At 36.5% G+C, this 144,179-nt stretch overlaps 1 pseudogene; it reads right to left on the bottom strand.

Moving 5' to 3' along the window:
* Positions 1-101,540: 101,540 nt before the first annotated feature.
* On the bottom strand, positions 101,541-101,693 carry LOC123581489 (annotated as a pseudogene).
* Positions 101,694-144,179: the final 42,486 nt, after the last annotated feature.

Raw genomic sequence — 144,179 nt, 5'->3', positions numbered from 1 at the left:
AATGTGTTGTGTTTTCTTACCATTATAGTACAAAATAATTTCTAATTTCTATTTTGGGTTACTTAGAAGTAAGTCACTTAATTTCCAAGTATTTGAGATTTTTTAAATTATCATTTAAAAATTTTTTAAGCTTTATTTATTTTTGAGAGAGAGAGAGAAAGAAAGACAGAGCATGAGCGGAGGGGGAACAGAGAGAGAGAGAGAGAGAGAGAGAGAGAGAGAGAGAGACAGAATCCAAAGCAGGCTTCAGGCTCCAAGCTGTCATCCCAGAGCCCAATGCAGGGCTCAAACCCACAGACTGCGAGATCATGACCTGAGCTAAAGTCAGACGCTCAACTGACTGAGCCACCCAGGCTCCCCAAGGATATTTTTATTCTAAGGTAGAAGTGGATATAGAATGATATAAGCAGAGGCTTTAAGGTAAAATAGGTGAAAAGCCCCAACCTTTCTCTGTCCCATTAACAGTGAGTTTTGGATGTGCAGTTAATTAACTCTTGGAAACGGTGGGAGTAGCATAAGGAGTTGGTGTTGGCAGAAGTAGAATTAAGGGGAGATCACAGAAATGATGTGTCAAGAATTTGCTTAAAAGATCAGGAGCGAACTGTAGACTGCACATTTTTAGGAAGTTCTCGGGCAGGATCACTCCTTTTCTCTTATGCAGTTCGATTTAGCAAACATACTTGGCACTAACCGTGTTCTAATATTTCTATGTCCTTAAGTCCAAAGACAAATAAGATATAGTTGCAGTTCTTGAGACAGGTGTTACCAGATAGATGAAGTAAACACAAACAAATGTTCCAAAGTGAATAAAAAAGAATGTGGAGTCAGACAATTGTCAGACACAGAGAAATACCTGTGACACAGCCAAACTTGTAATACAGTTGATAGCATGCCAGGGGAGGTAAAAGGCAGGGAGTAAGTGGAGGGGAGAATAGTAAGAGTCGAATTAAAATCCTGTTTATTGGATTAAAAATATTGGAGAGTTTTGCTGAATGTTTAATTTTCATATGCAATCCAGAATATTAGTACAATCTTGAATGTTACATTTGGAAGGTGCCATGTTTGCATAACATATTAAGGATTTTTGTAATTTTTAGTATGTACATAAGGCTCTATAAAATATGTTCATCTTTCTTCTTAAAATCAGTACTCCAGCATCTTGTGGCAGGCACTTATTTGCTCAAAGGTACATGTAGATAAAATTCTTTGACCTTTCCTTCTTTATAAGTAACATTTTGATGAGAAAAGGTGTACGGCAAGCAATCTCTTGCTTATATAAAGGAAACTAGAGCTTTTAGATTTCTAATGCTAATAGAGGAAAATTTGAGTGAAACATATTGAAAATTCAACCTTGACAGCTGGAAAAGATAAATGAAATTCAATTTTTCTTCTCGAGTCACTGTTTAAGTTTCTACTTGGGGTTAAGATGGGCCTTGATGGCATCACCTCTTATAGATCACCTTTCTTGTTCCCAGATGCTTCTATACATGCGGGGCAAACTTGCGCCAGCATAGATAATTTATAGGTGACAGTATTGTTTATGGGGTAAATGTCACTAGAATATTCCAGTGATTTATAGAAGCAATGAATTTAGAAAAAAAATAAGTATATGAATGATTTTAGAAACCCTAGAAGTTAATAATAGTTCAGTTTCATTGGGAACATTACAAAATTGAAAGCCCTAAATATAACTTCTTGAACAACTGCTCAGAAATCTGACTTTTAAAAATTGTTGTAAGATTAGAGAACTGGAATAGGAGTCATATGATGATGCATATGCCAAAAGGATAAGAAAATTATGTAATTTTCTTCTTCTGGATGGAATACCAGAGAGGTTGGAGTCTTAGATTCTTATATAAATGCATGAAACTCATTATAATGCCAAAATATGAAGTAAATCACTCTATTAATGGTCTCCATTGAATTAAATATGATAATAGATCTTTTATTTCAACATATGAATCACAATCTATATTAATTGAATACATTCATACTATGTGCCAGGAACTAAGGAAAATTAATAGATCTGCAACACACAGAATCTGCTCTCAAGGAATTTTAATACAAGACAGAAAGCAGACACTCATGAAAAGATGAAACATATTCCATGTAGTAAATTATAGACCTTCAATGAGTAATAAAATCATGTTAAGGTACTCAGAGAGCAGAGTATTTCCAGCTCTGTTAGCCAGGGGGCTTTTAATGGAGGTCACGAAAGCAATTATATTTGAACTGTCTTTTGAAGAATGAGTAAGATTTGAATAGATATAAATTACTGAGAAACTGTTCCACAGAGAAGTATTAGTAAACATGTAAGTAAGAAAACACAATTAAGTTGACTGGATAGGGTATGGATGGTGATTCATGAAAGACAGTTATGAGAAAAACTGTTAAGGGAGATTGGGACCCTGTTTGTAATGGGCATTAAAACCTGTGCCAAGAATGTAGACTCTGATAATCGTTGATGGGCCTTCTTTTAAAATCAGCAGGGGAGTTGTATGATTGAAGCAGGGCTCTAATAGTTGTAGAAAGATTGCAGAGGGGTGCAGTGAAGCAAGAAGGCCATAAAGATGCTGTTAAGTGTCTAGGAACCACATCTCAAGATTAGGGAAATGGGGGCAAGAGATTTTCAGTTAGGTTTAGTTGCATTAAAAAATGAATAAAATTTTGTGAGTGATTAGATGTTGTTTGTCTTAGGAATAATACAAAGAAAAAATAGTGACTCTATGAATGAAAATATGCAGGTCTGGAGAAAGAAATGGAATGGGCAATACCCATGGGAGCTCCCACCATCTTGTTTCTTATAAAAAAAGAAAATTTGGAGCTATATAATTGCCGTAGAAAAATATCTATGTATTTCTATATCTATGTATAGCATATCAATGAAGATTGAAGACAAGAGCGTGGGCAGCCTTCTTATGGAGATGATACAAGACGAGAAGAGTCATATAACAAAGGCTATGCTTAGGGCATTCCCACAATTAATCTTATAAAGAATCCAGTAAAGGACAAGGGAATGAGTTTTCAGATAATTAAAAGGATTAAGGGAAATGGAGTATGATGGAAACCAATAAAATTTTAAAAAGAGAAGTTGGTAATTATATATAGGAGGTGCAATAGAGAGACGGACAAGAGTAAGGACTGGTGTCAGTCATTCCATGTACAATTGTGAGGTACCCTAAGGATTTCAAGAGTGCAGGTTTCAGAAAGTGAAGAATTTGGGGGGTACATGTAAAATTCAGGCATGACAAGTTATCAATTTTGGTTTTTCTCCATTCAGTCATCCACAACATATTTGTGGAGCAACTCCAATGAATTCTAGCTATTGAGGATATATCAGTGCATGAAACAAACTCCTTTCCTCTTGGTTCTTACATTCGAATGGGGAAATCAGTCAATAAACAAATATTTATCAAGTGGTCAAGAAGAAAAATACGAAAAAATGGAGACAGCTAGGGCATTCATAGTCCTCAACTTAAAAGGAGATGCTTTTTCTGCACTCATCTATTGATGAGTCTTTTAGTCAGACTCATGATGACCACAGGCTTATTTCATGAATTAATTTCAAAATGCCATTGGAGTCACTCCCTGGTCTTTCCCTTCACTATAAAACACACTTCTTAGAATGTATAGGAGTCTGTTCATATAGTCACATGAAAGGAACAGCCCTTTTTGCAAAAAAAAAAATTAACTCTGTGGATGCTGTGGGTAGATAAATAAAACTGAGGGAACACAGTGGCAGTCCCAAGATATCTTTATCCCTGTGTCTGTCTTAAACAGATCTGGAAGAAACCCCAAATTATTTCAAGAAATTGGTTGCCTTAAATGTGTTAAGAGCCATATTATTACAACATGTATGTGTTTCCTACCAACATGGCTTGAGCATATTTTCACCTAAAGTCAGAGAAGTGAACATGAAACCTTCAATAATAATGTTTGGTTTCATGTTGGAAGAGTTCTAGCTTTCAGTATGCACAAATAAGAAATGCATAGGCAAGTTTTGATTTAACACTTTTGCAAGGTCAGTTTAATTGACTAAGGCAACCAGGTTTCAAGCAGGGCAGAAATCAATGCTGAGCACTGGGGAGAAGTCCCTTTCGCTATCTTGATTACCCTTGCACTATTTTCTTAAAATGAAAATATGTATAAACACAGGAAATTTCACTCTTCCCTAAACAAAAGGTAATTAAAATTGCCTTATGTGTCTATTTCGTGTAGGGTATGTGATGATACATTCTGCCTTTATTTACAACCACTATTGGGATTAAATGCTGTCTTAAGTAAAAAGTAATGTAGCAGAATGAATTTTATTGCAGATGGTAACTTACGAAAAATGTAGCCAATGGAACTGAGGTCAAACTTGTTCTCCAAGCTCTTTTACTTTCATAGTGCTCATTATTTACCAACGTTTGTTACCAGCCCTAGTCACTATCTGAGCTGGCATTTTGCCTGCTTATGTTTTTTAAAGTGGTTTTGTTTTTTATTTTCATGCATTAGCATTGGGGCTAATTACAGCTGCTCATTCTTCTTTTTCAACCCTCAATGCTCTCCATTTTCCCTGGATTTTGCTTTCACTCACAGTCATAATATTTTTTTCCATTTTGTGTCTGATCCTCTTGCATATACGTAGCCAGGAGAAGGGCACCCTATGCCATAGAGAACAAAAAGGCTTTTAGAACTAATTTTCATTTTGTGTGCAATGCCCATGGCGTTCTTTGAGCGTGTGATGTGCTATCATCAGGTTTTGATTATGCAACTGAAATGCAAAAAGTTTAAAAGCTCAGCTTTATTGGCCTTATCAGCAGTTTGCACTCTCTCCAAAACTGTTAGAACAATTACTTGATCACTTTTGGTCTAAGAATACTACAAGAAAAGGAACCTCATAGACGATGCTTAGAGAGGAATTGAGGTTTAACTGAGGTTTTGAAATTCTATACTATATTTTTATACCGATTTTATTAAGTCTTTTTGTGACAAAAATTATCTTATTTGAATATGATTGAAATTTTTAAGAAGTGCCCCAATGCATCTTATCTCTCAATTTGCTGGCAAGGACCTGGGAGGGTAGAGGGTTATAAAAATATTCTACATAGAAGGAAATGCAGTGAAAAACTGGATTTTTTTTTTTTTACTTCATTAGTCTTGCACTTGAAGTCATTCTAAACTGGCATGGACCTTGGATTAGCATAAAGACCGAAACAATCTGGCCTACCTCAGGAAGGATCTAAAAATCTGTGTGTCTGTGTGTGTGTGCATGTAGTCAAGGAAAGAATTCGATAAACATGAAGAATCAGAGAAACTTAAGCTAGGTTTTACCAGTCCTGTAACTGCATCCTTGAGGGAAGACCAAACTACAAAATGAGTTGTGCAGTGGGAAATATGATTTGCTATATTTTCTCTTTCCTCATTGATTCAGATGTTGCTCAGGGCTTGTAGAAGCTGATATAAGAAAAAAAAGACTGGACTATAAGAAACTAAGGGATGGTTTTATTTCATTCTTTTCATTTTTTGAGGCTTTGATATGCACATTAAAATGATTTTGTGGGCGTTTCAGAAATAGGAGAGTAAATGTTGAATTCCGGGATTATTATTTAGCTTATATTCATATGACATCATGTCCAACCTTAGATCTTAGAATACCTTATGTCACATTTGTATTGGATAGATTAAGTACCCTTGGATATGATAGTGATCAAGTTAACTTCCAAGCATGAATATGAATCGCTGTCTTAGTTCAGCAATGTGGACCTCACTATATTACATTCTACTCATGAAAATGAGATCCCTATGTGACAATGTAGTAGCACCAAGAAACCTGGGAGAGAAAATGAACTTCAGATTCCTTACAGAATCAGAGATCAAAAGATCTGTTCCATTAAACTTTAAACCAGAGAAATTCATCGGTCTGCCCCAGTGCCTAGTGTCAATCAATGACTCAGCTTTAGTTGGATTATGGTTAAGCCTGAATGGTCATGCAAGAGAGAATTTCAGACAACCAGTCTCCAAAGAGATTGCTATTCTAAGACTCAACATGAAGGAGAAATATGCTTAGGTTTTGCTATAGAGCAAAGAAATTCTATTCACCTTTAAAGATATGGTAAAAGTACTATATTCCATGTTTGTCATATCACATACGAAAATGAGCAATCATTAGTAATTTGATACAAATATTTTGTTTCTTAATTTGCTTAATAAAATTTAAGCCAAGATTCACATAGGCTATGGTGATAAGCATACTGGTGAGAATCTAAACTCTCATTGTATATCTACAATGAGATATACAATGTAATTACATGTAATTTATATATTATAACCAATTTATTGAGGAAGAATTTCTTTTTCTTTTTAAATTTTTTTTAACGTTTATTTATTTTTGAGACAGGGAGAGACAGAGCATGAACGGGGGAGGGTCAGAGAGAGGGAGACACAGAATATGAAGCAGGCTCCAGGTTCTAAGCTGTCAGCACAGAGCCCGACGCGGGGCTAGAGATCATGACCTGAGCCGAAGTCGGCTGCCTAACCGACTGAGCCATCCAGGCACCCCAAAGAATTTCTACTCAGTGAGATATAAAGAGGACACAGGGCTTTTCTTTTTCTTTATTCTTCAGTAATTGTCCCCTTTCTTTGCTTTATTGAAACCCTCCTTTCCACTGATTAGTCAATTTCTTTGCAACAACTTAGTCAAATCCTACGATTCTTCAGGTAAATCAATTGTTAGAAAAGTCTCATTTTTGTTATTAAAGCCCAGTCCTATTCATTATGAAAGTTCAATGTGATATCAGTTTCATTTTTAAGGTTCATTTTTTAAAATGCAGGATCAGTAAATCAGACTGAGATTCATGTATGTTTAATGGCATCAATTGAGTAGTTGATCATGTGGCACAAGTTGAAAAATACAGATAAGATTTGAATTTTAAAATGTTTTAACTTTAATCTCAACACGAATCCAATGAACTAGATAGATTAAGTCCACATACATCCTGTTGGTTAGCTGGAATTTGTTCTTTCACTTTTTTATCAAAAGAGCAATTTAATTTAGAGGATACACTCCCAAGAGGAGAACTTTCAAGATTTGTGACTCCTGTGGTCATAATTACACATGAAATCCTTGCAACATGATTAAAATTACTTTCTGTAAGCAGAGTGTGGGAGGGTTTAGATTGGTAACCTTTAGAAAACAAATACTTTTATAATAAATGGCAATGAAATATCAGCCTTTTAGGTATGATTCAATTTTATTATAAGCACTTGGTATAGCAAAATATTAAAATGTATAAATATTTGAAAATCTGGGTAACTTTCTTTTCACTTATTTGCAAGTAGAGGAAATAATTATTTTCTAACAGAATGCCAGTCAAATATTAAACTTTTCATATGACTTGCCAAAAACAGCCATGAGCTGCAAAACATGTTGATCTAAGTTCTGGATCATGAGTTAGAAAAGGAAAATAGATGAAGGATAACTAGAGATCCTGGTGAGATTTAAGTGCCATCTGTGAATCTCCCCAGCTTCTGTCACTGCGACACCTGGGCATGACAGGGAAATATGCACGTGCATATCTGTGGGGTAGCTTTGAGGCTCAGAGCCCTGCTGACCTCAAAGACGTGAGAACTTGAAGCAGTTTCATGGATTTCCCTTTCCAGTCTTTGGCTCAGCTTCTAATATAACTCATTAACAAACGGTACTCAAATAATAGTTTCACTTTGGTGCTTCTAATAAAATGGCCCTCTCCACTTCATAGACTCTACTCAGACAAAGTGAATGACAAAGTAGAAATATAGCTCCTGTTCACTGCCTTTTTGCATAGAAGGAATGAAACGGCGACTGATGTTTAGAGTTAAGGCTTTTTATTAAATAACAGTCCTTCCTTGAGCAGTGGAATAATTTGAAAGGAAACCTGTGTTTGTTAAAGAACACTGCCCCTTTTTCTACTAAATGTTCTCAGCTCTTATCAAAAGGAAGAGATGTTCCTTGGTAGCACTGCCACCTTCATCTGATTCGGCATCCGAATTATTTTTACTTTAATGGAAGAAACTCTGATAACTAATTCATAAATAAATGCTCATTAAAACAGTTCATTTATCAGTGCCTCTTAATAATCAGTTCAACTGGGTTATAATTTAGGGTATAACGCCTGAAGCATGTTAATGTCATTAGGAGAGTGCAATCATTAGAAATGACTTGTATTTGTACTTTGACCTTCCTTCCAAAGATTTCATGCCACCTTCGAAACCATACACTAGTGAAAGTATATGTGATGTTTATTTCAACGCTGTATGGCAAGTATCTGCGATCTGACATGGTAGTGGGCCGAAGTAAGATATAAATACAAAATGTAATTATCTAATTATAATTTGTTTTCGTGGAATGCCTTTTTTGAAAAGGAGATACAGCAAAAGTTGCCCAATATATCAGTAATAAACTTTCTTAAGAACTCATTCTGCATGTACAGGCACACAGTTAAAAAAAAATGGAAGCAAATCAGCTAATTGTACACAGGAAAGGATCACCTTGCCCACGGACACACAGAGTAGATCGAGGCTGGTTTAGCAAACAGCTTATGGGGCCTCACTACACCAAACTTCTTCAGCTTATTCCAGAATCCTGTTTTCTTACCATTGTCTGCGTTTCTCCAAAAATTGTTTTTCAGTTCATTTCTTAATAGCTAGTTTTTAAATTCCTACCATCTTCATGGCACTGGGCTACTTTTACTAAACTGTTTGATGTGAATGATTTTTATGAGAATTATAGAAAAGCATTCCACACACACTGTCTAGTTAATAGCTCGTAATTGTCTTTGTGGTTCTTTCCCCCATTTTGAGACACTGAGATAGTTGAACACATTTAATTGAGCACATTTAGTTGAACACATTTAATTGAGAACATGGTGAAGATGTTCTGGAAAGTTCTGCAGGGAATGTCAAGTTGAGTGGGGCCTTGTCAAGTTTGTGGGGAAGGCAGACATGAAGAAATTTTCTCAGAGAGATAATGTGTCTTTTTTTGGTGCAATCTCTGTAACCTAGCGCAGCGCCTGCACAACATTTAGTGCTCATGATCTTGAGTGATTCAATGTTTTTTTTTTAATTCAATGATTTCAATTAGGAAGAAATAAATAAGTCAAATCATAAGCAACACATTGTAAACCCTAAGATGTTGTATTACTGAAGATATTGAAGAGATTGGCATTTGTTTTAGGGTCTTAAAATATGGCTAAATTATAGGGAGAGGAAAGGGCATTGTAGGATTGGGAAAGAGTGTGGAAAAAAAACATATATGTGATAGTGTTGGTGCAGTTTCATGCAGGAGTGGCTGGATTTGCTATCGCTGAAGTGGAGTTTGTGGGGAGAGACTGTGAGAGATGCATGTGGAATGGCAGGTTTATATTAATCACTTAAAGGCCTCAACCCCACCTTGTATTCCGTAACTGTGCATGATGAGAGAATAGTGGGCCAGATGCCTGTTCTGTCTGAACTTGACTCCTGCTTTACCTATTAAATGTGGGTTTGTTTTGTACTTTGTGGCATTTTTGTGTTTGTCTTCACTTTTATGCAAGTAGGAATTGTTTCCCACTTATCTCAAGTAGCTGGAAAAAATATTTGGTGAAAAGCATAAATTCAATAAATATTTCTTTAAACACCAAACATTTAAATGATTCCACAAAGTTCTATGTGAAATTGTCAGCTACTACAGATTTCTGAGTGGAGAAAAATATTGTCTAGCCTTTATGTCATGAAAGCAACCCTAAGGGTTGGCATGGACACATCTCTCCATCTGCTGGCATTTGTGTTCATATACTCATGTGCCAGTTACTATAGATGAACCGAATGGTCTATTATCTAAGATCAATCTTTCCATTTCCAATCTGCCTTTACAAGGGCATTTCTCTAGAAATATCTCCTAACATTTCCTTCATTATCAATTTTTCCTTCTCTTTGAACCCTTTCCACTGGCATGTGAGCACGCTGTTATTTTTCCCATCTTAGACAACATAAAATACAACTGTCTTGACTCTATTTCCTCTATAACTACTTTACCTTTTCTCCACTTTTATGTAAGCTTCTTGAGGTTGCTGTTTATACTTACTAGATTCAATTGTTCTATTTCATCCTCTCGGAAACCGATTTCAATCAAGCTTTCTCCACATAATTTCACCAAAAGAGCTCTTGTCACTAGCAATAGCCACTTTAATAAATCCAGTGGCTAATTATCAGGTCTCCTTTTATGCCAACTTTCAGCAGCATTTAATAGAGCTGGTCACTATGTTTTAAAAATAATTTCCTCCTTTGTTTTTAGGGCATTATGCTCTCCTTTATTGGTTGTTTCTCAATTTCTTTTTCTTGCTCCTCCTTAGCCTGCTGATATATTAATTTAGGAATGCTTCAAGGTTCAGTTCTTGTCTCTATTAACTTCCTGACACTATTAACACTCATCCCTCTGGTGAGCCCATCCCATCTTTAAGATTTTTATATCATCCATACATTAATGACTCCCAAATTTACATGTAGTCAGAAACTTTTGCCTGAAATTCAGACTTGTGTGGCTGATAGTCTTTGCAATACCTCTTTATTGATGTCTTGTGGGCATTTCTAGCATTTCCAATTAAATATAACCCAAGGTGAAACCTGTTATTCCTTCCAAACCTTACCGTCTTAGTAAAAGTCAATGACTTAGCTCTAGTTGATCAAGTTGAAGATTTTAGAATCATTCCTGACTTTTCTTTCACACCTCTCATCTAATCCATGAGCAAATAATGCTGGCTCTACTTTCTAGAATATTTCTTATCACTCTTCTACTACCTGGTCCAAGTTACTCTCCTCTTTAAACAGATGATTCGTGTAACCTCATGATTTGTATTCCTTCACCCACCTTTACTTTGCTTCCTGATACTATTTCCACCTCTACAACAAAACTGAACCTTAAGAAATAAAATCAAACCCCACTAATTCTCTGTCAAGATCTTTCAATGAATTCCAATCTCAGAGATATAACCAAAATCTCTACACAATCTAGCATCCATCATTTCTTCATTTTTACTGTCATCTACTCACCCTCCAATCCATTCCAGTTTTCCCACACCCCTAATTCTTAACACATTCTGAGCATGTGTTTTCCTTTGGGCCTTTACACTGACCCTGACTTCTCCTGAAATTCTCTTTCTCAGGTATCTTCATGGCTCCTGTCTCACCTACTTCAAGTTTTGGCTCAGCTTCTCTTCCCAGCTTAGTACTCTCTTCCCTCTCTCTTTGCATGTTTTCTTCATATCATCTATCATTAATTGACTCACTATAGAATTTACTTCTTCGTTGCTTTTCTCATTAGAATGTGGGCTCCATGAAAACTGGGATTTTGATGGTGTTTTCCACTACTGTGTATCGTCTTGGTCATATAATAAGTACTTAACAAATGTTTGCTGCATGAATCAGTTGAATGAACATCTTCTGTCTACCTGTAGACAACTGACAAAGAGCAATGGAATGATGGTGATTTATTAGGCCAATCAGTATTCCTCCCTGAGGGCTGGGCTTTATTACTACTAGCACAAAGTCAGGGTTCTGTTATTAAGAAAGGTGGGTATCCATGCAGTTGATAATCAACAGCAAATGCTACCCAGAGGAGGGAGACTGAGGAGTGGTATTTGAAGGGCTTAAGTGTATTTTTATTTAAAAAATTAAAAAGTTAAAACATGAAAATTTGTTTTGGTGCATACTAAAAGGTTTTGTTATCTTGTGTGTGGTTTTTTGTTTTTGTTTTTCGAAAGCAATACAAATCTTTGAAATATCAAGAATTCTAATTCTAGGAGTCTTATATTATCAAAACCCCTTTAACCTTATAAGGACTGAGTTCTCATTATTGTTACTGCTTTTTTCAAAAGCCCCTTTCTTCTGCATACTGATGATGCTAACAGAGGCTTTATCTGAACTTGCATGCTTTAAGTTAATTTTAGATGACTGAACTGAGGGTCAGAAATAAAAGAGAAGGAAGACAGAACACGAATTCAGGGAAAAAATGCTGGTTTTTGTTGGTATCTTCAAATGATCACACAAGTATTTTTGTCTATGTTACATCTCTTTAGTTCTGTTAAAGCCCCAGTAGGATGGTAAGGTGAGTAATGCATCATGAATATAAATGTGTACATATGATCTAAAGCTCTGGACTCTGTTGTTATTTAAACACCTAATTTGCTGTCACAATCTATAGCACAAAAAGCTATGTAGAAGGTTTTATTTGAATATTTGTAGTGGAATACTATTCAGCAATGAGAAAGAATGAAATCTGGTCATTTGTAGCAACGTGGATGGAAGTGGAGAGTGTTGCTAAGTGAAATAAGTCAGGCAGAGAAAGACAGATACCATATGTTTTCACTCATATGTGGATCCTGAGAAACTCAACAGAAGACCAGGGGGAGGAAGGGGGGAAAAAAGTTACAGAGAGGGAAGGAAGCAAACCATAAGAGACTCTTAAATACTGAGAACTGAGGGTTGATGGGGGTGGGGGAGAGGGGAAAGTAGGTGATGGGCATTGAGGAGGGCACCTGTTGGGATGAGCACTGGGTGTTGTATGGAAACCAATTTGACAATAAATTTCATTAAAAAAAAGAATATTTGTAAGACTTTTCATAGGAATATATAAAAGGAAAAAAAGTATAAAAAGAAGTACAAAAAGGATGTTAAAGGATGTTTCTCATATTAAGAAAAGATATAAATTAGGTATTTTAGTATAATTACACTGGAAATATTAATAAGAAAGGCTTCCACTATGGATCAAACATTATCTTAAAGGCCATGAATTAGTAGATACATGTGACTCTCACTTTATAGCTTCCACACTTTGGAAAACAATGACTTACACCCTCCAAAAACAAAATAAAATAAAAACTAAAGAAATCTCTTCACAGATCTTAGTCTTCAAGAGATATATTGACTTAGCATTACCTAGAAGATTTTAATGTTCAAATATCAATACATTTTATAGCTTGGGGTTTCCTTAAATCTTTACTGCAAAAAGATTGTGGTGTCATGGAAGAGAGAGGTCACAAAATTCTCAGGTCAGAAACAAAGAGGCACTGAGTAGAGGTTGGTTACCACATTCCTTGGGGGTAAATACCTAGTGGCAAGTATTTGCATAGCAAATGGAGGCAAATAACACTTATTTTAAAATGTGATTAGCAATATATGAATTGTTTGTATTCTCAGATCATGATATTAGTATTTCGTTAAATCATTTTATTTATTTAAATTTTTTTTATTTTTCTAATTTTTTTTAACGTTTATTTATTTTTGAGACAGAGAGAGACAGAGCATGAATGCAGGAGGATCAGAGAGAGAGAGGGAGACACAGAATCTGAAACAGGCTCCAGGCTCTGAGCTGTCAGCACAGAGCCCAACGCGGGACTCGAACTCACAGACCACGAGATAATGACCTGAGCCGAGTCGGATGCTTAACTGACTGAGCCACCCAGGCTCCCCTCACTTAAATCATTTTAAATGATTTCATGATATAAAGTTGGCATGGAATGGGAAAGTCATTTACAAAAACAATAGACACTTGCTTAACACAAAATCTGAACTCTAGAAATTGAGAATGGGTTCTAACCACACATATCAACATGAACAAATCTATTGGCTAGAAAATATTAAAACTTTACTTTAAAATTCCAATATATATAATTTGGAAATGTATCTCAAGTTTATACAAACGTGCTTGAATAAAAAATAAAGACAAAATCTTGGGGATTTCAATGGCAATGGGTAGTGATAAAGCAAATCTGGATGGCAAGATGTTTCTTGCCTTTAGGATTTTTTTATCTCCATCATATGGATAGGTACTTTGTGCCTGTGTGTGTGTGTGTGTGTGTGTGTGTGTGTGTGTGTGTGTGCATTTTGTATACATATAGGCATGTATACATATATATACATACACACACAGACACATACATATATACATGCACACATATACATATATACATACATAGGTGGGTATTTTTTTCAATCTAAAATTGACCCTCAGGAGACTGGAAGACCACAAGAAGAGCTAGGAATCTTTTATTTGCCTCCTGTTGGAAAACTAACCTCATTAGGGATCTACCACATAGTGCCCAATTGCACTCCCTTTTACTAGGCAGCCCCCAGGTTTTTTGTTTTCTTTTTGTCTGCTAAAACCTGTGGTATATTATTCTAGGCACACTAACTCAGACTTTGAGAAATGTACCACTGTGGACTATTGTGTTCTTTGTATTTACCTGGATGAATAAAATTAACACCTGTGAGATAGGAATGGACTTTCTTGAAAAAGGTGCAAGGTTTGTAAAATGAGATGTTGAGAAAGAACCACGAGGAGGAAAGAGAGACAGGAAGATGAACCCTGAGACGAGGAAGCAAGAATAAAAACCAGATCACATGAGGTTTATATATGATGGGACAAATGTAAAAAAAAATACACATAACTTTTCTTTGTACTCTGAGAGCTGCACTATTTTACTCCATCTTAAATTGGCTTTGCCCTATATTGTAATTCTCTCTGGCTCCAGTCTCCAATGAAGTCTTACTACATTCACAATAGTTCTGTGTTAGGGCAGTGAAAGAAGTATGAGCTTTCTTGCATCTGACTTTGCAGAGCCACTGTAGTTGTGTAGCTGTATTGTATTTAAGGGGGAGAAAGGTGCCAGTATCCTAGAGAATGGGCCTTAGTGAGACCAGCAGAGGTTCAGGGCTGATCTGAGAGTGGTGGGTAGTGGCCATGTCAGAGCAGAGAACAAAGCTCCATTATGCACTCTTTCAGCAGAGGACATGAGACAAGACGCCCTTCAAATATGCTATGAGCCTTTAAAAGAGATGTCAGGCTGGGGCGCCTGGGTGGCGCAGTCGGTTAAGCGTCCGACTTCAGCCAGGTCACGATCTCGTGGTCCGTGAGTTCGAGCCCCGCGTCGGGCTCTGGGCTGACGGCTCGGAGCCTGGAGCCTGTTTCGGATTCTGTGTCTCCCTCTCTCTCTGCCCCTCCCCCGTTCATGCTCTGTCTCTCTCTGTCCCAAGGATAAATAAACGTTGAAAAAGAAAAATAAAAAAAAAAATAAAAAATAAAAAATAAAAAATAAAAGAGATGTCAGGCAATTAAACTTTATCATATGTATGTGTCTATATTATATGTACTTATCAGTGTCTCTCACCCCTAAAGCAGAAGAGTTAATGCACTTTCTCAGGGATTCCACCTACAAAATGAACAGTTTGGGATTTATAGAAAATCTGTTTTATTTTCAACATTTATCAGAGGAGCAGAGAAAGAGAACCACTGTGAGTAACATAAGATAAAGAATTTATTATAGGAATAGACCATAAGCACTTGTGGGTATTTGTCAGTCTGTTGAAGACTGTTGTTTCTGCTTCCAGGGTTCTGAAATTGACAGAACCGGCAGCTGGGAAGGAAAGATGGATGAGAAATGGGAAAGCAATGGCAAACTGGGCCCATGATGATGTCTCCCAGTGTCTCTGTCCTTAGTGAGGCAGGTGCCCACAACACGGCACTGCATTCTCACCTGGTCCAGCTGTTGGAGAAGCTGAAAGAGGAGTTATGGCAGGAGCTAGAGGAGTCTGGGACCTGGCTGTTACTGCAACAACGGGCCAACCAGCAAATTAGTGACAATGTATGTGAGCCATAGTAACTTCCAAACTCACACTCCCTTTTTCAGAGTAAACATGGGTGCTGCTGCCCTGCCAGCTTTCAATTCATACGCAAATTCCCCCCTCCCACACTGTACAGTCAATTCTAACCTGGAATCTACCATATTTGTCTTTATGGAAAATAAATGTGGGAAATGTAGTTCCAGCTCAGCCAACTTAACACAAAAACATCATATTTCATTTAATTTTTGCCGTGTTAATGTAAAATTTCAGCAAGATGTAGCATCTTGTCTCAAGATTTTGAATACATCTTAGCACTTCACTAGGGTTATTATATCCTATATAGTAACATTATATAGTGCTTGTTGTATAAAATGCAGTAATTCTGAATATTTTTGTCTTTTTGAAAGTTGGAACTGTAGTATCTTTTCAAGTATCATTTTGATCATATTCTGTACCAAGAAGATCTCAATAATTGCAATTAAAATTTTAATGTCTGTAGTGGGAAGTTCAGTTAAGCAAAAGACAAGCTCAGTTAAGCAAAACATTAGGTGAAAAAAAAGGTGCCTTACCAGGACTGTGTACTATGCTTTATTTTAGGTTAAAAGAAAGATGGTTCTGTTTTCTGAGTGTAAGTAGCAAATACAATATTAAATACAATAAGCAGATATCTTCCTAACATAATGCCTGGTACACAGGTCTCCACTAAAAACAGAAGCAAAAATGATGATGATATATGATGAAAAGAAAGGAGACTGAATTATGATAGTGATTGATGTAAGGGCCCAAAGTATTGTAGTAAATAAAGGAAACCTGTCAACCACTGTTTTCAAGGCATTAATGCACAGTTCTTATAGAAAACCAGAAAATAACACTTGGTTGGCAATTCTAATGACCCACTCATCTTTTTGTACGCTCAAAGGTATGATTCACTTTCTAAATGTCTCTTAGAATCTCCACCCCATAAGTAACTCCTGTGTGAGGTTATACCTCTTCATTAGCTAACCTATCATACGTTACTGACCTCTATGCCCAATTAAGGGATAATCTGGCTTTTAAGGTTGCATAGCAAAAAGCATGACATCTCTGGACAGAAAGAAGAATTAAAAAAAATTTTTAATGTGTATTTATTTTTGAGAGAGACAGAGACAGAATGCGAGTGGGTTGGGGCAGAGAGAGAGGGAATCAGAAGCAGGCTCCAGGCTCTGAGCTGTCAGCACAGAGCCTGACGTGGAGCTCAAACTCAGGAGCCGTGAGATGATGACCTGAGCCAAAGTTGGATGCTCAACCGACTGAGCCACCCAGGCGCCCCAAGAAGCATTTTTATTCAAGAAAGACGTAGAGAAATGGCAAGCTTTTCGGTCTGATGGACTATATGGTATAGGTCTGTACTGTCTGGATGAACTCTATGTAACTCTTACTGTAAAAGATTTTAAAGAGGAACTTTTTTGAAATAGTGAGACAGGCAAGGAATTTTAAGGATATGATACAGAGCTATTTTGTTTTGAAAGTGTGAACGAAGTGTAATACATAATTTCTGATGAGTTTGATTTTGATTTTTTAAAGCTCTTATTTTTAATTAATCTCTACAGCTAGTGTGGGGCTCGAATTTATAACCCTGAGATCAAAAGTTGCATGCTCTACCAACTGATCCAGCCAGGCACTCCTAAACAATTTGATTTTTAAACTACAAAATGTAGGGGCATCTGGGTGGCTCGGTCGGTTAAGCATCCAACTTCGGCTCAGGTCATGATCTCACGGTCCGTGAGCTGGAGCCCCGCGTCGGGCTCTGTGCTGACAGCTCAGAGCCTGGAGCCTGTTTCAGATTCTGTGTCTCCCTCTCTCTCTGCCCCTCCCCTGTTCATGCTCTGTCTCTCTCTGTCTCAAAAATAAATAAACGTTAAAAAAACTAAAAAAAAAAACAAAAAACAAAAAACTACAAAATGTTACTTTCCTCTCCAGTCCTCAGAGAGGCATCTACTTCTATTATAGCTTGGTTGAGTTGTCTTTCCTCACTCTCCTCCCCAACCCAACCCCCACACATTTAAATTAGGCATGGCCATTGACCTGCTGTGACCAATGAAATGTGAGCAAAAGTGAAGTTTGTCAGTTTCTGGTAGGAGAATTTAATTGTAGGTACTTCTCTTTGAACTTCTTTTCCCAGGTGGTGATCGAGGTAGCAAGCACTGAGATGGAGCCTTTAGGAGCCTGGGGCTTTGAGTGACTTCAGTGAGCTGAACCTTATGCTGCTCCATTTGGAGACTTTGAGGGAGTGACAGATAAACATTTGTGTTATGCCACTAAGAATAGGGTGGTGTTTGTTACTGTAGCCTGACCTAGCCCATCCTGTCTAGTAAAGATGGTGATGTGTAGTGCTTATATATTAAGAACCATCCCAGAATGCACACTGCAAAGTCATTCAGTCTGTTGTCTTAAAATTCATACAGTGAGGAACAGGCCACAGATCCACAGATGGTGGGTGGGCCAAACTCCTTGGGTGGTTAGTATTGGGAGAACAAGTGTTACGCCTAGGGAGAATGTGTGGGCAGCCATCTGTCTTTGGCCAGGTGAACATGCTAATGTTCCAGGTCTTTAGGCAAAAGCAGGAAAAAGATGACAGCTTTCTGCTCAACAGATAATCTCAAGATGCCAATTTGTTTTTTTTTTTCCCCCTCTATGCCTTATTTTTCTAAAAAGTACAGATCTCTAGTACTCAATCATCAGCACACAAATATATGTAAGGATAAATTTATTTCTATCTTATTTCTTGCAATAAATAATTTGAGGTACTCGATTAGCTTGGCCATGCATATATTTGTTGAAACATTTACACTGTTAAGACATTTGCACAAAGTGTTTAACACACTCAATTCATTTCATGCTAAACAAAGAAATAAAATATTTTGAGAACTATGCTAAAACTGCTCAATAAAAACATGGATATTATACACTTTTTGAATATGCTTATTTATTGTGAATAATATTTTAAAAATAATTTTTTAATGTTTTATTTATTTTTGAGAGACAGTGTGTGCACACACATGAGTAGGGGAGGGGCAGAGAGAGGGAGACACAGTCTGAAGCAGGCTCTAGGCTCTATGTTGACAGCTCAGTTGTGGGGCTCAAACCCATGAACCAAGAGATTACCTAAGTCTAAGTTGGCCACTTAACTGACTGAGCCACCCAGGCACCCTTAAAAGAATTACTTTAACAGAAACTTTTAGTAACTAGTACTTTATAGTTATTGATGAGAGTTGAAATGTGCATTAATTCCATGATAGCATAGTCTTGAGGGTAATGTTTTTTAGCTTTTTCAGACTGAAGGAATGTGTTCTATATAAAATAGTGTAATATAATCAGTAGTCCTGGTCCATGATCACTTTAACCAGCCACTTATTTAATATTATCTGTATTATCTTTTTTTCCCCACTATACATTCTTGGCTTCTTTTTCATAGATTAACTGACCATATACGTGTGGGTTTATTTCTGGACTCTCTATTTTGTTCTTTTGATCTATAGATCTATGTGCAAGTAACATACTATTTTGAACACTATAGCTTTGCAGCATATTTTGAAATTTGAAATTATGATACCTCCAGCCTTGTTCCTTTATCTCTAGATTGCTTTGGCTATTTGGGGTCCTTTATGGTTCTAAATAGATTTTAGTATTATTTGTACTAATTCTGTGAAAAATGCTATTGTTATTTTGATAGGAATTGAATTGAATCTGTAGATTTTTTGGTAGTATAGATAGTCTCTTCAATAAATGGTTTTGGAAAAACTGGATAGCCACATGCAAAAGAATGAAATTAGACTACATTCTAACACTATATACAAAAATAAACTCTAAATGGGTTAAAGACCTGAATGTGAGACCTGAAACCATAAAAATCCTAGAAGAGAGAACAGGCAGTAAATTCTTTGATGTTGGCCATAGCAACATTTTTTTCTATAAACTAAAGCAAAAGTAAACAATTGGGGCTATACCGACATAAAAAAAAATGAAAAAAAAAAAAAAAAAACCTATCACACAGTGAAGAAAACCATCAAGAGAACAAAAAGACAACCAACTGAACAGGAGAAGTTATTTGCAAATGATATATCCAATAGGGGCTTAATATCCTCAAAATATATAAAAACTTGTATAGCTCAACACCAAAAGAAAAGAAACAATCCAATTAAAAAAATGGGCAGAGGACCTGAATAAACATTTCTCCGAAGAAGACATACAGATGGCCAACAGACACATGAAGATGTTCAACCTTACACATTATTAGGGAAAGCAAATCAACACCACAATGAGGTATCATCTCATACCTGTCAGAATGGCTAAAATAAAATAGACAAGAAATAACAAGTATTGGTGAGGATGTGGAGAAAAAGAAACCTTCTCAAATTCAAATTCAAATTAAAAAATAATTCCCAGTAGTGGGAATGTAAATTGGTATAGCCACTGTGGAAAACAATATGGAGGTTCCTCAAAAAATTACAAATAGAAATACCATACAGTCTGGTGATTTCACTACGTGAAGACAATGAAGATACTAATTCAAAAAGACATATGCATCCTATGTTTACTGCAGCATTATTTACAATAGCCAAGATATGGAAGCAACCCTAGCATCCATTAAAAGATAAATAGACAAGGAATATGTGGTACACATGCAGAGAGAGGACTATTACACATCCATGAAAAAGTTGAAGATCTTGCCATTTGTGGTAACTAGACAGACCTAGAGGGTATTATGTTAAGTAAAATAGGTCAGACTGAGAAAGAAAAATACCATATGACTTCACTTTTATCTGGAATCTAAAAAACAAATGAATACATGAATAGCACAACCAGACCAATAAATATAGAGAAGTGATGGTTACCAGAGGGGAGAGGGGTGGGGGATAGGCAAAATGGGTGAAGGGGAGTGGTAGATATGGGCTTCCATTGGTGGAATGAATCAGTCAAAAGAATAAATGTACAGCATAGAGAACATAGTCAATGATGTTGTAATACAACATGTATAGTGACAGATGATAGCTACCCTGTGGTGAGCATAGCATAGTGATAGAGAAGCTGCATCGCTATGTTGTACACCTGAAACTAGTGTAACATTGTATGTTACCTACACTCAAATAAAAAATAAATTTAAAATTTAAAAATAAATAATGTTACCTGAATTATTCTTAGGAAAGAAAGGTTTTTCAATTTCTCAAAGGATGCTATGAGATCTCATATAATTCATTTGAATACTTATATTGAAGTCTAAATATTATGAGCACACTGTGTCAGATGGTGCTAAAGGCAAAGACATACAGTAAAAAGTACAAACAGGATCTATTTTAATGCACTTTACACTCTATATTAAGACCCATATTAAGCAAATAATTACATGAGTAATTTGTTATGATCTGATAAGTGTTACAAAGAGGGACTTTCAAGCTATTGTTAAAGAAGATAATGGAAAGATGATCTTATCTGGAGTTCAGGGAGATTTTTTTAGAATAAAATCTAAGCTAAGAGAAACACATGAAATATAGGTAGGACACAGGCAGAAGAACAGGAGAAGATTCTTCCAGGTAGTGAAGTCAACTTTGCAAAAGCTAAGTAAACAGAAAGTGTTGTGATTCATTCAAGGAAAAAAAATAAATCTGTAAGAAAAAGAGGAGGGGTAATAATAGAAACAGACTGGAGCACACTGGTTTGGAAACGGACCTCTGTGGGTTGCTGATATATACAAAGACATGTGTATGTGTGTGTATGTATATATATGATATGTATATCATATCATATATATATTGTATGTATATCATGTACACATATATATGTGTATACATATATACACACACATGTGTGTGTATGATATCTATCTATCTATCTATCTATCTATCTATCTATATGTATATGATGAGTGAATGAACTTGTTGCCTAAGTAAAATATTTAGAATGAGAAAGAAAAGAACCTTCTTCAGGACTTAGAACTGAATCCCGAGGAATTTCTACATTTAAAATTGAAAGAGGATGGCGGCACCTGGGTGCCCCAGTCAGTTAAACATCTGACTCTTGATTTCGGCTCAGGTAATGATCCTACGGTCTGTGAGTTTGAGCCACTCATCAGGCTCTACGTTGACAGTGTGGAGCCTGCTTGGGATTCTCTGTCTTCGTCTCTGTCTATCTCTCTCTGCCCTTCCCCCACTCTCAAAAATAGATAAACATTAAAAAAAATTCCTTATAAAAAACTGAAATAGTATGACAAAATGATGGGGAAGGAGCTGTCAGTAAATCAGGAGGAAAACAAAGAAAGTATGGTGTTACAGAAAGCAAAGAAAGACTTTTTAAATTTTTTTTAACGTTTATTTATTTTTGAGACAGAGAGAGACAGAGCATGAACAGGGGAGGGGCAGAGAGAGAGGGAGACACAGAATCTGAAACAGGCTCCAGGCTCTGAGCAGTCAGCACAGAGCCCGATGCGGGGCTCGAACTCACGGACTGTGAGATCATGACCTGAGCTGAAGTCGGATGCTTAACCGACCAAGCCACCCAGGCGCCCCAAGAAAGACTTTTAAGAACCTGGAGTGATGGCCAGTCCCCATCTCAAGTTGATTGTTTTTTCAAAAAGACCCTGTGTTGTGAGATCTTCTGATTTTATTAAAAAAAAACAGAAATCTAGATTATGTAAAGTCCAGACATAGAGAAAAAGAAGCAAGTCAGGGAGAGAGGCCGAGGGAGAGAGGGAGAGAGAGAGAGACAGAAGGAGAGAGAGAGGGAGGGAGAGAGAGGGGAAGAGGGAGAGGGAGGGGGAGAGGGAGAGGGAGAGGGAGCGAGAGGGAGGGAGAGAGAGAGATCGAATATCTTAAGTAGGCTCCATGCTCAGCACAGAGCCCAAAGCTGGCCTCCATCCCACACCCCTGAGATCATGACCGGATCCAAAATCAAGAGTTGGATGCTCAACTGACTGAGCCACCCAGGTGCCCCAAATCCTTCAATTTTTAAATCAAGACTGGAGTGTTGAAATTGTATAAGCTCTCTCAATGGTCTAGAAATGATGCCATTTACAAACTCTGTGTTATACCAAGATTTGTAACCAATGCGGATAGCTATTTGCTTTAATCAGACATCTAGGAAATTAGCAAAACATTTGGCCACAATCCGTCATTTATCAGGCATTGAAATGTTGTACAGCCAGAAACAGGGGCATACTGAAATGAGAAAAATCCACCCAAATTTTACAACCAGAAGTGTTCAATTCAATCGACACTCATGGTTCAAGGGCCTGTTCTATAATTGAGAGCATCAAATGTAGTCTAGTTTTAGAACCAGGGAAAGATTTGGGTATTAGTAAGAAATACGTGTCACTGTTTAATCTACCATATGCATGTGAAGAAGTACTCTTGCATCTTCTCTGATTCTAGTTTCACCAGACATATCCCTAAGTACAAGAAAATTTGTTAACATTTGATAAGGTCGTGTTATTTTCTTACCGCGGTGGCGGTAAACATCGCGCATAGCTTGCATCTCTATAAGGGTGTACTCCAAGGAATGCTACGTCAATCTACCTTCAGATCCATGGCTGTAGTGTCTACAGTACCTGCTAGGATTGCGCAGTGGCTTCAATTGAAACATGGTTCCTTGGGACTGGAAGTCCCACGTATTCCTTCTTTTATTTGACACTAGACTTGTGGCTTAGTGTATACATGGGCTCTTTCCTCTTTCCTCCTACTAATACCTGAAATATACATAAAAGTACAAGATTGCCCTGCCCATATATACTCACATTAGACTTCGGAGGAGGTTGACAAAGGAAAAATTCAAACAGGAAAGCTGTTCAAGTTCGAAATAATGTCTCCTCTTCTAAATCTAGTATTTTAAAATAATATTTTTTGATGTTTCTAACAGCCACAAACAAATTTCTCCTTATAATTAGGGCTCTAGAAATTGTAACCATTCTTTTGGATTTAAAATTACTTGACACGTACTACCATCACAGGAGATAGTGATGATAAGTGAACTTGAATGGATATTTGATCCTTTTGTTATATTAGATTTGCCCCATGAAATTATAAGCTATAATTTTAAGGACACATTTTTTACTTTTTTATATTTCTCATTTCTTTGTAAGTATGGAAGTAGTAATAATTGTGGTTACCAGTCTTCATTTCCATGAAATACGAGTCTTTAAACAAGTTTTGACATTAAAATAAGATTTCTAATATCTATATTTCAATTATTTCCACATCTATGAAATTCAAAATAACTTCAGTAAAGTGAAAGGTAAATAAATTGAATTTGCTGACAAGTCTAAAATGTAGTGATTTATATAGAGTGAAGTCAGTAAAGAACATAATTTTTCATGCATCATGTATAATTAAACAGATGTTACATTATGTCATTAAATATAAAACATAGCCTTTATTCCTACAAAATAAAATGCCCAATGACAGTGGGTGTGACTGGAATATCCATGACCCAGGAATGGTCAGTGTTGTTTTGACCGTTAAAAGGGTAGCCTATTTCTTTCCTCATGACTCCTTCCTGGTTGGAGATATTTTTTCTGAAAATCATGGTTTGGAGGAAGACGGGAACCTTTCCTGATAAGCAGTGATGTTATGCAGTAACTTCATGATGGATACATTTACCTAAATACAATCTGGCTGAATATAAACTACTAATCAACCAACCTAAAAATCCCAGCTCTTTTGAGACATGGCATCCCTATCAGGCAGGATCCCAACGAGAGGAATTCAATTCAGGTGGCTTGAATGAAGGAGCTATTTAAAAGAATCATGGGCCTAATTCAAGGCTAAAGAGGCAAAGGAGGAAGATAGTGCCACTCCTGCAGCCCAGAGCAGCTGAAAAGTGGCCACCCAGTAGGAGCTGTAGTGGTAGATGGATAGGACCTTGTGGGGAGAGCTGGGAGAATAAGAACCCTGGTCTCTCCTCCCAATCCCACCTCTCCTGCTGATATCTGGTAATCGTAAACTCAACAGATCTCAACAAGCAAGCAAGGGACTCAGGAGATGCAGTCAGCAGAATTCTAAGCAGCACAGAGAAGGTTCATGAAAGGGTCTGAGTGGGAGGCCACAAACGAAGCAAACTCAGCACCGCTCTAAATCAAGCAAGGCTGAGCAGGTCTCCAGGATAAATTGCACCATGTGTTTAGGATTAGGCTCAGGAAGCATTGCAAGTAACTCCGGTTGAAGAAGCCATGTTCTGAAACCGATGATGCCCAGTGGCATCAAATACAGTTGTGCCAAGCATGATATTGGTCCCTTTAAACACTTTGCCACATTTTCTATTGACAACACCCACCTCCAGGAGAAGTCATTGCCCGTGTTTATGGATGAAAAAGAAAACAACAACCACAAAAAATGCTGATTTTTGAGAGCTTAAATAGCTGGTCAGTAGAGAGACAGATATTCACCCTGCATTCTTTACCCCATGCTTCCTCTTGACATTTGAAAGCATTTACTTAATTCAAAGGAAAACTGGCAGCCAAAGCCCCGGCATCTTCTTTCTGGTGGTAGTAGTGACCGCTTCTGTCGGCAGGGTCATCACTGGGGCCCTTTACTTCAGACCTTCCAATTCTGTTGTTTTTTCAGATCTGGCTTCAACCCAGGCCTAGTCGTCACTTTTACTTTCCTACCATCTGGTGAACTTCATTCCTATTTTATTTATTCTGGCTCTAGTCCTTAGACTCTAGTCAACTACTTCCTTCAAAAAAAAATTATCTTCTTAGGTTAGGTAGATATATGGAATCAAAGGTGAAGAAGATGAAGAATTTGGAAGAAAGCAAAGAAGAGGACAGAAACAGGAAGAGCTGGCACTTGTTCTGAATTGGGTGAATGGTGTCCAAGCTGCCAAGCTGCTTCTCTGAAGCTCTGGGCACACAGCAAGCCATGCAGAGAGCACATGTCTGCTCTAGTTCCTTGTTCTGAGTTTAAATCTCAAAACAAACTGGAAGGAAGCAGAACAGGAATGAACAGAAGTCAAACTGGGAAACATTACACTTCCTCAGCCATCATCTCTTTGCCTACCTACTAGTATAGCTGTTTATTCCTCTGTGAGGCATTTTTCTAAGAAAATGAAAAAGAGCTAGCAGAACCCTACTTGCTAAAAAAGTTAAAGTTGTAGAACAGGTACTTTTCTAATTCAGAATTCTCCTGAGATATGGACACTTGGCTTTATTTATTTTCTTATTTTTTTTAAAGTCTGAACTCTGCTGAAACAAGTAGCAAGAGGAATTTTATTTATTTTTTTAATGTTTATTTTATTTTTGAGAGAGAGAGAGAGTGGGAGTGGGGAAGGGGCAGAGAGAGAGGAAGACACAGAATCGGAAGCAGGCTCCAGGCTGTGAACTATCAGCACAGAGCCTGACATGAGACTTGAACTCATGAACCGTGAGATTGTGACCTGAGCCAAAGTTGGACACTCAACCGAGTCACCCAGGCACCCTTGGACACTTTGCTTTATAATTGAACCTATTAATTCTACAATTTTGCATGGCAAGCATATCTATGAGTGATGGCCACTCCTCTATAATACTCCACCCTCTCTCTTCTCTGTTGGAGCAAAGGAAGGTTGATTTTCAGGGTCCATAACTTGTCTGGGCTCCTTCCAGAACCTTATGTCTAATTGTGTATTATAATCTTGTATTCTTTTCCCTGAAAAGAGCCCCTCACATTTTATAAGCTTCAGGCTCCACAAAGCCTGGTTGCTAGGGGTGGGGTGGAGTTCAGGATCAAGCCTCAGGAAAGGACATGCTGTGACAAAGAATGTGAGTCCTTTCAGGACCACTTGGCAGATTCTCCACTCCTTGGTCGAAATAGTGTCAGAATTGTCACTTTAGACTTTGCTCCATGTCTCATCTCAAAAAGAGTTAATCAGTGACAAATTCTTATGTATAAATTGCCTCCAAGATCTTTTTCACAACACTCAGGCCAAGTAAACCTGAGAGGTTTAATGCATGCATGAATTAAGTGCTGCAGGCCTTCAAGGAAGCTTTCAAACCAATGAACTCTAAATGGTGTGGAAAGGAAAATGAAGAGTGAGTGATTGAATCTGATGCATTATTGCTCTTTAAGAATATTATTCATCAGTGTCTTTGGAATAATACTTTCTTCACTTTATTTTTCCTATGGTTTTGCTTTGAATTTAGGCTACATCTATAAGCACAAACATGCATTAACAAGGAGGCAATTTATAGCTGGGGTCTGCAAAATTTTTCGGAAATACTTTCAGTTTTGCAGGCCATACAATCTCTATTGCAACTTCTCAACTCTTGCTGTAGCATGAAAACAGCCACAGGTAACATTTAAATAGATAGATGTTGGGGCGCCTGGGTGGCGCAGTCGGTTGAGCGTCCGACTTCAGCCAGGTCACGATCTCACGGTCCGTGAGTTCGAGCCCCGCGTCGGGCTCTGGGCTGATGGCTCAGAGCCTGGAGCCTGTTTCCGATTCTGTGTCTCCCTCTCTCTCTGCCCCTCCCCCGTTCATGCTCTGTCTCTCTCTGTCCCAAAAATAAATAAACGTTGAAAAAAAAAAAATTAAATAGATAGATGCAGTTGGGTTCCAAAAAACTTGATTTTCTCACTCTGTCCTTTGAATTTCATATAATTTGTATTTGTCAAGAAATATTATTTTTTCTTTTGTATTTAAAAAATCGCTTAAAATATAAAATCATTTTTCACTTACAGGCCATACGAAAACAGAATGCAGGCTAGATTTGGTCTGTGAATCATTTGCAAACCCGATATAGAGAATAGCAGTGAGAATATAACTTTGAGAGTATTTAGACTTGATTTTCAATCTTGATTCTATTGCTATTAAGTAAATGAATTTATGCGTCAATTCACCACTTCCCAGGGCCTTAGTGTTCCCAACTATAAAACAGGGTTATGACACTTATCTCAGAGGGCTGTTGGCTAAGGCACAGCATTTCAACTAGACTCCAGAGAGTAAAAGTTAATATGTTTGCCTTCCCTTCTGTTTACTTTTCTTTTTACGTTGGAGGGGCTAGATTATTTGAGATATAATTGACATATACCATTATATTAATTTCAGGTATACAACATGTGGATTTAATACACTGATTCAGCATTTGAGTACATCGTGAGAGGATCACCACAACTAATCTTGCTCATATCCATCACCTTAAATAATTGCAATTTTTTTCCTGTGATGACAACTTGTAAGGTTTATTCTCTTAGCAACTTTCAAATAGGCAATAGAGTATTATTAACTACAGTTACCATGCTATATGTTACATCTGCCTGTTTTCTTGATTTATTTACTTGACTGACTAGTATAAGTGTGTTGAAGAGATTCGTACAGTCATAAAAATTGAAAAAAATGTTTTGAAATTAAACTCTAAAGAAGTTAAAATTTAAAGTATGTAAATTAATGGGACAATGTGACAAAAATCTTATTTGTATCCAAAATCAAATATGCATTACCTCTGTTTTAATCTTGCTCTTTGAAGTCATATAGTTTTCTGTGTATTATGAAAATTTTTATTTTTAAATGGAAAGACTTTTATATTTTGAATTTGATATAATTAGTACTATGATCACGTGGTGCTTCTCCTGTGAAGTCTTACTATATCTGCTCCAATGGGCTTATGCTGTATAATTTATGGCCAAGACAACATTGATGGAAGACAATGCTACGTGCCACTCTAATAGTGTTTGTATACCGATGCGTATATCAACGATATAATTCTACTCCTATACACTGAAATATACATTGCTGACCAATGTCGCAATGTCCTTCGGGGAAAAAAGGATTATTTTAGACAATATGCATTTAATTAATTCTCCATGTGACTTTCTCATGAAGCCACAATTCTAGGGCAGTAGTCCTAAACAGAGGGAAGAAATGATAAATTTTAGAATCATCCAGGGAAGTTTTTTTCAAAATATACATATTCTGATTCTTCACCACCCATTCTCTCAAAATACAGAGAACTGTCTGTTGGAGAGTGGTTCATTTATTTGTGTTTTAAAAAAGAAAAGCTCCTCAGGTGATTCTGACACTCTACAAACACACATATGCAAAGGAACAGCACATTTGAAGGTCAATGGCAGTATTTTTCTACCTGTTTGGATTCCTCCTTGTGAAGAAGCTATTTTGCTTCAAAACCTACTCTGGATGTGCAGGATTATTACCAGGGAGTTACATTCAGTTTTCTCCAGGGCAGCACTCTGAATTTTGATAATTTTTTTCTTCAGTCTTTGATGCCAGAAACAGTTATTGAGCATTCACTGTAGGCAAGACACTACCTCACACTGTGAGGTATAAAAAAAAGATGAATGCTCCCTCTCATCTTTAAAGAGGTACAATATAATAGAGCAGTTATGACAGCTACATGCCTAAGTACATATCACAACATTAAGTGAGAGGTATGCAAAAGAAATACAATGTCCTATTGGAAATTAGAAGTTTGTGAGATCATTCGTTATTTCAGAGACCAAGAAAGGCCTCATATATACTTGAAATTGCTGTTTTTAAATGTTGCCAATTTCTAGGAAACTAAGTGGGACTTTCTCTATAATACAACATTATTCATAAATTTAAGATTTGATTTGTGGTATTGTAGCGTTAGGCACAACTTGATGAAAAATATTTGAATCAAGCTCTTAGGAGTGGCATCCATAAACAGTTTATTGCATTTGTAGCTGATAGTCTTATGATAGTTCATTATGTAAGAGCACAATGCTATAAAATCTAAAGTTTCTTTGACATAACAGTTCTTAATTCCAAAGAAAATTCCTCAAAGAGATAAAGCTGCATCAGTCATACTTAGCTTTTGTTTTTAAAGGTATTTTATTTTATTTTTTGTTTCATGTTTATTCATTTTTGAGAAAGAGAGAGAGAGAGAAAGTGTGCATGTGAGCAGGGGAAGGTCAGGGAGTGAGACAGAGAATCCAAGCAGCCTCCATGCCATCAGTGCAAAGCCCAACATGGGGCTTGAAACCACGAACTGTGAGATCATGTCCTGAACCAAAGTTCAGGATGCTTGCCCGACTGAGCCACCCAGGTGCTCTAGTCATTCTTCTCTTTATTTCTCCCCAAATGAAGTATTTCATCATGGTACATTTTGGTTTGTTTTTTAGACTACTTCATTAAACAGAGAAGAAAGAAAATATTTAACTTTTATAAAATCTACCTACACCTGTAATATATGAAATAAAATTACTAATTTTCAAAATGCTTACAAGGCGTGTAGACGTAAATGGATGATTTGCAACAGTTTTTGTTAAACTTTATGCCCTTTAGGCAAGAATGGCCTTCTAGATTATAAAGTGTGTACATGAAAACTGCATTATTTTATCAACAGAATTTATATTAGGAGAGGTGGACACCAAATGGGGATTTTCAATTTAATGCTAAATTTATTTATCAATTTCTTACTTTCAGTTTTTATCACTTCAAATTTTTTAGCAAGGAATTTTGGTCATTTGTTAAAGTCTAGATTGTTTGATTACAAGTGAAAATTAGATAAGGTTTAGTTCAATTTAGTCAAGAGCATCTCATGAAATATTTAATTCATAATAAAATGAGCTTGTGTCTCCCCAGATTCTCATTGCACATTTCACTGGAGGGACTTTAGTCATAGAGATGTAATGAGTAGAAATCTAAATTAGCATTGGGAAATGCTTCAGTAGGACCAGGGTTTTTAAAAGGTAAATATTTGAGCAATCTATATAGAGTTTGATTTCAACAGCTACTTGAATTTTAAGAGACAAGGCAAATGATGAGGCAAATTGCAGAGTATTTTTTTCTTATTTTGTGACCTTAAAATTTTCCTATTATCATAATATTTTTTTCTATTAAGAACACCAAAATTTAAGACATGATATACTTGGGCAATTTTTTAATCAAATAAACAAATGTTTGCTATCGTAATCTGTCTCCCTCTCCCATAGTTTAGAGGATATCTTCATCTGGACCATTGTCTCAAAATTTAGAAGGGCACATACATGAGACTATCACCCAGAGCATCCCAATGACTTGAGAACACCAAGAACCATCACTGTATTTGACAAGAATGAGATAATAAAACGGAAATTCCAGAAAGGGGATACCTTTAAACTTCAATATTAATATTGCTGTTACATAGCCATTAGTAATTTAATTAAATATGGATTTTATAGACTATGTTTATTAAACTTAAAGCGATGGGAAATTTTATTTGTTGTACAAATCAATGGTTGTTGGATAATAAAGAAATGCAATGTCATATAGGTAATGGGTATGTCTATAATACTGTCACTTTTCTAGCATTGATTACTTTGTGTAAAATTTACCATTTTGAATCTTTCTTAATCTTACATTGGTGGCATGTTTAATACATGAAGTGAATTACTTACTATTCCTAAATTCTTTCAGTAATTCATTCACCCACCCATTTAATTTTTAGAAAGCCTTAGGTCATTTTATACAATGTTATGGTAGTGTCATGTGAAGTTCCAGACTATCGAAAATTAAGTGTTTGGAGTCTAAAATCTGGTTCCTATTAGGAAACCTTAGCTGTAAAGCCTAGTTATTGAAATGCATGATTCTGTCTTTCTTGCTTTACAACCTACCTGTAATGATCTGAGAAAGGTTTCTGTAGTGCAAGATTTAAAAAAAAAACAAAAAACATTAAATTAAAACATCATCATCTATGAAATACACTACATACATACACCTTGGCAGCAGCTAAATCTAACTCCTCACACTTAGATTCCTCAAGTTCTGGTTAATATACAGTCATTACAAGAGTGTGATTCTAGTATTAACCCCCAATGTCATCATACCTGTAGACTAGAAATATGAGTGTCTATCTGTCTTTATCCTATTTGCTTCTTCACTCATTTTTGAATCCTTTTGTTGCTTTTGTAGTCCTCCAATGGTTTGTACCCTTGTGCCTTAGTCAAAAAGTTCTTACTTATTTAGTAAAAATTCAGTGCTTATAGAACAGGCTTTCTGACTTTTATGTATAGACACACACACACATATTTAGATCTGTCTTATTTATTTCTATTTCTACTCCTAACTACTGTTAAACAACTCACATAACACAGAAACTACAGGAAGTAAACTCTCAAAAGTGACTTTCTTCAAGTGCTCTAGAATGTCTGCAAATATCTACAAAAGCTTATGCAGTTCCCTTGAGAAACTTAAAAAAAAAACCAAAAAAACCCCAAAAAACAAAAAAAAACACCCTGATGTTAGACAGGAAAAAGTGATATCTTCCTGGCTAAGTAACTCTCTTCCATTTCTCAAGCACTTTTTCTTTCTTTTATAGCTGTTCCCTGCCTGTCTGTAGTTATAATGGATGGGGAGAAAATTCTGTTTCCAACCTTCTGGCTAGTGGGTTGCCATTTAACTCTTTTTTACCCTTTTGTACTGAGTTACATGCTACTACAAGAGGAAGGAATTCTACATGAACAGATAGCAAACAAATCAGGAAAAAATTGTGTGAACCATCCAACTTGTGGGCCCAAGTTTTATTTTTCAGTATACGTCGGTCACATAACATATACAGTATCTTCTGAATACATAAATTGGACAATATAATTGTAATTATTTACCCAGTTCTATGTAACTTTGTCCTATTGCCATTTGTAATAGGTTTGACCTAAAGACAGTGATTTATACATGCTTTGAAATATTGGAGAAAGATACCAGATTACCTGTATTATTAACTCCATTACAACTAATATCATCACTGTTGCTATTGATTTTAACAATTACTCCCTTAAAACATTTACATATGTTCTTATTTAATCCTCATGATAGCTGTGGCATAATTGAGAGACAATATTATTACCTTATTTTTACAGATGAAGGATGTGAAACACAGAGAAGTTAATGTGGATGTCAGACAATGACAACAATGGGGACAGGCTTCCAACTGAGACAGTCTGGCTTCTGGAGTCCATGCCTTAACACTCACACTCTACCCTATATTTACTTTGTATTCACTCAACATTCAATGAAATCACATGTATTAACCATCAACACAGATACACACACTTCTATACAAGTAAGAAGTATCTCTAGGGCACCTTGTGTACAGTAATAACAGGTACAAAAGACAGTAAGTGCAACAAATTTAGTTTGGTAAAAATGTGCATGGGGTACAATGGGAACATAAAGAACAGATAGCTTATTTAACATCTGTGTGAGAGTAAAAATCAGAAAAGTCTTCACAGAGGGCAAGGATTTGTGAACTTAGAAGTACATTAATGTGTGTCAAGAGGATAGGAGGAAAGGATGGTCAAAAATGGAGCTGCCACTTGAGTAAGGGGATAATAAAACGAAGCCCAAAGAACTCATAAGAAGTTTCCAATGGCTGATTGGTGGAGTAAAAGGGTTGACGGCAGTAAAAAGTGGCTCCAGAGAATGATGAAGGAGTCTTGGAGGACTATGCATAGCATATCCAAGAGTCTGAATTTGTTCTTGTAGAAAATGGATGTTCACCAAACGTTTTAAGCCAAAAGAGATAGTGGGTTTGAACATTGTGCCCAATAACACGTATGTGCAAGACCCTGTATCTCAATAAGCCTCATTTCTTTCATTTGTGGAGTGTAGGTTATTAATACTTAACCTCATTGGTGTCAGCAATCAGACAATGATATGTAATATACATTTGATCCCTTATCCCCTTGTTGGGAGAGGAAAGAGAAGCAAAAAGAGACCATGTCTGTATGTGGGTATGGAGTGCTGGTGGTTTTAGTGGCTGTGGGGGTGGTTGTATATGAGAATTGATAGGGCTGTCCACAATATTTGTTTTTCACACCTCTTAGTGGTTATGGCAGGATTACACTTCCTCACCTTCCTAGAATGCCCATATGCCCATGACAGGTGTGCCCTATGAGGTGTTAATGGAAGCAATGTGTGTAGTTTCAGACAGGTGAATTTCATTACAGCTGTAGTGAATGTAATGTAATGTTCAGGGAGGCTTAGATGTAGGTAGAACTTTGGTATCCTGCTGGGTCCTCTAGGGGATATCAGCCCCACTACCAATCAGCCCCACTACCAACTCCTGGGACTGTATTATTTGACAGAAAATATTTTTGTTGAGATAAGCCACTGAGAATTTGGAAGTTGTTACCAACACATAACCTACCTCATTCCAACCAATATGTGGGTCAAACAGGGTCTAGACTGCTAGTGGGGTTTCATGGAGTTGGCACTGGAGTAGGGAGTCTCTCACATGGGGCTATGGGTAACCTGGGGCTCATGATCACCGAAAGATGGGTAGGAAATTGAGATTCAATAATCCCAAAACTCAAGGGGCCAATTCAAACTATGGAACCCTTGTTGCAAACGAAAAGTCACTATAATCATAAATTAGGAGCCAACTTGAGTGACCTGAGCCAACCACTGGCAATCTGTGTGCTCCCCCCGGTACGGCTGACACGTTTGTCTGGGGACCATCCAATTGTAACAATCTTGTTTTAAAAGGCAGTGATGAGGCCAGCATGGTGTCTGGCATACAACTTAAGCACAATAAATTATTTGCCTTCTGAATCTTCACTTTTCTTCTTCCTTTATAAGTTCCTGTGTTTGTTATTTATTTACCAGCTAACTGGGATTATTTGACCTGAATAGAGTCAAACATGCTACCTATATAATGACTTACTTCTACAATTCAGTGTGCCTATAATTAAATACTTCACACTTAAGCATAAATATGCTCAGAATTATTCTCTTGCGTCATTATTCTCATTATTCTCATTATCTCTCAATAATTCTCATTATTCAGTAGTAAGACATGACCTCATGATTTTTAGATTAGAATGGTAAATGTTGCAAAAATTTTCTTCATCCCATCAAGTTTTATTCCTTTGTTGTTGCACTTGTATGGATATCTACAGAACCCTTTTAATCAAAGTGTTTCATTTGGTGACTAAGTGGAGGCAGATAGCTTGCTAAGATAAGGATAAGGTTGAGATATCTTAACTGGTTTTGATGACTATAGACAGTGAATTGTTGCATGAGGAAAAGTCAGTGCATCTGATTAAAATGTGTGGTTGTGGCAGTTTTTGTGTAATATATAATCATAGGTTGGAAAACTACTAGGAGACTCTAGACTCAAAGACTGTAGAATAACAGTAAGTGCTTGGGGATGGGCAATGAAAAAAGGAATCACAAGGCATTACAGGTACAGAAATACAACATGTAAGTGCGCAGCACAAAGTGTTGAAACCTGTAGCTTTGTCACTCACATGCCTAGGGATCAAGATAAAAATGCAATTCACCAGTAACTGGCACCAGAGTCTCAGGTCTTCGCCTTTCCATTAAAAAAATTTTTTTAATATTTATTTTTGAGAGAGAGAGAGAGGGAGAACAGACAGGGGAAGGGCAGAAAGAGAGACACAGAATCCGAAGCAGGCTCCAGACTCTGAGCTGTCAGCACAGAGCCTGATGTGGGGCTCAAATCCACAAACCATGAGATGATGACCTGAGCTGAAGTCAGACGCTTAACTGACTGAGACACTCAGTTGCCTCTGACTTTCCATTGTGTGTGTCTGTGTCTGTGTGTGTGTGTGTGTGTGTGTGTGTGTGTGTGTGGAAAGGGACTAATGAGACCAACATTTCTAAGTGTCTTTCTACTGAATGCTCCACTAGGGATAAAAAGATAAATTAGACATGATCCAGGGGTTCACAGAGTTTAAGCATGACAGTTACATTAATATATAAGATTACCCTAGCACAGAGTTTTAGATAGAAAGCAAAGGTTGAACTGAGTACTAACAGTTCTAGTTTAAATTAGTGGAAAGCATTCATAACATCACAGTGTTAGTAGCAACTTTAGAGTTCACCTAATCCAATCTTTCAGCCAATCAAGAATTTTTTTGTACGAGGTCAAACAGCCTTCATTTCAACATTTCCAAATGCTGACTTGAGAATAAATCGTATCCAAGCTTTGTAATATGTTTACCAGGCGATTTATTAACCTTAAACCCATTTAGCAATCTTCTTTTCAATACGGAGAAAGTTCTGGATACATTAATTAGACTAATTGAAGTCATATTAAAAGGAAACATTTCTTAATGTTTCAGAAACTGAATTCAATCATGGTTTACATGAAAAAAATAGAAATAAGGGCTAAAATAAAAATTAGAACAATTTTTCCCTAGAAATTAATTTGACAAAATTTAAGGATTAAGAAGACTGTGGGTGTAATGGCCTTTTGTAATAATAATAATAATAATAATAATAATAATAATAATAATAATAGACCTGTATAGACTACATGCTAAGAGCATTAAGTTAGAGCAATAGTACTGTAAGCCTGTTTCCAAACTTGTACTTCAAAATCTGGGAATCCTAGTTTTAATCATAAAACTATGTAACATGATAAATGGAAAAATGAAGTCTTATCTGACTAGTTTAATTTCAGATGTAGGAGCCTTAGTTCAACGCTGCCTCTAACATACTATTTCTTGTGAGCTGATCAAAGATAGAAACCATAAGTGACTCTGTTTTACGGTCATCATTGAGCACAATTTGTTGGTATCTTGGTACATAATAGGTGATCTTTGTACTTTAGTATTTCTGAAATAAATGAATAAACATCTCTTAGATTGACCTCTAACTAGATTGGAAATACATCTAACTTATATCAGTGGAGACAGCTTTTAAGAGAGAAATAAGAAAAAGGTTGCCACTGGGCTGTCTGGGTGGCTCAGTAGGTTGAGCATCTGACTTTGGCTCAGGTCATGATCTCACTGTTCATGAGTTTGAGCCCCACGTCGGGCTCTGTGCTGACAGCTCAGAGCCTGGAGCCTGCTTCAGATTCTGTGTGTGTGTCTCTCTCTGCCCCTCCTGTTTGTACAGTGTCTCTCTCAAAAATAAATAAACATTAAATAATTTTTTAAAAAAAGAAAAAGATTGCCAAGATCTGTTAACTCTTAGAACAGGTGACATGTCCACTTCTCAATGTCTTTGTAATAAAGATAGACAACTCATGCAAATTAAGATTAATCAGTACTGCACAAGCAATGCAATCTAGTTCTTCCTCAACTTACAGGTGGGTTGTACACTTCCTAGTAAGTTGACAATATCTTAAGTGAAAAATGCATTTAAGACCCTATTCTACTGAACATCATGACTTAGCCCAGCTTACCTTAAATGTGCTCAGAACACTTACATTAACCAACAATTGGGCAAAATCCTCTAACTCAAAGCCTATTTTATAAAAAAACTGTTGACTATCTTATGTAATTTATTGAATACTGTTCTAAAGGTGAAAAACAGAATCGTCGTATGGGTACAGAATGGTTATCAATGTACTGGTTGGCACTCTCAGGATCACATGCCTGACTGCAGGCTTTGGCTCAATATAACTGCCCAGCATGGGAGAAGATCATACTGCATATTGCTAGCCCATGAAAAGGGCAGGATTCAAAATTCAAAGTATGGCTTCTACTGAATGAGTATCACTTTGGCTATCATAAAGTCAAAAAATGCTTGGTCAGGGAGTGTCTGTAACATCTAAAAATGCAAGGGCCTGTTTTAATAAAACTTTAAAATGGGGTTTGAATTTACACTGAATCATTAATCTCAAGACAGTTAAAAGGTTGATAGCACTGCTATAAGCATTGGGATGCATGTGGTCCTCCGAATCAGCATTTTTGTATCCTTTGGATGAATTCTTAGTAGTACACTTGCTGGGTCATAGAGTAGCTCTATTTTTATTTTTTTGAAGAACTTCCACACTGTTTTCCAGAGTGCCTGTACCAGTTTGCATTCCCACCAACAGTGCAAGAGGGTTCCCCTTTCTCCACATCTTCCCCAATATCTTTTGTTTCCTGAGCTATTTTAGCCACTCTGACAGAGGATAGGGAAAAAAGGTGATGGGCATTGGGGAGGGCACTTGTTGGGATGAGCACTGGGTGTTATATGTAAGTAATGAATCATTGGATTCTACTCCTGAAGCCAAGACCACACTACATGTTAACTAACTTGAGAATACAATAAATAAATAAATAAATAAATAAATAAATAAATAAATAGAAAGAAAGAAAGAAAGAAAGAAAGAAAGAAAGAAAGAAAGAAGAGATGCCAGGTTTGAAAGACAAAAAAGATAGTGAAAAGGTTTGTATAAAAGACAGAAGCCACATTAAATTATGTAGATTCAGTAATATTATTTAGAGGATGGGTTACTTAATATTGTAATGTATAACGTTTGACTTCCTATCTACAAATAACAAATGTATTAAAATGTCTTAAAGAAGTCACTTTAGAAGAATACTTATTTTGAACATGATTAAAATATGGCTTTTCATTTTTAATTTCAAACTCCTCACACTGACATTGCCTTCAGTCAGCTTACAACACATTTGAAGAATAATAAGGATCATTACTGGATAGTTGTATCTTGTTGACATCTGAGCTCTTTCTAAAGAAACACATTTATTGTCAAAGGATAAAGCGTGGCCACCACTGACCATATTAAAAAGAAAATGTTTCTAGTCCAGAGGTAAGATGAAAGAGAACCTAATAAAGTGCTTTGAGCAATGACAGCATCACTGAAATAAATGGACATCTTTCCAAGGAAATTCTGTGTAGCTGACAATGTGCATTTGTTCAAGGAAGCAGTGTCTAGCGGGTGCAAAATAAAGAGATCCATACATTTCATTCTCTTTCAAAGCTGACTCTCTCCTTGCCAGGTTCTTAAATATGGGTGTCTTCTAAGGTTCTGCCATTCTCCCGCTTTTCATTCTCATTTGATGTCTCTTGTATCATTTAAGCTCCATCACAGGCTACGATTATCATTGTTATGACTATCAAATATGTGTTGCCGAAGCACATTTTTCATTTGACTTTTTAAAACAAATTCTGGGCTCTCATTGGACCTCCCCTTCCACAACTACTTCAAGTTCAACACGAAAAGGAAACTCATCACTTACTCTTACAAGTCCCTCAATCTGCTTTTGTTCCATCCCAGGGAAGAGAGTTACCATTTGGTCAGTCATCCAAGCCAAATGCATACTTTTACCTAGATACTTCCTTCTCTCTCATTCCCTGCTTCCATGGGCCAGCAAATACTCTTCTAGAATCTCTTCTCAATATTTCCACCTCTCCATTCCCACTGCTGCTTCTTTTTCAGGACCTTACTGTTTCTGCTTGGAACGTAACAGGCTTTGAATAGTCTCATTGGCTCCTACTTCTTTCTTAGAGCCCATTTTCCAGTTTGCTAGAGCACTTTTTCTTTTTTTTTTTTTTTTTTTTTTTTTTTTTTTAAATTTTTTTTTCAACGTTTATTTATTTTGGGACAGAGAGAGACAGAGCATGAACGGGGGAGGGGCAGAGAGAGAGGGAGACACAGAATCGGAAACAGGCTCCAGGCTCTGAGCCATCAGCCCAGAGCCTGACGCGGGGCTCGAACTCACGGACCGCGAGATCGTGACCTGGCTGAAGTCGGACGCCTAACCGACTGCGCCACCCAGGCGCCCCTAGAGCACTTTTTCTAAAATGAAAATAATATGATGTCATCTGCTCCATTATGCCAGAACAAAATGCCAATGCACCTCCTTGAACTTTTGCAGAAAACTTAGGTTTCCTTTCCTCTGTCTGAAATGGCCTTCTTCTATGTCCACTGTCTGCTGCTGTATACAACAATAGTGAAGAACCACGCATGGTGGGCCCGTTCTTCTCTGACTTTTGTTTCCAACTTTCATGAGACTCACGTTAGTGCCACTTCATGTAAGATGTCTACCTTGAGAAATAGGATGAGTTTGTGTTATGTGACCTTTTACGTCTGCAACTTGCCTTTTTTTTTTCTTCCTTCTGGTAACCAGGGCTTGTCTTGAGGGGAAAGGTTTTTGTTTTTTTCCTTTTTCAGTCTCTCTCTCTCTCTGTGTAGGATCTAGCAGAAAGCCTTCTGGTCCTCACTGACTACATAATAAATAAAGCTTTCCCATATTCTAGGAACTGTAAAACTGAAAATACGAGAGACAGATACTTGTTAAAAAGGTTGTTTATAGCCTACTGTGAGTGGTCTAATTACACATGTATTTCAATGGAAGAAGAGATGATAGAAATTAAAATTATGCCGTTGTGAAATAGTATATTTTTTAAGATACAGAATGGATTAAACAGTTTACTTCATTTAAATAATCTAATAGGTAGCATAATTATCAGAACTTTTAAAAATCATAGATGGACTTAGGGATCCTATTAACATTTTACATACAGAAGTGGAAAAAATGGGGGAAATGACCATTTTATTGTTTCTGAAGTTGAAAGATAAACATGGTTTATATATGAGTACTAGCATAGCTCCCTATTATCATCTGCAACTAGTATTTATGATAGAACATATTTTAAGAGCATATTTTGCCAGCGCAGAACACAGAGACCTTCAAAAATGAAAATATAATGGAAGCTAATATATATTAATAAAGAAAAATTCCAGATTCACAGTATGCTGTTCCTCATGTGTCCTCATAATAACATCAAGATTAATTAAAATTTTTCTTAATAAATAAAAAGACTAGTCTGACTTTAAGGTATGTGAATTTCAAATATGCCTGTAGGTTATATGTATGTAAATATATTTATATAGGTATTTCAATATGTTTTCTCCTAAGTTTAGATAATTTAAAACAAACAAAAAAGATTTCAGGGGCACATGGATGACTGTCAGTTAAGCATCTGACTCTTGATTTCGGCTCAGGTATGATCTTATGGTTCGTGAGATTGAGCCCAACATTGGGCTCTGGGCTGACAGTGCAGAGCCTGCTTGGGATTCTCCCTCTCCCTCTCTCTCTGCCCACCCCCTTGCACGTGTGCTCGCTGGCTCGCTCTCTCTCAAAAAAACTTAGAAAAAGATTTCAATGAAGAAATTCAGAATAAAATCCATACAAACTACACATCTTATTTAACATACCCATATGGGGCGCCTGAGTGGCTTAGTCAGTTAAGCGTCCGACTTCAGCTCAGGTCATGATCTCACAGTTCATGATGAGTTCAAGCCCCACATGCTGACATGCCCCTCTGTGCTGACAGCTCACAGCCTGGAGCCTGCTTCAGATTCTGTGTCTCCCTCTGTCTTCCCCTTGCCTCCCCTGCTTGCACTGTCTCTTGCTCTGTCTCGAAAATAACATTTAACATACCTGTAAAATTTTACCAAAAACCCCCTAATATCTTCAAGAGTACTCCATATTGTGCAAATATACATTTTTCTGTTGTAGCTTTTACATATTTATGTTAAATTATGAACATCATAGTGAACTGATAAAAATGGGAAACTGAACCTTAAGACTTTAGGATATCTGAAAGTGATATTAAGATCACATCTCTCACACAAGAATTTTCATGGGTGCGTCTTTATGAAATATCAGCAGTAACACTAGGGACAATTATGGCTTTAACTGCACATTTAAAATTCTTATTACATTACACAAATAGAAAATATTACAAATAGAGAATTGTATGAAATTATAAACTATAAGCCTTCAAAGAAATACTATGCTTCCTAGCCTCCTTGAGCTGTGCTTTCCCAGTCTAGAGACAAATGTCTACCCTCCTCTGCCATTACAGACAATTATGTGAAAAAATTTGAGACAACAAATAGCTTAAGTTGAATTAATTGTACATTGCAAATCCATCCAAGGCCGTTTCTCAATTATACATGGACATAAAAGTGTAGAATTCCTCTTCTTATTCTTTGCCTACGTGACTTTATATTTTTTAATATTTTTATTTTATTTTATGAATGAATATTTTAAATATAATTTATTGTCATAATGGCTTCCATACAACACCCAGTGCTCATCCCAACAAGTGCCCTCCTCAATGTCCATCCGTCACCCACTTTCCCCTTTCCCCCACCTTGCATAAACCCTCAGTTTGTTCTCTGTATTTAAGGGTCTCTTGTGGTTTGCCTCCCTCCCTCTCTGTTTGTAACTTTTTTTCCCCTTCCCCTCCCCCATGGTCTTCTGTTAAGTTTCTCAAGATCCACATATGAGTGAAAACATATGGCAATGAGAAAGAATGAAATCTTGCCATTTGCAGCAACATGGATAGAACTGGAGGGTATTATACTAAGTGAAATAAATCAGTCAGAGAAAGATGCCTAGGTGATTTTAGATGGAAGAAACTGATGGCAACTCTGCTTCCATTTGACCCACAGAGATCTTTATTGTATTTATATATCCTCAGGTACCTTGTTCACAAGTAAGAACATAATAGCACGCACAAGAGCATTTATTCCCTGACTGACAATCACCTGTTTAGAAATTGGTACTTAATCATTATCACCCCAGTACTAATATGATTTTCCTAAATTTCTATATTTTCTTCTTACACCATATAATTACCACTGTTGATAATACTGATAATATCAACTTCAAATTTTATTTTTTATTAAAAAAATTTTTATGCTTAGAGAGAGAGAGATAGAGACAGAGACAGAGAGAACAAAGGAAGAGCAGAGGGAGAGGGAGAATTTCAAGCAGGCTCCATGCTGTGAGAGCAGAGCCCAATGTAGGGCTTAATCTCAGGAAACTGTGAGATCATGACCTGAGCTGAAATCAGGAGTCAGATGCTCAACCAACTGAGCCACCTAGGCACCCCTGAAATCTGATTTTTATAACATGACAATACCTTCAACTAACTAAATCAGCATTATACTTTGTTCATAGTATATCCAAAAACAATGATTAAGTTCAGTTAAAAAAATACATATGTAATTTATGCACTTCTTTGCAAGGATGAGTTGAATTGTGGAATTAAACTATATACTTTTATAATACCTAAAATTTGAATTTCTTATATATATGCATATGTGTACATGTTTATATACCTACACATAATGTTATATATATTTATAATGTGTAAAATATTCAATTTTATTTTATCTTATGTTATTATAGATAAGAAAATAGTATTAGCAATACTTAATCATATTTCACTGTTCTATAGGAAATCGTTAAGGCCAATTAAATTATTTGATAATGTAAATATTCTCCCCAAAATACATACTGAGCATAAAATAACACATGTATATAAATCAATTTTACTTATTAATATATTTTTCAGTATATTAAAAAGTTATGCCATCAGAAATGATAATATTCTTTCAAAGTTGAATTCTACATAATGGTAGAAGTTACCTTTTAAAGCACACAGCAAATCCTCTTGATGTGTTCCTTCTGAGTTGGTTAGCTGTAGACATCTATGAACTATTGTATCTATACTATATGTCTGAGTATGTACTCTCACGTTTATTCGTAGGGAGAACCTAAAATTTTAGTATAATTTTACACTAAGAGAAATCAAGATAACCAATAAAAAGACAGATAGTGGCAGGAGATGGGTTTGAATATAGGCAAATCTGCATTCTAATCTTGCCCTGTGCCATGTATTTGGTAAGGTATTAAGAGGCCAACTGCATAAGTCCTTTGAATCTCATTTGGCTTATTTATAAAAGAGAGATATAAAAACCTACCTTACAATACTCTGAAAACCGTAAAATACTGATGAATGAAATTGAATGTGACACAAACAATGGAAAGATATTCCATGTTCATGGATTAGAAGAATATTGTCCAAATGTCCATAATACTCAAAGCAATCTACAGATTCAGTGCAATCCCTATGAAACTACGAACAGCATTTTTCACAGAACTAGAAGAAATAATAAAATTTGTATGGAGCCACAAAGACTCAGAATAGCCAAAGCAATCTTGAGAAAGAAGAATAAAGCTGTCACAATATTAGATTTCAAGATATACTATAAGGCTGTTGTAAAGAAAACAGTATGGCACTGGCCTCCAAATAGACACACAAATTAATAGGACAGAATAGACAGCCCAAAAGTAAATCCACACTTATATGGTCAATTAATCTATGATAAAGGAGGCAAGAATATACAATGGGGGAAAGTTTCTTCAGTAAATGGTTTTGGGAAAACTGGATAACTAAATGCAAAAGAATAAATCTAGACCACTTTCTTACACCCTACACGAAAACAAACTCAAAATGGTTTAGAGACCTAAGTGTCAGAGCTAAAACCATCAAAATTTTAGAAGAGAGCACTGGCAATAATGTCTCTGATAATAGCCATAGCAACATTTTTCTAGATAGATCTCCTGAGGCAAGGGAAACAAAAGTAAAAATAAAGTATTAAGACTACATCAAAATAAAAAGACTTTGCACGGCAAAAGAAACTATCAACAAAACAAAAAAACAACCTACAAAATGGGAAGAGATATCTGCAAATGTTATATCTGATAAGGGGTTAATACTCAACTATATAAACAACTCAAAACCAAAAAACACACATAATCCAATTTAAAAAATGGGCATAGGCCCTGAATAGGCTTTTTTCCAAAGAAGGCATACAAATGGCAGACACATGAAAAGATGCTCAACATCACTATCAATGAGTTATCACCTTGCACTTGTCAAAATGGCTAAAATAAAAGGGACAAGAACTCACAAGTGTTGGTAATAAGGCAAATGAGGAAAAAGGAACTCTCATGCACTGTTGGTGGGAGAGTAAATTGGTATAGCCACTGTGGAAAACAGTATGGAAGTTCACCCCAAAATTAAAAATAGAACTACCCTATGACCCAGCAATTCTACTACTGGATATTTACTTAAAAAACAAAAACAAAAACAAAAACAAAAAAAAACAAAAACCTCAAAGCAGTTATTTGAAAAAAAAAATGTACCCCTGTTCATGTAGCATTATTTACAATAGCCAAGATATGGAAGCAACCCAAATTTTCATCAATAGATGAATGGAAAAGAAGATGTGGTGTGTATGTATGTGTATACATGTATGTATATATATACATGTACATACAAGTATGTATATATACATGTACGTACACACACACACAATGGAATATTACTCAGCCACGAAAAAGAATAAGATCTTGTCATTTGTTGCAACATGGATGGACCCAGAGTGTATGATGCTAAATGAAATAAGTTAGACAAAGACAAATACCATCTGATTTCACTTAAATGTGGAATCTAAAAAGATAAACAAACAAACAAAAAAAAATAAACAAGCAGAGACAGAGCCATAATACAGGGAACTGATAGTTGCCAGAGGGGAGGGAGTAGGGGGATGGTTAAAATAGGTGAAGGCGAGTGGCAGATACTGATTTCCAGTTGTGGAATGAATGAGTCACAGGAATAAAAGGTACAGTAGAGGATATATAGCGAATGGTATTGTAATAGCATTGTATGGTGATGGTTAACAGTTACACTTATGGTGAGGATAGCATAAGGTGTGAACTTAACCCAATCACCATGATTTACACCTGAAATTCATGTAACATTGTGTGTCAACTATACTTCAATTTAAAAACAAAACAACAACAAATCCTTACATTAGAAGTTGTTATCTGGACTCACAGAGATTAATGGAGTTGAAACTAAAAATAGTACCGGGGTCATAATTGTAGAAACTCAGCAAAGTATTATGTCTATTATAGTAATCATGAAGTGCTTAAAGGTTTTGAATAGCTTTATTCATGATTCCTTTTTCACCAGGGGAAGATGCAACAATTACTTTGCTGTGTCTCAATTATAGAAAATTTTAGAAGTTGACATCTTTTTATGATGTTTCTAAAACTATTTTAAGTTGAAAAAAAAGAGCAACAAAAATCAACAGATGACATATATCTGAAAATTTCTTCCATATCGTTCCTTAAATGATCTCAATGTTTCCAGGAAATTATTCCTTGTACAAACTATACTGATCTTAAATAGGAATGTCAAAATTTAGTAATTTGTAAGAGGAAATTAATTATAGAAGACTCCAAAGTGCTGTTTAATAATTATAACTATAGTATAATTTTGTGAGATAATTTTTACTTGCTCTTTGATTTTTAAAAAAACTTGTCTTTTGATCTACAGATATTTATCATATTCCTCAGGACTTTCTCACAAGGACATTCAATCCTGGTTCACTTTGGGAGTGAGCATAGTTGTGTGAAAATCAGTCATGTATATGTATATGTATATACGTTAGGATATATGTAATATATAAAATATGCATATCACATGTATATAGTATATGGATATATATATAGGATGTACACACAAAAATATCCTAAATCCTATTTAATCCCATCACAAATGACTAATTTAAGGGTTTAAATGTCAGAAGTAGAGATTTCAATTAAAAAAATAAACCAAATGTCAAAAATATAGGCATAAAAAATCTCTTTTAAAATTGCCATACAATGGTAAAGTGATCTTATTTTTCACAATTTTTTTCTTTTCTTTGATATGTTTGTACATTCTCTGGACCTCAACAAAAAATTAGTGAAACTTTGTTTTACTAAGGCAAAAGAAACTAATTATGGAGCAGTAGGCTCTGATGACATTAGAAGAGGAAAAAAGAAACAAACAAAGGGCATTGTGGAATCCTGTTCAGGAGAAAAACAGTAGAAAATGTGTTTTGCATTACTGATGGTGTGGATATTTGTTTTTACACGCCTGTGTTTTAAATTGTCCTTGTGAAAATTGATGCTGGCTTCAAATATAAAAGCTGGTGGAAAAGAGTACACTTTAAATTTTACTCACTGCTGTTACAAGTTATTGGATGCTATTAGGACCTCTTTTAGAAAGATTTATGATAATAAGTATTCATCACAAAGCACATCATTCCCAAGAACAAAAAGCCATGCTGCATTCATTTTGTATGATTAATGATTCACATGTAATGAGGAAAAAAATGCTCAGGCCTAAGCTACAATTGTAAATGGAAATGAACTTTATAAAGAGGTGTTTCTTGTTAATGTCAACAAAAGAAAGAAATCCTGCATATGCACTATATTTGCAAGTATTTACATCAGCTAACAACAAACATTGTATCAAGTAGTAAAATAATCTGTTAATTTGTATCATAATTAAAAGTTTACATTCTCTAATATCTCAAAACTCTAAGCATGTTTAATAAAATTTAGGTGGTATATTTATTTTGTAACCCAGATATGATATTAATGAACAGGCTGATTCAAGCCTAATCTGCATGGTAAATGATTATAATTAAAATCAGCCTTTCATTAAACGCTCACAAGAAATATTTAATCCGTAGATATTTTCAGGAAAGCAAGTAGCAGAGATTATTTTCAATTTTAGAACACTGCACAAGATCAGTTGTTCAAGGAAATAAATTAGGCATATTTGGTTATTTCCTTGCCACTGGGCTTTGGCAGCATAATCATATATTTTGGGGGAGTGTGATCTAAGCTTCATTATGGTGTTAAAGCTCTGTAAACACAAAATGACAGATGTTTGCTTTTATTGCTGGTGTAGCTATTTCTTTTCCTTTTCGACCCCTGTGAATGATTTGGTAGTTTGAACTGCACCCTCCTGGTGTAGAAACATAGCTCACAACCAAATACATATTATAGGTAAACTATTAGAGTCTCTTAAAAAAATAAAAGAACAACCTAATCCTACTTTTAAATTTTTTTAAACTTGCATATATTATACTTATTTTTGCTACATAAAACAAGATCTTTTATTTGAAATATTGGTGAAACAAATTCATTAAAAAGACAAAAAATTGTATTTTGCAGTAATAATAAAATCTTTTTTTTTAAACTTCTGATACACGGATCAGTTCTGGTTGCTTTTCCCTTCTCTGGATGTAGCTAAATCTGTTTCACTATGCTTGTTTAACTGGGATGTGTTAAAACAGGGTCATTGATTGCCAGCTCTCTGATTAAATTTTCAAAGCGATGTTGCTTTGGGTTTCACAATGAAATCTATATCCTGCAGTCATCCAATGTTTCATTCTGAATACAAGTTTTCCTTTTCTTTTTCCTTTTTTTTTTTCCTAGTCTTACTTTTCATGGCTCTATTCTCAAATGGTTTCCTTCCTTTCCCTTGAAACCCTTTTTCTCCTGGTTCATATTGACTTCTGGAATACTTATAACTCTGTATAGATGAAATACCTCGGAGTATTCAATAAAGTTTCATTGATTGCCTACCTCCAAACTCTTTTCCTGATACATTCTGATCCTTGGTATCTCCTGATCCATTCCCTGAAACTGACCTACTATAGGCATTCAGTTTCTATTTCCCTATAACCTGAGGTCTTAAGTTTACTGGAACAGACATGTCTCCTGGTGTGGCAGGAAGTATTTGGGCATGGTTATATCCAGATTAGAACCAAAACAGAAACAAATGCAACTAATTACAGTCCAGTTAACCCTTACATTCTTTATGCTATGTAGCAAGGGGATGAGATTTCTTCCTTCTTTATCATGCTTGATACTGATTCCAATATCTATTTTTAAATTTTTTAAAACATTTTTCTTTATTTCTGAGACAGAGAAAGACACAGCATGAGCAGGGAGGGGCAGAGAGAGAGGGAGACACAAAATCTGAAGCAGGCTCCAGGATCCAAGTTGTCAGCACACAGCCTGATGCAGGACTCAAACCCATGAACTGTGAGATCATGACCTGAGCTTAACTGACCAGAGGCTTAACTGACTGAGCCACGCAGGCGCCCAATTCCAATTTCTTTACACAAACTTCCAGATGCTGAGCAGTGTAATGCCTAAAATGAAAACTTTAAAGTCACACTGCTGGGTTCAAATTCCAGTTTTTCTATCTATGAGGTGTGTGAACTTGAGCTGTGTTGCCCCAAATGGAGACCATTGAAAATACTTCAGGTGTCTTGCTTTATAGGAAGCAATCTTCTAAAAATCATGACATAGAAAGAGAATGTTTGCTACCTAGAGTTGGTAGGTTCTCCTACAGAAGGAATTGGAGGAAAGGGCTGACCCCATAAGCCTAGTTTTACAAATTCAACAGTCAGATAACTTACTCTTACCCCAAGGAGGCACGTATGCAGGCATGCAGGGAGAGGCCTCCAGCATTATTCCAGAAGTCCCTACGCAGGGAAACACAGAACCAGGGCAAAGAGGGTTCCACACAAATTAAACATGATGGATACACAAACTATGTTTCCTTCCACTCACTCATCCTTGCAGCCTACTGAACTACCGATGGCATTTCAACCAGCCTGCAGATCCTTTCTCAGTTCTTAGCATCATAAATATTTTTATTGGTGAGGTCATATTATGATAAAAATATCATTCATAACCCAAATGTGGAAATAGCCATTATACAAAGACTATAAAAACATGAATAAAAAATTTTTAATCTTCTTCATTTGAAAATCACCAAACAGGACAAAAATCAGGATAAAACTCAGGACATATTTAAAGAAATGTTTTGTTCAAATGGAATTTTATTTACCTATAAATCTTTCTATTTAAGTATTTTTATTTATTTTTGAGAGAGAGAATGTGCAAGGGAGGGGCAAGGAGCGAGGGGGACAGAGGATCCGAACCTGGCTCTGCGCTGACAGAGAGAGCCTGATGTGGGGCTCGATCTCACAAACCATGAGATCATGACCTGTGCTAAAGTCGGAAGCTGAATGGCTGAACCATCCAGGTGCCTCTCAAATTGAGTTTTAATGGTGTTGGGCTTGGGAGCATATTTTCTTTTTCCACTTCCCTGTTTTGTTTCACCATCATCATTTCTTCAGCTTCCTACCTCTTCCTTCCTCCCCTTTCCATGCCTCTCTCTCATTTTTCTTTTGGCAGCAACCTATTGAGAGATAATTTACATATCATACAATTAATCAATTAGAGTGTAAAAGTCAATGGTTTTAAGCATATTCACAGAGTTTTCCTCACTTCGTTTCCTACCCAGTTTCATTCTGTGATCAGTAACCATGATCACTTTTCTGTATATGGCAAATTCTGTTGTGTATCTCTCACCATGCCACACTCCTTTGCTAGATCAGCCTAGGTTAAATTCAACTCTCCACCTGTTAAGTAATTAACCTCAGGTAACAATGTGGCTTCAGGAAAACCCACAATTTGTTGCTTTCACTTTAAATCCATAATCACTAACTCCTAATGGGCCCTTGACACTGACCGGCAAGGATAATTTATACTTCTCTAGAATAGTCTTACAAGCACCACAATGATTACTTTATATTTATTCCTCTCTCTTCAAATCTCCAATACCTCTTTGCCATCTCAGCTGAGCTGATGATCTTCATTCTATTTCAGTGAGCTAAATGAAACACTCAGAATTTCAGCACATCCCTACCACTGTATACCCACCTGTCTGCATTGGTGACAACAGTACCCTGACTGCCCTCCTATTCCAGTTATTGAACTCTCTGTTTCTAACGCCAGCTCAGGTGTACCACATACTATCCTGTCTCACTTACTTAAAATCATTGCTCCAGCAATTTGCTTCTGTGCCTTATATATTGTCAAATTTCCCTGTCTGCTTCATTACCGTTAGCATACAAACAAGCTATTTCTCGATTTAAAAAAGGAAAAGCGGAAACAAAACATGATGTCTTAATGGTTTTTTAAATTAGGAAAGAAATGCCTGAATGCATTCCTGTTGCAAATTATTGGGAAAAAAGTAAAAGATACTGCATATATTTACCCCAAACTTATCATCACACCCATCCCTCCATCCCCACCCCCATCTCTTAATGTTAGTCTTCCTATGGGTATCATCCCTTTGCTTTGCTTCCATTTGCAAACCTCCTTGAAACAGTTTTCTGTACTAGCAGTCCTTGATTTTTCTCTGGTGCTCATTCCAGTGGGGTTTTTTTAAATCTCCCTCCTTCCCCAAAATGGCTGTAGTCAGTATTGCTAATGACCTTAGTGTTGCCAATTACAAGGTGAAGTCCTAGTTCTGACCTTACTTGACTATCGGTAGCCTTTGGCATAGTTGATCACTTTTTTCTTTTTTTTTTTTTTTAAATTTTTTTTTTTTTTCAACGTTTATTTATTTTTGGGACAGAGAGAGACAGAGCATGAACGGGGGAGGGGCAGAGAGAGAGGGAGACACAGAATTGGAAACAGGCTCCAGGTTCTGAGCCATCAGCCCAGAGCCTGACGCGGGGCTCGAACTCACGGGCTGCGAGATCGTGACCTGGCTGAAGTCGGACGCTTAACCGACTGCGCCACCCAGGCGCCCCACTTTTTTCTTCCTTTACATGGCTACTCAAATATTATACTCACCTCACACTACAACAGTGAGGTTTTTCAAGTCTTCCTTGAGTTTTTGTCAATTTCTGCTTCACATATTTTGAAGTTTTACTGTCTGCATAAACTGGTTATCAACTGCTAGATATGGATCAGTGAATCATTCTTGTATTAGTTGAATGATCTTCCCTTCCCCTTCCGTCTCTTTTTATTTATTTTGAGAGAGATACAGAAGGACACAGAGTCCCAAGCAGGCTCTGTGCTGTTAGCACAGAGTGTGATGCGGGGCTTGAGATCATGACCTGAGCCAAAATCAAGAGTTGAATGCTTAACCAGCTGAGCCACCTGGGTGCCCCTAAATTGCCAGATGTTTTAAAATGGTTGCGCTACCTACTATTCTCAGGCTTGATAGCTTCCTATGTCATTTGCATTATCTACCTAGCAAAAAAAGAAACAAAACAAAAACAACCCAAAAACTCCCACTATGTATTTGAGTTGGTGAATTTTGACATAACCATTTATGAGTCTTTTAGTCACTGGAACATTTCTAACTTAATCTTAAAAATAACTTCATTTTATTCTGACCTGCTTACTGCTTTTACAGTAAATTTTATTTAGGATTAAAAAATATTTTCATACCTGGTTGATTTTGCTAGGATTTGCTAGGTACTTCTTTTCCCTCTTCATTTCTCTATTTTCCAACTTTTGGTGTATTTTCATTTAACTGAATCTAAACCTTATTCAAACAAGATTATTACCTTGAAGGACAGAGATCTAGATCTTTGAAATTTATTGTAATCACCGTTATGTTGGAACAAGCCCTACCAATTTACTTTTTTCTGAATTATGTTCTGCATTGATTTTTCTGATTTTTTTTCTGTATTTTAAATTTAAAAATTTTTTATTTAAGCATTAGAAGAAAATATCTATCACATATTCCTTTGGTGTCTACTTAAAAACTAATTTATGTTTATTTTTGCATCAATATCTAATTTCTACAATAGAAAACCCCAGCATGTTTCCATTTCTCTTCCTTCTTTAGCTCCTCCCTTCCAAACTGAACCTATACTGAATATTATGAGTTTTTCCAATTTCATTTGTATTTATTTAGCTAGCATACATTGTAATGATTTCTTGGTGCATTGATTTTTTTAAACCCCTATTTTCCTCTTTACTGAAATCAGTTTTGATAAAGGTGGAATGTATTTTTAAGTTTTTCTTTCACAGTTTATGGATAGAAGACATTCTGAGTTTTTACATATTTGAAAATTTCTTCCATTCTGTCCCCAAAATGGTAATTTAGATGGTTATAGAATTCTATGTTCATATTCCATTAGAGTTTTAAAGATATTCCTTCGTGGAGTGCCTGGATGGCTCAGTTGGTTAAGCAACTAGTCTTGACTTTGTCTCAAGTCATGACCTCAGGGTTCATGAGGCAGAGATTCATGTCGGGCTTTCACGCCAACAACAAGGAGCCTGGTTGGGATTGTCTCTCTCCCTCTGCCCCTCCCCTACTCCCTCAGAAGAAACTTAAAAAGATATTTCTTCTCCTTCTCTAGTATTAATTGCTGCTGAACGAGAGGTTCTTGCCTCCAAATCTGACGCTTATTTATCTCTGACATTCAAAATACCCACTATGATGCATCTAGGGTTTTTTTTTGTTTGTTTGTTTGTTTGTTTTTAGTGGTTTTGGTGGCCATTCAATGAAAAAATTCACGTATATATTCTGGCCTGGATTCCACACCCCCCCCCCCCTTTATATTTTTAATTATCTCCCCTGCAACTTCTCTATTGCTTCTGTCTTGGACTTTGCTTGGTTAGGTGTTTGCGATTCTGGTGGTATCGTTCTTGTCTCTCATCTTTCATAGGTTTTTATCTTACCCTTTTGATTATGATGACTTTTCACCTTAACAGTAGTATAACTTGCTTCAGCTATTTTGCCATTGACTCATTCCATGAGGTTTTTCCCCCAAAAGTCTGTACCTTTACTTTTCTTGATCTTTGATTTTCTTTCATAATAGCCTGTGCATGTGATATTCTCTTCTATCTCTTTAGAATTATAATTGTCTTGCAGTCTTCCATTTGCTTTATTAGCTCTGTGTCTTTGGTGCCGATTGTCTTTATTTTTGTTCAAATGGAAGCCTCTTTTTTTTTTACTTCACTTTATATCTAAAGTATTTCATGTTTCTTATTATTTATTTGACAAACTCACCTATTTGCCTTTGTAAGTTCTTAATACATAAAATTGGCAATTTGGAGAGAAGAGTGAAATATGCTGTCAAAAGTGGTGAATCAGCAGACTGTCTTTTAAGAGGTATCCTTCTGGAAGAAGGCTCTTTTCCCTTTGATGGCCTGTTACAGGGCACCAGTGCCAGTACTGGCTTGCAAGCCAGCTTGATGGCTGTACTCAATTTAGTGGAACAGGAGGAGAAGAGAGATTCATTTTCCCAGCTTCCTTAAAGGTATTTTTTCAGTTAATTCTGAATGACTAGTACCACGAAGGACTCCTCTGATTATGATGCTAGAACACCTTTCAAAATTCTTCCACTGTGCTGTATAACTTCTCGGAGTCTTGCCTGTTCCTCAATTCTGTCCCGTCTGCTTTCTCTAAGAATTGCTCCATATTTTTCTTAGACGCTTTTGGACCTATATTTGCTATCCAGCATTATTACTTGTTAAACATTTTTTTTCTGTCATTTCAACTGAGTTTGGGCAGAAGACAAAAACGATGCACCTGCTCAGTTTGTGACCCAATCCTTTTTACTGATAGATTTTTAAAAATACAAATATTAGGTTTTGTTTGAAGGGTGCCAGGAACTGTTCTAGGTGCTGCACAAATAGCAGGGAACAGAAGCCAGAATTAATGACGTGATGGAGGCTATGTAAGGCTTTGACTGTGGGCACTCGGGGGAGGTGTTTTTTTTTTCAATTGATGTATATTTCATATACAATATTTGACTTTACATTTTATTTTCAAAGTTGCTTTATTCACTTTGAGAGAGAGAACAAGCCGGGGAGGGGCAGAGAGACAGGGGGACAGGGGATCCGGGGTAGGTTCTGTGCTCACAGGGGGCTCAAACTCATGAACTGTGAGATCATATTTGAGCCAAAGTCAGACACCTGACTGAACCACCCAGGTGCCCCTTAATTCTCATGAAAAACATTTTTTTTTAATGTTTATTTTTGAGAGAGACAGAGAGAGCACAAGAGGGGGAAGGGGAGAGACAGAGGGAGACACAGAATCTGAAGCAGGCTCCAGGCTCCAAGCTGTCAGCACAGAGCCCTCCTACACGGGGCTTGAACTCATGAACTGTGAGATCACAACCTGAGCTGAAGTCGGTGCTAACTGAACCGCTGAGCACCCAGGCACCCCTTCTTAATTCCCATTTTAAATATGTTTCATTTTTAATAATGTTTGCTTCTTTCTGAGGCTTTTAAACATTATTTTATTAGATTTGGGTTGTTCTCACTTCGGTGGCATAATATTGCTCTTTTGCTGTTAATGTTTACCTGGTTTTCTTTTTTCCTATTGCACACTAAATTCTGATTCTGAATTTGTAGTTTACTTCTTTTAACAGCCATTTTCCTTGTTTTCTATTTTATCATTCCCTCCTTCAATTTTATTACAGTATTTCATATTTCCTGGCAATGGATTATCTGTTAGCAAATTTTCGTCAAAGTGTTAACTTACTGCCTTGATTTTATGTCTACTGCACTATGGGTTCAATGTGAATAAGCAGATCTAATTTCTTTAAAAAAATGATATCTTGGAGATTTTTTTATCCTTGATTTTCTTATTTAATATTTATAAATCACACATTTTAGATGGAGAAGTGAGACATTGGACTTCAATTTTCTTGTTGGGACCCTCTTTGTACCTCACTGCTTTTTCAGAGAGAGCCAATAGTTTGGTGCTTCTTTTCATGAATTTATAACACATATTATAGGTTTGTTATTTGCAACAAGTTTGAATAAAATCTGATTTATATTTCACGTCAGTGCTGTGGCTTCTGAAAAGTGCGCTTGATATCTGATTCTACTCCAGTTTCCAAATTTGCTCCTGGGCATGTGTTGTAATCCATTACTTCCCTAAACTAACTATACTAGGATACACACATAGGACAATCTGGACTTTTCCCTCAGAGTTCCCATACACAGTTCTCAATTTGAGATGAGGGGAGGAAACAAGAGGTGATAGAATCTTGCTAATAAAGATGTAAGAGAAAATGTTTCCATTTTTTAGAAACAATGTCTTTAGACCTCTATTCTTACTGGTATGAAACTGTGAAGCTAGAGTTTTTGGAAAAACAATTTGAATGTCTATCATGTACCTACCATATACTGTGACAAGAATACTTCGACACACTCTGTCTTCCACATTAGCAACTCCCTCACTTGCTCACATAACTGGAGGCTCAGAGAATGGCAATATTATACACTGAAAGAAGTCAATTTAAAATTTCTAAGGGGAAATTAGATAATTAATGGGAAGCGAGATAAAAGATTTTTTTGGAACTTGTATAAGGTGAGTCAGATAGCTATCATGAAATATCAGACAGAATGTTTCCTTGCATCTCAGTTGGTTATCTTTTTAGAAGAAGAAAAAAGGAAGGCCAAATTCCATATTATAAGAGAAAGAAATTCCACAAGAGATCATTAACCATCCTTCTTATGTAGGTGAAATGGTATATTATGCAAAAACCTGTAGATCTGGCATTTTAGGCATGGTTGCTATTACACTTGATATTTCCTGATACATGTACTTTGCTCCGTTAAAATGAAAAAGAGCTGTACCAATGTTAATTACAATCATTTAGGACAATGGACTACTCTGTTCCTTTAATGTATCCTAATATTTCTGAAATCTGCACTTTTGTTTGAACTGCTACCTTGCCAGAATTTTCATTACTTCATTACATGTTCTATGTGCAAAATCAGTGTTACAACCTCTCTTAAGTGTCTTTCTTGTAGTCTCTGAATCTTTGGATGAGAAAGCGAGAGAGATAGACAGACACACTCAAACTCAGCACCTTGAATGTAGACCAGGAGACGTTGAACTTCAAAATGTAGCTCTTTTATGTAGTGTTAAAGCCGAAACCAACTGTACCCACATGGATTATTCTGTAGATATTAGTCTAATTTTACCTTTTCACTGATCTCATCAACATGATTTTATTATTCTAAGAAACTCTGTTTCTGGAAGATAAAGATTGCAAGTAATTTCTATGAAGGAAATCATTTAGATGAACATCAAACTGCTGAACTTTTAATTAAAAAGATATCAATAGATTGTTTACTCCCCAAACTCTGAAACCAAACCTTGCTATGTCCACCAATACTAAACTAGTATATTATGACCCTTACCCCTTCTAACAAAGCTCATCCCCACCTCACCCTCTGTCTACCACACCTCCTGAGAGATTTGCCTTAAACCTGATTTTAAACCTTATCGAATATCCTGGCTTCCCTGCTCTTTTTCTGAAAGGCTAAGATTTGGCTGAAAGTGCCCACTCTTGCTGAGAAATGCACACCTAGCTTTGATTAACAACAGGTTGTTAGTTAACTGATATTTAAGATAGCCAACATTCAACACCCAAGTGTCATTTCCCTGGTTTTCCCATGTGGGAGCGCCAGAATGTTGAATTTATAAGGAGAACATAAAAATTCTGAGAAAGAATGAATCACACTATAGTTCTTCCCAATTTTGTAATTCTCCTAATTCTTCCCCACTAAGACAAACAAAACTCTTAGCCATGTGTGTCTAAGGAAAAATTTCTGTCAATTAGTGTTTGTCTAAATCTTCGTTAGCAGTGATTTTACACCATTCATTTATATATTTCCTTTTTCTGTCCACATTCAACACCATGCGTTTAAATGATTGCTTCCTTGTTTTAGCTTTTATTTCTGATGGCAGTGCATTCCTCAGTAAATTCGTTCCAAGTATTCCTCAAAGTGCAAAGTCTTTATCAGCAGTATTTCTGAGATTTGCTTTTGTCCAATATACAGTGTCTCCTTGCATTTCCCTGCTCTGCTTTCCATATTTTCATTTTATTTTATCTCTTATCTCTGTGTTATGGTGGTGAAGTTGGTAAAGTACAGGAGAGAAGAATTTATCTTTAAAAGCCACTCTCTTTTTAGGAGGTGAAGACAGCTTTCAGATAAAATCTATCCCTGGAATATAATATCCTTGTGGGGGAAATGTATTTTATTAAGACACCTGTGTCTAGTATTTACGCACATTCTTTTTGGATGGGAGAGCTAAAGCCTAAAGGTCTTTAGGTTCTATTGGTGAAGTTTTATTTTGTAGTCAGTCTCTTTCTATAGCATGGAATACAAGATGAGGAGTGAGGAGGTTCCTTCAACTTGCCTCACTCAAATAAAACTGTTGTTTTGCCCAGAGGGTATTACTAAGGTGCTTAAGAAATTGTGTTGCCAGTTAATCATTAGAGAGAATCAGATGCTAAAGACAATACATTAGCTGCACATTCCAGACACACACTTGTACAGTTTCCCATCTGATGTTATTAGAAGTGGAACAAAATGATTACAGGGAATTAGTTAAATAAAGATAGGAAACTACATAGCAAGTTGCAGAATTGACAAAGCAGCTAAACTCTATTAGGCCCATGCTGACGAATTAACTAGTCTCAAATAGACCTCCTAATAGAAGCCTAAATTAGGTAAACACAATAAAAAATGTAATCAGTTACTTGGCAAGGGTCTTTAGAATGCAGGCTGTCTTGAAAATGCAAAGTACAAGTAACAATATTAGTGAAAGTATTATTCTTTACATAAAAATGGTTGATAAATTCTAAAGCGCATTTGTATTTTTGGTACATTTTTAGCAAAAAATTCAATAAATATCGTATTAAAAAGAGTAAACAAAATTATAAATCATATGTAAACACTCACGCAATTGAATTTTTAAAATTGTTTTTGTAATTAAGTTGGATGTTAAGTGATTAAAGCCGATGAATAAAATTGAGTAAGCAATGGCGTCCATTTGTTTATGCATATGTTGTTCTTAACCCATTTTGGGGATGCCAATTCTGTTTCCATCTTATAGTTTTGAGGAGACTGAAGAGTGACTGGTGGCTTGGGAGACTGGGTGGATATGTATGTCACTGACAGGTAAGAAACAAAGAACTGAGTTGAAGGAAAAAATAAGTGAATTCAATTTTGGATTTTAGGGATGGCTCTGATTTCTAGGTCAAGGTTAGGCATAAACATAAATAAAACTCTAGAATTCAAGAGTAAATTTTTGTGTTGGAGATATTTTTGAGGGAGCATGATCAGCCTACAGTTATGGAGAACCCTGCAGTAGATATGCCCTTCCTGTTATAGTGTGTAGAATGAGAATAGACAGCAGCTAGAGCAAAGGAATAACAGGATTGATCTTGAGAAGAGAAACACAATACTTTATATTTCTGAGAAGGAACTGTGTTGCAAATCCGTAGCACAGACTATACAAATTAATCTACTGGTATTAATAAGTCATTCCGGTGAAAATTAATGATGTGGAGGGTTTGGTTCTGCCTATTTCATCAGTCTTAATCTTGCTTTAACACCAGGGAGTGTATACTTTCGATTGTGGAAAAAAGATGCCCTTAGCCCTCTGTCCTGAATCCAACCAACCTGATCCCAATAGTTGGTTATTCTGAACTTGACTAGGCCAGGTGCATAAAAGAAGGACCTTGAAACTTTGGAGAGTTAGATATTGAGGATCTACCTGTGGATCTAATTTGATTGTCAGCACAATTCTCAGAACACAGGAGGGATTTGACAAGTATTGGCTCCAGGTTAAATGAATCCACCTGGACTGATAGTTGTCACCATCTCCCGCCTATGCCTTTATCAGATGTGGTTTTCCTTGGGGGGTGAGAGAGGAGGAGACACAGACGACTCAATACCCAGGGTTTTGTTAATAGCTGCTGTAATAATATTTCTTCAGCTCACAGCTTTCTTAAAATTTCCAGAGATTTGGGTAACTTTCAGATTTCCCAAAGTCTTCAGAATTAGTGCTATTCCAGGACAATGGGAGCATGAGAATTTCTGGTTCAACCGATAATCAAGTCCTGATATTTCATTTTTAATGTAAAAGTGTGAGAGATAAAAGCTCTGATGTTTAAATCTGTGCCTCTGTATTTCATATTTTGTTAACCTTACCCCCTTTTAGCCAAAATCTTCTTTCTGATTTGTTCCAATCTACTGTGCTGGGCAAACTTCCAAATGATTTTTAAAGTTTGTGATATGAAACTTTTTCGGTTTTGCATTGGTTATGCATGTCAGTCTTGTGACTTGTAATGTTACCTGTAGTTATATATTGGAAATAATGGATTTACAGCCAAATTTTCCATGCATTAATGAAATCCCATGAAGCCTTAGGAATTTTAGATTACCTAACTTGGTTTTGAATTAATAAATATTTTATGTTTCCTGTGGGTTTAGTTTTCAAGCAATATTACCAGACCTTGGCTTAAATTGTTTATTTCCTAAAATATTTTTTCTTCATTTGTAATCTCATCTAAGAATGCATAGCAATAAATATTTAATAAATATTTTTAAATGAAAAAGTACATAATAAAGTGTTTTCAAATACCATATTTTGACTGTGTATACTTCATACCTACATTATGCTAATAGCAAAGTGTTAAGGTTTCTTTCCACTTCACCTGTGGATTCTTCAGGTTTATAAGTATTTCAGACTAAAAGAAAGGGTAGTTGGAAAGTCTCAGCAAAGAGATTGAAAAAAAAAATGCAACAAAGATTTGGGGACTTCTTTCGAAACTGTTTTGAATCCCACTTGTCTAGCTTCCATGGGAAAAGAAGAAAAACCACAAATAACAAGGTTGATATATGTTTACTACAAATCTACTCAATTCTTATTAATTTAAGCTCTGAAAGATGTACACAAGGAGACTTGGTAACTCTGTAGAAGGAGCTCTCTTATTAACATAAGGATGGGTCTAGGGGGAAGTTATTCTCTAAGTTCTGATATAAGAGTCCATGGACAACACTCTAACATAATTTTTTGTAAAAATATGGGTTTGTAGGATGCACCCAAGAGATACTGGATGAATAGTCAGTCAACAGATACAGTGAGGTACTTGCCTCGGATGCAAAACTTAAGGGGCACCAAAAAAAATAAAAAATAAAAAAAAACCTTAAGCAATAAGAAAAGAAGTATTTAAAAAAATATATAAAGTACTGCAAAATGTAAAAAGGGATGAACTATAAAAATTTTAAATAAAGATGTGATCAGTATTATTGACCTTTCCTTTTGCCTCAGGCTACTATGTGGCACAGTAGGGTACTGTGTATTAAAACCAAAGGAAAATTGTGACATATTACAAGGCATAGGCCATGCCCTAGGGCAAATGTTTCCCTCAGTGGCCTGTGTTAGCTGCTTAATATCCTCCTACCAGGGGTTCTGGCAGTTACTGGCTGCTTATTTGCTATAGCTGCTAAGGTCTGTGCTCTCAGCTTAGTACCTGATATCACCCAAGAGGCAGGAAGGGATTGGCTAAAGACTATCTTCTTTGGAATTATGATCTCTGGACTTCATCTCAAGAGGGCTTACAAACGACCCATTATTGGCATGTGCCTACTGAAATTCACTGTTGCTTTAGAAGAGCTGCAAATCTGAGAAACTTCAGATCTAGAGGCAACAGAAACAAATAACTGCATAACAAATATGTTTATTTCTTTCAAGATTTGTGGTTCCTTCAAATGTGAAATTCAGCCTAAACTATGCTCAGGCAGAACAGGCCTTCTGTTTTAGCACCTTTAATGCTCATTAAAGTGAATGGTGAGAAGTTAACTGAGGGTTTTCTTTGACATATATTGAACAATAACATACTGTTTAAAGTGTATTTGTCAAACATTTTGATAGAAGAAAAATAGTTTGCATGCTTTTGATAATCACAATATTTTCAGAAGGGTAAAAAAATTGAAAAAGAAAAGTGTACTGTTTCTCATGCAGATTTTGTTTTTAAAACAATAAATATGTATTATGGTTTCCATCTATCTGGCATGTATATATAACATGGGAACAGAACAAAAAGAAATTGACATAATTTAAATATTTCTTCCTGTCTCAAATAAAATATGTTCTATCAAAATATAAACAATATACTACAGGAATCACCTTGCAAACCAATAGAGAGACCCTGGATATTACCAACCTCCCTTTCTAAGAAATACTAATAGAAGGTAAGCTGGAATGAAATGCCCTCCTAGGTTTTCCTGTCAGCAACATTTCCAAATTTTATCAAAGGGAAAGGAGTAATATGTATATTTTATTCATTTTTACTATAATCAAAAGAATGCATGAGGTCTGTGCAGAGGAAGATGGAGAAAAATCAATTCCATTTAGCATGGAAAAGGTAATCTGGGCTATGTTGTCCTCTGTCACCTTTCCTACTGGTGACATTTCCCAAACTATGTATGATACAGAGTTATAATAATGCCTCCCAGATGGAATCAGCCCTCAAGAGGAATTGTATAAAAAACCATGTCTAATGATCGCTCATGACCTTGACCAAGTCTCCAGGAAAAAGAGGTCTAAATACATGAAATTAAGTTAACTGAGATAACAAGTTTAGTTATCTGGGTTCCCTCTAGTTAACAGCTAACAGGCTATTTGAAAAACATTGGGAGGGTGAGGCAGGCAAATAGGAGAAAATGAGAAGATGAAGCAAAGCATAAAGATTCAGCACCTGCGTTGAGAAGGACAAGGGAGGAGATAAAGTCAACAACTGTCACTCAGTCTGCAGACATTTGCTGTGGGTGGCAAAGAGTTCCTAATAGTTCCATGGCACGCCATTAGGTTGCAACTTGGCACGATAAATAATCATCAAAGCAGTGTTACTAGTTCACCATAAGGCCAGAGTGCACGCAAAAATTCTATGAAAGGATGTAAGTATACATATTTTTATTTATTTTATTTATTTATTTTTTTTTAAAATTTTTTTTTTCAACGTTATTTTTGGGACAGAGAGAGACAGAGCATGAACGGGGGAGGGGCAGAGAGAGAGGGAGACACAGAATCGGAAACAGGCTCCAGGCTCTGAGCCATCAGCCCAGAGCCCGACGCGGGGCTCGAACTCACGGACCGCGAGATCGTGACCTGGCTGAAGTCGGACGCTTAACCGACTGCGCCACCCAGGCGCCCCAGTATACATATTTTTAAATCCCCTATCAAAACTGTGTGTATGTATGAGTATGTGTATATATGTGTATATATGTTGAATATAAGATAATTACTTGGAAAGTTAACATAATTTCATTGCATTAGGATACCTTATAATGGTGTTTCTCTATTTTGAGCAGTCCTCTTAAGAAGTATTAGGAATTGTATCTCCTGAGGCAATAATACAAAGAGATACTTTACCTTTGTTCAAGAAGGCAGAGTGGCTATACGCAAAAAAAAGACTAGACTTGATTTTAGAAAACCTTGCTATGAGACTAAGCTCCATATTACTTACTTGGTGATTATGAATAGAAGTCACTTAAAGTTTTAGGCTTATATCTGTTGAGAAAAATAGTCTGTCCTGACAAATCTGCAGTGTGTTGATCAGAATGGAAATAAGCTTGTCAAAATTCATCAACATATAAAATGATATATGCTATTTAAAATATATATCACTTTAAATATCTTGAACATGAAAAAATGAATAATTCACAATGAGAGCCATCAGACCCTTACTGGGTCATTAGTGTGAATTTTCAACAATGAGCTTCATAACTTTTTTGAAGACATGATTTTTTATAACTGTTTTCTCAGCATAAGTGAGTTTAAACAATGAATCTGTCCAAATCCATTTAGACTTTGATATGGAAATTATGATGTCATTTTCCAGTAGTATTTTAAAGAAAAGTCTTTGTAAAGATATATGTTAATATTGTCAAAGAAAAGATATTCTAAACCCAAGTTTAAAAGGATATTTATACTTATCTAACGTAATACTATCCTTCCCATGTGTTTATCTCGTATTACAGATTTCCGTGCTAATACCCCTTGTAAAAAAGCACATTAGAGAATCCTCTGAAATTTATCAACTATAATTTTAAGAATAACAATTGCATATGAGTATTCACACATTTTTTGGACATAATTTTAGAGGATTCACTGAAATCCTGAAGTCCATCCACGGATTCCAAAGTAAAGGACACTGCTATACCTTTGAACCTTGAACAACATAGAGGTTAGGGAAACTGACCCTGCCCCATGCAGTTGAAAATGCACATAACTTTTGACTCAGCCAAAATTTAATCACTAATAGCCTATTGTTTACTAGAAGCAGTACTGATTACATAAACAGTGATTAACACATATTTTTAATGTTATATGTATTATATACTGTATTATTATATAATAATGCAAGCTAGAGAAAAGAAACTGCTGTTAAGAAAATCATAAGGGTGTGGAAAAACAAATAATCCAGTGAACAAATGGGCAGAAGACATGAATAGACACTTTTCCAAAGAAGACATCCTGATAGCCAACAGACACGTGAAAAGATGCTCAACATCATTCATCATCAGAGAAATACAAATCAAAACCACACTGAGATACCATCTCACACAGGTCAGAGTGGCTAAAATTAACAACTCAGGAAACAACAGATGCTGGTGAGGATGTGGAGAAACAGGAACCCTCTTGCACTGTTGGTGGGAAGGCAAACTGGTGCAGCCGCTCTGGAAAACAGAGTAATGAGTAATTACTTGGGGAAGTTCCTCAAAAAATTAAAAATAGAACTCCCTTAAGACCCAGCAATAGCACTACTAGGAATTTATCAAAAGGATACAGGAGTGCTGTTTTGTAGGGGCACATGTACCCCAATGTTTATAGCAGCACTTTCAACAATAGCCAAATTATGGAAAGAACCTAAATGTCTATTAACTGAGGAATGGATAAAGAAGATGTGGTTATATGTACAATGGAATACTACTTGGCAATGAGAAAGAATGAAATCATGCCATTTGCAGTAATATGGATGAAACTGGAAGGTATTATGCTAAGTGAAATAAGCCAGTCAGAGAAAGACAGCTATCATATGTTTTCACTCATCTGTGGATCTTGAGAAACTTAACAAAAAACCATGGGCAAAGGAAAGGGGAAAAATGGTTACAAACAGAAAGAGATGGTGGCAAACCATAAGACGCCTAAATACGGAGAACAAACTGAGGGCTGATGGGGGTGGGGGAGAGGGGAAAATGGGTGATGGGCATTGAGGAGGGCACTTGTTGGGATGAGCACTGGGTGTTGTATGTAAGAGAGGAACCAAAGGAATCTACCCCAAAAACCAAGAGCACAATTTACACACTGTATGTTAGCCAATTTGACAATAAATTATGTTAAAAAAATTAATTAAAAGAAGTGTCCATACTCCAAAATAAAAAAAAAAAATCATAGGCGTTGAATTACTGGAAACTAATGTAACACTGTATGTTAACTTTACTGGAATATAAAAACTTAATTTAAAAAATCATAAGGAAAACATATTTGCAATACTGTACTGACTGAAAAAAAATCCATTTATAAGTGGACCCGTATAGTTTAAACCCATTTTTTTTTCAAAGATCAACTATATTTCTTTGTAGGAAATTAGTCCAACTGAGTTAAAATAGTTTTTTTTTTCGTTCAAAACCTGAGTTTTTTCCTGAATTTGACAAATGGCAAACAGTGAAATGCTCCTAAGAATTTAGAGGCAAGAATTATACTCTCAGATATCCTGCTTCTTCACTTCAGATATTTTAATGTTTTCCCTAAATTAAGAAAACCAGGGGCGCCTGGGTGGCGCAGTAGGTTAAGCGTCCGACTTCAGCCAGGTCACGATCTCGCGGTCCGGGAGTTCGAGCCCCGCGTCGGGCTCTGGGCTGATGGCTCAGAGCCTGGAGCCTGTTTCCGATTCTGTGTCTCCCTCTCTCTCTGCCCCTCCCCCGTTCATGCTCTGTCTCTCTCTGTCCCAAAAATAAATAAACGTTGAAAAAAAAAAATTAAAAAAAAAAAAAAAAAAAAGAAAACCAGATGTGACCTAAGGATAAAATGAAGACATTTATGACATGTAGCAAATAATTATGAAAACTCAAATTGAGAGTAGGCCAAATAAATCTTTTATGTAATACTCATTTGTTTACTTATAACATTTGGAAAGTTTCTTTTTTGGGGGGATGAAATTTATAATAGAACACTAAGAATACTTGCTATCATTAAATTTGAACAGCAAATGATGCAAAAGAAAACCCGTTTCAAGGGTTAAGAGTGATGGTGAATTTTTGCCCAAAGCTCAATTATTATGAAAAGCTGCTGCTGAAAAAAATGAATCATTAATAGAAAATAAAGGGAAGAAATATGTAGAAGCCAGAGGGACTGAGAATAATGTAGCGAAGGTGAAAGAGGAAAAAAGGTAATGCAGTGAACATAGCAGTGGTCAAATTAAATGATTATCATGTTTCATTGTATGTCAAAAACGAAGACCCAGAGTGTCAAAGCTTATTTCAAAATGTTTTGAAAAAAAAATCTAGTTTAGACTGATGACTTTTAGTGTATTTGGTAACTCCAATGAGTTTGTGAGTACCCCCTATCCTGTTGTTCTCTGGGTATAGTTGCCAATCATAGCAACCGTAGGAAATCCATAGAAACTGTGGGATTCATGGCTGCATAAATGGAAACTTCTGGAAGTGTGAATTGACAGCCTGTGTGAGTACTGAGACTGTCTGTAGAAAATGGTAGCAGAGATTTCCTAGACTCAAAAAATCCTTCACCCTCACTCCTGTCTTAAGGTAGGATGACTTTATGTAAATGAATGGATAATTTGGGACAACCAGGCATTCAGTCTTTCCTGTCATTCATTCCCCCACTCTACTCCTGCCAGAAGGCTGTCAGGTCTTTTAGGTCATGAGCTTAAGTTTTACAGCATTTTGCTATAGTGGGGATTGGAGAAGGGAGTGGAAGGGGAGTGAGCTTCATTTCATCATGGTGGCGGGGGGGGGGGTGTTGCCTTGAGATAAAGCTGAGAGACAAAAACCTTTGGAGGAAAAGCTGGAATTATTCACCTTTGATAAAGGTGAAGCCCAACCTGGGTTGTCAACACCCAACCTTTTTGCTTATGACCATGCACAGCCTTGGCATGAGAGTTGGCTAGCTTGCCAAGAAGCAGTAAGGAAGCTCCATGGTGGAAATCCAAGCTTTTCTGGTATTCAGCATTATTCACATTGCTGAACCACAGCCACTTTTGGGGATGATATATTTTTCTTTCCACAATGAGAAACCATCTGTCTAGGCAAATTTAAATAGTGTTCATGAGTTGACATCTTGCATTGAATCACCTCTATCAGCCTGACTTGAGATAATGCCTTGGAATGTGAGTCAGAGTTGAAACTAAGAAGATTTATTATGTATTATCCCCAGCGTCTTCAAAGACTTTTGAGCAGGAAAGTGGTATGATCAGACTTTCATTACAGAAAGTTCACACTGACAGCACTGTAGAACTGAACAAAACCAGAAGCAGTCAGAAGGCTAAGAATTCAGATAGGAACCTCACATGGCCTCAGCCAAGGCCTTCAGAGAGGGACTGGAGAGGACTTAGTAGATTGGTGAGGGCCTTAGAAAATTGGATTAAACCAGAATTTAACAACATTTTGTGTATAGGGGATAATGGAGACAGAAGTTCAAGAATAATTGTTAAGGTTCTGAGCAGAGTGACTATTTAAATTATGGTTTTTCTAACAAAGATAGTATTTCAAGGAAAAGTAGATTATAAAAAGTAGTTTTGGAAATTGAAGGTTTGAAGTGCATGAGAGTCTAATTGGAGACACCCAGCATGATTTCAGTTCAGCTAAGAGAACTGTTATAGACAGATAAATTTGAGATTCAACACCTTATTATCTTTTGTGGAGATATTTAGAATAGTGACTATCATCTGGTGTAGGTTTTTGGGGGTGCATTCAGAATCATCTGGAGAGATGAAGTTCCAAACTGTGTATGTACCTTTCTTTCTCCTTCAAAATTGTGGTAAGTCCTAAATAGAATGCCTTCTCCCCGCTACCAATTTCTCTGAGACTCTTGCTGTGGTGAGTTGCTATTTATGATAGAAGTGCGAAGCACCTATCAAGTAGTTTGAGGTATGAAAGATTAACAAACACTGAAACTGGGAATTATAAAAAATCCAACTCGGTAAATGTGTATTGAATGAGTTCTAAAATCTTCCATAGTTACCCATAAATGATTAAAAAAAATTCACTTAAACTTGACTACACTATTTAGTAGTTACAGTTTCTTAGGAAAGTCAGATTAAGTGGCTGAAATTTTAACATATGAAATGAAAGCAATGATAAAGATATTCATATGCTGTTGTGGGAGGCAGGTAACAGCAACAGACTTCACAGGAAAAGAGGACTCCAGACCTAAGTTTTAAAGAATATGGGTAGTTACTTGGGTGAAGCAGGAGATGGAATTTCCCAAATAGTGTTCTCATCATGCATCATTTAAGATGGCTTTTGACTGCAAGTAATGGAAGCCCCAAGCAACAAAGGTGCTAGCAAGAGAGCCATTTAATTTTCTTTTTATAACATGGGGGGTGGATATGACTGTTAACAACTTGTAATAGTACATGACAAACTTGAAAATCCCAGACATAGCTTCAATGAGCAGTTTTTAGAGAAATAGGGAGGCAAACAATATGGATGGTTAAAAAAGTGGAAAATGATAGATACTGGAGAACAGGATTTAGAGTGAGTTGAGTGGGAATGTACAAGATGGATCTTTTTCTGTATAAACCTTGCAATAATATTTTTAAAACTAGGTATAGATATTAATATGATAAAAAATAAAGCATTTAAATAATATTCTGACTATCACTGTTGATACATTCATTATGGTCTTGACTTACTGCGTTTGAACTTCCAGTTGTGGCTCTTAATGGCAGCACACAATTTTGAAACTCAGGCTTTGAGATGTGCTGTTTGAAAATGAAAATCCCTCAGAAGAACAAGAAATGACCAGAGAGAAAAAGTAAAATTAGTAGATAAAGGAATTTCATGTGTGAGAAAGTGATCAACAGCCCAGTTAAAGGCACAAAACTACACTATTTGTCAAATGTTTAATAGTGAATTTGATGAGAGAAGTGGTTTATAATTTAAAAAGCTAATTGGGCTGAGGAATATCATAAGTGCACTTAACTAATCAAAAATATTTAAAAATATATTAATCACCTTTTTCCTCTATTTTTCCCTCCTTTTTTTTCTAAAGCTACCAAATTAGATTTCACTACCTTGAAGAGGTTAGAGATTGATAAAAAAAAAAAAAAATGTGAAGAGACAAAAGGTGGCAAGTCTGTAGTGTTTTTTCAGTCCATATAAAGATGATAACTTAACCATCCTCCCCTAAACCAAGCATGTGTGGGTATCAGCAGAAAGCTTAGAAATTTGAATTTTTGTTTGCAGTTAAGCCATAGAGTTGAGAAGACTGAAAACACGATATAGAGGAATTCTCATATCCTATACCTCTAAGCTTCTTAGCAAACTAAAGCAATGGGGTAGAGACCCCAAAAGGACAGCAATGTATGTTCTGGATCTGATGACCAATCATGGTCAAAACACATTCTGTTTAAATGTGCAGGGTGTATCTTGGCATTGGTGGTGGCTGATGTTTAAGTGGAAAAGCCAGAAATAACACCACCACCTTGACTTGCATTGATATATAATCGATCTAGAAGTTCTTATACACAAGAGAGCAAAGATGACAGATTTCATGCCTCTCATGAAGCTGCCATTTTGAGGGATGAGGCGACTCTGAATATGGAGTTACAAAACCAATGTCTTAACTGAAGCAACATATGGAGCTTGTGTCCAAGAACCAGAGATGTGTAGTACTTGCAAATATAGATAGGGAGCCAATGGAAGGAACATAACTATAATTCCAGAAGCTATAATCATATACTGCCAGTGTTAACACAACATCCATGTGTTTCACCAGCCTCTGAATTTGTGACCAGGAAACCATGCGAAGTACATAAGATAAGCAAAGACCAAATCAATGAGCTGTGACCTGGTTTTCTCTTGAATCAAGATGCCATGTTAGGAAGTAGGGAAAAGGTGAGAGAAACAACCCTGAGAGAGAACTGAATTTCAAATGGTCTGATATTAATGCAAAATTCATACAAAAGAGATTAATTTGAGCATTTTAAACAATGATAGTCATATGTGTCTTATCTACCTCACAGCTTGGTGGCCTATGATGAAGTTAGTGCAAATACAGACTTTTTTTCTATTACTAGTTTTAGTTGTGGTTCATATACTTTGCTTCTCTTAGAATGTGTTAAGTAGAAGCTCAGCAAATGTAGAAAAAATAGGAGGAATGACTTCTGTTCTCATTTACAGATCATCCCCAATGTCTTTTGGGTACTTCTTTATGATTCAATTTACTTTTTAAATGTTAAGGTGTCTTTGGGGCCAATCCTTCTAGGTGATCAGTTGTGGGATTAAATTGAAATGTTAGTATTCACTACACAGGCCTGTGAAAAGTCAAAGCGGGGCAAGTTCCACATGTCAACTTGTTAAGGTCATAACTTGTTCATTACCATGAAGGAACCAGGAGCTTTCCAGATGACTCTGCCATCATTTTAGGACATACCAGCTTCTCTTTTCTGAATTCCTACCTTTCTACTGAAGAGAGGCTTTATCTCATCAATGTACTCCCTCTGCCTTATTCTAGGTTCTGAGACCAAACCTGCCTCTAGTCAAGGATTTAATAAGGTAACTCAAGAGCAAGTCAGTTTTCCTACTACATGAACTCCTACCCCAAATCTGTCCACATTTTAACAGTTTCCCTTTTTGTTCATACCAAGTCTCTCTCTCCCTCTCTTTCTTCCTCTGTTATTTCCAGTGTCCAAGTCATGTTTTGGACATCTAACCTGTAGCAGACTCTATCTAAGGCTGAATTTCTGTTCTGCTCTAATATGCCTTCCCTTCTAAGATTTGGATAATTCTTCCTAAACACTGGCTCCATAGCTGGGACATAACATTGCGACAGATTTATCATTTGCTCCGCTGAGTTTCAGAGTACTGCCTGTAGAGGCACCTTCATTACTTTGTGTTGAGTAGTCAGGAGGCCAAATGTTTACTTGCCTTACCATCTGTTGTCTGTATTCTTCCTACTGAGTTGGACCTCAGTTCATCAGGTGTAGTCAACTCTTCCTACCTACGGCCAGTTTATAGTTCCAAGTGCTTACTTCTTCCTATCTAGCCCACACCACATGTTTTTGGATATAACGATTATTCTTTGGGAGGAAATCTATGGATCAGTTAGGATATTTTTGGCTTAATATCAGGGAAAATAGGTTTCCAACTGGCACAAACAATATAGAAATTTATTAGTTTCTTACCCTGAAGTGCAAAAATAGGATGATTTCTGGATTGGGATGAACTAATGGTTCCATGTCCATATAAATAATTATGGAGATGTGGCTATGGTACAGTGAGAAGATACAAGGACAATTTTAAGACATCTTTCATTCTGGTGTTAGAGATTGGTCTCAAAGTGAAAAGTGCCCTAATGAAATGTATTCTGAGGTCTGATTTAATTTAAAAATCAGTGAATTCATCTGAAAGTTTCAACTCTTCTAATTTGGACAATTAGAGTTAAGTGATAGAATTCATATTGGTATTGATAAGGTAGGCATACAATTTAGTTGTATTAGGACTAAACACAGGGTTAGGCTGAGAGTACACACTCATGGCATTGGGTCTCTGACTTAGATAATTTAAAAAAAAATTTTTTTTTTCAATGTTTATTTATTTTTGGGACAGAGAGAGACAGAGCATGAATGGGGGAGGGGCAGAGAGAGAGGGAGACACAGAATCGGAAACAGGCTCCAGGCTCTGAGCCATCAGCCCAGAGCCCGACACGGGGCTCGAACTCCCGGACCGCGAGATGGTGACCTGGCTGAAGTCGGACGCTCAACCGACTGCGCCACCCCGGCGCCCCGATAATTTTTTATTTCAATATGCTGCCTCTTCCCAAAAATGGTGAAGGGAGACTGAAATGTATTATTTATTTAATACTTTACAGACAAAAATGTACTTTGAGAGGAGATATGCATCCATCCATGACATCACAGGTTTGCCTAGGAAATGACATCAAGTCCGTGATTTCCGACCTCTGTGAATTAGATTCCCAGGAATGTTTGTGTGGGGTGTGTTTTTTTTTTTTCCCATAAACTATTGGATTTAAAATTAGCTTGAATTTTGAAATGTTCAAGTTGAACTGTGGTTAAGATAAACTTCTTGGACTGTGACCATACAATGCTAAAACAATCAATTGGAAAAATACTATTCTGTTTTTTTTTAATATGAAATTTATTGTCAAATTGGTATCCACACAACATCCAGTGCTCATCCCAACAGGTGCCCTCCTCAATACCCATCACCAAACCTCCCCTCCCTCCTATCCCCAATCAACCCTCAGTTTGTTCTCAGATTTTAAGAGTCTCTTATGGTTTGCTTCCTTCCCTCTCTGTAACTTTTGTTCCTGTTTCTCCACATCCTCTCCAGCATCTATAGTCTCCTGATTTGTTCATTTTAGCCACTCTGACTGGCGTGAGGTGGTATCTCAGTGTGGTTTTGATTTGTATTTCCCTGATGAGGAGTGACATTTAGCATCTTTGCATGTGCCTGTTGGCCATCTGGATGTCTTTAGAGAAGGGTCTATTCATGTTTTCTGCCCATTTCTTCATGGGATTATTTGTTTTTCAGGTGCGGAGTTTGGTGAGCTCTTTATAGATTTTGGATACTAGCCCTTTGTCCGCTATGTCATTTGCAAATATCTTTTCCCATTCCATTGGTTGTCTTTTAGTTTTGTTGATTGTTTCCTTTGCAGTGAAGAAGCTTTTTATCTTGATGAGGTCTTAATAGTTCATTTTTGCTTTTAATCCCCTTGCCTTTGGGGATGTGTCAAGTAAGGAATTGCTGTGGATGAGGTCAGAGAGGTTTTTTCCTGCTTTCTCCTCTAGGGTTTGGATGGTTTCCTGTCTCACATTCAGGTCCTTTATCCATTTTGAGTTTATTTTTGTGAATGGTGTAAGAAAGTGGTCTAGTTACATCCTTCTGCATGCTGCTGTCCAATTGTCCCAGCACCATTTGTTAAAGAGACTGTCTTTTTTCCATTGAATATTCTTTCCTGCTTTGTCAAAGATTAGTTGGCCATACTTTTGTGGGTCCAATTCTGGGATTTCTATTCTATTCCATTGGTCTATGTGTCTGTTTTTGTGCCAATACCATGCTGTCTTGATGACTACAGCTTTGTAGTAGAAGCTAAAGTCTGGGATTGTGATGCCTCCCACTTTGGTGGTCTTCTTCAAAATTACTTTGGCTATTCGGGGTCTTTTGTGGTTCCATACAAATTTTAGGATTGCTTGTTCTAGCTTCGAGAAGAATGCTGGTGCAGTTGTGATTGAGATTGCATTGAATGTGTAGATTGCTTTGGGTAGTACTGACATTTTAACAATATTTATTCTTCCAATCCATGAGCACGGAATGTTTTTTTTTTCCATTTTTTAAATCTTTTTCAAATTCCTTCATAAGCTCTCTATAGTTTTCAGTATACAGATCTTTTACATCTTTGGTTAGGTTTATTCCTAGGTATTTTATGCTTCTTGGTGCAATTGTGAATGGGGTCAGTTTGTCTTTCTGTTGCTTCATTATTAGTGCATAAGAATGCAACTGATTTCTGTACATTGATTTTGTATCCTGCAACTTTGCTGAATTCATGTATCAGTTCTAGCAGACTCTTGGTAGAGTCTATTGAGTTTTCCATGTATCATATCATGTCATCTGCAAAAAGTGAAAGCTTGACTTCATCTTTGCCAATTTTGATGCCTTTGATTTCCTTTTGTTGCCTGATTGCTGATGCTAGCACTTCCAACACTATGTTAAACAACAGCAGTGAGAGTGGACATCCCTGTGGTGTTCCTGATCTCAGGGGAAAAGTTCTCAGTTTTTCCCCATTGAGGATGATATTAGCTGTGGGCTTTTCAAAAATGGCTTTTATGATGTTTAAGTATGTTCCTTCTATCCCGACTTTCTCGAGGGTTTTATTAAGACAGGATGCTGAATTTTGTCAAATGCTTTTTCTGCATCGATTGACAGGATCATATGGTTCTCATCTTTTCTTTTATAAATGTGATGTATCACATTGATTGATTTGTGAATGTTGAGCCAGCCCTGCAGGCCAGGAATGAATCCCACTTGATCATGGTGAATAATTATTTTTATATGCTGTTGAATTCGATTTGCTAGTATCTTGTTGAGAATTTTTGCATTCATATTCATCAGGGATATTGGCCTGTAGTTCTCTTTTTTTGCTGGGTCTCTGTCTGGTTTAGGAATCAAAGTAATGCTGGCTTCATAGAATGAGTCTGGAAGTTTTCCTTCCCTTCCTATTTTTTGGAACAGCTTGAGCAGAATAGGTATTATCTCTGCTTTAAATGTCTGGTAGAATTCCTCTCGGAAGCCATCTGGTCCTGGACTCTTATTTGTTGGGAGATTTTTGATAACCGATTCAATTTTGTCACTGGTTATGGGTCTGTTCAAGTTTTCTATTCCTGTTTGAATTTTGGTAGTGGGTGGGTGCCTAGGAATTTGTCCATTTCTTCCAGGTTGTCCAGTTTGTTGGCATATAATTTTTCATAGTATTCCCTGATAATTGCTTGTACTTTTGAGGGATTGGTTGTAATAATTCCATTTTCATTCATGATTTTATTTGGATCATCTCCCTTTTCTTTTTGAGAAGCCTAGCTAGAGGTTTATCAATTTTATTTTTTCAAAAAACCAACTCTTGGTTTCGTTGATCTGCTCTACAGTTTTTTTAGATTCTATATTGTTTATTTCTGCTCTGATCTTTATTATTTCTCTTCTTCTACTGGGTTTGGGGTGTCTTTGCTGTTCTGCTTCTATTTCCTTTAGGTGTGCTGTTAGATTTTGTATTTGGGATTTTTCTTGTTTCTTGAGATAGGCCTGGATTGCAATGTATTTTCCTCTCAGGACTGCCTTCGCTGCATCCCAAAGCGTTTGGATTGTTGTATTTTCATTTTCATTTGTTGCAATATATTTTTAAATTTCTTCTCTAATTGCCTGGTTGACCCATTCATTCGTTAGTAGGGTGTTCTTTAACCTCCATGCTTTTGGAGGTTTTCCAGACTTTTTCCTGTGGTTGATTTCAAGCTTCATAGCATTGTGGTCTGAAAGTGTTTATGGTATGCACTCAATTCTTTTATACTTATGAAGGGCTGTTTTGTGACCCAGTATGTGATCTATCTTGGAGAATGTTCCATGTGCACTCTAGAAGAAAGTATATTGTTGCTTTGGGATGCAGAGTTCTAAATATATCTGTCAAATCCATCTGTTCCAATGTATCATTCACGGCCCTTGTTTCTTTATTGATCCTGTGTCTAGATGATCTATCCATTACTGTAAGGTAGTATTAAAGTCCCCTGCAATTACCACATTCTTATCAATAAGGTTGCTTATGTTTGTGATTAATTGTTTTATGTATTTGGGTGTTTTCGAATTCGGTGCATAGACATTTATAATTGTTGGCTCTTCCTGATGGATAGGCCCTGTAATTATTTATTTTTTAAAAATGTTTATTCATTTTTGAGAGACAGAGAAAGACAGAGCATGAGTGGGGAAGGGGCAGAGAGGGAGGGAGACACAGGATGTGAAGCAGCTGTCAGCATAGAGCTGGATGTGGGGCTCAAACTCACTGACCATGAGATCATGACCTGAGCTGAAGTTGGACGCTTAACTGACTGGGCCACGTAGGCGCCCCATTTACACATATATTTATAAAGACCATTTAATCATGTTTATGATGACACCTATTTATATCCAATAAGGGGCCTTTTTATATAGATTTTGGAATATAAAGAAGCCAACATTAGTAGTAACATAAGCACATTTTGTATTCGTTATCTTAACGTGGCTTGTAAAATGGTACTTTAAAGGGTAACTAGTAGAAAATCAAACTCAAGTATCTTTTCTTGAAAAATATTTATTCAGAAAAGTCTTTGAAAAAAAGTATTTTGCCTCAGACTTTTATCCACAAAATTCTTTAACTATATTACTTTTGATTTAACATTACTAGATTCATCTGTGTCAACTCTTTCCAAACAGGGCCTTCTAGAGTGAATTTCTATTTGGTATAATTTATGCTTCTCTTATTCAATTTTCCCTCTGAAAGTACCAGTCTTGGGGCACCTGGGTGGCTCAGTTGGTTAAGGGTCTGACTTCAGCTCAGGTCATTATCTCATGGCTTGTGGGTTCAAACCCTGCATCAGGCTCTGTGCTGACAGCTTGGAGCCTGGAGCCTGCAGCCTTCTTCCAATTCTGTGTCCCAACCTCCCTATCTCTCAAAAATAAATATTTAAAAAATAAAGATAAATAAAAGTACCAGTGTTAACTCTATGTTAATACTTATGATATCATAAATACCTGATTTCTTATTTCCTTTGATGACATGTATTCCTATCAATATTCCTAACCTCCATGTCCTACCCCATAAATATTTAGATTAAGTTTTAAGTCAGTTTTTAGCCTAGATATTTTTTAAGTAACTGAAACAATGAAAATTGTTTCAATTGTTTTCGTTTCATCACAAAGTTACTTTTAAGAGGCTGGAAGCAAGGGTAAAGGAAAGTTCTATACATTGAAATATATTGAATGGTTATATGTGGAAAAACTGTTTTCACATGTATCATTGTTTTTGATCTTTACAACAATGCTGTAGATTATTTGGAGGTTATGATCCCTAACTCCACACAGACAACGGGATATAATAAAAAGTGTGTAGACTTGAATCCTTACAACTTCTCTTACATCTCAGATCTTTTACCTGAATTAAGACTTCATATAATTTTATCTATGCAGAGTTTCCTCAATGTAATATCAGAATAGAAATAGATGTTTTGTTCAACTAATGACTGCATCAGTGGAAATAATGAGAAACGCTAGCATCAAAGTATCCACTAATGTAAGAAAGGTTTAAATTAAAGGAGATCAGATACAAATGGCCCAGGCAAATCAAGTATATTTGTTCCTATAAAGGATGAAGAAAGAAGGTAGCCAGTTATAATAGATAGCAGGAAAATCCACACTATTTTTAAGACAGAGGTTTAAGTTTCCAAGTTCTCTACAAAATTTCAGAAGTGGACATACAATTGAAAATCCTTTGAGTAAAGGAAAGGGTCACATGGGAACTTTTGAAAGCTCAAAGGCCTCCTTTCCCATCCAGGCTTAGATAAACATGGCTGAGAACATTCAGTGCACATACTAGAGACCACCTAAATTTAAGCAGGTGCACTTCATCTATCTTGGTGTAATATATACCCTATGAATGAAGGACACAGCTGAACCCAGCGCAGTGCACTCAGGAACAACTGGTCCTCATTTTTCATCTCAACATCACCACTCTTGGCTTAAGCTTACAACTGAAGGATTGAAAAGAGAGTTTGTGACCAAGATGTCCCTACTCTGCAGTCACTTTGACTAGCTACAGATTTTATTTGGCAAGTCATTATGTTTACTTTCTACTTTCTGTGTATGTGTCCACAACTCATCCAAAGAACTTGACATTCACATGTTGTTGCCAACATCATATTCTCTGTGCCAGTCAGATACCCAAAACAGATAAAGTGGTCAGAAGTAGGGAAAAAGAGGAGGAACAACTGTGTTTAAATCCTGTCACCTAATGTATAAGAAGATGGTTTCCAATGACTATTAGTCTAATAGAATTAAAACACAGATCTTTTGGAACCTCCATAATTAGATAGTCATATTGAACAGTTTAGCTTGTAGTCAATTCCTGTCAACCCGAATCATAGGCGATTAGAAGACTAATGAGGACACAAAGGGTTACACAGTGCAGATATGTCTGAAAGATGAAAGTAATTAGCAATAACCAGGAAACTCAATCCAAATTACCTGCCTCACAAGTAAAATGCTGTTCTTGAAATCCCAGATGGGAATCTGGGCTGCAGTCAAGAATATGATCCCGGGACTGATGGAAGATGGCGGCGTAGGAGGACGCTGGGCTCACTGCGTGCCCTGCTGATCACTTAGATTCCACCTACACCTGCCTAAATAACCCAGAAAACCGCCAGAGGATTAGCAGAACGGAGTCGCCGGAGCCAAGCGCAGACGAGAGGCCCACGGAAGAGGGTAGGAAGGGCGGCGAGGCGGTGCGCGCTCCATGGACTGGCGGGAGGGAGCCGGGGCGGAGGGGCAGCTCGCCCGCCAAGCAGAGCTCCCGAGTCTGGCTGGCAAAAGCGGAGGGGCCTGACGGACTGTGTTCCGACAGCAAGCGCGACTTAGCTTCTGGGAGGTCATAAGTTAACAGCTCTGCTCGGAAAGCGGGAAGGCTGGAGGACAAAGGGAGGGAGAGCTGCTGAGCCCCCGGACGACAGAGCTCAGTTTGGTGGGGAACAAAGGCGCTCGCCAGTGCCATCTCCCCCGCCCATCCCCCAGCCAATCCCAAAGAGAACTAGTTCCTGCCAGGGAACTTCCTTGCTCCGTGCAAACACCCAACTCTGTGCTTCTGTGGAGGAGCCAAACCTCTGGCAGCGGATCTGACTCCCTCCCGCTGCCACAGGGCCCCTCCCGAAGTGGATCACCTAAGGAGAAGCGAGCTAAGCCTGCCCCTCCTGCCCCCGTGCACCTTGCCTACCCACCCCAGCTAATACGCCAGATCCCCAGCACCACAAGCCTGGCAGTGTGCAAGTAGCCCAGACGGGCCACGCCACCCCACAGTGAATCCTGCCCTTGGGAGAGGGGACGAGAAGGCACACACCATTCTCACTGTGGCCCCAGCGGTGGGCTGGGGGCAGTCATCAGGTCTGACTGCAGCTCCGCCCACCAACTCCACTTATACACCACAGCACAGGGGAAGTGCCCTGCAGGTCCTCACCACTCCAGGGACTATCCAAAATGACCAAATGGAAGAATTCCCCTCAGAAGAATCTCCAGGAAATAACAACAGCTAATGAACTGATCAAAAATGATTTAAATAATATAACAGAAAGTGAATTTAGAATAATAGTCATAAAATTAATCGCTGGGCTTGAAAACAGTATAGAGGACAGCAGAGAATCTCTCGCTACAGAGATCAAGGGACTAAGGAACAGTCACGAGGAGCTGAAAAGCGCTTTAAACGAAATGCAAAACAAAATGGAAACGACGACAGCTCGGCTTGAAGAGGCAGAGGAGAGAATAGGTGAACTAGAAGAAAAGTTATGGAAAAAGAGGAAGCTGAGAGAAAGAGAGATAAAAAAAATCCAGGAGTATGAGGGGAAAATTAGAGAACTAAGTGATACACTAAACAGAAATACTATATGCATAATTGGTATCCCAGAGGAGGAAGAGAGAGGGAAAGGTGCTGAAGGGGTATTGAAGAAATTATAGCTGAGAACTTCCCTGAACTGGGGAAGGAAAAAGGCATTGAAATCCAAGAGGCACAGAGAACTCCCTTCAGACGGAACTTGAATCGATCTTCTGCATGACATATCATAGTGAAACTGGCAAAATACAAGGATAAAGAGAAAATTCTGAAAGCAAGGGATAAACGTGCCCTCACATATAAAGGGAGACCTATAAGACTCATGACTGATCTCTCTTTTGAAACTTGGCAGGCGAAAAAGGATTGGCACTGTATTTTCAGTGTGCTAAACAGGAAAAATATGCAGCCGAGAATCCTTTATCCAGCAAGTCTGTCATTTAGAATAGAAGGAGAGATAAAAGTCTTCCCAAACAAACAAAAACTGAAGGAATTTGTCACCACTAAACCAGCCCTACAAGAGATCCTAAGGGGGATCCTGTGAGACAAAGTACCAGAGACATCACTACAAGCATAAATCATACAGACATCACAATGACTCTAAACCCGTATCTTTCTATAATAACACTGAATGTAAATGGATTAAATGCGCCAACCAAAAGACATAGGGTATCAGAATGGATAAAAAAACAAGACCCATCTATTTGCTGTCTACAAGAGACTCATTTTAGACCTGAGGACACCTTTAGATTGAGAGTGAGGGGATGGAGAACTATTTATCATGCTACTGGAAGCCAAAAGAAAGCTGGAGTAGCCATACTTATATCAGACAAACTAGACTTTAAATTAAAGGCTGTAACAAGAGATGAAGAAGGACATTATATAATACTTACAGGGTCTATCCATCAGGAAGAGCTAACAATTATAAATGTCTATGTGCCGAATACCAGAGCCCCCAAATATATAAAACAACTACTCATAAACATAAGCAACCTTATTGATAAGAATGTGGTAATTGCAGGGGACTTTAACACCCCACTTACAGAAATGGATAGATCAGCTAGACACACGGTCAATAAAGAAACAAGGGCCCTGAATGAGACATTGGATCAGATGGACTTGACAGATATATTTAGAACTCTGCATCCCAAAGCAACAGAATATACTTTCTTCTCGAGTGCACATGGAACATTCTCCAAGATAGATCATATACTGGGTCACAAAACAGCCCTTCATAAGTTTACAAGAATTGAAATTATACCATGCATACTTTCAGACCACAATGCTATGAAGCTTGAAATCAACCACAGGAAAAAGTCTGGAAAACCTCCAAAAGCATGGAGGTTAAAGAACACCCTACTAACGAATGAATGGGTCAACCAGGCAATTAGAGAAGAAATGTAAAAATATATTGCAACAAATGAAAATGAAAATACAACAATCCAAACGCTTTGGGATGCAGCGAAGGCAGTCCTGAGAGGAAAATACATTGCAATCCAGGCCTATCTCAAGAAACAAGAAAAATCCCAAATACAAAATCTAACAGCACACCTAAAGGAAATAGAAGCAGAACAGCAAAGACACCCCAAACCCAGCAGAAGAAGAGAAATAATAAAGATCAGAGCAGAAATAAACAATATAGAATCTAAAAAAACTGTAGAGCAGATCAACGAAACCAAGAGTTGGTTTTTTGAAAAAATAAACAAAATTGACAAACCTCTAGCCAGGCTTCTCAGAAAAGGGAGATGACCCAAATAGATAAAATCATGAATGAAAATGGAATTAGTACAACCAATCCCTCAGAGATACAAACAATTATCAGGGAATACTATGAAAAATTATATGCCAACAAATTGGACAACCTGGAAGAAATGGACAAATTCCTAAACACCCACACTCTTCCAAAACTCAATCAGGAGGAAATAGAAAGTTTGAACAGACCCATAACCAGCGAAGAAATTGAATCAGTTATCAAAAATCTCCCAACAAATAAGAGTCCAGGACCAGATGGCTTCCCAGGGGAGTTCTACCAGATGTTTAAAGCAGAGATAATACCTATCCTTCTCAAGCTATTCCAAGAAATAGAAAGGGAAGGAAAACTCCCAGACTCATTCTATGAAGCCAGTATTACTTTGATTCCTAAACCAGACAGAGACCCAGTAAAAAAAGAGAACTACAGGCCAATATCCCTGATGAATATGGATGCAAGAATATGATCCCAATAACCACTCCTAGTTCATTTGGGATTTGGGAGATATTGAAAATTGTGCTTTTGAAATTGTGAGGGCAGTATTTTTATCCCATCCAGATGAACTCATCCCCTCTCCCACCTCCATTCCCCATTATAACAAGGCTTTTCAATATTTTCTCACCCACTGATTTAAATAGAAATTTTGAGGTCAAATCAGCTATAGCAAGTGTTATTCTAGCTCCATATTTAAGAGGTAGTCAGGACCTAAAAAATTTATTATTGACAGGATTAGCCTTCTGAGTACCAGTTGGGATCTAAATTTTTCCTCCAGGTCTTTCCCTTGAGTACACACTCTAATCAATCATTCTGAGCCCTACTAATTATGGTCAGACCCTTTCACAAATATATTTTTATTGGAATTGCTTGAGACAAAAATATATTTACATATCAAAATTTCATAAAGTCCTACATTGCTTCCTGTTTCATTTCACCTCAATCTTGGCAAAGTTTTAAATTTTTTATTTTTCTTTTACATAGTCTTAGTCAAAGCAGAATACTGCTAAGCAAGGCATACACGTACTTTGATCAGGAATGATGAGTTCACTAATAAGGAAGAGTTAGAAGAGGAGATTTTTCAGTGTTTCATACTCCATTTCAAGTTCTTTTACAAGTACATTTTATAATAGTACTGACAGTGATTTATAGTATTTTTTGAATTCCTACTACATACCCGATACTGTAAATGATTGTTATTTTCTTTTAATTCTCATAAAAATCCTGAGTGATGTACTAAACTTACTCCTTTCTTCCTCTATTTCCTTCTACCTCCTTCCTTCCCTCCTTATTTCAGATAAAAAAAAAGTTGGCAATCTAGTTATAGCTTACAGGTAGATCTGAGCTGTCTATACAACTGTGCTTAATGGAAACTGAACGGCTTGGAGATTAGTAAAGGAGGGATCTTGACGAAAGGAAAGTGGACACTATTGAGAAGTTTCCAGATCTTCCTGCAGGTGGCTTTAGGGGCTAAAATAATAGATTCACTAAGGATTGAGGTTGATATATATTACGAAATAATTCAGAAAAAATTATATAGCTTTTAAATTTTATTTTTGAGGAAGTAATTTTAGGCAATTATATCTTGTAGATTTTTAACACAGTGATCCATTTTGATTCATTATCAAGTTTAAGGGTGCACTAATCCAGATATCATGTTTGTTTTTTCTCTTTGAATAATCAATAACTAAATTGTAATCATGAACATGTATAATGCAGTAATGGTAATAAAAATGATGTATTTTTCAGTGGAGATAAGTTAGTAAAGAGAATGTAACTGCCTCTGGATAACTGAATCCTTTATCTTGTTGAATGCTCAAAATTGTCACATAATTTTAATGTCTACAGTTTTGACTGTTTCAAAATCCTAAAAAAAAAACAATCAAAACACTGTAGTCAGCCCTTAAAAACCTCTAAAACTGGCAAGATACCCACATTATTCAATTTGTGATTTATCCTGGACTTATAATTGATTTTCATTTGAAATCATAAATATAAAATAGTTTCCATTAAAATAGACTCACAATCTTAGCACTGCACTAATGCACTATTCTTCTGACAGTACAGAGCTGAAGTTCAAGTCCATAAAAGGAAGTGCTGGATTCAAGTAGCTGACAACATGCAGAATGAGATTTGCAACTGGCTCTCAAGACTAAGAAGATGAATGGAGACAAATGAAAGTACTTTTGCATCCTGAATAAATCATTTTAAGTAGAGTGATGTGCTAAGAAGATTTTGTCAAACAATTATTTTTATTATTTAAGCACTGTTTGTAATATAATTCTTTGTTAAACTTGCCACTCCTCTTTTAACAGACATCTGGACTTGGCATGGAGATAAATTTGAAGCATTTTTATTGTTCTGAACTGTAGCATTCCCTCCCCCTCTACCCACAGACACTTTTTCCATCTTCAATATAATTTGTAAGCAAGCCAAATGCACCTGTAATGGCTGAGCGGGTACTGATATTAAATAACGAAACAGAATATGATGGCATTACAGCAGAAAAGAGTTTGATACAGGATGCAAGTAATAGTAAATTTCACATGTTACCAAAAAGATGAAATTGAACCACATAAAAAAGAAAGCAGAAAAGGCCCATTAATAAACAGTATAGGCAGGAATATTTTGTTAAAGGGAGATGGTCAATGAATGTATGAAGCATGTATGGTCTCATTTCAAATTTCATTTCTAATCACTTTTTGAAAGAATAAAAGATATTTTGAATAAAGATACGATGATGTGGTCTCTTAGTATTCCAATAGATTCTTATTTCTTCAGAATTTAGCAATGGAAATATTTGAACCACTATTTGAGCCATGTGAAATCCAGCAGATAGTTCAGGTTGGTTCTGGGGTTTTGAGAGGCCAGTGTCCCTACCAACTGTTATGAAAGTCAAGGGAGTTGAAGACTTTCCCCCATCTATTCCCCCAAATCTTATCCCTTCCCTCTGAAGCCCACTGAAAGCACTTAGGACTAGGCACTGAGTCTCCCTACTCTCCAGAGCAAACCCCTGATCCTCTCCTACATTGAAAGAGTCTTCATTTCTATGCCAGTGCATATCTGACTCTCCCCTGTGTCCTGGGAAAAGTCTGAATCCATCATAAGAGTTTGTTATACCAACAACTGAATGCTTTTGGAAAGTTCATCAATATTAATGAGAACAAGGGGATGTTTATTTCATGTGCATCTCTGTGTGTGCACGTTTGTGCACAGGTGTGAAAAAGACTCTTAGTAATATCTGTTCCTATATTCCTGAGTAAATATATGGATTAATATGTTTTTCCATGGTCTGGGACCAGTTACTAACTAGGAGTTAAACATTTCCATGGGGATATGTACACTGCATCCTAAGAAAAGAAAAAAGTATAGAATTCGAATTCTGGTGTTTTACTACATCTATATATCAGCCTAAACATACCATAAATAGTTAACCAAATACAAAAGAATTAGAACATATTCAATATACTTAACATGTAAATGGTATTTGATAAATTTCATTGTTAATCATCTTCAGAGTTATCATTAAAATTTCATTCTGCAGCATGACAAATGCAGAAAGAATAGATTTCTTCAAAACTACAGCTGCTGAAAAACGTATATGTGTTCAAATTAATTTTACATTCTAGTTTGTTTTATTTTATCTGTTTTGAAATAGATATGAATCATCTGAGTGGTTCACATGTTTCAATTTTGGACAAACATGCTCTGAGGTAGCTCATTAAAGAAAACAAAACAAAAAGTTATGTGCCCAAAACATGCTGCTTCAAATGAACATAAAACATATCTCCTAAGCTCCTTGTCAAACTAGGAAAAGCAGGAAATGTTCTGTTAAAATGTGATGACGCTTCCATCAGAAAAAAAAGAACAGTATTAGGGGAGACAATAGTTTCCCCTGCATCCAAGCTGCAGAGAACATTCTCATGTGGACAGTGCAGTAAGCCAATCCCAGGCTGCGAGCAGTTCCGCCAACGCCTAGAAATAATGGGGCATGTGACTGCTCAGGTCCACTGGCTAGCTCTCCTGGGGCAGCAGTGTGACTGGGCAAGCGTGAGTCCTAGTCATTATTACCTAATCTGTGGTCCAGGAAGCAAGGGGAAACTGGAGGCAAAGTTAAAAATTACACCTGATATCTAAATCTTCGATATACGTGCTATGGCTTCTAAAAGTTGGGAGTTCCATGTGATTTGGTTGGCAGTAAGGAAGTTTGACAAGCTCCTTCTTGGGAGGCAGGATGCGGTGGGTCCTGTCCCTCGACGGACGGAATCCCTTTGTGCCAACCAGCTGTGTGTCTACTGTGATGAACTGGGAGTCCTGAGGAGCCCACATCATTGAGCCTATCAGGCTTAGCTGTGAATTCATCCTTTTTTTTTTTTTTTTTTTTTTAGCTCAGCCCAATAGACTACAACTTTTATTTAGTTTATACAAGAGTGAGCTCATATCCTCCAGGCCTCCACCTGGGTTCTCTCTGAGACTACTACAGACCCTGCACTAGGTGAAGTAAATGGCATGGCATATAATATCGGAAACAATGATTTTATGTTAATTGGAGCAAGAGTACCCATGTAACTTCTCCTTATAAGCCTGTTAATAGGTATTAGATGGCAAAAATAAATTTATCGACAAATCCTTTTAGGACACATTGAATTTACAAGTTTAAACAGATCTCTTTACTGAAACACACAGGACTTTAGATGAGCTACTGTACATTGTGACGGTAAACTTCTCAAAGATTTTTAGAAACTCCCCTTATATCTATCCTCCATTGCCACAGTATAAAGATTGATCTTTTTATACCTGGCTAAAATTCCATTTACATTCGGCTTAGGTTTACTTAAAGAACATGAACTATATAGATAAGCGATCTGACATCCTATGTAGCAAATTTGCAAAATATTTCTCTCTGATGGATTAGACCTTAACAAATGCATTGTGAAGATGACCACTGACTATACCACATTTCTTCCTATGGGTTCTGAACCAACAGCATAAGACTGGGATCCCATCAAATGCATGGATTTGAGATTATCCCTTGATTGGCCAAATGCTTCTTAAGACTTATTCCCAAGTCTAGGCCTTGGGATGGCCCAAACATTATCAGGTTCTGCAGAGAGACAATGGCTGATTTAGATCATTCTACCCACGTTAGGGAAAGGTAGCTTGTGGGTACAGGTGGAAAGACAGGGAATCTTATAAGAGCTTTTCTCCTAGGCCCATGCATGCCAAGTTTCTCAACCACGGTTTAACCAATTACATCAGAATATCTTGAGAATGGGACCAACGGTGCATTTTTAACACACTTCTGAGGTGGGAGCACTTATATCCAGGCAGAGGAGAAAAGCTCCAAAACAAACTCTTTCCTACAGCACCTTACAGTTCTGAAGTGGGGAATTTCAACTCTATGAACAAACATGAAAATCCTGGGGGAGAAGAAAGTGTTTCCTATCACAAAGATGAGATGATCACTCTTTTATTATGTTGGTGCTTCATCTTATACTGTATTGGAGAGAAGCTCTGAACATATTTTCAGCCAGAATTCAATCCTTTTAACCCGTATTTGCCTAAAACAAGCCCAGAGGAATGTGTGTGTGTGCGTGCGTGCGTGTGTGTGTGTGTGAGACTGTTTATTTTCAAGAAAGAACACTTTATATGCCAGAAAGGTGACAACATATAGTTAAAAAGACATTTGACCTTGGATGGAGAAGGCTTTGAGTCCCAGAGCTGATTCAGACTAATTGTATTGCACATATAATCTCTCACATGCCTCTTGGGTCTAAATCCTCACAACTCTTACTTAGTTCAGGACCCTCTTGGTTCTGCTTCAGTTTCCCTTTCTCTTCCAGCCTAACTCACCTTTCTCTCTGCTTTTAAGATGTGCCTTGCAGTTTCCTCTATCCAGGATTAACTGCTGCTTATTTTTATAGTCTGGATTTCCATCTCTAACCTTTCCCCTTGTGCATTTAAACTCTTCCCATAAAGTGATCTTCTTTTAGTTACAATTTTATAAATAATAAGTTAATATTGGGTCTTACTAGCTTAGGCAGTCCCTTTCTGGACCTTTTTATTCAATTGAAATCTGAACAATTCCTTTATCCAAATGAATGAACAGTAACTTTCAGTTCTCAATGCAAGATTAGGATAGAATAAAATTTTTAAAAATGTTCTTCCCCAAACATTAATAAATATATACTTATGTGTAAAGTCACCTGGGGCTTGAAATAATGGTGACCTTCCCATAATTAATCTAGTGTTAGGTCTTTCCATAAATTTCCCTATCTCTTTCAAGGTACTGTGATTCACTAACATAGATATCTTGATGTTACCTCTAATCAGGTTATCCTTATTGCTATTTGTGATTTTTCTTTTTCATGGCTGATGAACATAAACAGTTTCAAAAAGGATAAAAACAGTTTTATGTAGTTTAAAAAAATCTATGTAACATTTAACCTAGGCATAACATCTAATGTTCAACAGGAAATGTACATTTAACCCAGGAACTGAAATTCACATTCAGAATGTGTTAGGACCTCAGGAGCCACATAATTCAAAAACACAAACTGTCTTCTGTGATGTGTGAGCAATTCAATTTATCCAGTCAATAAAGAATAATACAGAGATGAAGTCAAAGGTATATTTCCTCTCAATTAACTGTTTTCTGGTTATTGGTTTTAGATTGTTTTCTAACAATTTGATGTTTCTAATAAATTATATGCTGTGTTCAATTGAGCTCCTTCTCCCCATACTGCTGACAGATCTTTCTAAAAAGCAAATCACATCATGTTACTCAGCTAATTAAAATCTTTATTCTGGTTCTCATGGTCTAAAACATTGATTTTTGACACTGGCTACACATTAGGCCTGAAAAACTGGAAAATGATGCCCTTCTAAACCTATCACACATGAATCTTTCAGGATAGAGCTGGCCATAGTCATTTTTAAAATTAGGATCCTTGGATGACTCCACATACAGTATTTGGAGTATCCCATTTCTACAAATGAGAACAGTTGGCTAAATATTCAAGCCCCATTTCCTCAGCAGAGCATATATGCAGGATGCTCACATACAGACTACTTCTCTAGTGTCCTAATTCTCTTTCCAACTGCACTTTGTTGCCCAAAATACACGAACGCTCATGTAGACACACACATATACCTGCTCAGCAGACATGTGCTTTTAGAGCAGTTTAAGATTTACAGCAAAATTGAAGGGAAGGTAAAGAGATTTCCCGTATATCCCCTTCACCAACACGTGCATAGCCTCCCCAACTAGAGTTATCAATATCCTCCACTAGAGTGGTACATTTGTTACAACTGGTGAACCTAAACTGACACATCATTATTACCCAGTGTTTATACTTTCCGTTATAGTTCACTGCTGGCGTTGTATATTCTATGGTTTGGGACAAATATATAATCATATGTATCAATCAATCAATCAATCATTATGGTATCATACAGAGTATTTCCACTGTCCTAAAAATCTTCTGCACTCTATTCATCCCCCTACTCCCTGCCAACCCCTGGCAGCCACTGATCTTTTTCATTCATTCATTCATTCATTCATTCTTTAAATTTAATATACAGTGCAATGTTGGTTTCATAAGTAGACTTCAGTGATTCATCACTTACATACAACACCCAGTACTCATCACAGCAAGTGCCCTCCTTAATATCCATCACCCTTATAGCCCATCCCCTACCCACTTCCCTCCATCAATCCTCAGATTGTTCTCTATCCTTAAGAATCTCCTGTGGTTTGTTTCCCTTTCTTTTCTTCCCCCCACCCTTCCCATATGTTCATTTGTTTCTTAAATTCCACATACGGGAGAAGATATTTGCAAATGACATATCTGAAAAACCTATAAAGAATTTATCAAACTCAACAGCCAAAAAACTAATAACCCAGTTAAGAAGTGGGCAGAAGACATGAATAGACACTTTTCCGAAGAAGACATCCAGATGGCTAATAGACACATGAAAAGATGCTCAACATCACTTATTGTCAGGAAAATATGAATCAAAACCACCATGAGATACCAGCTCACACCTGTAAGAATGGCTAAAATTAACGACACAAGAAACAACAGGTGTTGGTGAGGATGTGGAAAAAGGGAAACCCTCTTGCACTGTTGGTGGGAATGCAAACTGGTGCAGCCACTCTGGAAAACAGTATGGAGGTTCCTTAAAAAACCTGGTCTCTATAGTTTTTCCTTTCCAGAATGTTGTATAATTGGAATCATATATAGTCTTTTCAGATTAGCTTATGTCACTCTTAGCTGCTTTAAAACTGCTTGAAGTTTCATAAATGAACCTCAGAGGAGAGTTAAAAGCTAGGTGAATGTGGTCAGTCTAAGTTCTGGATCATCGTGTCACACAGGGAAAACTTTAGAAGGACTCTAGTTTGCTCAGGTACCTTGGTCCAATGAAGAAGAGCTGCACCTCACCTCCTCCTCTCTCCTGCCCAAGGCGGTATGCACTGACTGCACCACCACACCCACACTGAAGGCACACAGCTAACTGGACCGTGGAGGAAATGTCTCCTCCACAGCCCAGGGAAGGACCATATTGTGTTCTCTTGCTTTCCCTGCAAATATGTGAAGACCAGGAAGGAAGCAAAGACCAACTTTAATTTCCAGCATCTAACATGCCACTAGAATTCTGCTAGTCCTGGTTATTTGCTGTGCTCCACAGATCAGTTGGGACAAAATCCCTCAAGACCCATATCCCATATCCTTAGTTCTAGAGCTAGCAAAGTGCTTTTTTAATAATAACCTAGGCTAAAGTTTATTGATAAATGATAATAGTAATCATAGCTACCATACACTGAGTGTTTCCTGTATACCAGAAACTGAATTACATGGTTCTTATATGCTACCTTTGTATTTTAATTCTTACAAAAAACTATGGTTGAGGAGTATTATCTCCATTATACTGATGAGAAAGCTGATGATGAAAATCATATCATTGAAACTAAATTTTAGTTTTCCTTTTGCTAGTCACTATACTAAGTGTCTTAGCTATACTAAATCATTTATTTTTATTACTACCAATTGAATTATAGACCAATATTATTCTACTTTTGCAAGTGAGGAAATTGGAACAGAGAGAAGTAAACTTGCCCAAGGTTACTCAGCTACTATCTAACATAAGCACTTTGACTTCAGAGCAATGGTCTTAATTATGATGCAGTACACTGTTATTTAAACACTGGCCTTGGACTTCAAATCCCTATTATTATCCAATATTTAATAGTCTATAATGATTACATGACTTACAAAAATTATTCCTCTTCTAAAATTGTAAGCCATATTTGTCAGTCTTTTTTTGTAATACACCATCTAGAACGCAGATATTTAACAAACAGATACACGGAGAAAGAAGCATCTAGAAATTGAAAAAATAATTTTACTATGACTTGAGAAATAAAAATAAATTTCATTAATTGAAAGTATTTTTAAGGAGTATATTCTATTAGTCCCCTAGGCAACGTTATTCATTTGCACAGTGGCGCAAGGCCATTGGCCTATATTTAGAGGATATTTTAAGAAACTATCTCTATGAATCTTTGTGCTTTACTTGCATATGGCTGATGAGGTAGTTGTTTATATTTCACAATGTCTTCTTAATTGGAACCATTGGGGAAACGTCTCTCTGATCTCATTTTCATTAAAAATTGTGCTTCCCCTGAGAAAATGATTTGCTTTAATTTTATGAACCTTGTAAATCATGTAACATATTTTGATTACCCCTTCATACTGGCTGCCAAAAATTGCAGAGACAAATTTATAACATACCTAAAGCAAATATTTAGAGAATCATAGCCCATATTTGGTATACTAACTTCAGTAAAAACTACATTTTGCATTCCTACATTTATTTCATCATGAATGCTAAAGTATCTTTGAAAGCCAAGGCTATGTGAATATTATCATTAGTGTTCATCTGACCCAGTAGATGAAATCTACCCCAATCAAGTTGACTTGATTAAAAAAAAAAACCTGAAAAAAATATAATCTATTTTTGGAGATTAAGAGCACAGAGGACCTAAAGTGGAAATAACCAAACCATGAGGGTTCTTGAATTTGCAGAATGTAAGAAAAGGAAATGCTATTTTGTAGGGAAGGACCAAATGTGAAAGTACAACACAATTATTTCAAATAGCAAAAGCTGTGATCTTCACTAGATGTTAGTGGCTAAGTGCACAGACTCTGAAGCCAGACCTCCTGGGTTCAATCCTATCTATTATTAAAAGAACTAAGTGAGCTACTTAGCATCACTGTATCTGTTTCCTCATTTGTATAGTAGAGATAATAGTTCCTACTGTATAGGAATTGCTGCAATGATTAAATGAATTTACATAAACTTCTTAACTGTGCCTGTCATAAGCACTATAGTTGTTAGATATTGTTTGCTGGATTTTCCACAAGTGCTAATATTATCAAGAATGATATTAACAGTAGAGATAGAAATGACCTAAAGTTAACGTCGTCAGTGAAAGAAGAAAACTAACTGGGAGGTCAGTTTATGATGGCTTAGGGAGGGGTGGTAGGAAAAGTCCTTCAAGACAATGTGTGCTTTGAAAGATGCAAGAGAAAAAAAACCAAAACCCAAAAACCAAATGGAAGATTCTACAGCATCAAGCAGGACAATACTCCCACCTCTAGATTCTGGAGTAAAGGGTGTGATGAAAGCCAGGTCTCTGAGAAGGCTGCAGGGGAATATTAACAGTCTCAGAAGCTACTTTTCAGTTAAGAAGGTAATGGAAAAAGCTACGTAAATTTGGAGATTATAGGGGTACCTGGGTGGCTCAGTTGGTTTAGCATCTGACTCTTGGTTTCAGATCAGGTCATGATCTCAAGGTTGGTGGGTTTGAGCCCCGCATCAGGCTCCACTTTTGGGATTCTCTCTCTCTCCAACTCTCTCTGCCCCTCCCCCACTTGTGCTCACTTGCGCTCTCTCAATAAACATTAAAAAAATCAAAATTTTAAGATTATAGGTATTTGTTATTGCCTATCAAAAGTTACAGTTTGAAACTAGTTTTCTTATACTCCTTCCCTTCTCTGTGCTAACAACTGCCATGATGTGTTTAACCATTTCAATTCTTCCTAAATGAGATATTTTCCATTTTCAGACATTACAAGTCTCTTCTGAATAGCTAGATGCTTAAGTTCTCCAACTACTTACATACTGTGACCTACTACCACTTCTATGTTAGATGCTTCACATATGTGCTTCCTTTTTTATATTTTTTAAAAAAATTATTTCTTTTTGAGAGAGCGAGCAAATGAGCAAGGAAGGGGCAGGGAAAGAGGGAGTGAGAGAATCCCAAGCAGGCTATACACCGTCAGCATAGAGCCCGATGTGGGGCTTGAACTCACCAATTGTGAGCTGAAACCAAGAGTCAGGTGCTTAACCGACTGAGCCACCCAGGTGCCCCTGTGCCTCCTTCTTATACCTAAAGTGGAAACGACTGCTTATTGTGCATAGTGTCAATGTGAAGGAAATGATTCCTTCCACAGTTTATACTGGAATTTTCCAAAGGGAATAATTGATATTATCTGTTAAATTTCATCTATGTGAAAAGCACTATGCTGAAAATCCATCATCTAGAATACCAGACATCATCAATAACACTTCAGAAATCATTGTGGAGTAGAAGATAAACGAAGATATTTTATTATTGATTGGTAGGCATTTACATTTACAACATTTTTCACCTTCATATAATAGGAAGCTGAGAAGAAAAGATGGATCCAACATGAATTTTATTTGGTATGTGAGGCAGAAAAAAACCAGAGATGTTGGAAATATCCAAGATACCTGGGGGCAATCACTATTAAATATTGTCCATTTCACTGAAATGATTATTAAATGTGCCCTTAACGCTTGTAATAAGAATATTCCAGAACTCAATTTTGGGTCTGAGCACAAAGTTCCACCTGAGAATACTTCATGAGAGCAGCATTCTCATGAAAGTCAGATTTTAGTTAATGTACTAACTTGACAGAAAAGCCAAACGAATTTAAAGATTAGAGGGTTTATTGGTCAATCCACAGTAATTTCAGAGAGTACAATGGAAAGGTTTTGTAGAGCTCAGATTACAAGATACACAGAGGGGTGGTGGTAAAACAGGTGCTCTGGGAGTTTTGGGTTTCTGGAAGTTAGATGTGAATGACCATAAGGCATGGAGAGATTGCTCTTGAAAATTGTTTAAAGAAAGGTGGTCTATCTATTTAAGCTGAAATTAGTAATTGCCTGGCTTCATGAAATCGGGCTTCTGAACAGCAACTCCCTTCAAGGACCCTGGGTGACTGACGGACATGGAAGGACAATCTAACAGGGAACCCATAGTAAGTAAAGACATCAGTGATACTGCTTTCACAGGCAGAAGGCATGACAATACCAGAGACAAATTCTAAGTAGTAATCCTTTAGAAGACTGTTTTTATTTCTGTTAATGTCGTTAAAATGAGTGAGGGTGTATATTAAGTGGATTTATCCTGTAACAGGCCAGACGGGTATGGAATAAATGGATATATCGCTGAGAAGTTGCCCAGTGATGGAACATACACCCTGCTCTTCCTAAATTTGCTATCTGTTGGAAAGCAAGAAGTCATGAAAAGGCTTACATAAGTAACAAAAAGTAAAACTCTAGGAATAGCACAACTCTTAGGGTTGAAGTATGATGGAATTTGCCCATTAGAGAGGTTGAGAGGTCAAAGTAGCTAGAGTACAAAGTTGTGAAGAGGGATGAAACGGAGTAGCAGGTGTTAAGCAGACCATTTTAGGAGTGGCTTTAAGCCATGGACACACTTTAAGCAGGTGGCTAAAATAATGTCTGCTTTCAAGAGGGCTAGGGGTGTAGAATGAACAGCTATAAAGCTGTATCAATAGTACTGATCAGAGGAATTTGAGCGAATTGTGGAATTCAGCGGCCACCTGAGACCCTCCTCTCCAATGAACCCAAATTTCTGTAGGAAGTGCACACAGTCCCCTTAATTTCTTTTAATTCTTCAGGGATCATGTTCCGATGATTAGTTTTTAACTTGATTTTCCACTGCTGTTGGACGCTTGGTCTGTCACAGTTTATTTCCAATTGCTGAACCTCTCTCTGCCTCCAACTTGATAGCCACAGATCGCAGTTCATTCTCCATGCTTTATTCAGTACAGCACTCACACATGACCTTTTGACTTGGTAACAGAGGCTTTTTTGGTGACGGAAAGAGCAGTCCACCAACAGTAAAAAAGAAACCCAAAGTGAAATCAGACGTAATAGTGCCTAGTATTTGACTACTAACCCTAACAGCTCAACATTCATATTGTGTCGCATTTCCCCATCTGCTGCCGATAGTGCACATTCTCAACCCTTCAATATCTCTACCTCCCAGCTCCTCAGGCTGCTTCCACACCCCGAATTTAGATGAATTCACATGCAGAACCCTTTAGCTGTCATTCTGTCACTATTGTATGATCTCCCTCCATTCACGGAAGTATTTTAAACAAAAAGCAACTTACACCAGAGGAAGAATTATGAAAATATTTTTGTGCAGAAGGGACGGCAGTCATCTGTGTGGTTTTAAACAACACGTTTTTATACCTTAAAACAACAACCACCAAAGAAAACAACACACAGGCAGCTGCCACTTACTGAGAAAACATCAGAGGAAGTTTCTAATAGAGATCAGGAGTTGTATTCAAATGGAATCAATCAAATTGAGTTTATCCTTACCTGCTAACATCTGGGCAATCTGCCAATGCAATAAAAATTCAATAAACTTATAAATTATTACCAGAGCATGCAGGCCTCTTTTTCTACCAGTGTGCATAAAGATTGCTTATGGTATTAAGCATGTGAAAAATTAATTAAAAACTACAACTGTTATTTTTGTAACTATTTACCGTTACTGATTTCCATTCTTTGCTTTAAATATAGTGCTATGGGAGAAATGAGGATAAACAAGGAAAATATAGTCTTAAAGATCTTAGTTTTAAGATCTGCAGCTGAGACGATAGAGGAATGTAGCCTACAGGAAGTGCATTTATTTCTACGTCGTTGTCCATAAATCTAATTATACTTTTACTTCATTATGAACTTTCAAGAACAAAGAAATTTCACTGAGATAACAGAATATATTTTTATGTATCTTAAAGCAGATGTCCAGGTAGAAGGATTAACATGTACATTTTAAAATAACAGGTACCCATTTTTAAACAAACTGGAGTCACCAATAAATTCACCATCTTGTGGAAAAACATAGTTGATTTCCAACGCCAATTATGCTTTTGAGTTCTTGAATGAGCCACTGATTCTGGAATAAATACTTGAAGCGGCTTTGTTAGAAAAACCATTTAGGGATAGGACAGTTTTTTGCCAAGTCTAGGATTCATCCAAGCAGTGCTGGCATTAGGAATTACTTTGTGTCATACTCAGTAGGTACATAAAAATATATATGTCAAAGTAATTTTTAATCCATTTCTGATGCGATTTACCTGAAAATAAAGGATTTCTTTTCAGTCAGTATTGAATTAACTCCTAAGTACTGATGAAATCATTGATTTAACTGTATACGGCATTAGAGTCAGTCCACAAGGGGGCTCCCTTGCTTTAGATTTCCTTCAAAACGGATTATGACACTTTAGATGATTTTTTTTTTTTTTTTTTTTACCTTTGCAGAATTTAATAAACCAATTTTAAATGCACCAGAAACTCTGAAATGTATTAATGGGTCACATTAACCTTAAAGAAAGAAGTGCGGCCTCCACACTCTCTGGGACATCTGATTTTTCTTAGCAGAAACTTTTTTTCTTTGAACAAATGTCATACCATTCGTCAACTATCACAAAATCGTGCTTCTCTAAGTTGTATATAGCCAACTCTATCAATGATACACAAACGCTAGGAGACAAATAACAAAACCGCAATGGTTAGTTCTGAGAAACCCCCATGATTTCCACATGACAAAGTATGTCAAATGCACATATAGCACATGTCATTTTTTTAACGTGAGTCTTAAAGAAAAAAAAAAAAAAACTATTTTGCTTCTTCCATAAAATAGGATTTGGTGATCTTTGAAAATATCTACCTGACCATGCATTTGTTGGGGTCTCTTTCACCAATCCCACTATTTATTCAATTCCAGAGATTTGCTGGAGTGTGTACTTCATCACAAACCTTGTTTTCAAAACTGGATGGATTTTACAGATGAAGACAAACTGATACTTCCAAGCAGCTTACAGTTTCCTAGTAGGAGTGAAATGATATGTACACAATTGTGTGACAACATGGATGGAGGTGCTGAATATGGGGAGGTTTGTATCTTCACAAGCTAGAAAAACTATGCATTTATGTTTACAAATACATGAAATATTGCATAATTCAAATGTGAAGAAAATTTTTGCTGCTTATTTGTCTTATACTAGTCCCTGCTGGAGATATTTTTTGTGCATCCTTTTATATAATCTTCATACCCTAAACCATGCCATGGCCTATATTTCTATCTGTTGAGCTCTTATTTCCCTGCAGACAACAATGGAGGACTAAAAATCCAGTGATGCCCAGTTTGGTCTCTAGGTGGCAAACAAGCCCTTTTTTGTTATGAAGCAGAAGTCCCTATCCTGTTCCATCCCCTTTTCTAAGAAAGAGTAAAATTCCTCAGGAAATGATAGAAGCTTTCAAATCTCACAAAATTCTGTGAGTAGCAACACAACTTAGATATTAATTCGAAAGAGGAATAAAACACGTGACTGGAAGTTTTATGTTACCAAGAACAACTCTCAAATAACTGAAATATTTTTATACTGAGGGGAAGGGACTAGGAAGAGATAACACGGAATTGGAATATTGGAATATAAGCTGATTCTGGAAGGTAAGCTATAAAAGGACAAGGATCCTTATGTTTCTGTTGCCCCATTTCTATATTCCTAGCGCCTAATATATAGTAAACGTTATTTGGTCAATAATCTGCCTCCCCACTTTCTTCTGTTATGACTTAGAGAATAAATATTTTTGAGTTTGTTAGCCATACTGGGTCTGTCCCAACTATGAAACTCTGTTTTTAATTTGACAGCAGCCATGTCCAATGATAATAATAAAAGAATGAACATGGCTATGTTCCAGTAAAATTTATAAAAAAACAGGTGCCCAGCCCATCGTCTAGGTTCTTTGGTTCTCACTACACATCTTCTTTCTTGTTCCTTAGTGGCTCAAGAGTTTATAAAGTCATACTTCATGGCTCATGGCAAACCAGATATTCTGGGAGTATAGAACCATGCCTTAAAATTTACAATGGGATCTTTTTGCTTAGACAATTAACAGAGGTCTAATTTTATTAGACAATTTATTACCAGGGCCCAATTTTGTCTCTTCTAAAAGCAGTGGTCCTTTGTGAGTACCTCTAACTGGACTGAACCAGCCTCTCCAATCCCACATTTTAAATTGATAATAATAGTTGAAAATGAGTAATAGTTACCTATCACATAGCAGATTAAAGCAGAGGTCTTTACTATCTGACGGTTTTCAGTTTAAATGTTTGCTTGCCCTATAATACTTCTGTTACAATAGTCACTTGAAAAAAATGTACAATAAAAAACTGCCTCCAAACTTCTCTCAATTTATATGGCTCAGCAAAAAATAATATCAGCCAGAGAGTACATGAATTCCTAAAGAAGCAAGTTTAGTAGCCATAACTGTGCAAATCCTGTTACCTTCATTCTCTGCTCCTCCATCCCTGTATCCCTAACATCAGATCTTTACTGTAGTATCAGTGAAAAAGAGATACTGCAATCAACCTAATAAACAGAGATACACTTGGAAAAAGAACAAGGGTGCACATCTATTTGCACACCTATTTCTAATTAATCGTTGACATCTGATGGTAAATTTAATGTGTCAACTAGACTGGGCCACGGGATACCCAAGTATTTGCTCAAACATAATTCTGAGTGCATCTGTGAGGGTATTTGGGGATGGGATTAACATTTAAATCAGTAGACAAAGTAAAAAAAACATTGCCCTCCACAATGTGAGTGGGCCTCATCCAATCAGAAGCCTAATGAAACAAAAAGCCAGACCTTCTATTGAGAGAGAATTCTTCCTGACTAAAGTTCTTTGAACTTGGAGATAGTCTTTTTTCCTGCCTTTGGATTGGAACTGAAATATAAGTTCTTCCTGGATATTAATCCTGCTGAAACTTTAGATAGGAGCTACAGCATTCTCTCTCTCAGTTCTTAAGACTTCAGATTCAAGCTGGAATTAAGCCATTGGCTCTTCATTCTCCAGCTTGATGACTCACCCTGCAGATGCTGGGACTTCTCAGCCTCCATGTTCATATGAAGTAATTACTTATAACAAATCTCTATGTAAGTCTTTAATATATATACTATATACTATGTAATATACACATACCCCATTGATTCTCTGGAGAACACTATATACACACACGTGTGGTTTCACTGGGTACCGAGCTCCCTTTCACAGTCCAGATACTCTCCTATACTCTCTGGGCTTCATCTGTGAACACAGACTCAAGAGCCTTTCTCTGCTTTGACTAGGAATTCAATGAACGCTTCACTTCTTTAGGATATTTGCTACAGCTGAAATCTTGATATTCTTATCTCTACAATGAATGTTTTCACTATTCAAGTTGAGTATAGGAAGGGAACCTACTTCTTCTGCAGGTGAGCACGTACCAGAGGAGGAGGATGTGGTTGAAATTCCAAATTGGAACATCATTGTGTTTTCCTAGTACACTCTGGTGAAGCTGAATTCCAAAGATATTTTAATTTTTTAGGGTTTCATAGAAAATCAACATTATGAAATTTTTAAATATATTCAATCTTCCACCTAATTCTCTAATAACTCTTGGAACATGGCATTGATGCAATTTAGAAACCAAGAAATGCTATTGTTCTTTTGGTTGGTTGCCCAATTTCTTAAAGTTTGGATTGACTTTATAAGTCTCCAGCTTGTGGATATATGCTGATTTGTTTAATCTACTTAATGGATAAAAAAGCAGTCTTTGAACTGCACTGACATTAGTGATGAGGCTGAAGAAACCAAGGCATTTGGTTTACATAAAGTTCTATTGAAATGTCTGGAACCAAAGCAGCCGTGTGTATTTCAAGGCTGTTTAGAAAACAAGACATAAATCTTTACTTGATAAGAGGAACAAATCAATAGAAAACAAAACACATTTATATGCTCCTGATAGCACTACAAATGGGGAATAGAACACTTAGCTTAACCTATTGCTCAAGAAGAGCCATTAAACTCTGTTGTACACAGTGAATATCATTCAGGAATTTTGATACTTTTTCTGAAGGGCTTCTAGTTTTTAAGTACCTCTAGCCCCTCTTGTATGAGTTGAAAATTTAATAAGCTTTCTTAGTTTTAACACTGAGATTTCCCTGCAATGTGCTGAAACAAACAGAAAAAGGAAACAGTGTGTTCTCTTACAACTAAAGAAAATCTACCTTGGCATTCATAGTTTGCCAGGCAAAGTCATTGGTTTTGTTTTGGTTTTTGAAGAGCTAGAAAATATGTAGTGAGGAAAGAAAATAACTGTGACCCAATACTCAATATTAAATCAAATTAACAGGCAAAGATAGAGCCATGACCCCAGAGATTACACAATGAAGGAAATTTCCATCAGATCTTGAATTTGATTTATATCTGTTAGTAATGAAAATAATGAAGAATTATCTTTGTGTTATACTCTCTTAACCCTGTCAAAAAAAAAGTTTTTCCCATTTTCAAATGGTTCTATAGAAAATTCCTAGTGATTTACTACTTGAAACGGAATCTAGCATTGTGAAAAATGAATTCCTCACTGCAACTCTTTTGTCTTATGCTCTCAGTAGACATTAAGTTTGTGCTTCAGAAAGTGATTGTACATAAAAGCAGAGAGAGGCATGGATCCTATATTCTTCTTCTAAGACTGAAGCCTTGCAAAGCCAGGTTTCATCACCCCGTTTTAAATCCCATGGGATTTTGAACATTCCATTTAGAGATGGATTTTTTAATTTTAAAAAATCCCCATGTGTTCTTTTAGACATTATAATAAAATACGTTTATCTCTGGTCACATAGCACAAGCTTGTTGCTTCTGCTCTGACATGGTTAGTTAGCACACTAAAGGGTATTTAGAAAGTATTCAGATATGGTGTGGCCATGGGTCACACAGATGTTGAGAAGTTTCCTCTGTGCAGTCTGAAGCAGCAAGTGTGATTAAACTATGAAGTAGTATTTCTAATCCAGTGCCAAAAAAAAATAAAAAAATAAAAAAGAATGAGCAAAGGAAATATTTTTACTCAATTTTGCTAAATTTAAAACTTTTTGATTTCTCCCTTGGTCTTGTACCCCTTCACCTTCTTATGTTTACACTGATATTCAAACTGGTTCCAACTAAAGGAGTTTATTGGTGCACAAATTCTAATTTGTTTGAGCAAGTATAAACAAACATTCCTATGATAATAAGGTGTAGGTGTGTTGTACCAGTACATGAAATGAATTCACAAAAAAGTTACTTCTTATAAAACAGAACTTAAAAAGATTCACATCCATTAAAAAAGATTTTTAATAAAAATAGTAGGCTCACAAGTCTATGGCCTTGATTCAGCTCTTAAAATGTCCTCTCCAGAAACATGAAAGGTGGCTCAGAGATTGTCTACGTGATCAGATGGAATGCATTTAGAGGGACATTGGAATTATCTCCAACTTACTAGCTTTGCAATACTATTCTAAAAACAAACTTATGTAAAGCCTTTTTTCCCAAGGTGAAAAAATTTTATATTCAATTTTTAACCTATCTTTATAATTAAATGTTATAATTAATAATTGCTTTAATAAAATAGAATTCTCCATTTAATAGGTTAAATATAGAAAAGAACAGATAGGCTAAACATCCACCATTTTTTGGTAAGAAATATACACTCATGAGTCCTCTTATATTAACTGCTACATTATACTAGAGTGCATATAGATACACACCCAGGGCTCATAAAACCTATACAAGAATGCGGATTTCCTTGTCCCCAGTAATGTTCTTTACCACAGATTACTAGAATGATCTACACAGTTATTCATATGCAGTCAACACAGAGTTGACAGTCATTTAATAATCTCAAAACAAATGCAAAGTTGATGGTTAGATAATGCATCACAGAAGATCTGTGGGATCTTTTCCAGCATCTAATGTTAGTGCCCATTTTGCAAAGGATTTTAAGCAATCTTTGAGGACATGGCTTATTTTTTCCCCTTTGAGTTTGCCTTCCTTTTTTGAGATGTGCTCCTTTTCTATTTTTTTTTAGCTCTATCAATCCTGCAGGGTTAATATCTGCCTTTCTGACCATTTTAGGATTCTGGATGCTCTTATAATCTGACAATGGTCAGATTTTTGCTATTAAATTTATATTGTAATATTGTAATTAACTTTATATTGAATTTATTTCCTAAAATTGGCCATGTACTTCTTAAGGGAAATGACCACATGTTAGATATTTTTGGACTTCCTTTGAATCACAAAGTGCCTCAGTGGAAGATCAAGGAATGCATAAATGGATTTAGAGTTATTTAAAAACTTTAACCTGTTACCTGTACCAATTCCATTCACTTATTCTATGTCTCAGAGCAAGTACAAATGATCAAGAGTTGTTTTATTCTTAGATTGAATTCATGAATTCTACTCCATAATGTTGGCATCAATGGATGTCAGAATATTCAAGAAAATAATTTTTTGCCCATTATGATGCCCATTAAACTTTTATTAATGATTTTTTTTCAACGTTTATTTATTTTTGGGACAGAGAGAGACAGAGCATGAACGGGGGAGGGGCAGAGAGAGAGGGAGACACAGAATCGGAAACAGGCTCCAGGCTCTGAGCCATCAGCCCAGAGCCCGACACAGGGCTCGAACTCATGGACCGCGAGATCGTGACCTGGCTGAAGTCGGACGCTTAACCGACTGCGCCACCCAGGTGCCCCTTATTAATGATTTTAATAAAACAAAGAAGCAACCAGTAAATAATTGGTTGGTTGAGAAATTTCTAACTTCACACTTCTTGATAGTTTAAATTATTGATCTTATTTGCCATGGTGCTGGCATTTGACCAAGTATCCTGCCAAGTTAGTAATTAAAATACAAATTGGTTTTATGAATCAAAGTGCTTTCTTTCTAGATAGATAAATCCTCAGGGACACTGGCAATTGATATCATACACACTTGTAATGTCAAACAAGAAAAAGTTAGTTGCAATTATAGACAGAAAACCATTAGTGGGGCTTTTGGATTGTACTGATACAATTACTCTAGCCTGGGATTCTTGGTCTAAGCACTATTGTCCATTGAAATAAAATTTGCCAGAAAATCTGCACTATGAAGCATTTAGGTGATAGTAATCCCCTTTAAAATGAAGATAATGCAGTCTCATATTGTCTGTGTTGACTTATAAATCTATAATTTCAAACTCTGAAAAATAAACCTCTCTCATGATGGTTATGTTCCCTTTCTATCCTTGACAGGCCTATTTCAAACAGACCATACCTGGGGAATGAACTACATTACAAACCTCTAAAGTCCTAAGTATCATGCTGAGGATGATATTGCCTCAAAAGTAACTTCACAAACTCAGTACACATATTCCACTTGAAATTGGGTGTCTTCTTCCCTCCTACCTATTAGTGGAAAGAGGCATGAGTGCCTAGAGGGAGAAACCAGGTCCTAGATGGGGAGCACAAGGGAGTTACGCGTTTCAAAAGGGCACGGAACAACTATTCTTAGAGTCTGGGTATGTATGGTAAAGGAACAAGCTGTAAGTATAAAAACTGATGTGATACACCACCTTCTGGATGTTGTTTCCTTTTTTCCTTTTATACTTCTCTTCATCCTTGTTACTGAAAATAGAATGAGAAGGGGAAAGTTATAGTAGAAGGAGGGTCTCCGCCTCATTTTCAGTTAGCAATAATCGCTCCTCGGATAAACCTCATTGGCTACGATACTGCCACTGCACAAAGCTTCCGCCTCTTTTCAAGCATATCCTTACTGAGGTAGATTTCATTATGACTTGCGTGAGAATTGTTCCACTTCTTGTTACATACATATTTTCTTCATCATTTAGATATTCCTTTTCCCATGTGGATTTTCTGAAAACCAAAGGTACATCCCAGCTACCTTTTGACATAAATAATAAAAGAGGCAGACCCCTTCTTCTGTGTTCTCTATTCCAGCATAAAAAGGAAGTGAAGAAGCCGGGGCTCTAAATGCGAGGTCGTATGCAGGGTTGGAGTCCCTAGCCAGTGGTTCTCCAGCTCTCTTGTTAACTTTTACTGTTTGAGTCAAATTAGGAGACTCCAACAAAAGTAACTACTGCACACAGTTCATTATTTGGTTCACGTATGTTTTAAAAATACTTCTAAAATTGTGAAATATTGGAGAAAGTGATGAGGTTGAATATTAAGTTGACTTCAGAAAACAAGGAAAGGGAGATCTTAGGTGGGCTATTATCATGGCCTCATTACTTGACATCCCAAGTAGATACAGGTGGTAAGACACGAAGAGTAAAATATTAATCCAATAATAAATTCAGTTAAAATAATCCATTTCAGTTATGTAGCATATGTTCACATCTTGGTGCAAAAGTCCTTTGGATGGAAAGTCACCCACCTTTTCCCAGGAGTCCAAAGGAAGGAACCCAAACAGGACTATGAAGATGACAAATGATTGTAGGATGAAGATTGCTCTTTTCTCATCTGCCAATTTAAGTGTATCCTTCTAAGTATATGAATGCTACTTAATACTGGAGCTTAGTTAAAAAAAATACAGAGAGAGAGAATCAGACAATGACCGGGTCTGTGGCATAGCAAGGACAGCTCAGTGGTTTGAACTGTAGGGTTGGTGGATAGCAGGTACGAAAGAATTCCCCTACACAACCAGAGAGCAAGAACAGTTCATGCAGCCCCAGGTTGTAGATGCCATTCTTAGACAACCCACATACAGACCAATGGGGAGATGACTTGTATTATCTGAATCAGAATTTTCAATAGGGAAAAACAATCTTTTTTTCTACTTCTAGAAGCATTATTTGCCACTAAAACATCTTTATTATTTATAGTAACAAAAATGTGTATTCTTCAGGAATGCTGTCAAGGCTACAATTGTATTTTCTCAAAAATTTTTAAAACTCACATAAGGTCAAACAAACCATCAGCGGTCTCAAGCCAGCAGAACCATCACATATGAAGAAGGGGCGAAACTGGCTATTCCAGAAAGGAGGTTTAGGAGGAGGTAGGGATGCAGGAAATAGAAGAAAGATTCTTGCCCAGTATGTGATGACACCTTAGCTTCCTTCAAAATTTTAGTAAATTAATACTCATGAAGTGTTACAGGCAAGTCATTTTGTTGGAGGATGAAGGATATGAAAGAATGGGTCTTCATGTTTAGCTTGATGCAGGAGATGCTGTGTCAGCAAATCTGGAACAGGAGTACACAGAGAAGTGGGGAAAGAAAATTGTATAGAATCTGAAAAATTTCAGAAGCTATGCATGTGGAGTGGGTAATCTGAACTAGTGTATGACATGACGTTGGGAGTTAAATCCAAATTTATCTGCAGTGGGCTTTTAGCTAACTGGTGGTTTAGAATATAGAGTCACTTTTTTAAAATCTAAATCTATGTGTGTGGATATATGCTTATATGCAATTGAGATCTTACTATATATAAATGTCTTCATTTTTTGAGGCTATAATTTGTTCTAAAAAAAGCTACAAATGTATTAGTAAACACGATTTCTATAGTATTTTGTAAAAGAAACACTCCATATTTTATTTAAAATTTCTGCTTAGATTTTTTTTTCCAGATCAGTTTGGAATTACATTTAATGCTGTAATAAACAACCATGTACTTAAATAGTTTTAAATATGATCGCCTCCTTTGGAGAAATTCCTGGAAGTTTTATCTTTAACGCTATTGATACCTACTGGCAAATCACTTTCCAGGAACTTACCACTTTCTACTCACCCCGGAAACTGGAAAATCTCCTTTTCATCAACTTTCAGTGGAAGGGAGTACTAGCAAATTTTGATTTTTGGTATTTTCAATCTGGCAATATTTTTTTTAAGTTTAAATCTGAGGAGTGCCTAGGTGGCTCTGTCGGTTCAGCGGCTGACTTCAGCTCAGGTCATGATCTTGCAGTCTGTGAGTTAGATCCCCATGTCAGGCTCTGTGCTGACAGCTCAGATCCTGGAGCCTGCTTCAGATTCTGTGTCTCCCTCTCTCTCTGCCCCTCTCTGCTTGCACTCTCTCTCAAAAATAAACATTTAAAAATGTTTAAAAATAAATAAATTTGGCATCTGGTGGCTCAGTCAGTTGAGTGTCCAATTCTTGATTTTGGCTCTGGTCATGATCTCATGGTTTACAAGACGGAGCCTTGCATCAGCCTGCTTGGATTCTCTCTCTCCCTCTCTCTCTGCCCCTCCCAGCTCACATTCCCTTGTTCTCAAAATAAACACAAAAACAAAATTTAAAAATTAAATTTGACCACTAACAAACAGTATGAATATGTTAATTTTTGGGAGGTCTTGGTTTTCTAATGGATTTGTATAATATTTGTATAAGAATATTAATGAATATTAAATGTTTCAGACATATTACTTGGAGCTATATTAATACAAGTATTTTTGAAAAGGTTTCTTTGAAATCTAAATGAATTAACTTTATACCTTTTGGAAGAGTTCCTTATGTTTAGAAAGTGCTACATATATTAGGTTTTTACGATTATTAGTACTTCACTTACAAATCGTCAATTATAAAAGAACTTACAAAATTCTTACCATTGAAGATATCTTAGCAACTATGGAGAAAAATGGTAATAGATACTTTTACTATTGGATAACTTAGTCTAATTATAAAACATGTTTTTTTTTTATATTTTTATGTATTTTTGAGAGACAGAGCACAAGTGGGGGAGGAACAGAGACAGATGGAGACACAATTTGAAGCAGGTTCTAGGCTCCAAGCTGTCAGCACAGAACTCGATGCCGGGCTCGAACTCACAAACCGTGAGATATGACCTGAGCCCGAAGTCGGACGCTTAACCAACTGAGACACCCAAGTGCCCCAATTATGAAACATGTTTTAAAGAAACAAGTAAAATAACCACTCTGGCTCAAGTTGGGGGTGGGGGGAAGAAGTGCCACCAACTCAGTTTTTCCTGGTCTTCAGAGTGATCCATCTTCAAGACACCTCTTAAGAACTTTCAGTGTCACTGAACATCAAGTATTGAACACTATTACCAAAGATCGAATCCCTCATTTAAAAATAAGATTCAACCATCCCTGAGAAACAAATTAACAGTCCTTGATCATACAAGTTAAAAGAGGCACATCCTTTTATATTCTTTCTTTGCAGTTGATACAGAATAAAAGAAAATCGATGTAGTATATTCTCCAAGAGTATGAAGTAAAAGAGTTCTTATTTCAAAACACTTTGTAAAAAGAAAATCAGGAACTACTTGCCTGGTTATTTGTTTTGTGATACTTGTAGTGAAATGGATGCTAATTTTCTAGAAAAAGCTATATTTCAGCCATCCAAAAATTTTGACTAGAATTACACATTTAATTCTAATTGCATAAATATAATTAAAATACTAACTCAACAGCGATTCATATTTAAAACAAATCATTCACAGAAGTATAAATTATATGAACTTATATGGCACACACATAAACACAAAGACATTTGGATATCAGAAGAAATCTCAAAGTCACACCAATGAAACATTTTTCTTTTCCAAAGGGACTAATATCTCATACTTTTATTGCTTAGCTTATTATTTCCATTATCTACCTGAAGAATTGAGAAATCACAGTATTTTTACTTATTCTTCTCCTACCAAACCCAAAGTGTCAATGATATTTATTTTGACATTTTCTGCAGAGAAAGGCTATTTTAGGTGACTAGTGTTTGCTTTAGGGTTGCATGTGATAAACAACAAGCTAAATGCTAATGCTCACAAGTTTAATATATTTTTCTGTTTTGCTTTAAGGTTGCTTTGTGAGATTCTTGTATAGGTTACACTTTTAGAGCTCTCTAGAAAACCCAAAGAGTACTTTATTCTTTTGGATTTGAGAGTTTAACTACAGGCACATAACAATGTGCAGTCCATCTTTATGCAAATAGCTTAAAAGGCAATGTGTCTCAAGGGCTGGTTTATGGCATTATTTCGTTTTATATCTTTGCAATCAACACCATACAGCTAACATGGCCATGTAAATTCATGAGAGATTTTTCTACTGAAACCCAAACAAGGTCATCTGCTTTTGAAGATCGGAGTGAGATAAAAGTGACACTACTAGAACAACATGCACAGCCTCTTTTTTTAAACTGCTGACTCCACCTTTGAAAGTAGATCATTGATTTCCCCCCTCCAAATTTGGATTTCTAATGCTAATTCTAATGAAGGAATTTTGGACGAGCTCTGATACCAGCAATTCATGCTTATTTCCTTTTACAGAATGTTCTCTGAAACATTAAGTTTCAAAACTTGTTTTGCTTTCCATGTTAGAGTTAGCTTTTTCAGGTACATTTATGCATGGAGGTAAATGGACATTATGTTTTTGTGTGTCTTTAGGATGCATTCTATGATGTATACTACAGAATAGGCCGTACTATTTTAAAAAATCAACTGGCAAATAGATTTAATGAGATATTTGTTTTTGAGGAGGGAGGGTAACTGCCTTTATCGCCTTCTATCCTTTTTACGTAGTTTTATTTTTTATTAACAATAAAACTATTCAAAATGAAACTTACATTCACTTAAGTTTTTTCTTTGTGATTTGCAGTAAAATGTGTTTGTGCAAACTAAAGTGTGTTTTGCTAAAGTTTTCCTTTTTAAAAAAAAATATCAGTTTATTATTTTTTTTTAATGAGAGAGGGAGAAAAAGTACAATCTTGATGCCTAGGCTATACAAACAAGACAAGACCAAAATCAGGCCTCTCTGGCCATGCAGGTAATGATTTAAGAAAACCCAAACTAAAGGTTCTCACACACCTTTTCTTGAATAACCTACAAAATGGAGAATCAAGATCATTATTTTCACATGCCTTAAAGATACAGACAGGTAACTTTCATTAAATATGTCATACTGTCTACTCATCTTCTACAATTGTATGTACTCCTAACAACACAATGTTAATTCCAATAGCATTTTTAAATATAACAGTGTTACATTAATTTTAGATGTACAACTTACTGATTTGACAAGTTTATACCTTATGTTATGTTCACCGTAAGTATAGCTACCATCTGTCCTGTTACATAGCTATTACAATATCACCGAGTGTTGCTATTTATACTAAAATTTGTATAGAACCACAGAATACTCTAACTAGCCAAAGTAACTCTGAGAAAGAAGAACAAAGCTGGAGGTATAATACTGGATTTCAAGATATACTACAAAGCTGTAGTAATCAAAACAGTGTGGTACTGGCACAAAAACAGACACAAAAATCAATGGAACAGAATGAAGACCTCAGAAATAAATTCACAATTAAATAGTCCATCAATCTGTGTTGAAGAAGGCAACAATTTACAGTGGGGAAAAGACAGTCTTTTTAATGAATGGTGTTGAAAAATTTCGACAGCTACATGCAAAAGAATGAAGCAGGACTACTTTCTACCACCTTACACAAAAATTCAAAATGGATTAAACAAGGGAAACAAAAATAAAAATAAACTAGTGGGACATCAACATAAAACAAAACACAAAACAAAACAGTCCAGGAAACAACAAAATAAAAGACAATCTACCGGATAGAAGATATTGGCAAATGATATATCCAATAAGGGATTCATGTATAAAATATATAAAGAACTTATAGAACTCGATACCAAAGAAACAATCTGATTTAAAATTGGGCAGAGGACCTAAATAAACATTTTTCCAAAAAAGACATACAGACAGCAAACAGGCACATAAAAGGATGTTCATCATTCATCATCAGGAATATGCAAATCAAAACCACAATAAGCTATCACCTTACACCTGTCAGAATGGCTAAAATCAAAAACAAGAGAAAGTATGGATGAGGATGTGGAGAAAACACACTTGTGCATTGTTGGTTGGAATGCAAATTGGTGCAGTCACTGTGGAAACAGTATGGAGGTTCCTCAATTAAAACCAGAAGTACTGTGTGATCCAATAACAGAAATACTAACTTGCATCCTTATGTTTATTGCAGCATTGTTTTTAATAGCCAATACATGGAAGCAAACTTCGTGTCCACCAATAGATGACTGGATAAGGAAAATGCGACATAAATGGAATAATATACAGCCATAAAAAGGGATGAGATTGTGCCATTTGAGACAACATGGTTGAGCTTAGAGGGCATTATGGTAAGTGAAATTAGATGGAAGAAGACAAATGATACCACATGATTCCACTCATAAAAGGAATCAAAAAAATCAATAGAAAGCAGAATCTGACCTATAAATACAGAAAAATGATGGTTGCCAGAGGGTTTGGGAGTGGGGTTTAAGCAAAATGGATGAAGGGGAGACACAGGCCTCCAGTTATGGCGTGAGTAAATCACGGGAATAAAAAGCTCCAACCCCTTTCTGAGATTCTCTGTGCTAACAGAGAACATACTAGCTGACTCAAAAATTAATCCCAAGACTTTCTCCTTACCAGCCTGGAGTTTTTACATACTGAAATTTTTTTTCTATTTTCTCACTTGTAATATTTCTAATAGGATGTACTCTAAGCACTTCATGGATTATTCAGTTCACTCTTAACAACCTTACATCTCGGTACTATGAGTTTCCCCGTTACTGATGGACTAAAGCAGAGAGTAAATAAGTATGTAGTTGCTGAAGTCCACAAAGCTAGAATGTGGCAGAGCTGAAATTCAAAGCCAGGCACAGCCTTCATCTACTACATCATATGCCAGTACTGAAATTCTAGAGCGCCAGTCCCTTGCGTTTTCTTAACAAAAGAAATAAAATATGGAGTAGGGAGAGTAGATGAGCACACTAAAATTTCCTAGTGGTTTTTTGTTGTTTTGTTTTGCCAATGTTGACAGACACTCAGGAGAGCTATACGGCACTGGTGTGAGTCTCAGAAGAACTGGGATTGAAATTCTGCTTCACCTCTTAGTAATTGTAAGAAAAATTTGGGTGAGGCACCTCATGTCTTTGAGCCTCGGTAGATGAATAATAAGATAGCTACTTTACCTCACCTACATCATAGGTGGTTATGAGGCATTAAATATATGAATATAGGGCATGGTATACATATAAGGGATTACAGGTAAGAAAAATTTCTCTTTTAAAATTTTTTTGAAAAGTTTAAACAATTGTAGAAAAGTACAGAGATTGAAAGACATGTATTTATCACCAATAATTAACTATGTTTAAATTTTTCCATTTTCTAAAAAGTGGAGAAACAAAATTGTAGTCCCACACTCCCACTTTTTATTTCCTCAAAGCTTATTTCCTACATTCCCTCTCAGAGGCAACCACCATGATAAATTTGGTGTTTTCCAAATTTATTGGACCACGTTTGCACACTTTTACTGAAAACGTCTATACCCTTGTTTCATCGCTTTGTGTTTTCACAAATTTAAATAAATGCTGTCAATTTATACAAAGCAATTTTCACACCACAGTATTTTTGAACTCTTCTCTGTACATTTCTATACCTGATTCAAGTGTATGAACATATCACAAATATTTATCCATTTCCTGACTGGTGGATACTTTGTATCCAAATTTAGCTATGCTTTAATAAGCAGCTTTGCACACATCCAATACACCCATGGAAAAATTTCTCTACATGTATCCTAGATCAGAGGCATGTCAAGATTTAAGCACAGCACCCTAATGTGATAAGCACACCTCATTTTAAAAAGTGTTACATGTTTGTTGTTTCCCGCAATGAAACATTTGCAAGCCTCACATTTCTAAAGCATTCAACAAAACGGATGTTTTGGATTATAGTTCCTTGGTTTAATGATATCTTGAAACATTTTCTCTAGATATTAAAAAAGCATTTAAAATACTCTATCATCTGGCCATTGGAATTCACTTTCAAAAATGCAAATGTGGGGGCGCCTGGGTGGCGCAGTCGGTTAAGCGTCCGACTTCAGCCAGGTCACGATCTCGCGGTCCGTGAGTTTGAGCCCCGCGTCGGGCTCTGGGCTGATGACTCAGAGCCTGGAGCCTGTTTCTGATTCTGTGTCTCCCTCTCTCTCTGCCCCTCCCCCGTTCATGCTCTGTCTCTCTCTGTCCCAAAAATAAATAAACGTTGAAAAAAAAATTTTAAAATGCAAATGTGAACATCGAATTCTTCAGTTTAATGCTTTTTCATTAAATTGCTATCAAATGACTACCAAATACAAAATGAATTCTTACGAAACTTTAAAGAATCCTCCATGATCTCAAACCCAATTTCCCCTTTCGTACCCTGATTTATGCTTTGTCTATAGCAAACAGTCCCCAATCAGTACCTTAGAGTCTGACACCTTCACACTCTGGTAATGCTGCTTCCTCTGTCCTCCCTGAGAAGACCATTCTTTTGTGCTTGACCAACATATTCAATCCCTGTTTGTTGAAACTCTTTAGGACTACTCTTTCACTTTGCATTTTACCTGGTCTCTAATACACTAACTAGTTTCAGGATTGGAACAGGAGGGAAAAAAAAGATCAAAAAAGCTTACTAGATTAGGTTCCCGTCAGTGATTTTACCTAGATGTGAAGGACTAACTCAAAGCAGGCGTCCTAAGCGCATGCGCGCGCGTACACACACACACACACACACACACACACACACACACACAAATAGCAGTTGCGTGAGAAGATCTTGTAATATCTCTCCTAGCCACCAGGCCACTCCATGCATGGGGCATGCTCTGTTGTGAGACAAAGCTGAGTGGGAAAGGACTGGAAGGGAGCGTTGCCTCCTTCTCGTAAGCATCACTTGCATCACACTTGCCGGGAAGCCTCACCAGGCAGATGTCCTGGGCAGCTGCAATGTCAGGGGTTCACAATCCCCAAAAACGGGTACTGTGAATTTAGTGAACCACAATTCACTATGTTTCAGAGAGTAGTGTTACAAAAAGATAAAACCAGTGTTTTAATCCCAGCTCTCTCTCTCCAACTCTCAGAGAAGTGTGTGGGTTGAATTGGGTCTTCTCAAATTCATATACTACTGTGCTAACCTACAGTATCTCAGAACATGGCTGTATTTGGAAATGAGACCTTTAAAAAGGTGATTGAGTTAAAATGCCCTTAGGGTAGGCCTTAATCCAGGTTGACTGGTGTCCTTATAAGAGAAAAAGTGAATCTACAAGAGACATGCCAGGGCTGTGTGAGCACAAAGGGAAGATCATGTGAAGACGCGGTGAGAAGGCAGCTGACTACGAGCCAAGGAGAGAGGCCTCGGAAGAAACCAAACCTGCACAAACTCGCATCTTACACTTCTAGCCTCCAGAATTGTGCAAAAACACACTGCTGTTGTTTAAGTGGCCCAGTCGTGGTATTTTGTTACAGCAGCCCTAGAAAACTAACAAGTGAATTGGAAAGTCGTCCTGTGACTCAGACAATGTAGTGGGCACACTGATTAGGACGTGTATCTCACCAGATGGTGAACCTCAGTGACGCGTCCTTGATCGGCCAATATAAAGCTCATCCCAGTGTTTCCTGCCACTTACCACTCTTTTGCAATCCAAGTTTTTTTTTTTACATATTTACTTGTTACCTGGGACCCCTATCAACTCCCCCTCCCTTGCAACCCTCCCTGTATATAATTACTTCACTAGAATTTAAGTGCCAGAGGGCAGAAATGTGTCTGTTTTACACACTGGCAAGTGGCCAGTATCTAGAATGATGCCTGGCCCAGAGTAGCTATTTAAAAAAAAACAAAAAAACAAAAAAAAAAAAAACTCTGTTGTCTGAAAGGAAGACTCATTTTAAGATTAGATATTTATATTTCTATATAGAAAAAAAGCCGTGTGACATAAATACATACTTCGTAGACAGTATTTGTTAAATGAATGCAAGATCTCGTGTCTTCTCCAGAAAGCCTAGTAATTGCACAACTTCCATTCTCTTTTCAAACCCAATGTTTCTTGAAAAAAATAATTTTGTGATTTCTTTTAAATTACAAATCACTGTAATGCTCTAGGCATGGTCTCAAAGATTTATAAAAATGGAGACATTTAGTTCTCCTAAGAATCCTTTGTGGATATATATATATTTATTTATTTTAGAGAGAGAAAGAATGTGCAGGCAAGAAGGGAAAAGGGACAGAGAGAGAGGGAGAGAGAATCCATGCTTAGCATGCAGCCCGACATGGGGCTTGATCCCACAACCCTGGGATCATGACCTGAGCCAAAATCAAGAGTTGGAAGCTCAACCAACTGAGCCATACAGGTGCCACCCTTTGTGGATTTTTAAAAGCAAATTGCAATCTCCTAAAAAGTGGGAGAGGGCGCCTGGGTGGCGCAGTCGGTTAAGCGTCCGACTTCAGCCAGGTCACGATCTCGCGGTCCGTGAGTTCGAGCCCCGCGTCAGGCTCTGGGCTGATGGCTCAGAGCCTGGAGCCTGTTTCCGATTCTGTGTCTCCCTCTCTCTCTGCCCCTCCCCCGTTCATGCTCTGTCTCTCTCTGATCCGAAAATAAATAAACTTTGAAAAAAAAAAATTAAAAAAAAAAAAAAAGTGGGAGAGAGGGGGCCTGCTCTGCAATAATTTTAGTATGGATTTGGAAATCAATAGAGCCATTAAAACCCACATTAGCAGCAGACCATGGGAGGGGGGGAGCCATCACTGCTGACTTGATTTAGTATGTGGGGAATGTATAACCCACACATGTATTTTAAAAAAATCATTCCATTTGCGGCACTTTTAATGGTAATTTCCACTGGGTTTGAATATATGGTCACTTTTTAAAAGAACACATCAGCTTATGGTATCATTGTGTCAAAAACTGTGAAGGGTCTGAATGCTCACCCAGCTTACAAACTAACAAGTTAGCCTGTGTAGTTTTATACATGCTGGCAGAAGACAGGAGACTCCCCTGTCAGAGACAATGGACTTTATCACTCATGGCCCCATAGGAAGCATGAGCTTCATGTTCACATCAGTTCTCTTTCCCCTACAAGTCCATGGGGGCAATGAAGGAGCCCAGACAGACGTTGCATACACAGTGGGTTTGTGCCACAGCTGAGGCATTCTGAGGTGAAGCAATTTCCAGTCTTAGGAAATATCTAGCAAATCTGTCCAGCTTTTGACTTGGAGGGAGATGTCTTTATTATGTTAGACAGCAAACAAATCTGCCTTTGGTCCCACAAGGAAATATTTTCTCTATCTTCCAAAGCTGTTCCTATAAATATTTGAAAAGATAATCCAGAAAGGAAAGCTTCCATGAGGAGTGCAGAAATACACACAACCCACGAAGCATGGTCTCCTCATTTCTTGACATTTTTCATTACTCTCTTTATACATTCATGAGACACTGAAAGACTGTCCTGCACCTTGAATCTTCATTATTCTCCTTTAAAAATATTCTCAGTGCTCTTTTAAAAATCCGATTGTATAGTTTCTCCTGAACCTCACTGTGAATCCCAGTTTGATTTGCTATGTTAAATGATTTACTCGACAACTATATACCGAGCGCTTTCTATGTGCCAAACACGGTACCAGCAACTAGAGATAAAACAGTGGACAAGACAGACAAAACACCTCCTCTCCTTAACGAACAAGAAATTAAATAATTTTAGAGATTGTTAAATACTCAAGAAATATGCAGAGCCATGTGATAGATAACAATTTGGCAACTGGTAACATTAGATAAGCGGGATCGGCAAAATGCCCTCTAAGAAGGTGATTTTCAAACTGACATTTGACAGATGAAGAGAGGCTGGCAGATATTAGGGATGAAGAACATTCTGAGATGAGAAGCACTGGTACAAAGAACTTGGAAGGGGTGAGCTTCTTGGTAAACAGAAAGCAAGCATTTGTGCAAATATAGTAGGGAAGGTAAAAGTGATAAGAAATGAGATCAGTGGTAGAGCCCAAAATATGTAGGATTTCCTTGTAGTTCACAGTGAATACCTTGGTTTTTATTCTAAGTGTTATGGATACAATTTGTCTAAGAAAACTACGAAGGTGTCGGTGGGCTGGTTTGGTCTAGAGTGGTAGATGTGAAAATGAAGAAAATTAGATTACTTTGGAAGTTTCAAAACTAGAGCCAATGAAATGATTTTTGTGTCTTTGCTGGTTTATATGCTCAGGTTTAATTTTATATTCAAGCTTTTTCTATATTCAATTTTAACTGTGATGCCTGTTAATGCCAAAATCTCTCCAAACATGAATCAGATTTTTATTTTATGCAACATAATTGGTCATTTCATCTCAAATACATCATAAGGAAGTCAAGGATATTGAAAGAATCTGCTAGGAAAAGAATACTTTTTGATAGAATAAAGTAGTTATCAACTAATAATTCACAATCTAATAGTAGTAAGAGGACTGAACAGAAATAACTTAGTAATTCTTCTTAGGAGCACTTTTTTGGTTGCGACATAGGATGACTACTAAATACACTTGGGACAAAGCAAAGAGTCTTAATATATTTAGGCTACCAAAACTATAAAATTTTAATTATTTCTTAAATTGTCTTGGTCAAGCTCTTAACTGAGGTGTTTTTTGTTTTTTTTTTTTTTTTTTTTTTTTTTGCAAAATTGCTGTGATATGCTCAGGCTAAAACGTAATAACAAGCTTAAAGAATAGGAAATAAACTATATAAAATATTTATCCCAAACATGGAATTGACAAGGAAATCTTGGATTCTTATTAAATATGATTTTAAGGTAATTATTCTGTAACAATTTGCTATATTTTTCCTCCATCTTAGATTAAATACATATATATATATATATATATGTTCAGAAAAAATGAAATCTAAAACATTTGAACTGAAAATAATTTGTTTCATTATCTAATTTGGCTCAGTCTCTTCAAGTGTGACTTTTACCAGAAGAAAGGTGATTATTGTATGAACTTAAAGGATTAGTCATTCTAATGAATCAATACGGTTGTAAGTGGATGAAATATGCAAGATAAAATTTTGAAAACACCATTCGATATGCCAAGAGATTTTATCATAACATAAAACTTATAATTTTAAAAACATAGTTATAATTTAGACCTATACTATCCAAAAAAAATTAGCGTATGTTTTCAATATGTGGTATTTAGGTGTAGATGTAGAATAAGCAGATATTTATAAATGCTGATCTTGAAAAGCTTTTAGTTGTTTGATACAGATATTTAAAAGGCAAGAATTAATTTGGCCAATTGAGGTCACCAGCTACTATCAATGAAAAATATTGTTAATTTAATGTTAAAAACTTTTTGTCAGTAGCTTGAGACTTTCCTGAGAAGAACAGGGAGAAAATGGTTTATCAAGAAATATTTCCATTGTGTCTAATATAATTATCCATATAAACATGTAAGAGAAATTATTTCCATACTTCACACTATATTAATAACATACAGTTAAACCAGATCTTGTCTTCTTTGAGCTCTATTAGAGAAACGACTTTACATCCATTTTGATTTGCATTCAAGAAAGTAAATCTTTCAAGGTCAGAACTTCTGTATCTAAATATTTACAAAGAGAGCTACAGTGGTGTCATTTTTACATATATTAAAGTGGCTGAGAAACCTGATAAGCCAACTGTCCATTCCATACTGTATAGTTGCAAAGACCTTGATTCTTGATGTACTGGGTTTAACTCTCCATTTGGTTGTCTTACAGGCTTTTGTTTAACAGTGGCATCCGTGCATTTGTTGGATAGCTATTCTCTCTCTCATCCAAAGTATTGTATGACATACAATTAGTATTAGCCTCCATGTGAGCTCTGTCCAATAGACTTAAGTTGATATTTTGCTTGCACATTGAGTGAATTTTAGTAGCTTGTTTTTGATGTTTTTATCTCCCTATTTAGCATTAAGTATGACTCATGAGTGACATTACTGAATAACGTGTTATGAGGAACACACTATGAATACTACAGAGAGTGCCCTGTTTCCATCTATAACTTTGTCCTTTTTATTGCCCTTCCTTGTTCAATTTGTATCATCTTTCACCACCTACATAGTTTGCCTTGTCAAAGACCACCTCTTTCCAATTTGTCCACCATTGAATCATGGTAGTTTGTTTTGACCTCCAGCAGCTTCTAACAAATTCCATTTTATTCCCTCTTTTATCTAAAATGAACCTTATTTTGTACCAAATTCAACTGAATTGCATTTTCTTGGCTTAGTCTATAGAATTCCAACTTGCTAATTGTTTTATATATCTTTTTAAAAACAATTTTGGAGGAACAGATGGCTGCAACTGCCCAGGATCTGCAGCCAAAACCACTAGTCAACTACCAACAATCTTTGGCACCTATACTAATTTCTTGTTATTAGATCCCCGGGAAGAGGTTGATAGAATAATTCCTCTCTTACAGTCTTGACTGTTTTCTAAAATAAAGCATAGCCACACTGTCCATAGTAACGGTCATAATTTTAACACCATCATAACCATTTCCACTGGGAGAGCTGTCAACATGAATCTTTGATAAGAACGTGGGGACTCTTATTATTTTCCTAATCAGAGATAATTACTGTAGCAAATAAATGTTCTCAGGGAGTTGCAACCTAGGTTACATCAGACTTCCTTTGGTTTTCTGTGATATGCTTCCAGCAGAATAAATTACTTTCCGCAGTAGTTGTGATGTAGCAAAATTTCTACAGATGTACCCCCTATCTATTACTGTTATCAGATTCTATTTTTCAATTGCTCTATATCGAGAGTCAAACAAAATAAATTCCCCTTATCAACATTTATTGAATGCCTGTCTTAAGAAGTGTAATGGCATATTATCTACTATCATTAAAAAATAAATAAAAGAGTCCACTGTTCTGCTGAAACATTTCTTTTAGGATTAGTTCCTTCATATTGATGTAAAATCCATTGAGTATTTTGCATCCTTCTCCATATGGCATATTTAAGCCCTAGCTGGGGTATTCTTTAGATTCAATGTTCTTTAATTTGGGGAATATCATCCATGTGCAGTTCCTTCTATAGTGAAAATGTGATCATAAAATTTATCACATATATCCAGACAATGTGGAACTGTATATTTATACTACATTTCACCAGAATGAAGCAAACATGATTAGCAATTGATCAAATTCTGAAGTCTGCATGAATTTTCTTCAGTATTTCATTGCCTTGCCCTAACACCACTAACACTTTAGTTGCTTACTGGCTTCTCCTTGGCATAACCCCCATCAGCACATGCTCTCAGAAATTACTATACTTTAATCCTAACCCACTAGCTCTTGAGCAATAACTTCTCTGGCTTAGCTTTGAGAAATCATGTGCCTTTCATAAAGTATGGTAACAGGTTCTTCCTACCTTCATTATGAAGTTGGCATTGTTCTTTCTCCATTATAGGGGGTTCTCTATTCTAGGAATTAGATGTAAACAGGTTTTTTTTTTTTTTGCCTAAAAAGAAAACTTTATCTTTGGTTAAAAGCACTCATCTTGGGGGTGCCTGGGTGGCTCACTTGGTTAAGTGTCAGACTGTTGATTTTAGCTCAGGTCATGATCTCATAGTTTGTAAGGTTGAGTCCCATGTTTTACTCCAGACTGACAGCATGATGTCTGCTTGAGATTCTCTTACCCTCTTTCTGCCCCTCACCTATTCACACACATGTGCACGCTCTCTCAAAATAAATAAAGTTAAAAACTAAATAAAAGCACCCATCTTGTGTATTACACAGTTCTGGAAAGACTGCAAATAAGAGAACTCAGCACAATGGTCAGATATGGACAATCTGATTATTCCATTCTCCAACAAAAAATGATTAATCCAAACAGTGGGCATGTGAATTCTTCTCTGGTATTGACACATGGAAAATGAAAGGGAAAAAAACTTAAATTTTCCATCTTTGGTCACAATAAAGTATGTTTGACTCATATACATTCCCTGACATTTGAAGATTTAACCACAACAGGTAAAAATGAAGACAACATATAATAATTTTTTTAAAGCTCATGAAAGATGATACTTTATCATAGTGGCATTGAACTGAATACTTAGGCCAAGGCACTTTGACCCTGTGATCTCCCTATTACCTTTCCCAGTTTCAGGAATATCCCTTTTAATTTTTTGTTAAATTATCTTGAGTTGGTAGTCTTTAAAATTGCACATAGAAATTATTACTGTAGTAAATAAGGTGATCCTATTTTAAGGTATACAATAATTACAATAACTAATACATACTGCATATTTGTATTTGGGACTGTTCCAGGGGGTTTCTACATATTAGTTTTAATCCTCTCAACTCTAAAATATTTAAGGCACACAGAAGTTAAATTGCTCAAGGCTTCAAGGGCAGAGTTGCAATCTGTGTCCAGGCGGTCTGACTCTAAAATTGACCTTAAAGCAAGTTTATATACTGAACAGGAGAGATGAGGTATGTTGTGGCTCAAAAAAACATCACTTTTGGTGTAATAAAACCTAAGAGTTGTTGTATACTTGTTTAGTTGCTGCCAATACTGAAGTTGAGACTTCAATACTTTTTCAGTGTTGTTGAATGACAAAAATTGTATATATTTAAGGTGTAGAATTTTCACTGTAATCCTGTGGTATAGAGATGATTAGCAAATAAGGAAACTAACTTGAATATTATTGTAGCTTATTCAATTCATAACTAAGGAGAAAAGGTAATGGGATCTAAATAACCATCTGAAATCCAGAGTTGTGCTCTTCACTCTGCTTGACCAGAGACATGTAAATGTTAAGACCTGAGACTTACTTTGGGTCATGGGTCTTTTTCAATTAAAAGACAAAAACCTACTTTAAGAGAGAAAAGTAATCTCTCTGCATAGAATTGTGTTCATAGCAAATCAGTTTTAACTCCAAATTCCATTTGACCTTAGAAGGTAGAAATAAATGCTATGCAAATAAGTAGAGGAAGAAATGTTTAGCACAGGATAAGAAGAAGAGGGCAATGGACGTAGGACCTGAATTTTAAAAAATTGGCCAAAGGAAAAGGAAAGTAGATATTTAAGAGAGACTAGAACAGCTTGAATAAAGCAGAATGGAAAAGAGCAGGATGACAGAGGTGTTCACTGTGAGTAGAATGGCTGTGAAGACATTTGACAATTTGTCTGGGGCCAGGCTGTTAAGAGCTGTTGGGCTTAGATAAATCAAATGCAGTTGGTAACGGAGAATCATCACAGGCTTTTGTAAAAATGAGTGGTGTGACCGGTTCATTTTCCAACTAGTGAGTCAACATCCAAAATGAAAATATTGCTCAAACACTGTAGGAATCAATGGAATAAAGGCATATCCCAATGGTATCATGTGAGTAGACAACGGTCATGCAAACACACAAGATGCAGTGAAATGGGTCCTGTACAGATGTATAAACAAAGCTGCAGAGCTCTATAAAGAGTACTGACAGTCCCCAAATAAATTCAGATATCAAGGTAATGGGAGCGGGGGTTGAGATGAATTTTCAAGTAAAGGAGAGTGGAACACACATTTGATATAAGCAGGTATAAGCCATCTCCTTTTGGCTTTTAACACTGTTTTCATTATTACCTCCGTATTTCAGTATATGTCCCATCAAACCATCATGATGAATACCTTGGCTAACTGTGTGGAACATACCAATAGGTAGAAATTTGGAAGAATCACTCGTATTAGCAGTATCATTCTGAGTTTAAAAAGTTAGGAAAAATGTATTGAATATTATTGTATTGCCCACATCTGTATATTTTACTAATTTTCATTGGAACCGTGCAACATGCTTCAACAGGCATATGGTGACTTCTCAACAAATATTTGTGTAGTGAATAAACTTGGTTCGTATTTTTTCTCTATGTGTTGGAAACAATGTGTTTGGAATTATTAACGCACATGCCATCATAAATGTTTACTATAAATATTTAAATTTCCTTTACCTCATGCTGTACTCAGAGTTGATTGCTTTTCAGCTTATAAGTGAAAGGTCACCACGTATAAGTAGAGGAGAATGAAATTGGTGACTTATAAACACATTTATTTAAATGGAATCAGGGCAGCAAAATCTAATTCTATATATAGTATTGTGAATTATTCATATTTTTTGTAGAAGTGGGCCAGAAACATTTGATGACATTTTGTAAATTCTAACATTGTTATTATGCTGAATCCTATTGTGGTGCACATTTACAGTAACTTCACAGGTGTCCTAAAAAACAAATACTAAGACATTACCCCCTCAGTACATATTGTTTTAATTACAACTGTCTCTTCAAACAGCTTAATTAGTTGACACATCTTTCAATTATTCAGAAGACCAAATAGCTGAATTATTTTTGGTTATTGGCTTAATAGGTACAAATAGTGATTATGTAGACTAAAAGGCTAAGAGAAAATGGAACAGAACTGAGTTTTGATTTATCTATACTCAGACTGAGCCAGAATTGTTCACATTACTGAAAATAGCATCAAGTTTCTATAATCCTCAGAGGTTCAAAATATGTAATTGACCATTTGGCCCAATACACATAGAGGAGCTAGTTCCTATACCTATTAAATTTAAATGGAAAGCAGAACATGACCCCATATAAACAAAATCCTTGTAACTTAACTATTCAAAAGAAAACCTATGTTCACCTTGATCTGATTTAAATATTCATCCCTGTGATTCTGTGGCAATAACTTTCTTTTCTGGCAACCTTCACTTTCCTTCCTTCCTCTCTCCATCAATGGTAATGCTTGGACAAAGGGACACAGAAGAGTGGAGTGAGATACTCCTCTATGGTTAATGAGAAGTATATAAAGTGTCCATATGTCAAAATATCCATGCAATAATGACCAAAATATCCTATGTTATCTGTGTCAGTTTAAAAACTGGAGCACTTTTTTTTTTTTTTTTTGACAGAGAGAGAGAGAGGGAGAGAGAGAGCGAGCGAGCATGAGCGGGGGAGGGGCAGAGAGAGAGGGAGTCACAGAATCCGAAACAGGCTCCAGGCTCTGAGCTGTCAGCACAGAGCCTGATGCGGGCTCGAACTCACAGACCGCGAGATCATGACCTGAGCTGAAGTTGGACACTCAACCAACTGAACCACCCAGGCACCCTGAGAACTGGAGCATTTTAATGCTGAGAAACCTGAAGTTCAAGGTCTTCTCCTTCAATAAAGCTAAACTTGCTATGTGTATAGGATGAACCTGTGATCATTAAGTATATTTTCTGTTTCTTAATGTTGATAACTGCATGCATTTGTTCAGTATGTGAGCACTCCTTTGCTCTTGGTGTACAAAAGGTAGAGGTATTTTTAGGAGTGTAGTTTAGAAAAAATAGCACAAAACTGGAGATGTTAATTCAATCAAGTCAGGTTTTCTCTATCACAGACCTAACTTCTCTCAACCTCAAAATTTTAATCCATAAAAAGAGCATAATTGCCATACAGGGTGGCTGTGAATTAATAGATGTGAAACCACTTTTAAAAACATTGTTGTAAGATATGCAAATCCAAGGTGTTAAGAGATTGTTGTATAAAAATGAAAGATTGGCCTACAATCCAGAAATGATAAATTTTAATGTGAGTTTTATGTAAATGATCTTTAGATGCTTAGCAGGCAGAGATATAATCTTTCTGACCCATTAATGCCTTTCTTCATGCCAACCTAAAATAAACTTAAAAAGGCTTATATAATTAAAAAATGTAAACTTGACCTTGTGTTACCTCTCTTTCTTGAACTTTAAGGTTATCATGCTACATGCCTTTATAAGACAGAGCAAACTGATGTTACTTTGAAATAACCAGGCTACTGGACACATTTTCTAAGGAGTAGCAGTATTGACAGCTCTCATTTCAATAGTTTAATCTACTTGTTAAAGAAGAAAATAGCCTTATAAATCTTGAGCTGAGAAAGGAAACCATCTAAAATTCAAGCAGAAAACCTAGTGAATGAAGTTTTTTTAATTGAAAAGAAAAGATTAGAGATATTCATATTTAAAATAATCATGGCTATAAAGAAAAGTAGTATTTTTATGGTATCATGATCTCTTTTTCAACGAACATTTGAACTGGTGAAGGGACCCAAAACAGTGGATTATGTTCACAGAATTCGAGTTGCTAATGAGTTTTATTGCAGCTTTAGTTAATAATCTCAAAATGTCAATATTTAAAAATAATTTTACAAAGGTGTAAAATGTCTGTATGAAGTCCAAATTCTATTGGTGTTTCACAAGGCATTCTAACTAACTGGTTTTATAACCGTTACTTTCATGGTACTAATCTAAAGGACTCCAAATACTTGGTCAACTCACACACTAGTTGGCATTTTACGGACCTATCAACATGTTCCTTTAAGCAAATCTTATACCAAGATTCCCACTCAAGGTTTATAGAGAGTTTATGAACATTTTCAGATCACATATATGTTGAAAAGTCGGTAAACATTTTGGCTCCAGTCCATGATAAGGACCCATATACATATCATTCTATTTGTCATTTCAGTTTTCACAAACCCATAAAGTGAGTTTATGGAAGCTTTAGAGAAGTGGTAGGCAAATCTTTCTGTAAAAGGCAATATTCCTGGCTTTGTAGGCCATAAGGTTATTAGCCAAACTACTCAACTCTGCTGCTATAGAACAGCCATTGGACAATAAGCAAACAAATAAGCAGGAGTCTATTCCAATAAAACTATATTCACAAAATTAGGCAATGTGCCAGATCTGGCCACAGGCCATAGTTTACTAACCCCTATGCTGGGGAACCATCGACGCTAAGAGTTGGGGAACCAACTCTTAGAACAGGCCATAGTTGTAACAGAACTTCAAACATCTGGTGTTTGGAAGCCAGTGTTCCCAGAATTAGTGTAGCTCACTTTTCAACTCCTAACACTATAAGATGTCCCTCAATATTTGATTCTCTGTATAATTATTATTATTTTTTTACCTAAAACTGTGGTCACCCAGATCAGCGGCTATAATCCTGCTATGGCTGAATGTATTTCCTGAAATTCAGTTTATGCTCTAAACCCCAGTGTGATACTTGCAGACAAGGCCTTTAGAAGGTAATTGGATCTGATGAGATCATGAGGGTGGGGTCTTCACGACTGGATTAGTGCCCTCATAAGAAGAGAACCAAGAGATTTCTCTCACTCTCTTCCCACCAGGTAAGAGGACAGTGAGAAGATGGTCACTTGCAAGTCAGCAAGAGAGCCCTCACCAGAACCTGTCCATTTTAGCATTCTCCTAAAGAACTATGAGAAAATAAATTTCTGTTAAGCCACCCAGTCTACAGTATTTTGTTATGAAAGCCTGAGCAGACTAAGACAGTGGATCTTGAGGACAAGAGCTATCACCTTTAGAATGGCAGAACAATGAACTGGAAGAATAGTTTTCCTGATTATTTTGTAAAACAGAGACCATGCCATTCCAGGACCAAAAAGCCCCAACAGATTTTGTTAGGAATAACAACAACAAAAAAAAAAACAAACAAAAAAACAAACAAAAAAACACAAAAAAAACCTCCATCTTGTTCAACAGCTAGATGACTTACTAGTTATTTGGTTTTTTTCCTCACATACAAGCAAACCTCTTTTTAACTAGTAAAGGAGATGTGGGTGAGTTCACCTCACACTTCAGTTTATGGAGTTCTGGTTATTTGGTATAATCTCTCCAGGCCATTTCTTGAGATTTGACATCAGTATTCACTTGTGGGGCCAGATACCATGAATGCATTCACAGCTGTCATTCACCTCAGGATGGTGATGAAAAGCCTCACTCAGAGCCAATATAATCAGGGTGTCCCGATGATAACTAATCACATGGGTAATACCTGATCGATTTTGGTAGGACTACCCATCCAAGAATGCAATAGACTCGTCCAAGAATGTAACCAATACTGCCCTTGCCCTCCTGTGCTATCCATTTCGTTCCTTCTTTGTAATCACTTTGACCCACTGTTTTGGTACAATACATGAGACTACTATTGCCATTTCTCTTGCATCTATTATTCCCTTAGATGGGCCAGAGCAGTACAGGATCATAGAGTCCTTGGCAGCAACCGGAATAAAGTACCATACAAAAAACCAAACAACTTAGAATTAGTGTTACAATAGCCAAAAAAATTCCTTTGTGTTAGTGACTGTCATGAAGTCCCAATGAAATTAAGGTCCTCTTTAATTTTGGCTCCAGTCAGTTTTTAACTGGGTTCTTGTTGGTTAGGAAATGTCCATAAGTTGAAGTTAAGAATATTTTCACATATTTGCTCCTTTAAAAGGCCATCAATCTCTGTTACTTCCCCTGCCTAAAAATAAAATCAGAAGTGAAACTGCAGTTCTAAGAGCACAGTCTGAACATCAATGGTGGTGAAATGAGTTTCTTAATGGGGAGCAACAGGAGAAGGGATCCCAAATGCCGAGAGGACATAATGAGTAGCCCAGCGAATCACACCTAAGAGATTCTCCTCAACAATACACTATTCTTTTCTGGTCCCACTGAAATATCCAGGAACAGGTACAAATTTATTATTTCCATATAAGATTATCAATCAGACGCTCTTGCTGTTATTGGGTTAGAATACTTGTGTTCTATAAATCTCCCATCCTCCTAGAATTTTCTATATAGTCTGTACTTGCTTAGAATCAGTACAGTTGCACAGTATAAGCAAGGGTTAGCAAAGACCTAAGAGGATTATCCTGAATACTCACAGGAATCCTCTTTAAAAATTAACAACTTCAAACATGTACACTTAAAAGCCCATTCCTCTTTAGATGTAAGGGGTAGCCAGCAGCCAAAACCCTAAACCACAGTTCAACCCTCAATTTTCATTTCCTAAAAATGCACAGGCCATCAGATACCAAGAATTCTTACAGGTAATTTCAGTACCAGAAGGTTTCATTCTTAGGTGTCTCCACTCATTCTCATATAATCACATCAATGTGACAGATCCTTAGGAGTATGCCAAATGAGCTAGACCATGCTCAAAGGGGTGATCTGGGCTGAGGACTAACAAGGAATCATTAGATACAGCTGACGTTGCTTCCACCTAAGTTTACTACTCAACCAGGAAATAAACAATATAATATGCATGTATGCGGTCAAGGCAACACCTTCCGGTCAAGGCAACACCTACTTGTCAGGTTCCTCCCCATGGCACACCTCAGTTCAGAGGTCTTGGTACTCTTCGTGGAGAGTGAGGAGTCACCCTGATGAAGAAACACCAGAGGCTTGAGCTTATGGTCTTCCCACAAACCACCCCCCCCCCCCACCCAGGGTCCACTTTAGTAGACCCAGGGTCAACTTTATAGACCATGATTCTGCAACAGTAACCATTTCTTGCTATGCTACAGATATATACATGTTTCATTTGTCCTCCATCAGATGACACAAGATAATTTGGCAAGCCTGGTCATGGCCTTCCTCAGACACCACATGAAATTATGTATAAAATTATGAGTATATAATTACATCTTTATTTTTCTGTAGAAAAATGCCATTCTTTCATCTAAGTGGTCTGTGACCCCAAATTTAAGAAAACAAAAAAAAATCCCAGTGTTATAGAGGTGCCATCCAAACAAGGGAACAAGTGATATGATAACTATAGCATTTAACCCAAAACAATGAAAAAAATTTTTGTTAGGATAATAGTCTAGCATGATTCTAATTTATAAGGATATAGATTTACCCCATTAGTGAATTCAAAAGAAAATTAGAATTTGAGTCAAACTCCAGAAAGTATTTCTGAGAAATGTCCTATATGCTGGACACTAACGTGATTTTTATTGCACCTGTCACAACCACATGCTGTAGTTTTGGTATTATCACTAACTCCACAAAATTAGCTTCCAATTTATTGAAGACATGGTCGTTATTCAGTAAGCAAGTAGTTATTGACTACTTATTGAAAGCATGGTATACTTTTTTTTTTTCTAGGAAATTCAGGGGTTAACATGTCTTTGTTCTTATAGGAGGAAGGCCCTTAAGGTAAATATTAGAGGCAGAAAGTGTTCAAAGATAAATAAAAGACTATTTTGGGCTATTAAGAAAATACAACTGAATAATGTGAAGTAAAGGAGTAAAATGGGCAGGGGAGAGGGTGGGAATTTTTCCTGTAGGCGAGGTAGTCAGAAAATGCCACACTAGGTCTGTGTGTGTGTGTGTGTGTGTGCGTGTGTGTTACACACACACACACACACACAGAAGATTGCACAGAGTTAAAAGGATATTTTCTCTGTCCTCAAGAAATATGGAAAAAATACATAATAAAATGATATAATGAAATTTCACAAATGGTATGCTTGAAATGTTGAGCTGTGGAATACAGACAATGAAACAAATTTGACCAGTGCAAGAGGCCCATTTGTCTATCTGCATGTATTAGCTTCTTGAACTATGTTTTGGATATAAAGTGTGCAATATAATCTTTTAGAATGCTGTTGTAATATAAGCTTGTCATTATTTCAACTTGTTTATAGTTAATTTATCCTACAAATTGCCTCTTATGTATGTACTTAGCTAAATTTAGTTGAAGATAGATGTATTCATTTCAGAAAGATAAAAGGTCATGAAGAAAATGATAATTATTCTGAAACAGGAAGTGCGCCTGGGCGGCTCAGTTGGTTAAGCGTCTGATTCTTGGTTTTGGCTCAGGTCATGATCTTGAGGTTTCATGGCTGTGCACTGACGTGTGGAGCCTGCTTGGGCTTTCTCTTTCTTTCTCTCTCTCTGCCCCTCCCCCACTCACGTGCGGGCACACGTTAGCTCTGTCTCAAAATAAACTGAAAGAAAAAAAATAGGAAGACCAGTCTAATGGCATAATTAGATATAGTTTGGTTTTGGAGAACACGATAAATGTTGAAAAAACCAAGAGGTAGGTACTTTAAGAATAGTTATCGATGGGCTATAATGTGAGAAGCATATAAGTCCAATCCAAATCATAGAGTTGGTCCAATTCTATTTAACAATATTTCTTGAACACACACAGATGAGGAGTTATTTAAAACTTAGAGGAATCACGACACTACATCTTTAAAATATTCAGCATAATGTTAATAGCTTGGCCTCTGGTATTAGGCTCTCCAGGTTGAAATCCAAATTCTATTATATACCAATGTTCCGTACCTCCGTTTCCTCATCTTTAAAATATATTTTGGGTGATTTTTAAAAGTTACAGGAGATAAAAAAAAAATGAACATTTTTAAATGAAAACTAATAACTATTAACTAGCTTTAATATCAATAGGCATAATACTCGCTCTTAAGAGAGATGCAAAGTTCTGTGGAATTCAGAAAATAGGAAAGTTGCTCCTGATAAGATGGATCAGAAAAGGCTTTTAATAAGTTGGGATTGAGCTGCACCTGTAACTAAGAAGCATTCTAACATGTAGAAATGGAGGGAAAAGGGCAAGAAGAAAGAGGGGGTGGAAAAGCAAGGATCTTTTAGAGCAGTCAAGTAAACCCATTTTTCTGGATTGATGGTACCTGGCTTGAAAAAGTACGAGTTTAATTTATTCACCCTGTACTGATTCATTGATTAAACCAATTTTTTCCCCAACTCTGTGTGAGCTATGAGGATGTAGAACGAGAAACAAAAATAAGGCAGGATGGAAAGATGCTTTGGACACAGATTGTAGGTTGCTGCACTGCCTGAGACTTCATACTATTCATTCTCTAGATGAAAGGGGACTCTAATACACATGACACTGAGGATGAAAATAGTAAGCAGTCACCTAATTAGAAGAAGTTGTGTAAGACATTTAACTCCACAACAAGCACCATCCTAGGAGGGCATGGAGAGGCTCTTGTAACCAAAGGGAGTCACAAACACATTCTCATCCTCATGGTGTACCTAATCTATTAGAATGGTTAAAGAACAAGGTGATAAAACATTTAATGAAATTTAGTTTAAAACTTACCACTGCCAACCAATATGAGTGTTTGTTACATATTTCTAAAAAGGATTTATAGGAGATGAAACATTCCCTGGTAAGAATAAAGGTAAAAGGGAGCTTACTACAGGCAGATTTATACAAGCTTGCAAAGAAATGATTCCAAGGAAGACAGGTTAGCTAAACATGCATAGCCTTAGAAAGACCATAATTACAACATTGTATTCAGATAGAGTGTCAATGGATATATTATTACATAATATGATCTATGTATTCAAAAATATTCCCTACAAATATAAGACACATTTTGGGGAAAGAGGACTAATATGTAATCTCCTTTTCAATTAAATCAATGCCATGCTTATTCCAACAACTACAGTTCTTTCCAAATATTCGAGAGTATATTTGAATAACTGCGTGTTGTCTTAGAAGGATTTGATTTGGAATACTGTAAAAAAAAAAAAAAAAGCTTAACTGCAAAGGCATACAAATCCAGCTTGTATATGAAACCAAAATTAAATGGCTGGCAAGATTTTTAAGAATTTGAATGTGTAAACATGATTGATTCTACCCAGAAAATCTTCTAGAGATTTCTTTTAAGCATCAGCATTATGTTAAGAAACACTTGTAAGGCCTCCAACTCATCCCTAGAAAGCTGATGTGCTAAATGAACAACTGAGGCCAATTTAGTTCTACAGGGACATAAAAAGTACTTCTCTGAAAAAGCTGGTTATTTCTAATAAAATATAAAGGATCTGCTAAGGGGAAAGATTAGTGAGACAATAAAAATAAGAGAAGACAAGGTATAAATACAAAATGGCAGAAGAAGAAATAAATGTCAACAAATAAAAAATACTCTCCCTCAAGCAACAATGTATTCTCAAATATATTCAAGCAAACAGCACATATACTCATTTTTCCCTTTATAAATGATAGTGAAACAAGGAGAATGGCTTAGGAACTCAGAGTTGACAAGGATTTAGCAGCTGTGTATAAAATTGCGGTGTTTGGTTTCTCATAGGGAACCTTGTTTTAAGTTTTGATTCACAGTTTATGGGAATATGGAACATTTTAGCTTGGTTTAATGGTTAGAAAAAGAAAAGGAAATAACCTTTTGTCCTACATTCAGCTCTTGCAAGAATCCAGATCTTACCAGGAAAAGAATAAAAATATACATATGTAAACGCAGAAAATAATTAGCCAAACACAGATATTTAAAGCATTTAAACAAAGTGTCGGCATTTCTTATTCATGGTCACCTTACAAAATTTACCTTAAAACAAATTTATTCAGAACAGAATAAAAGTACTAATACATAAAAAATTACGAGAGACTTGGCTTATAAAATCAAAAGACATAAATTTGGCTATCAAGATGCTATGCTGTGAATTGTTGAAGTAATGATTATTGCTATCTTTCCCATGACACCTCAGGTACTAAGAGAACCATCATCCCTCAATTTACATAATACACTGAATGCTGTGAAAGTGATGTTTATGCCCCAGCCAGTGGCAGAATTAGGTAGATAATCTGTTTGACTACAAATGTAATGCTTTGATTTGCTAACCAACTCAGATTTTTTTTTTTTTCAATAGGAGCACAATCATCAGTAGGCATATTTTAAGTTAAAGCAAAACATTCTGTTGTACAATTTTAGACATGATATTAAGCTTTGTGCAGAATATCTCATGTCTCCTGTTAATCTATTTTGAATATCTCGCTTCAAATATAGGACCATATTCCTTTCACCACTCCATTCAGATCTTTCTTTAAAATTGACATAACTGATAGGTGTGTGTATGTATTACATCTGAATTCCAAAATAAAATAGTAGGGTGAATTATTTTTTTAAACCACTAAATATAACGACATTGAAAGCAACATATGGGAAAGTCAATGAAAAAGGCAATCCTAAACCAACTGGTGGCTCTAGCCATGAGTTCTGAGACCTCGGAAATTAAATGATGTTTCTGTATGTTCTCTTATCACCAAGTTGGGAACATTCTTCGATTAACAAAAACCTATAAAAGTTTACATTCGTGTAACAAGAGAAAGGGACTCCTGTGCCCATCCGTCTTTCTTTCTCTTGCTCTTATTCTCTCCTTGTGTCATCTCTATACTGCTTATTCATCAACACTCGATCATGCATACTAAGCATGCTTATAACATTACATGACATAAGGTCCCTTCTACATGGGACTACATACTTCTATGATAGACCCTATAAATTAGACACAAAATTGAGCAAAAATTTTGAGTTTACATTTTCTGAATCATTCTTTTCGTTTTAGGTTAAATATACAACTTGTTTCAAGCAAATGGTCCCTACATATTTTTTCCTAGTGGTACTCCAAACTTGCCTCTGCTTGGGTAAATAAAGGTAACGATGTTACAGGAAACAGGAATTCCATTTGGAAAATAGGGATCTAAACTATTGTATCTAAACACTACAGGTATCTATGTATCTAAACATTATAAAGATAATGATGCTGTTTACACGTAGGTTATTATTTATAAAATTAACCTAATGCAGGAGGACCTATAGCTCTTACTTTCTCTTGTGTTTCAAAATTAAGCACTGCTCTTCAGACAATGCTCACCAAACTTCATGTCTCTTAAACTTTATAATACGAAGTAGTAGAGAGTTTTAGTTTTATCCTTAGTTGATGACTTAAAGCACAAGTAATCTGAATTTTTGGCTGTGGTTGAATCTATTTGCTTTAGGAAAGAGATAAGCATGTCTATATGAAAAGGTGTCCTACTTCCCCAAGGAGGGGACCTTGGTAGGCATGGAGGACATTGAATAAAAATTTGCATCTTTATCAATAATGTATTCTAGGTCTATTGAAGTTTTATTTCGATCTTTTCTCCCAGAAAAGCAAAAATTGTTCTGGAAATTTGAAATGGTATGTCAATGTAAGGTCTTAACATTTGGGGTAGATAGTACATGGCAACTGCGTAGGCCAATATCTTAATCATAAGTTGGAAGGTATAGCCTATAAAAAATCTTCTTAAAGTAGAGCACACAGAATTGTTATCTGTAACTTGAGATGGCAACATATTTTTCATAGTATGCAATGAGTTTTTAAATCATTCACTATTTAGAAGATACTATTTAAAACTTATTAAATTGAGAAAGAATTATAAAAGCTAGAATTAGCGAATATGGCTAAACTATTTCACATCTCTCTTCATAGCAGAGATACAGTAAGCCATACAAAACATCAATTTAAAGCAAATGAATATTTAAAGAAAAAATAAGATTCTTGAAAATTGAAATTTCCTACATAATCACGGAGTCAAAACATTTAATAATGCTTTTTTATATGAGGTATCTATTAGCTAATGTCAAACAGTACTAAGAATTTTTTAATTATTTTACTAACTATAAAATGCTTTGAATCCTTGCCATTAGAATCAGACATTAGTATATAAGAGGTATTATTCCAATATTGTTTATTCTGAAATAATTATCACATCAGGAAAACAAAAAAGAAAACCTATGCTAATAGTACGTCGTCCTTGACTAACTGCCCAATTCCCTGTTCCTTCTTTGAAGGTAAACTTATTTTTCAATTCTAAATGTCTTTCCAGGCATCTTCTTTTTTTTTTTTTTTAAATATCTTTTGAGATCATATGTATTTTCTCTGTTATTCAACTCATTCATAGGACATCGATTTACAAATATTAACCAACTTCACTTTCCTGTATTATTTGTATACTAATTTGTTTTAAAGCTCATCTCTTTTAGATAGCATAAAAGCGAATTTTGCCTTTTTACACTCTATTTGTATGAGCTGCCAAAATGAAATTCCACAGATTGAGTGACTTAAATTTATTTTCTCCTGATTCGGGAGGCTAGAATTTAAAGATCAAGGTGTTGGCAGGTTTGGTTTCTTCTGAGTGCTCACTCTGGCTTGAGATGCCTGCCTTCTATGTCCTCACTTCCCACTGTGTGCACCCATGTACCAATTTTCTCTTATAAGTACTAGTCGTGATGGATTAGGACCCACCCTTGAAACTTTGTGTCTTTGAAAATTGTATCTCCAAATAATATATTCTTGTGTACTAATGGTTAGCACTTCAATATATGAATTTGGGGGGAGAGGGACACAATTCAGTTTAGAATATTGCCTAATGATCTCTGCCTTTTAACTGGAATGTTTGGTCTACGATTTCATATGATTTTTAATATATTTAAATTTAGGTCTGGGGCACCTGCGTGGCTCAGTCAGCTAAGCACCTGACTTCGGTTCAGGTCATGATCTCACGGCTGGTGGGTTCCAGCCCCACATCGGGCTCTGTGCTGAGAGCTCAGAGCCTGGAGCCTGCTTCGGATCCTGCGTCTCCCGCTATCTCTGCTCCTCCCTCCCTCATGCTCTCTCAAAATTAAACATTAAAAAATTAAATAAATGAATTTAGGTCTGCTACTTTGCCATTTTCTATTTGCCCTACTATATGTGTGTGTGTGCGCGCGTGTAGGTGTGTGCCCTACTATATGTGTGTGTGTACATACATATAAAATTATATATATTTACTTTGGATTAATTGTATGTTATTTACTACTTCATTTTAATTCCTTTATTGGCATTTTAGCCCTACCTCATTTCTGCATGTGTAGCGGCTCAGGGGCTTACGATAGGTATCCTCCACTTGTCAGAGTTCACTTAGAGTTACCACTGTGCCCCTTCATATAAAATAACTTTGCAACAGTTAAGTACCATTTCTCCCATGGTTTTGCTATGATTTTTTCATTTTTTTTGTTTCAATTTTTTATTTAAATTCTAGTTAGTTAACATTTAGTGTAAAAGTTTCAGGAGAATTTAGTGATTCATCACTTATGTATAACACACAGTACTCATCAAAACAGGTGGCCCTAATATTACATCTACATAGATTATAAGCTCCACAATATAACTTTATATTTTAGTTATATCTTTGGAATTTATTAATAAAGGACATTTATTTCTTTCAGTCACTTCATTCCTTCTTTCTTATGTCGTTTTCCTTCAGCCCAAAATGCTTGTTAGATTTCTTAGAGCACAGGGATTTATCTTGTTACAAGTTCATGCCATTTCTTAATTTCTAAATTTATTATTCATTAAATTTGGGTAAATTCTAGCTAGTATTTTTCTAACATGTTTCATACTCCAATCTCTAATTTTAAGATTGAAAATACACATGATAAAACGACTGATATTATTTCACACTTTATGGTTTTTTCTGTTTAGATTTATTGACTTCATCCTTTAATCTTCAAATAATTTCTCTGCTCTTTTGATATTTTTCTCTGCCATTTACCATTGGCTATGAAGCTTATCCATGTAATTTTTTAAAATAAAGATATTTATGAATACACATAATATACTTTAAGGTTTTATAGACACCTATTGTACTATTTCATTAGAGTATATTTCCATTATATATGAGTTAAATAATCTTAACATTTGATATTGAATATAACAAAATTACTTAAATAAGTTTACAGATTTACTTAATGATGGAGCTGTAAAATAACACTGGACTCTCAGCTGTTTTTCTGATAAAAAAGGGCAAAGTTAAATTGATATTAAACAATTAGAAGCAAAAATATTTAATACAGTATGTCTTAATAAAAAGCTGATGAAAAATTGTGTCTAATACTCCCTAATAGACATTATTCAGCATAACTTAACGTTATATCTTGTTTTTTCAAACATACATTAGCAAAGTATGAGATGTGTTAAAAACAAATATTAATCAACAATTAGTTTTCACTGTTACCTTAGTTCGTCAGCTTTTCTGCATATATTTTCTCAAGTCAATTAAACATTGAGTGTGTGCTCAAGTTCAATATTCTATCACAAAGAACTCAATTACTGAATGCTTATGATGACATAAACAAGCAGTCTGTTGGTCTATCTTTCCATTATTTACCATTTAAAATCAGTGCAAGCAATATATATTACATGTATTTGAGCATATGAAAAATATGATCTCTTTGAAATAAAATTTTAATAGTATTTTATTACATTTTAAAAATGGGAATTTAATAAAAAATTAGTATACAGAGAATTTTTTAATGTTTCAGACTTTCAATAGACTGAAATGCAATAAATATGATTCTACTTAAGGTCGGGATACATGTTGCAAATACACTAAATTAGTAGCTGTAGGGCTATGAATATTAGCATCTAAAAATTAAAATTCTGAATATTCTTACATGTGAAAGAATACTATTTTGTCATTGCCCTCAATCTTACATAATGGCATGTTTCACTTAAAATGACAGCATTTTACAAAGGATAGAAAATTAATGCTCTAACCCACTCCTTTTTAGGATGGTATTGGGGTTAGGTCTTTAGGAGGTGATTAGGTCATAAAAACTGAATCCTATGAATGGCATTAGTACCTTATAAAAAAGGATCCCAGAAAGCTAGCTTGTCCCCTCCACCATGAGAGGGCACAGGGAGACGCTGGCAATCTGCAGCTGGAAGGCAGCCTTCCCCAGAACTTGACCATGGTGGAACTCTGAGGACTTCCAGCCTTCAGAACTATGAGAAATTTCTGTTGTTTGTAAACCATCCAGTGTATACAGCACTCTGAATGGTGCTAACCTAAGACACTAATCTAATGATGCTATGCAACTTACCTGTGGTCATAGCTGAGAAGTGGCAGATAGGAGAGTGGAATTAGATCTCTGTAGAGCTAGTTCCAGAATACCAACCCCTTTCTAATTTACATATAACTTTTAAAAGAAGTTTGTTGCATTTCCCTATTCATGCATATTAAATTTTTCCATCCAAATTAGCAAGTGCTGTACACAGAGAAGGAACGGCCAGTGTTCAAATAGAATCTGGCAAATGGGCGGTAAAAATAAAATTTCCTTCTAAAACCTAAGTTAAAACCTACATGAGTATGTGTATGTGAACATGTATTATTTTCTTGAAACAGTAAATATTCATAAATATTAACAGAAGTCATTTTCTACAGAACATTAAGATGATCATTCCTCAAGACTGTTTTTAATGCCATGTGCTCTTAAATACAAGATTATATTCATCATATCGTGATTTTAGGAAGATGACCTTGTTCCAATGCCTGCCATTAGATAGAATAAAGCTTGCTTCCTCCTAAAAGTAGAGGTGAAAAGCAAAAAAAAAAAAAAAAACCCTAAACAAAACCCCAAAACACAGGTGTTGTAGGCAATCTCTAAGATGGCCCCAAAGATCTTGGCCCTCTGTTAGTTATACCCTTATGTAATTGCCTCCAGTTGAGTGGGGACTGGACCTATTGACTTTTAACAAGAAGAATGCAGCCTATGCATCTCAGGCAGCCTATGGAGAGGCCCAGGTGGTAAGGAGCCAAAGCCTTCCATTAGCCATGTGCGTGAGCTTACGAGAGTATCATTCTGCCACAGCCTAGTCTTGAGTTGCCTGAAGTTCAGTACAACAGCTTGCCTGAAACCTCACGAGAGACCCTGAGCCAGAGGCACCCAGCTAAGCTGTACCCATATTCCTACACACAGAAACTATGAGGTAATAAGAGTGTTGTTTTAAATCCTGAAATTTGGGGGTAACTTTTTACATAGTTGTGCAAAGCCCCTGTAATAGAGTTTAACAGAAGCAAAAACTAAAACTCAAGAGTATCATTATTTTCTTTCCCATTCCAAAAATACTGCTTTTGAGAACTAGCTCATAGCTAAAGGTCAAAATCAATCTTGGCTTTCCTTTTAAAAACTATCCTGTGTTTGCTTCCCAAAAGAGTATTTATATTTCCATAAACTTTAAGGCCACACTAGGTTTCATGTATGTTTTAAATAATAAAATCACTCTGCAAATTACATTGCTTTTTACTTCTTCTAATCACCTGGGATGATGGAAGAGAAATTATTTCCTAGTTGAGTTCCCTCGAAGTAACATGCCACAGCTAATCAGTGTTCTCGCTCTGTAGTTAGAGACTGTTAGCAAAGGGGTTCTGCTTTATGATGCTGCAGGGCCACCATTATTCACCCCTGGTTTAACACCATGTAGAGGTGGCAATAGGAAATCTAATGAAGAAACCATCAAGCCCGGAGTAGTAATTTCGGGAGAAATCATGCATGGTTGTTTGAATAGGGTTGAGTAAGAATTGACATTTTACATTATTGACTGTTGTATAGGTGCTTTACCCTCTCGTCCTTTGTACATTTATGCTACTGTGATTCCTTCTGTTTTAGTGGGCAGTAGAGCATATTATCACCAGAGCCCTATCTTTGTGCCAGACTTTCTTCTGCAGCTGTTCCAGTAATATTTATTTATTTATTTTACTAAGCAACAGTCTCTAAAAAGGCTCTGAGAGGCTTTGCTACTCTTGGTCTGGTTCCTCCCTCCCCTCCCCCCCCCGCCCGCCACCCTAAAATCAGATTGCCTAGCTTAGAATACTCAGGGATTTTTTTTCCTTCTTTATCTGGAGTATCTCTTTTTTCCTCTAACTGAAATAAAGTAGAACCTTTTACATATTTTATTAGAGTTGTGATATACACATGAAGTCAAATTCTCTTTTATGAAAGGTGAGCTCAGGCTTGTCAACAGAATTGAAGCAATGTTATTATAAGCACATTATAACATCTTGTCCTATTAAAAAAATTATCTACTTGAACTTCAAAGGAGATCTAAGTAAACTTTCTTTAAACAAACTTGAAATATTGAATGTTTTTGTCTAGCTTTTAAAACTTTTTAAGTTCATAGGGAAAAAACCTACATTAATTTATAATACCTTTGTTATCTAATACAAATGGAAATATTTATTACTTTCATGTATCTTTTAAAAACTATAGAAGATAGAAATGCATTCTGTTTTATCAAGCTAAAAAGGATATTTCTATTTCAGGGATTTATTTTATTTTTTTTTAATTTTTTTTCAACGTTTATTTATTTTTGGGACAGAGAGAGACAGAGCATGAACGGGGGAGGGGCAGAGAGAGAGGGAGACACAGAATCGGAAACAGGCTCCAGGCTCTGAGCCATCAGCCCGGAGCCCGACGCGGGGCTCAAACTCACGGACCGCAAGATCGTGACCTGGCTGAAGTCGGACGCTTAACCAACTGCGCCACCCAGGCGCCCCTATTTCAGGGATTTAAAACAGTGATCGTTGGCATAAATGCCTGAAGAGAATTACTTAATCACCAACTGAAATTTAACTTTACCATTTTTAAAACCGTGATTCATCATTCTTGGTTGAAAATCTATAGCTGAGGTAACTATTGTTTATTATTTCCCTGAGTACTCTAGTCAAATGCCAGCATATTTTTTTTTTTTTAACGAGCAACTCTTTAGAATAAATTTAACCACAAATCACCTACCGAATTAAAAACAAACCTCATTTCTCAAGTATCTAAATGCAAAATTATCCCAGTTCTTCCAGATCTAACTTCTGTAATTGTGTTTAAAATTTACACTCTGTTGCCCCATGGCAAGGACACTACAGCAGTATATTTAGCTGATGGGTCTCTAAGAGACCAATTGAAGCTATTCAGTTCAAATGGTAGAAAAGAATCCAATCCAGGTGACTTATTGAGTGATTTCTTAGCTTAATCAAGAGGGAAGCAAAAATAAGGCTGGTGATATTTCATCTGAGACATAATTGTTGAAGAACTAGACTCATGGCTGGAGATTAAAGATGCACTGATAGAATACTCATTTCCTTATTCTCCCATTTAAATACCTATTTATCATTGTGGTCTAGCTCCATCAATAACTGTAAACTTGTAAACATTCTCAGATTGCTGTTAATAGCGATGCTAAAAGCACAATATTGCCTAATGGGTCTGTGCCCCAATTTCAGTAGTCCTCTGGCTTGCAGAAATAAAAATTTTCCTTTCCAGTAGTCCCAGAGTTGCTACCTTTTAAATGATGTAAAGTCCAACATCTGGTTTTTCTACTAGGTTCCCTTCCTAAAAAAATTCAACATGTTATTGAACAAGGCTTGAATGCTCCACAAAACTGTCCAGGGGATTGCCGACCTCCTTCAGAATTGTTGCTGCAGAACCTGGTGGGCCCCTGAAATCAACTGCTTGTTTCTCCTGTAGGTGTATGTTTCCTCCAAGCCATAGGCAGTTTCCCCCCCTTAACACATCAGACCATGTGAAGTCCAGACTCGGCTCTACATGTGACCCCAAAAGACAGAGACTGAATAGTAATAAGAAAAACACAATGAGAACGTGGTACACACCGGTCGTAAGTAGTTACTTCTTCCAGGCAGTTCCTAAATTTGCAACCTCAGCCTTGAATTCAACACAACCCAGATAGGGCAAATAAGTCTTTCTTTACTCACTGTATTATTTTAGTAGTCCAGGAGGGAGAAAATGGTGACTCAGATACATGTGTATTTCTAAACACGTGTATATATTTGAAGTGAATGAAGTGAATACTGGATTTCTTGACGGATTGCAGGTAGAAGTGGAAGCTGATCAGATTAGCATAGAACTCTATGATGGAATAAGTGTGGGAAATAAAGAAAAGCTCTTTTCATGGTTTTGAAAATCTGGAAACCCTCTCTCACCCACAGTCAAAGCATTGCTATTCCAGTTTTCACCTAATACCGTACAGACTCATAAAGGGCTAGAAGGAAATGCCCCATTTCAGTACCTACCTCTTCATGGTAAGTCCATTCCCTTAAAAGCTCAAATGCTTAAACCATAATAATTCTTGTTTAAAGGGACAGGCTGCAATTTGCTTTAATAAAGTTACCTAAGTAGAGAGATTTTTAACATGTAAAAAGTCAATAGCTGGATGCCTGTTTAAATGGACATGTGAAAAGCACAATGTAGAAAGCATAGTGAATCAGCCATGAAATCCCATCAATATAGTTTGTTACTACCGTCTGTAAAATGGCTAGACAGATTTTCATTGATTTTGTTATTTTTCATTGAATTTAGAGTGCAGTTTCCTAATAATACTTTTGACTCATCTTAAGTATTCTCCCAAAGATAGAGGCAGACATTCTTCAGCAAACCCAACACTGTGGTATAGGGGAGACCCTGATGATGCATTGCTAATAAGAGGTCTCTCAATGGTTATTTCTTCAGTGGTCTTCAGGACCATGATTTGTAAAACACCATCCCTCACTCTGCCTTCCCAAACTCCTTTTTCTTTCTTCACAGCGTTATCACTATCTGGCCAAGTTATGAACTTACTATTTTACTTTTTTTTTTTTTTTTTTTGCCTGCCTCTCCTTCCTCGGATCCAGAATGGAGGGCAAGTTTTGCTATGTGTTTTGCTTACCACGGTATGTCCAGCAGAGACTAGTGCCTTATACACAGAAAGCAAGCACTTAAGATCTCTTGTGAAAGGTGTACATGGATGAATAAATGCTCCATATAATTTCTGGCTGCAGTCACTAGTAAAATCAGTCATTTAGCTTCTGCTCCAGCCTTAGCCCTTTAAAGACAAAATAGGGAAATGTCAACTTCTTTGTCACTTCTGACATTCCTGAACTAGTGTGTGATCAATGATTATGTTAGCACACAGGCTACCATTGTACCTCATCAATAACACAACATCAGGAATAGACTCAAGGAGTGAATAACAAAATACTTAAAATTACAGATGGAACTTACAGTAAAAATAAAATTACTTTCTATGCTGCATGTTTTAAAATTCTGCCAGTTAAAAGGCATATTCTGAGGAAAATAGTACAATATTCAGTGATGGATATGATGGTCATTAACTAATAAGGCAATTAAGAACTTTGAAATATTTTTGTTTATTTTTATTGTTTATTTTTGAGTGAGAGAGAGAGCGCATACAAGAAGGGGAGGGGCAGAGAAAGAGGGAGACACAGAATCCGAAGCAGGTTCCAGCTCCAAGCTGTCACAGCAATGGAGCCTGATGCAGGGCTCAAACCCACGATCAGCTAGATCATGACCTGAGCAAAGTCAGACGCTCAACCGACTGAGCCACCCAGGAGCCGGAACTTTAAAATATTTTAATAATTAGCAAAATAGATTAGCAGTTAATAGATGATAATATTATAACTTCGTATGGTGACAGATGGTGACTTATCATAGGGATTGTTTCCTTATGTATAAAAATATCAAATCTCAGATGTACACCTGAAACAGAATATTGTATATTAATTATACTTCAATAAAAAAGAGCCTACATTACCTAAGCAACTTATTATGAATAGCCTTTTCATGCAAAATTAGGTTTATAAAAAGTTTAGAAATTATACTAGACCCAAAATTAAAAAGAATAACTCAACTATATTTATCTCATAGTCATTTACTTCCACTCAGACCATACTTGTTTCAAGAAAAGTCGTACTGAAAATTCTTCACATAGTTGACAATGAAATGAAGTTAAAACAGTAACTTTGCCACCTCCAATTTCCCTGAGAAAAATTGCCAAAATCACTTAGGACATCTATAACAAATTATCTCTCATCTGGTCTGAAAAGGAACATAAAAGTACAAAAAAACTGAAGAGTTAAAGTAAATGAGGTACCAACAACATATTTTGTTTCCACAAATGAAACTGCATAACAAGCCTTCAAAAACGCATTGAGTTTAAAATATGCTTAACAACAATAGTAAACTTGCTCTAAAACAATTCCTTAGAGTGTTCAGTTTATGGAGGCTAAGACTTTAATCGAATTTGCTGAAATAATTGTGCTAGAACACCAAATATTTTGACTAATTAAGAACAAGTTGCTTTTGAGAGCTACCTAAGGTACAAATGAGAGAAACTTGTTTTCTTAAAAACTGATGTTGAAAAACATTTAGTTTCTGAACAATTTCTCCTGCAAAAATATGTTTAGTGATATTTAGTGAGCCGGCTGCAAATCAGCGTGTACTGGAATGTGCGACTGTAAAAAGCATAGACAGCGAGTGTAGCCTGCAGTGTTAAGAACTTAACTCCTGCACTATGTATCATTTAAAATTTTACTACAATTTTAAATAGAATTGGACTTAAAATGTTTTGATAGTTCTAAATTCTTTATCACATGTGTTCTTTCTTTAAATTATATGTCAAGGAATATATTGATTGATTTTCAGATGCAAACATTTATCTTCCAGCAAAAACCATTGTTGGGTGATACAATAAATAGTTTCAGGCTTGAGCTCTCCACTCTTAACTCCATGCAGATGCTCTGAATTTTATACTGAGCTTGATAATGTGGCCCTCCCACCAGGACAACTCTATTTAGAGGGATTCATGGTGAGGAGTAGCACATGGAATTTATTTAACAATGTTTTATGATTCGTTATTGCAGCAAAGTCATGCCAGCTTGTCTACAACCCTTATTGTCCTTTTCAAAGCATTAGCTTGACCCGTGTTATTGTCACAAGAAGAAAATCTTTGATACTGGGTTGTTTTATATAATGAATTAGGAAATGGCCTTTGAAAATGGCACAGCTTCTTTGATAAGAGCACAGGTTTCAAAAAAATGCAGTTGTTAAGTCATCTTATTTTCATACATACTATGATGCACGGTGAGCATAAACATTTTAAGAGTAGGGAATTTGCATGAGAATATTGAAATTAGCATTTTATCAAGAAATAAATTTTGCTTAGCTTTCTCTTGGTCACTCTGCTCTTCAACCTGATTGATGAGAATGATCTTAGTCAGCAATGTAATAATTTTTTCATGTACCATTGACTTCCAGTAAAATCAAGAGAGACGATCTTGTTTAAAATTAGAATTCTTGTTTGAAAGCATTTAGTGAGGTAACAATGTTTTTGCTGGCTTTGGTTTGATGGGAGGTATGGATACATTCAACAGTATTTATATGTATTATAGAGAACTACAATAGAAAATATCTAGAAATTATAATTATCTTTATTTCTGTATTTTCTATGGAAATATATTAGAAAGCACCTATAAACTATGTAAAAAAACATTTTATGTGAAATTTTTAGAGAGTAAAACTTTATATATTGAAATCTAAAAACAAAACAAAAAAAAAAACACCCCTTAATCCATTGTATGAAATTTAAAACAAAACAAAACACAGTATTGGCTATATATTTTAACATATTTGGGCCTCAATTTTAGGTATTTATGAAAAAGAAAAACCTCTAAGTCTTAAACCTTGCTCCTTATTACAAATCAAAATCATAGAAAGTTGAACATACTTTTGAAAATTACTTATGTTTTTGGCTTGAGTAAGCCTCAGCCATCATTATCACCTCCAAATGTGAAAGGCTTTTTTTTTGTACTGTAAAAAATACTAACATTTTTCTCTGCAAGTAGTATCAGACTGGGTTTGGTTGAGGAAAAAAAAAAAAAAAAAACACTACAATTATCATGGGATGAGAAATTTCATGTAGGAATCAGGTTTTCCAACCTTGCAGAAGGAGCTGAATGAAGTTCTAAAGATTAGGAAGGCGGCAGCCAGCAATCAGATACCACAACCGCTAACTTGCTACAAAAGCAGGAGGTGCTGGCGTAGAGGGAGGGAGGCAGGCAGGCAGGCACACAGCGCAAGGAAGCCTGTAAACTGCATCGCAGGAAGTGCTCCGGCAACACGCCCCATCAGGGGCCGGTGTGACACTGAAAATCCTGACTTCCACTAAAGGTCCACTTTGCAAATCTCTCATTGGTTCCTCTCCTCAGCAAATAGCCATGAGCAGCACAGAAAAGGAATTCCGAGAAATGGAATGGCAGCTTTTGAAGAAATCATTGATGGTGCTAAGGGGACAACCACCACTCCCGTGTCAAAAATACCCTAACGGTGTATTTTTAGTATATTCACAGTACATATCATCATTGAAGTACAAATATTAAATTCCCAACATTCTCTAGACTTTGTCCAGAAGAGAAGGGGCCTGTAAAGGGGATGGCGAAACCAGAGTCCTGTGGAAAGGGGCAGAGACGTGCGTCAGGTGCTTATCAAAGCTTTAACTCAGGCATCTGGGTGGCTCGGTTAAGCTTCGGACCCTCTTTCTTCTCGGATCACGATCCCACCATTGTTGAGTTTGAGCCTTGCACCCACCTCCGCGCTGATAGTATGGAGCCTGCTTGGCATTCTCTTTCTTTGCTCGCTCTGCATTGACAGCAGAGAGCCCGATGCAGGGCTCAAACACCTGTGAGGACGGGACCTGAGCCAAAGTAGGATGCTTAACAAACTGAGCCACCTGGGTGCCCTGTGTGTACTTTCTCTCCCCCTCTCCCTCAAAAATAAGCTTAAAATTAAAAACAGAGCTTTAATTCAAAGTGGATACACACAGGGACACCCGGGTGGCTTAGTTGGTTAAGCATCCTACTTTGGCTCAAGTCACGTCCTCACAGTTCAGGAGTTTGAGCCCTGCATCGGGCTCTCTGCTGTCAATGCAGAGCGAGCTTCAGATCATCGGTCTTCCTCTTTGCCCCTGTCCTGCTCCCTCACATGTGTGCGTTCACTCTCTTAAAAATAAATTAAAAAAGTGGATAAAATATCTTCTTTCAAATGCTGGCCTGCTAGACAGATACTGTACTCAATCCCTTTAAATGTTTTTATTACTCCTTTAAAATATAAATGTTCTACGATGGGTAGTCTTCAAGTAGGAGCTGTCTAGATAATTTCAATACATTAGGAGTCTGAGAGATTTTTGTGCATTGATGGTATTAACTCTCTTATTGTGTTCAGTGAAAAGTAACTTCCAGGGTTAGAAGCTCATGATTGACTTTCCAATTGGATGCACAGGCATGCCAGCCCTGTGTGTATGGTATCGTTCAATACTGGTCCTGGCTGAGGAAGCATGGGAAGCACTCTCTTTCACTTAGTCACCTTTGCAGCAGGAACAATGCTAAGCACAATTTCTCATATACAGGAGATGATCAACATTTTTAAGTGAATCTTTAAACTTTTTTTTTTTTTTTATAACATTTTTGAGACAGAGAGAGACAGCATGAACGGGGGAGGGGCAGAGAGAGAGGGAGACAGAATCCGAAGCAGGCTCCAGGCTCTGAGCCATCAGCCCAGAGCCCGACGTGGGGCTCGAACTCACGGACTGTGAGATCGTGACCTGAGCTGAAGTCGGATGCTTAACCGACTGAGCCACCCAGGTGCCCCTATGTGAATCTTTTATATGGAAATCTTAAAGTTAAAATTAGTATCTGGCAATTATACTGTTCTTTTAATTCTCCAATTACTCATTCAGCAGTTGTTGGGGTTTTTTTTCCCCCCTCACTCCTTTAGCCTTTATACCCCACCAGCAACCCTCAGTTTGTTCTCTGTATTTAAGAGTCCCTTATGGTTTGTCTTCCTTTTTTTTTTTTTTTTTTTTTATAATTTTGCTTCCCTTCCCCTAAGTTCATCTGTTTTGTATCTGAAATTCCACATAGCAGTGAAATCATATTTGTCTCTTATTTCACTTAGAATACACTGTAGTTCCATCCACATTGTTGCAAATGCCAGGATTTCATTCTTTTTGATCGCCAGTACTCCATTGTATTATATATACCACATCTTCTTTATCCATTCCTCAGTTGATGGACTTTTGTGCTCTTTCCAAACCTTGGCTATTGTCAATAATGCTGCTATAAACATTGGGATGCATGTGCCCTGGGCTGAGAATTAAGATAAGAAAGCTGCCAGGTCAC

This window comes from Leopardus geoffroyi, chromosome A1 (assembly GCF_018350155.1).
Source record: "Leopardus geoffroyi isolate Oge1 chromosome A1, O.geoffroyi_Oge1_pat1.0, whole genome shotgun sequence".
Taxonomy (NCBI): domain Eukaryota; kingdom Metazoa; phylum Chordata; class Mammalia; order Carnivora; family Felidae; genus Leopardus; species Leopardus geoffroyi.
The sequence above is the reverse complement of the archived record's forward strand: the minus strand, read 5'-3'. Positions and strand labels throughout refer to the sequence as shown.